Source organism: Alexandromys fortis, unplaced genomic scaffold (genome assembly GCF_014885135.2).
Source record: "Alexandromys fortis isolate MF-2015 unplaced genomic scaffold, M_Fortis_MF-2015_v1.1 scaffold_176, whole genome shotgun sequence".
NCBI classification, from domain to species: Eukaryota; Metazoa; Chordata; class Mammalia; order Rodentia; family Cricetidae; genus Alexandromys; species Alexandromys fortis.
In genome coordinates, this window is record NW_026068070.1 from 95601 (window position 1) to 210554 (window position 114954).

Consider the following 114954-nt stretch of genomic DNA (forward strand, 5'->3'; position numbering starts at 1 on the left):
TTTTTTTTTTTTTTTTTTTTTTTTTTTTTTGGTTTTTTGAGACAGGGTTTCTCTGTAGCTTTGGTGCCTGTCCTGGAACTAGCTCTTATAGACCAGGCTGGCCTCTAACTCCCAGAGATCTGCTTGCCTCTGCCTCCCAAGTGCTGGGATTAAAGGCATGCGCCACCACTGCCCGGCTGTAAGCTAGGTTTTTAATTTAAGTTGCAAGTCTGCATAGCTGACAGGTTAGCTTAACTTGCTCATTTATGTTTTAAAAGACATTTGGCCGGGCCTGGAGTTGTAGTTTTTTGAGGTTACCTTTTTGTAGCTTGGCTGTCAGGTTGGGAACCTTGATTTGGGCTCGTAGTTGAAGCTGGGCCGAGCAGCTGAGTGCAAGTCATGCTCCCCACTGCTTGGCCATGTCCTTTTAGAGACTTGGGACTAGAAGGCCGGTCCCTCATTGCCTGTTGTGCCTGGGCAGGGCACAGGCTATGTTCAGCGGTCCCGACACAAACTGTGACTGGCTGGCAAATTGAACTCAGGTTTTCAGGTGCCTGCCATTGTAGTGTCTCTGAGACTGCTGTGTCCACAAGCTTCAGCCGGTATAGTCATGCTGATATTTTTTAATTACCTCTGCTTATTTATTTTAAGTCTTGTAATCATAGAATTAGGAAAATTCCTGAATCCTCTCCTCTGTTAAAAAACAGATTTATCCACAGGCTTCTTGGCTCAGGGGCTAATTGGCCTCTAGGCATTTTTATTGACGGCTCCGGGTGCTGACTGTGGGAGGTAAAGCCCTTCAAACTTTTCTGTCTCTTTCCTTTCTTGGCTCCCCGACACAGTGTGGGTCAGACTCGGCTGGCTACAGCATGTTTTCACGGACTGCTACAATCAGTGGTAACTCAGGCCATTGCTGGGCCACACACCATACCGCCATCATTTTCTCCACCGGCTCAGCAGCGGCAAAGGCTGCGGCTTGGTGACCACAGCATTATAACTTGTCAGGGGGCAAAGGTCAGGCTTCACTTTGACCTCTCCAAGTCCTGGATCACCCTGAAGGTGCCAGTGGGTGCACTGCCAATGAGGGGGAGGGAATATAATATTTGTGAGCTCTAAAAATATCTGCCTTTGTTTTTGTTCCATTTTAGTTCCCCTAGCTATCAAAATACATCCAAGCAACTGCACCAATAGTTGAATACTATTTCCTTGTCCTATTTTTACAAATATTATTTACAAGTTTCACTTCCAATTTTCCCCTGCCTCTTTTTCCTTTTTTATTATCTATTATTATTTATTTTTGAGCACTCATTACTCACCTCTCTGCCTGTGGTGTAATTTTCCTCATGCAGGATCCCTCGTGTACTCTTGCCCACACTTTTGTGCATTTGGGGGTTTACCTGTCGCCCCATGTTGGGTGCCATTTGTCGGAGACCAACTCAGACAAAAATACCACTTACCAGGGTAGGGACATGGGGACTAGAAAAATAGTAAAGAGAATGAAGACCTCCACACAGGTTGACATGCAGAGCAGGCTTCGGTACATTACACACACAGGAAGGACGCAGACCTCTGGGGGGGGGGGGGATCAGTGCTCTTAACCTCTGAGCCCTCTCTCCAGCCCCAGGGTGTCTTCATCCTGCTAGAAATGCGCAAGTCCTTTCATTTCCTTCCTTAGGGCCCCAGGCTGGGGTCTGCTGGTCTCCACTCCTCTACCTACTGTGTGTCTCAGGGCTCATTCTCCCAGCAAATAGGCTCACAACCCGACCAGTTCCTCGGGAGCCAAGTGAAGATGGATGCTCTGATCATTCTTGTGGCTGTTTAGCAGGCAGCAGCCACGGCTACAGCTGAGACAGCTGTTCTGCGCAGCCTCTTCAGCCAGACAGAAGCACTGACCTGGAGATCGGACCTGAGGCTGAGCCAATCTTCTCTGGAAGAGGCCTGGGGACAGGGCTCTCCTGAGTCCCAGGCAGACCCTGCAGCTGATTCTGAGGACCCTCCCCTCCAAGAGTTACAAACGTTAAAATGCACCTTGGCCCTCAATCAATGTAACTCTTCTTCAGCTTAAACTAGACAGGCCTCCCTTGACTTGCTTTTGAAGTTAGGAGTTACTATGAGCAACTCGTGTAGTTTAGAACTGGCTACGACTGCGATCATGCTGTGGAGTCCAGAGCGTTTGCCAAAAACACAGTTTACAAATTGTTTTCAAATATGATGACATTTGTATGGATACTAAGATTAACAAATATTGAAACTGACACACTATTTTCTTTAAACATTTTAGTTTCGGTTTCTCTTTTTTTCTTATTTTACAGCCTCCAAAGTTCTAGCTCTGCAGCTTTCCTTGAGCTTTTGAAAGTTCACTCCTCAGGTCTACATCCACAGCCAGGGCTCCTTCCTGGGTCACCCCAACTCCAGACACTGCCGGAGACCCTGTGGCGTCTACTTGCAGAGACCACCTACCCCAGGACATCAACCAGGCAATGCTGAGCAACTTTACTCCTATTTGGAAAACAAGGTGAATTGCTGAACATTAAATGTGAGTTAATATTTAAGTTCTATTGGACTTTCCTTGAATAAATTCACCTATGAGGCAATAGTGTGACAGGGTTTGGATGAGCACACGAAATGTCCCTCCCTCCCCCGTTTCTCTCCAGGTCCCCAGGAGGGGGCGCCCAGAGCGCAGCCCAGATTACTGTCGGCTTGACTCGGTGTTATGGCTGCAGTGCCTAGGTGTAGACTTCACTCTGGGCCAGCCCAGGGCCACAAGGAGGGAGATTCTTCTGCTGTTGGCAGGCGCCGTTTGGGGCATTCTAAAGCACTGATTGTAAAAGTCAGCCACCAACCATTCCCCTACCCTGCAAACAAGAGGCAGTTTCTGCCCCAGCCAGGACTACACAATGAGTTCAAGGCTAGCCTTTGGAGGCTGGCAAGATGCTGCCTCCCCCAGGAGGGGTCCACACTCATCTCACAAGCAGACCACAGGGAGGGACTGGCAGAAAGACTGTATGGGAGGTCTGGCAAGGCAGGGGGCAAGCAAGCAAAGGGCTGTGCTTAGCTCTATCAAGTGAAAGAGATGTCTTAAACCTGGTAATTCTCTCTTATGGGTATGTAGTTAGGGTGAGAATCTCGAGTCTTGTGCAAAGCCAAGCTAAAACTTACCAAAATCTTACCGACTGCTTTAAACCCAATGGTGGGGAGAATCCAGCGTAAGGAAAGTACTCTGGATAAAAATCCATAGGCACAGAGAAGGATCTTGCCCGTGATCACACGGACCAGGAGTCCAGCTAAAGCCCAGGTGTTTTGACTCCACAGAGCATAGACAGTCACGTACCCCAGGCCAACTATCTTTTTACATTTTGAGCATACGTGCACATATGCACATGCCACGGTGTGCACACATACCATGGCGCATGTGCTGGAGGATAGTTTTCAAGAACCAGCTTTCCCTTCCAAGGATCCACCCAGGGCAGTCTTGGCAGCAAGAGCCTTTACCCACTGAGCCATTTCACAAGCCCAGGCTCAGTTATTCTTAACACAGAAAAGTTATGACAGTAAACCATGGAATAGGGCACAGCAACAAGATTTATATTTATAGATTTTTTTTTTGAGACACAGTTTCTCTATGTAGCAGTCATAGCTGTCCTGAAACTCAATTTGTAGACCAGGCTGGCCTCGAACTCACAGAGATTCGCCTGCCTCTGCCTCCCAAGTGCTGGCATTAAAGGTGTGCGCCTGGCTTATAGATTATTTTAATGAAATGTTAAAGATATGTTAATGATTTTAAAAGAAGATTTATATACAGTATAATCTCGATTCAAAAAAAGTACTTGAATTTAGAGTATGGTGACACACAGCTGTAACCCCATCACTAGCAAGACCGTGTAGAAGGATCGTGAACTGAAGGCCACCTGAACTGCATAGGAGACTGTCTAAAAAAAAAAACAAAACAAAACAAACAAAAAAAAAAAACAAAGACTACTTTCGAAAAAGAAGTGGGAATGGCAAGATGACTCAGTAAATGATTGCTGCCATGCCTGACTCAGCTCCATGTCCAGGACCCCTGTGGAGGACGGAGAGAACCAAACTGACCGCTACATACACTCATGACAAGAACACATCGAGGGTGCATGCGCGCATGTACACACACACACACACACACACGCAAAATAAATGTAATAAAAATTCTTTTTGAAAAGAACTAGAAGGAAAACATAAATATGTAAAATAGATTCATGCATACACATAGCTCAAGTATGCTCGTTATAAACACTTGGTAAAATTGGTACAGGCAAGAATATATTTACTTCCTACTTTCCTGTATCTTCAAAATTTTTTTCTTTAATTCGGTCATCTTATTTATATGTATGTTTCTGTTCTATGCCCCTAGAAGAAGCAGCTCCAGGATCTCCCCCCCCCCCCCCCCCCCCCCCCCCCCCCCCGTGTATTTTCGTCTTAATTCATGGTTCGTGCTGCCGTCTGAGGCCGTCAGGACAACAAAACCAAGCTGATGGGGCGGGAGTAGATTATTCCGCCCGTTTTTCCCAGGTCTCCGAGCTGCACATCACAGTTTCACCTGGCAGCGAGGTTCCTTTTCCCGGCTCTGTGATCAGCAGTGACTGCCAGCATAGCCATGCTTCTTCCTGCTAGGAGCCCGGTGACGACTCTGGAGCACGGGCTGGTGAGAATGGGACGTGTCCTCTCTTCAGCACCACTCTTGGGAGCACCACCGGGAAATACGTGTGCTCCATTCTGTAGTGCAGAAAAGTTCCTTTCCTTTTTAGTTAGCAAAACCTTCCTTACCTTTGAAAGGTTAGTTGCTCCTGGGCTGCGTGTGGAGCTCACTAACCTAGAATATGAAAGGTCTGGCATTCTGTCCCTGGAACCACAAAACCAAATTCCAAAAAGGAAAAAGATTCACTTGTTGTTCTGTTTTGTTTTTCAAGACATGGTTTCTCTGTGTAGCTTTGGAGCCTGTCCTGGAACTCGCTCTTATAGACCAGGCTGGCCTCGAATTCAGAGATCCCCCTGCCTCTGCCTCCTGAGTGCTGGGATTAAAGGCGTGCGCCACCACTGCCCGGTGGTTCACTGTTGATAAATGAAAGAGAATTTTCTGCAAAACTGAAAACCAAAGTCCAGTTGTTACGAAACTGGAGAGGTGGCTAAGAACCGTTTTTGTTGGTTAGCAGTGTACTGAGGGCTGGGCCTCAAACTCCCAGAGATCCGCCTGCCTCTGCCTCCCGAGTGCTGGGATTAAAGGCGTGCGCCACCACCGCCCAGCTGCTCCCCTCATTCTTGGAAAGCATTGTTTTGGGGGGGTGCAGACAAAGCCCAGCAAGGTGTGTAGAAGTTATCTCCAGTCTGTTGCTATCCCTTCCTACCTCCACAGCCCATTTCAATAAGCAGAAATTAGGTTTTTTTTGGTGTGGTTTTGTTGGTTGGGTCAGCCTTCCGCTCATGCCCACACTCCAGCATTCATTGCAGATATGTAAGTGACTAAAATGAATTGGCTAGGAGCCAGTGAGAGTCAGGAAGGTAAACAGAGCTGCACTGGGTCTCGGGGGCACTGCTGCAGTCTGAGGCCAGATGCAGACGAGCCCTCCTACCTGCTCAGAGTCAGGGGTTAGGGAGTGGGGGCTGCTGCCAGCCTCCATGGGCTCCCAGCCAGGCCCTCCATCACAACGGTTTGCAATTCTGAAGCGGGAAGCCCTTAGTACCTCTCCAGCCAGCAGCAGCTGTGCAGGCGTCTGTTGCCTATGCAGGAAATCTCCTGCGCTGTTCAGGGCCGGTTCTACTTCCCATCCATCCATCCATCCATCCATCCATCCATCCATCCATCTATCCATCGATTGATTGTATTTCAAAACAGGGTTTCTCTGTAGCTTTGGAGCCTGTCCTGGAACTATCTCTATAGACCATGTTGGCCTCAAACTCACAGAGATCCGCCTACCTCTGCCTCCCTAGTGCTAGGATCAAAGGTGTACTTCCCTCCTTTACACGCCAACGGACTCTAGCACCTTAGAGGCAAAGAGATGCCCTGCAAACCATACCACAAACTTGGGGTGGAAAGTGAACTGCTAGAGAGGGGTTCAAACACCAGCAGCTCCAGCTCCTTGGCAATACAATCTGACAGTCTCACCACACCTGCCACAGGCCTCAGGCAGACATGTAGGGGCCTATGTTCCCACCTGCCATGCAGTCCCTAAGAGGCTGCACAGGAGGTACCATGTGGAAGCGTGCCGTCCTTCCAAGCTAGTGTGACAAGAATACACCATGGACCTGGAGCCACCTGTCCCCTTCAGAAGGGACAAACTGGGTAATAGCGCAGTGGGCATCTTTCTCCTACTGATACCCTGGTCTCTGTGCAAACACACTAATCCACTTCATCCACGTCGTGCGCCTCAGAATGTACTGCACGTCATAGCTGTGACAACACACCCACACACACACACATGACCCAAGCACTCAGAAGTGTCGGCAGGACCGCCACCAGCCTTTGTTAGACAACAGCCCAGGCTGTACTCCATCCAGAGTGCCTTGCCACTTACCACCCTTTCCCTCCCAACAGAGACCTTCGCACGCCTCATTACTTAAATAATCTTTATTTCTCATGCACTAGGAAAATGGGTCATATGAAACACTGTTCTTCATAGCAAAGGCCTTGGTCTAGAACATAACGCAGAAGGCTAACTGGGATCTGGGCCTGGCCAAAGACCTGGGAACCCCCGAAGGTGGTACCACCCCCAGGGCTAACGGCAGGCCCAGCACCCTCCAACTGTACACACAGATCAGAGCAGCTGCCCGTTCCCACAGGGGCACAAGGGAGCTGGTAACAGAGGGACATGTGGAGTGGGGAGGAACAGAGGAGGCAGTGACTTGGCAGGGGCAGTGGTCCAGGCCTCCAGGGCCATGAGCAAGACAAAGCCTAATCTGCCTAGCACAGACACCGAGCAGCCAGTGCCACAACAGAGGGACCATAAGCCCCTCCTGATTGCCCCATGGCCACATAAACAAGAAGGGACCACAACTTGAACTCTAGTCAAAGCCTGGATTTGCCGAGGTAGGGCTCCGGAGGCTAACGGGGCTAACACCACACAACTATCCCAAGCCCCTGTGGACACTGAAGACACCATAGGACAGCCAGACCTCTGACAATCCTGGGACGGGTCATTAGCAGGGCCAGCCCTAAATCTCAGTCCTCAGGTACCACCTGAGCCAAGACGGCAGTGAAGCAGATTCCTGGACTTGCTTTCATTGAGGTGGCCCAGGGGCAAGACCTGGTCAAAGACATGCAGGACGGAAACAGAGAACAGAGACATGCAGAGACCACACCAGGTGGAAGGGGGCCAATCACAGACACGATCAAGTCGCTGAGATGGGCAAGCACCGCACGGACCAGGTTCCCTAAGGCCCCGGGCTCATGACAAGGCCCACTTCCTCTGGGATGGTCTCCAGCGTCTCACTCTGGATGGCCTGTGTGATAAGCGCCAGCTCCTGGCACAGGGTCTCATGGCGGTAGCCTACTCGGATGTCTGGCACGTTGGTGCGGCGGATGTCATTGCCCTCGGGGCCCTCCTTGGTATAGTTGGGTCCCAGCCAGTGGCTTTTTACCTGCAGAGGGTGTGGTGTGGGTGATGAGCAGAAGCTGCAGGGAGATCCAATCATCATAGGGACACGACTGGGACCCCAAAACAAAGGATGACAAAGAGGTGACACCCAGCCCCGGGGAAGGCTGCGTATCATACCTTGTGGGAGAAGCCACTCATGAGCACACTGTTCCGAGCCAGTTCGCACATGTCGCAGGAGCTGAGCTTCCACACCTGAGTGGCAATGCTGTACTCCTCCATCAGGGGTTCCTGCACAGGCCAGGTTCCTTGAGAGAGGCCTCCGGTCCCTGCAGCTTCTCCCTCCTTTGAGGGCTTAGCTAACAGTTGCAATGCTCCACCAGCAAGGGGCAGCACAGACCCAGAGAAACCCAGGGATCCCTGAGACACCCACCCGCCCAAGGCCACCTGCTGCTGAGGGTCTGACCTTGGTGAAGTGGAACTGCAGGGGATCATCCGTGGACAGCGAAACCATGAGGCCGCGGGACAAGTACTCGGGTAGAGGGTTCCGGTGGTAGCTGAGGAACAGGCTGTTGTTGCTGAGCGGGGACATGGCGATGCCGATCTGAGCCAGGTAATATAGGTACTGCAGGACAGGGGCCTGGGGAGGTAGGAGGAAAGGAGGAGTTGTTGGGAGGCCTCAGTGCTGAGAGGGCGTACTGGTTCTGGGGAGCAGGGGAAGGGGGCTCCAGGTTGGGTCTCACATAAGAATGGTAAATCCAAGCTGGGCTCTCTGCTAGGGGATGGGTGGGAAGAGCTAATTATATAGGGAGGAAGGAATGTGATCTCATGGCTGGGTGAGGAGGAGGAGCAGGAGGGCAAAGAGCTGCATGTGGAGGCTGGGGGTGTAGACCCTGACCTTGCGCAGAAGCAGCCCGTGGGAGATGTTCTCGGCCAGCATGAAGGCTGACACCAGGTGGTGGATGGGCCCAGCCTCCCCGCAGTGCGGCCTCAGCACAAACGTGTGGAAACCCCTCTGCCTGAGGGGTATGAAGACACAGTCAGTTCCAGAGCCCGGGCACACCTAAGCTCACCTGACCCCAGATCCCACACTACCGGCACACACATGCCCTCTAGCTAGTGGCTGTGGGGGCCTAGGATGGAGGACAGGGGCAGATTCTCCACTAGAGGGGATGACAGATGAAGCCTATGGGCACAGAAAGAGCCCAGGCAGGAGGAGCCCTCCAGGGCAATGTGAGTCAGGCGCTCAGAAGCAAGGCAAGCAGAGGGTCAGCACCCCTGGGATAAGCACCTGCGCAGATGGTTCAACACGGCCATGTTAGCAAAGGTGTAATACAGGTAGTAGGCGTAGGGTGGGTTGTCCTCCTCCACCCAGGCTTCCGGGAGGGGACTCTCCAGGTTGAAGACGTGGTTCTCTGGCTTGGACTCATCATCCACACTGTCAAAGCCATCCACCTGGCAGACAGCTGGTGGTCAGTCCGAGGGCCACAGCTGGGCCCTCACCCAGCTAGCCTGCCCCCGCCCTGCCCTGGCCACTGCTCACGTGCTCCAGAAACAGGTGCAGCTCTGGGTGGCTGGCAGGGTGCACGGTAGCCTCAAACAGTGGCAGAAAGATGTTCTCCAGCATCTCTTGGAAGTTGGCCAGCTGGCCCTTGGTGCGGTACACGTCACTGCAGGGAAGACAGGACACAAGCAGATGCAGGGCTAGCAGCAGGACAGCAAGGGGCAGAGCTGTCATGAGAAGCACCAGCCTGAGCCACAGTGGGAAGGTGGGACATCCGGAGAGACCAGGCTGGACAGACCGTGGGTTGGCCTGGGAGGCCCTTCCTGGCACTCAGAGTGCCTAGCCTGGCTCCTGAAGGCTTAGCCATCCCAGCAGAATGGAAGGCAGGCCCTGGCCCTTTGTACCTGAACAGCCCTGGGGCTTCCTCCCACTCTAAGGGACACTCACAAGAGGCGGGGCACCTGCACCAGCCAGCGCACATTGGGAGAGTGCACTTTGTGCACCACCGCCCAGCGTGCCAGCTTGTCCCACTCGTCCCTCGAGCGCCCGTAGATGGACAGCCGGAGCTCTGCGTTCTGGTATTTGCTCTCCTCCAGGTCTGACATCACCTCCTAGACAGCAGAAGCAACACAGCAGGTTCCTCCCGGCCCGGGGACCCAGCACAGGTGTTCCTCAGGCCTCCTGCCTCCCCGCTCCTGGCACTGGAGCCCTCCTACACGTGGGCTCTAGCTCAGTAGGGCAGCTCCTCCATACCTTGATGATATGAGCAAAGTACTTCCCAGAAATCTTGTTGTCCGTTTTGATGAAGATCTCACGGAGGACAGACTCCCCGATAGGGTTGTATTTGGCATTGAATTTATCAAATCGGTGGAAGGTATTCCTGTCCTGGAGGAGATGGGAAGGCCGAGGTCACACCCCTAATCCCTGGCCCTAGTGCCGACCCAACACCCCAGCCCCTGGGACATACCGCATGCACGTCCAGTGTGTCCACGCTGAGGTCATAGGCCGTGAGGTTCATGCTCTCGAAGACCTCCCGTAGGGTCTGCTCACGGCCCTGCTCAACATGCACGATCTCCTCCAGATGCCGCTTCATAGCCCGCTTGATGAAGCGCAGCAGATGCTTCTGGTTCATGCAGGATGAGGCATGGATGTGCGTGTCCACCTGCAGCAGAGCGGGACCGTGGGGTCCACCAAGGGCTAGGGCTTTGCTACTTCAGCACATGAGGACTACAGTAGTGATCCCCTGAACCCACATAAATGCCAGGGGTATGCAGCAGTCTACCTATAATCTTAACGTAAGGAAGGCAGAGGCAAGGGAGACATAAAATAACCTAGACTAGTCGGAGCAACAAACTCTGGGTTCAAGTGAGAAACTGTCAATGTTAACTTTGGCTTCCCCGCCACATGCGTAAGTGTACACAGGCATGTGCACATGCATGCACGCATGCACACACACATACACACACACACACTGTGACCATGTACTTGCAAGCATGCATAAACATATGCACACATAGCACACAAACAAATGCAAAGTTGGGGAGAAAGGGCTCAGCAGGTGAAGGCACCTGCCATCGAACCTGACAAGCCACTCCCCAGGACCCAGAGGGCAGAAGAGGAGAAAGGACTTCTGGAAGTTTTCCTCAGCCTCCACATGCCCAAACCCATACACACACACAATTACAAAATTGGAACGTAGTAATTTTTTTAGAAGAAATGTCCATGGCCAAAATGGGGTAAGAGAGGGCTCTCCATATTGACTGTTGGGGGGCGAGGGGAGAACCCCAGTCTTGAGAGGAGAGAGGTGCATCAGGACACAGAGACCACAAGCTGAGAGCCCACCTTCCGGATATTGTAGAAGTCCCGATGGGGCACTTTCTTCTGAGCGGCCAGTTCCTTCATCTCGTTGAGCAGAACATGCATCTGGAATTTGGAGCTCAGGTACTGCAGCCGGCGGTAGCAGAATGACTTTCTGGGCAAGAAGAAGAGAAAGACTCAGCTCCTGACGGAGGTTCCTGGGAAGGGTGAAGGCAAGAGGCAGGAGCTACAGAGTAAGAGCAGCAGCCTAGGAATACACGACTCGGGAGTGGCAGGAGGCAAAGTGACAGTTGTCTGGGGCAGGGCAGGACAGGGCAGGGCAGGGCGAGGCTGGAAGATCTGGGCTCTGAGGTGGGACAGGTGGGAACTTACATGGGGCCATTGATAATCAGGGCCATCAGCACATTGACGTCAGCGACAAACTCCTGTAGGTCAGGGTACGGAAGCTCTACCTCTGGACAGCTAGCATGTGGGAAGCTCAGGTGAGGAGAGCAAGGCAAGCCGCCTGGGCCCTCTCCCAAGCCAATTCCCTACGGTACATCCCAGCACACACCACACCCCTCTTACTGCTCATCAGGATCCCTGCGGGTGTAGACATGCACCACACCACGCACCATGCGCAGGCCCAAGCCCAGGTCCCCAGGCATGGTGCTAGGCTCACAGTGCTCATACGGGTGCTGCTCCAGGGCGGGGGGGTGTACCGGGGCATCTGCAAAGGGGAGAGTGAGGGAAGAGTCAGGGCCAGGGAGCTTCAGAGCCTGCAGCTGCCCAGTCTGTGGGGTCCATAGCAAGGGATGTCAAAGGCTCCAAAAGAGCAGCTATGGGCCCCAACCTCCACCCTCCCGGACAGCAAGAAGCCAGAAAGCCTGGGTGCAGGGAAATGCAGGCAGGGCAGAAGCGCCCAGGCTCCAAGCCTAGGCACCCAGGGCAGTTGGGGTCTGGGGAGGGACGGGAGCTCCCACCAGCAGACACAGGGGTATCAGGGCTCTGCTCATAGGTTCGCGTCTCCAAGGGCTTCTCAGCCAGCTGCTGCAGGTAGCGGCGGGTGGTGGGGCAGAAGCTTTGCAGGGCCAGGGCCATGTACTTCTCCCGGATGAAAAGTGCCCGCACCACACTTTTGGCTGCATCTAACAGGTCTGTGAATGGCACCTGACAAGGACAAGCAGTCACTTTCTCCGGTCACTGTCCACACTCAGACTTATAATACTCACCCTTTGGCCATCCCCAGACCGCACACTGCTGACCCCCAGTTTCAAAGGCCTCGAGCCCAGGACTACCCAGCCCTCTCCAGTCCCAGCACCTCTGACACTCCAGGCACCAGAAGAAAGATGCCCTCTCTAGCTCCCGCCAGTTCCCCAGGCCAGAACTCTCTAGAACCCAAGGCTTCACTCTACACTCACCCCGCACTTCTCCTCCCCAGAGATGATGACCCGCTGAAATTCCCGTTCCAGTACCGCATCGCGCTCCCAAGGACCCCTGTCACCCTGTCCCTCTCCTTGTTCCTTGTAGAGCCTATGAGAAAGGAAGACAGAAGGGGTTGAGAGAGCCACAGTACAGACCCCAGCTCCACAGGCCCCGCACATGCCCCCTGCTTGCCCCCTTCCTTCCTCACTGTAAGTCCGAGTCACTGTCTGTCTTCAGGAAATCTTGCTTGGCCCGAAGCAGGATATCTGGCTCCAGCCTAGAGGTGAGAGGAAAAGAGTCTGGTAAAGCAAGAGCAGTGGCTGCAGCAGCCGGGTCCCAGCCTGTGCCAGCTGCTGTGCACACACTGCCACAGGTGGTCCTCGCGGGCAGGGCTGTGGACCCTGGGCTGCTCGCAGCCCACTTCAGAGACGAGAAAGCAGTTCCAGAAGTAAGTTTATCCCGCAGACTCTAAACCTCCCAGAAGATGGAATGAGCATGGCCTGGCTCCAGAGAATGTGCTCTGTGCTGCCTCCCCGGTGGACCTCAAAGGGACAAAGGGACAGGGGAGAGGCAGGAGCAGGCTCACTTGACATCCTGGCTGATCTGCCGCTCCAGCCGCTGCCTCCGCTCCTCCAGCTGCTCGATGGGGCTGGCCTCTGGGAACTCATAAGGGGCGCTGCGGAGCTCACTCTCAGCCAGTGAGCGGCTGAACAGCTCCTGGTACCAAGCAGGGAGCGAGGAAAGGTCAGGCGGCCATGCTTTCAAGCCCTCTGTCCCCACCCCCCCACAGAGTCTGGGCAAGGGATGTGGACAGGAGGCAAGGTTCCAGGGCAAGGCTTAGGGTTAGGGTCAGGGACAGCCAAGAATGAGGTGAGAAGGGGTGGGGTGCCCGGTGATACCTCAGCGATCTCCTTGCATTTGCCATCCATAGACGTGCGAAGGTCGAGTGGGAAGTGCTTGAGGCCGGGGGCAGTGCCCGGCAGGGATCGGGCAGACTGCAGCGGAGAGGCCCCCACACCACCCCGAGCCTCTGTAGAGACAGTGATGCCAGGGTCAAGGGGAGGAGGGGTAGGACCTATCTAGGAAGCCGAGAGTCCGTTCCCACCCTGGGGCCAGAACCTATTAAAAGCCAGGGCCTAGACACTGGGCAATATATCCACTGAGACAGAAGAGCAGCCATGTGGGGCTCCCAAAGGAACCCATCCACATCTACACAGAGGCCCGTCACCACCCCAGCCTCAGGGATGAGGTCCTGCACCTGCCTACAGAGCAAATGAATCAACTCTGCGATAAGAACTTGAGGTGGGGGTAGCCCCCTCCCTTAGACCAGGAGGATCTATCTGCATGGGACTATTTCCCAGAAAGAGGCGCGCGCGCGCGCGCGCGCGCGCACACACACACACACACACACACACACAAGGCACTCATTTAGGACCAGTGACCACACTAAGGATCGTCAGCTTCTAGAGCACAAACCCAGGATCAGACCCGCCACTGGCCTAACAGGTCCTTCACAGACAAGAACAGAGTGGCCGTCTCCTCTCCTAGACCTGCAAGGCACAGGCAAGTACAGCAGACACCCGGCTCTGATCTGAGAAGCAACTATCCAGGAAGAGGACCTGGTTGCTAAGGCGCCCTCTCTCCCCGTGGGGGCCTGTCCCTCTCTCGAGGACCCCAGAGCTGCCAAGGCTGCCCCACCCACTGCTAGATGTCCTGAAGGGAGCGACCAGTCTATGCCACTTGGAGGCACTAGCATCTGGGCTGGAGGCCCCACGGAAGGCCCTGGGAAAGGAAAAGTTGGAAGCCAGGGAGGGGTCTGTCTACTCCAACCAGGGCAGAACAACTCTTCATGGGCCCCACCACGGAGCTAACACTGACGGTCTGAAGCAACTAGTCTCCTGGACGGCCTGAGACCCCAGCCCACCAGGAAGGACCCAGATAGGTCCTTCAACAGTCTTAGCCTCCTCCTGCAGGAAGCTGTTCACAGACCCTTGGTTCTCCCAGCCAGCTGGAGAAGATGCAGCCATCCTTCCAGAACCCTCTTCCCCACCTCCATTCTGTCTTAGAAAAGGACTCGGAGGCTCTGTCTAGGTAGTATGCCTTATGGTCTTTGCACCCACTTCCTAGTATTCCAGGTACAGTCCCAAAGCTGGACAAAGAAAGAGAAAGGAGCTTACCCTAGATCAGGACCCAGCTACTGACTTGCCGTTGTCCCTACTGGCACCCTACCTGCGGAGTTCAAGAGTGTTCTGGTAGCAGCCCCGTGCCCCTTGCCTGCCTGTTTGCCTTGTGAAGCTGCAGTCAGTCCCCCAGGACAGCTCAGGGGCTGGCATGGGCTGTACCAAGTGCGGCTATAAGCAGGGGAGACCCTGGGATGGCCCCAAGTAGGGGGCTGGGAGAGTTCAAGGGAGTTCAGAAACCCAGAGGAGAACTCTAACAGGACCTTAACCTCTTCAGTGCCAGCGAGGTCCACCCCGATGCAGGGATCTCAGCAGGGGAAACAAGACAGGCTGATATGGCCAAGCAAGGCCGTCTGAAAAGGAGGGGCCAAGTCTCCTTTAAACCACAGCCCTAGGGGACAGAAAGTAGACACAGTCTGGCTGGCCAAAGGGTAGGAGAAGAGACAAGAACAGAGACCAGCCATCCTCCCCTGGGCCCTGAGCCTCTGGGCAGTTACCTCTGTCCACCAGTCTTTTGGGCCCTGACTATGAGCTCTTGGGAGAGACAAGGTCTTTGCTACATGCAAAAGCTGGCTGGTAGTTGGACCACCAGTTGAATCTGGATAGGAGCTAGTTACAGAGGCTTCTTGGCCTCCACGCCAGTCCCAAGCCCACTGTCAGGGTAGGAACAACCTATTCAACATATTCCATACCTTGGAATATGGGAGCAGCATTTGGGAGACACACAGAACTCTACTTTTGTTTATTTGCTTGTCTTAACCTCTGGACACAGGCTATAAGTGGGTCAGAAGTGGCCTTGTCCTACCTGGCCCCAGCCCCAGGACTCACAGGGGAATGTCCTACAAGTGTTCTGTAAAGCTTAGGGCCCTGAGTCCAGGAGACTGCAATCAGAAATCCCTGGGATGCTCCAAACACTTCCCACATGGAGCCCCTTCAGCCGGGAGGGTGAGAGGGCCTCTGAGCCCAGTACAGGGACAAGGCTGCTAAGTAGAAAGAGCAAGAACAGAAAGGAGCTTTGTAGGGGTGATGAGGTGATACCATTTCTCCCTTGCAAGAGCGCAGAATAGGTAACGATCAACAACTACTCACCGAACCCAGGTTTCAAAGTCTTTGATTATCAAGAACCCAGATCCTAGACCAGGCAATGGTGGTACACATCTTTAAACCCAGCACACAGGAGCCAGAGACAAGGAGGATCTCTGCGTTTGAGGCTAGTCTGGTCTACAGAGTGAATTCCAGGACAGCCAAGGCTACACACAGAAACCCTGTCTCAAAAACCAAACAAATAAAAAGAACCCAGATCTGGATCCTATCCATCCTCTTAAATACATTTGGGGGTTTTGTTTTCTGTCTTTTTCATTACTGGGACCACACTGAGGCCTTGTGTGTGCTCAATCCTCACCCCTTTCTCTTTTTCTTGTAGGCAGGATCTTACTAAGGTGTCCAGGCATATCTGGAATTCATGATCCTCCTGCCTCAGCTTCCCGAGTAGCTAATGACAGGTGTGCATCACTACACCCAGCCACCAGCCACTTCTACGTCCCTGAAGGCAGACCTCAGAGCTGCAGAAATGAAGTCAAAAGCCCTCATTTTAAACCCTTTATTGTCAGGTAACCCTGGGCCTATGCAGCAGAGCTGGATGAGCCTGCAGGGTTCCAGCAGCCAGAGTCATCTTCCCAATCTGCCACATGACTACAAAACACTACAAGATTCACCAGAGGGGACACACTGGAAACAACCTCCACACTCCCTCAGGCCAGGTCCTGTCTCCCTGGCCCGGGGCCGTAAGTTGGCATCGCAACATCATGTATACAGCCCAAAGCCAAGAGGGAAACACACCATCAGCTCCAGGATTCTGGTGCCTAGTCTCTCCTCTTGACTAGGAGCCCCCCCCCCGCCCCCATTATCAAGACTGCCTCACTAGGCCTTGACCCCTGGGATAAGATGCTCTCAGGGTCTAACCACCTAAGGGTCTCTGGTGCAGCCCCAGAGCACACACTTGGAAGACACAGATCTGAGCACACAGCCTGAGACAGCTCAGCACAGTACAAAGCCCTAGTCAGGCATCTTCCGCAGCCTAAGAACAAGCTAGAGGAGGGTGGCCAGGGTGTAAATACAGCTACAAGGGGTTAACAACCATCACCAAAAGGTCTTTCTTTAGCCGGAACACTTGAGCGTGGCGGACACCCTCACCCCTGGAAGCACAAACTCTAGTAGCTAAGTTCTCACCAGGATCGACAGACAGCAGCACACAATCAGCTGCCAATGGTGCAGAGATACCCACAAAACAGGAGCCAAATCCAAGGGTGCAAGGAACACAGCCCACTAGCTATCCCAAGGACTCCCGCTCTCCCGAAGAGACTCACAACACAGACCAGGAACAAGCACACAGCAAGGATAGTAGCAATTGAGCCCTAGCTCCGTGTGTGCCAGGAATGCATGACCCCAGATGTCAAAGTCTGTCACCCTCGCCAACGAGGGAGCTCTAGATCTAGGGTCTTGGAAAGAGTTAACAACGTGAGCCTGCCTTGCCTAGGCACAGGCACCAAACACGGTAGCCAGTCCGCAAAGCAGGCAGTCCCACACCCTCCCCACTCCATTCACATACACTTCACACGCCGTCTTAGCATCTGCACGAGTAGACACGTGTGCACATACGACTCTCCTGCACCCACATCCACACCCACTCCTTGTTACGGAGGGCAGCATCCCTGACATGGAAACCTCAGGCACCCCCTCCCGGCCCCCTCTCTCCGCCATGGAAACCAGCTAGTCAGCCCTGGAACCGGGGTTAGAGAGGCATCATTGCAGAGAGGGTGCTGCAGAAGGGGGCCCCTCTCTGAGGCACCAGGTGGCTTGGAGGAGCCCATGCCTGAAGCCAAGAACACTTACCTGGAGCAGCAGCGGAAGCTTGCAGGCTGGCCCGCTTCTTAAAGGGATATTTGGACTTGGACTTGCTTGGGCCAGGATAGGATGCCATGGCTGGGGCCAAGGCGACAGCGGAGGAACCTCACCGGCTGAGGCCAAGCTCTCTTACATCCAACCCCTTCCTCCGCCCCGCCCCCAGCGGGAGTGACTGATGCAGGAAGCAGCGCCCCGCCGGCGGAAGAGGCCCTGGCCACGATTTCTGATGTTGTCTAGGCAACCTCGGGGATTGGGGCCTCCATCCTGCCCCTTATCCCTCCCTTCCCACTCTAGTCCCTAGAGTGACGTGACTGATGGTAACGCGGACTGGGGTGGGGGTGGGGGTGCAAAGAAAACAGATGGAGCAGCGCCAACTCTCAGCTCTGCACCACCCCTCACCCCACTTCGAGAGCCCTCATCCCTTGCCAAAGCTTCAAGGCAAAGAAGCCAAAGTCCAGGCTAGGCTGGTCCGGCCAACCAGAGCGAAAAATAATAAGCAAAAATACAGCCTGAGCTTCTCCAACCTCAAAACCCATTTCCTCCAGGGACAGGGCAAGCATACTCATGAAAACCCAGCGCCTCTGAGGTAGAGCCCACTCTCTCTACTCCATCTGACCCCTGCTCTAGGGACAGCTCAGCTCTGGGAGAAGGAGGCTGAACGGAGAATTCGAGCCCAGGAGGGAGGGGCCTGTCTTGGGAAAATTCCACTGACTGGCAGACGCTGCCTCGTAGGAAGACAGGAAGAGCAGGAGGCACGGTCTTGTCTGCGGTCCGTGGGAAAGACCCCAGCCTCCCCTGCTTGTTCCTCTGCCTGCATACTCAAGCTCTGCTTCCCAGACCCTTCTAGGATCTGCTCACATCCCCTAGGTCTTGCAGGCTGTGCCAAGACCCTCACGCTCGCTCTTGTCACCCGGACCAAGGCACCTCTGTCCCGGGATCTCTGTATCACCAAAACACGCGCCCCCCGCTTACCTGAGGCCATACTGCCCGAGTCCCGAGTGGTACCAGGGAGGCTGCCTAGCAAAGTCTGCCCAGCGGGAAAGCCCGGCTAGGGTGAAGGGAGAGGGCCCCACCGGGGCGAGGTCGCGCCACTGGCCCCTGCACCTGCACTGAGAGGCGGGAAGGCAGTTTTTCAAAATGGCCAGCTGGCCGACGGCGGACTCCGCCGACTTCAGCGGCCAGAATGACCTCAGGAGACCCTGGAGTCGCGACCCCCCAGCCCGCACTCAAGAGGAAGCCGGCCACGTGCTCCGCAGAAAACCGGACCCGGAATTCGCCTAGGGTTCTTTCATTACTTTCTGGGCATCAATTAGCGATCCGAACCCCGTGGCCGAGCTGCGGGGGAGTCACGCAACAGGTGCGACCCCGCCTAAACCTTCCCGGACGCGCGCCAACCTCGCCAGCCCCAGGCCCCGCCAAGTCTGCGGCCACGCCCCGCTCGGCCACGCCTCCGCCCGCCTAGCCACGCCCCCACCATTCTCCCTGTTTCCCTTACGCCACGTGGGCAGCCACCCGGCCCCGCTTGGCCTGGCTTGGCCTTTTGGTCTTGGGCGATTTTTGTGCGTCAGCTTCCTCATCAGTAAGATGAGATGAGGTAATGACAGCATCTCATTCAAAGGAGTTACTGAGGATTGAATGTAAAGCCCCTTTGCACAATGCCTGGCACAAAGTCAGGTAGCTATTATTAGGGTCCCAGGATCCATTTTAAGCAGAAGCCCTGCCCTTGCATTCTCGGCATTCCCACCTGAATCTGTTTCCTTCTATTGAACATTGGTAAACAGGGTGTGTCCTTTGAGGCTAGCTCCCCATCCCACACTAGTATCTATATTGAGGTTAGACTAGCCAGAATATCTAGGTTCAAATTCAGGCATCTCCACCTACTCTTGATTTAACGCTGAACTTCTCTAAGCTATTTCTGTAAATGAGTATCTGCTCTATATGATGCTGGTGAAGATAAATGAGTTAATTATAAGTGCTTAGGCCTGTGTCTGGCCTGTTAAGTTACTACCCAATGCCTGGGATTCTTATTGCCAACTCATTGGCTCTCCTTGTGGGTTAAGTGAAATTGGACTGTTTGAATAGGGCCTCTCAAACCAGCATTCCCGTGCCCGAGGGTCAGTCCTACCTAAGGGAAACCTGGAAAGTCCTCTCACTAAAAGTCCCTATTCTTGCCCTTGGGGGAGTCCTTCATCCCCCCCCCACACACACACACCCAGCTGTTCTAAAGGTCTCACCACCCCCACAACTCTTCCTTCCTGTCCCTACTCTGACCTCTGGGCCCTGAGCCCCATTCTCTATCTACATCCGAGCCTACCTCCAGGTGTCTCCTGTCCACTCTTCCTCAACTTTGAAAACTGTTGCTCTGGGAAGGGGTTGAGGGCTCGGTGGTAGCATCCCTCTACACGTGGGAGGCAATGCACTGTAAGAAGACAAAAACACGAACAAGAAACCCCCTGCAGTGGCCACTTAAACCTAGAAGAGCAGTGGGGGAAATCCAGCTCAGAGAATCCAAGTCTAAAACAGAACAAGAGATACCTTGTTCCTACTTTGTTATGTTTAAATATCAAAACAGGAGCCACTAAGAGCGTCCCAATACAGATGAGTGTATTGAACTGGGACACACTCATATAATCTAAGAACCATTTAGCAAAATATAATCAAGGGTCTCAAGTTCTACTGTTTTGACCCAGTAATCCACTTCTAACATTTTTTTTTACAGATCAAAAAATAATTTTATTAGTGTTTAAAGAAAAAGCCCCAGAGCTGCAACTTGTGACTCTCAGCAGTCTCCTGGAAGAGGAGAAGAGAAGGGAAGACACATTTAAAAGAGAAAAGAAAAACTGCACCTCTCTCAATCAGGACTCAGGAAGATGGGCAGAGCCAACAAATTTCACAGTAGTTTCTAGGGATTTCTTCAGGGGATGGGGATCCCAAAACTGTTCTTTTAAAAAAAGGATTATTTGAACCTGGGTAGTTGTGGTACACCTTTAATCCCAGCACTCAGGAGTTACGGGCAGGAGAATCTGAGTTCAAGGTCAGCCTGGTCTACAGAGTGAGTTCCAGCACAACTGGGGTTACACAGAAAAACCCTGTCTCAAACAAAACAAATAATAATAATAATAATAATAATAATAATAATAATAATAATAAAGGGTTATCTGAAAAATATCTACAAAGTTGTTCAATATTGCAATGTTTACCACAGAAAATTTAGAAATATAAAGGGCCAAGGGGAATGGTGTTTGTTTGGTTCTGGAAGGCAGGATTTCTCTGTGGCCCTGGCCGTTTTGGAACTCTGTGTGCTGGCCTCAAGCTCAGAGATCCACCTGCCTCTGCCTCCCCACCACCTCCTGGCTAAACGGGAATGTGTACATGAACTCAGTGAAATACAGCCACTAATACTGTTCTTGGAGAACACGTGACCATTTAGTCACGTGAAAATGCTTACAACATCAAGTTGTGGAAAGATGGATGCAAAGAGCTACACAAATAGAAAGGTCCTAATCGTGTGATTTATATGATACACACAGAAAAGAAGCACGCAGAGTTACAGCATAATCAAGAGGATGGAAATCAACAAAAATCCTGCAGAACTAATCACCCAAGTCTCACCCAGACTTAGAAAGTGGGCTATTCTGAATATAGCCCTTAGACATTGTGAGAAGGTTGGTTTCCAAAAATGAATGAAATAAATCCCAAAATTATCAATTAAGTACCATGTGACCATATAGAAGGTCATTTATAGTCTGGTAAAATGCAGATTTTGACATAATTTTAAGGGTCAGAGCCTTATACTGGGCCAGGCCTATGAAGATCCCCTAATCCAGATCTACCTACCCAGCCAATGGGTGGCAATCCTGTTCCCCACCCAACCCAGGCAAACCAGTTCATGAGCGCCTTCATCTTCAAGTCCCACCAGCAACAGCACACCCTTCACTAGATAGCCTTCCCCCACCCCCATACTTGAGGTCATGTGGTCTGAAGTGGTTGTTAGGAAGTCCGCCCTGCTTCCGTCAGTGTCCCACCCACTCACACGGGCAGAATTTCAGTGGGGTTTTATTGTCCATTCGGAGCAAGGCTTGGGGAATGAAGGAATGGGTCCCCTTGTGGCCTTGGACTTTGTGGTATTGAAGCCTTAATGCTGCTCCAGTCTCTGGGACTTACCTACCACTAAACACCGCTTCCTCTTCCTCCTAACCGATTTCCACCTTGGCTTCTCAACTAGACCTTCCTGAACCCCTCCCGTTTCTGAACAGCTTCCCTGCTTTTCTGACCTCCAGTTCCCTCTCTAGTGAGGCCAGCCCGGCTAGAACTGATCTCTTCTAGCAGATACTAGACTTGGGAGAACACAGCCGAAGCTTCCCAATACTTGCCCAGGGCAATTTCCTATGCCCCATCCTATTCCCAGACCTTTCTAGAATCAAGCTTGATGCAGCATCAACTCTTATCCCCTCACCTCAGTCACCCAGAACTACAATAGCACAAAGCACTTGCCTCTGTGCTTGTCTGCAGGTCGGCCCTACCTGACACTCCAGGCCCTTCACTAGCTGCTCTGTTTCCCTTTCCTCACCTCCCAGCTCTCCCACCCTTTCCTGTCCAGTCCCATCGAGCTTTGCAGTCTAAACTCATGTTTATACCTTTTCTCTTTCATCCTTTCCCCTCCCCAGACTCTTATCTTCCATTTCTGCTGGCCTGGCTCCCTGTGGAAAGTCGGTCCATTTCACAATCACCCCTTGCTTTCAATATTATCGTTATTTAAAATGTGGTCCTTGTGTAGCTCAGGCTAGCCGAGAACTCAGGATATTTCTACTCTGACTTGCTGCATGCTTTGTTAAGGGCAAGAGCTGTTGGCTTACACACACACAGGCACGCACGCGGACGTGCACTCTTTTTGTAAAACTCACAATAGATGTATAATTGCCTCTCCTACCAGGGGGTGGAAGCAAGGTTTTCTGAATCTCCAATATTAGCATCAGCCCTTTAATTGTTACTCTGCTTTCCCCAGCCTCCTTACACGGACTGCAAGTTCACAAAGGCAATTCTTCCTGTGTCGGTGTCCCACACTCCATCTGGGGCACAGCTTCTCACTAAATGTGATGCTGATCCTGAGATCTCCTTCACTTAGGAAACATGCCCAAATTCCCCGGGGGAAACAGTGCCTGCTTTCACTCAAAATGATATGGCCACCTTAGGGCTGTGACCCAAATCCCTGGCTTCTGTCAGGCCTCATGCAGGGGGGACCACTACTCTAAGAGAGGCACTCTGGGAAGGCAGGTGGTCTGAGAGTGTCTCAGCTCAAGCGTGAGAATGGGGAGCTTCCTCCTACCGCCTGTGACCAAGCAGAGGCAAGCACCAACCAGAGTCTGGAGCAACAGCAGCTGGGATGAGAAAGAGTGCAAGTGTTTCGACATGTGTTAACCGAGCTGGGGGTTTCTTTCGAGCACAGGCCCGCTCTCCAGTTTCCCCATTTGCTCAAAAGTTCGGTTCTTTTTCTCACTCACGGGGATGGGTGGGGGTTAGGGAAAGGAGGACTATTGACCAAACTGCGTGCCCTGAAAGCAGCTGCAGAACCCACCTGCAGCAAAGGCACAGAAACCGCCAGCACCATCTTCTGCTGTCCCCTTTTGAACAGTTGGGCCTTCAGTGCAGGTCTGGTCTCGGTCTAAGTTACCAATACTGTGGGCAGGGCAGGGCAGGGCAGCCAGCGCCGGAGGTATAATTACTGGAACCTCCTAGTCAGGATTCCAAAACAGCCACAGTTTCAAAGGGACTCTTGTTTGCCCTTAAGTCACTAGGCACTTGCCAATTTTTGATTGGGAAAGCGGGATTGCCACTGCAGGCCCTTAGCAGTCATTTCTCTCATCAGTCTCTGCCCCACAATTTACTGTCTTTAAACACAAACATACACACACTGGCATGCACATGGGCCTGGGCTTGATCTCCAGCACCAAATAAACCCGGCGTGGGGGCACATGAACTGTAATCACAGTGCTTTGAAGCTAGGCTACATGAGACACAGTTTAAAAAAAAAAAAAAACTTTCTAGTAAATGCCAATGTATACATCCCAAATTTACTTTTGTAGGGCGGAGTTTTCAAACTTGCCAGATGATAAAAACCACTTATAGTAACTTCATTTTAGCTTCCAAAATGAGTATTCTAAAATACAATATATTCTAAAATACAATAAAATACTTTACAAGTATTTCTAACTATTTTAACATTTTTGAAAAGCCAGGTGATCTCACGACCATATTTCAGGAAACACATAAAAAAGGTATAGGCAAGTCTGGGGAGAAACAGTTCCTTAAGGCAGGTCTTCCCAACCTTAACACCCTGTGGGTCACCCGAGGTACTGTTAAATCCTGATTATTTATTGGGCTTTCTGAGCTGATATCTGAGACTGTCTTTCTAACAAACTTCTAGGGCCTCTGATGTGCCTGCTCCTTGCGTGACAGTGATTCTCAGCCCGTGGACTGCGACCCCTCTGAGGGGCTGAATGGCATATTCACAGGAGTCGCATATCGGGTATCTTACAGATCAGATATTTACATGACGATTCATAACAGCAGCAAAATGACAGTTATGAAGTAGCGCCAAAAATAATTTTATGGTTGAGGGGCATCACAACATGAGAAAGGGTCGCAGCATTAGGAAGGTTGAGAATCCCTGTTCTAAAGTATCTCAGTCCAGGTGAGGGGGTTGCACTGGGAAGACTCATTTAAATGAAACTACTGGCCTTGAGAACTATGGCCAACGAGGTGCATTCAGTGTCTGTGAGGCAACTGTGAGGTTGCGCCCTCACCCCCACAGGACAGCCAAGATGAGGGCGAGGGAGCAGAGCTATTCCAGCCTCTCCAGAGGCGGAGTTCAACTGCCCAGGGGAGAAGTTTGTTGTGTAAGGTGACACTGGCATACAACCCACACAAAATACCAGCGAAGTTCACTTAGCCAAGTGTAGCTGGTGTGGGGTAAGGGGAATTCCGCAAGGCAATTTCTCTACCACATACTCCTTTTCCTTTGTCTTCATTAAGCAAATATTTGATGAGGACTCACTAGTAAACCACAAATTCAAAGGCGAATCAGATTTAATCTGTGAATGGAAGAAATGCACAGTAGTAAATCAGAGAAACAAAGACTCAGTCGGTGGTGGCACGTGATTTTAATCCCAGCACTCAGGAGGGAGAGGCAGGTAGATCTCTGTGAATTCAAGATCAGCCTGGTCCACAGAGGCAGCTCCAGGACAACCAGGTTATACAAAGAAACCCTGTCTCGAAAAAAAAAAAATAATAAAAGAAAGAAACTCTCTCTCTCTCTCTCTCTCTCTCTCTCTCTCTCTCTCTCTCACACACACACACACACACACACACACACACACACACACACACACACGACATTCTGAGAGATGAGCCGGCACAAAGCAACAATAACAGCTCCTGGAGCAGATGTCTTTGCCAGGACTATCCCTTTGATTCCCTAAAACCAAGACCTTGTAAACTCAGCTAGGGGATCACCCTTAACCTTCAGCTCTTCAGCTCTCCAATGCAAACGAACCCCTGGAACAGTGGCTTGCAGGCTTGTGTGAGCTCTTTAGAAGGGAGGAGGTGGCTGCTTCCTCCCAGGGCTCCAGTACCTGTGTTCTACCCAGCTGTGTCAAAACCCAGGTCATTTCCCTCATTAAAGAACATTAGAGCCTTTGCCCTTTGCCTGACTGGCAAAGCTTTTAATTAGCTTACCCTGGCATACTGCTAGACATAAAGGGGGCAATCCCTAGATTCAGAGCAGTTCAAAAGCCGGAGGAGGGAGTCTCAAAGCAGGGTAGGCAGGGTGCGAGAACCAGCAGTCCACACTGTCACTAACGCTCATGGGAGCAGGAGACTGTCACTCTATCCCAACCCGGGTTTTCTTATCTCGATCTCACAGACAGGAGCCGTACTGGAAATTTTTCGGAGCTAGAGAAAGCGGTTCTTCTCTGAGGAGACAGCAGAGATGGGGAGTGGAATCAGTGCCGAGGACAAAGAACTTGCCAAGAGGTCCAAGGAGCTGGAAAGGAAGCTGCAGGAGGATGCTGAGAAGGAAGCCAAGACGGTCAAGCTGCTGCTGCTTGGTGAGTCACATGAGATGGGCTGTCGGAGGGGATGATCAACACTCTCTTTGCCTTTCTGGTGGGTTGATGGTATCTGGTCAACCCCAAGGGACGGGGAGGGCTGGGCATGTTCTCATCCTGGTCCAGTCCTCAAGCTAAGAAACCAAGCAGAGCTTAGAGCTAAGTTAATATGGGGACCCAGAATGTCACGGTCACTGGAATTGTCTTGCTTTTCCTTGAACTATGAATAGTGCAAGTACAAAGCTGGGCTACCCAACTGCAACAACGCCTCGTTTGGGGTTCAACAACTACCAAGAACCCTGGCCATGCAGGCACACCCCAATCCTGCAGTCAGAGAACTGTGGCATACAGTAAGAAGATAGGACTCTCTCTCAGCAATGGGTTCGTAAAGCACCACGCCATCCCAACAGTCTCAAGGAGAAGCCTATTGGCTTTTGCCAAGGAGTCTGGATTCTTCTCCTTGCTCTCAAAATAAATGTTGGAGAATCTGGTAAGGAGGGGAGGGCCACAGAGAAGATGGAGTCTTGAACAGAAATGCCCTCCTGGCTTTCTGTTAAGTAACTGCTCTAAAGCCCCTGACATCTGGACGGTTCATTAACTGGAGGCATCGTAAGCAGATCACTGGTTGGTGCAGAGATGATAAAGCACCTCTGTGGGTCAGTCATGGGAACCGATCATGGCTTCAGACAGAAAGCAAGCAACTGACACCTGGTTCACGAAAAAAAAAAACTCACAAGAAATAAAAACACCAGTGTTACTACTGAAGTGGGACCGTTGATCTGTGTGTAGCAGAAAGCTGGCTGCCTGGGACAGTTTCCATGAAGAACCTGGGGACTTGAAGCAGTAAAGACCAAATGTACACTAAAGGGGCCATTTGTGAGCTGGACCCAGGCTCCGAGGAACGCGGGAGTTACACAGGAACAGGGGCAAATGGACCCAGGCTCTGCGGAGGAACACAGGAGTTACAGAGGAACAGGGGCTAATGGACCCAGGCTCTGCCGAGGAACGCAGGAGTTACGCAGGAACAGAGACTGATGGTCCCAGCCTCTACACTGGAACGCAAGAGTTACACAGGAACAGGGGCTAATGGACCCAGGCTCTGCCGAGGAACACAGGAGTTACAGAGGAACGGGGGCTGATGAACCCAGGCTCTGCCGAGGAACGCAGGAGTTACACAGGAACAGGGGCTGATGGACAGATCTTTTAAGCCTAAGCAGATTGTCTAGGTTCAGGGTAAGCAGTTTAGAGGAAACAAGCACAGGCAAGGTGGGAGGGGACGGAGGGATCAGGTCAGTAGAGAGGCTGATGGACAAGAGGACACTGGAATGTTTCAGCTAATAACAGACGCCGTCACGGTAGGAAAAACAGCATCTCAACAAAGAGCCCCAGCTCTTTCCAATCCCAACCAAGACTATTTGTGTCTAAACAGGCAGCGTGACTATCTTAAAGGAATAGCTACAAGTCTATCAGTGGTGCCCAGTGGGGAACTTTTGAGCCCCAGGGGCCACAAGGTATGTCTAGAGATCCTTGGTTGCCACAACTAAGAGTGGGCTGCTAGTGGCCTCTAGTGGGTAGAGACCAGGAAGGGTGCTAACCAGCTTACAATGTATACGATAGCCATAAAAAAGGAATCCGGGTCTCAATGTAAATAGCGTTAATGAGGACGAACTGCTGTAAATCCAGGTGGACAAGCCTAAAACTCACGGTGTCTCTCAGTAAGTTCACACACTGGACCACTGGGGAGAGCCGGTGGAAACTGATGGCATTGACATTTGCCTTTTAGGTGCTGGGGAGTCAGGAAAGAGCACCATCGTCAAACAGATGAAGTGAGTACGACAAAACCCCGGGAGGACTGAGGTGGGGCGCCATGGAGCCAGTGTTGGTCCAGTAGACTGGTCCTTAGCGCCAAAGAACCCTGGGCTAAAGACCTGATTTTCAGTGCCCCCCCCCCAACCTGCACTAGGAGACAGCAGTAGAAACAGGTGGTTTCCTATGACCCATATATCCCCTAGACTCCCAATCCCTTAGGTCTGGTTCCTCAGGTCCCGCCAAAAGTTTAGTGTCTGTTCCTTGAAGGATCATTCACCAGGATGGATACTCTCCAGAAGAATGCCTAGAGTTCAAATCTGTCATCTATGGGAACGTGTTGCAGTCCATCCTGGCTATCGTCAGAGCCATGGCCACACTAGGCATCGACTATGCAGAACCAAGCTGTGCGGTACGTGATTAATGTTATCTGGTTCAGGGTGGAAGCAGGAGAAGAAATAGACAAGAGACCAGCAAACCACAAGGAAAGTCGGGTAAGAAAAAGCTCTGTGTAACTCAAATTGCATCTGCTAAGCTCCAAATCACTTTAATCCCAGTAGGGTAAACAACCTCTACCTTTATAGTGATTTTTTTTTCTTAAAGATTTATTTATTTATTATGTATACCATATTCTGCCTGCGTATGTGCCTGAAGGCCAGAAGAGGGCACCAGATCTCATTACAGATGGTTGTAAGCCACCATGTGGTTGCTGGGAATTGAACTCAAGACCTTTGGAAGAGCAGGCAGTGCTCTTAACCGCTGAGCCATCTCTCCAGCCCCTATAATGAATGTTTATGAAATCAACTCCCAGCATCTTTTTGCCTTTTAACCTTATCATTTAAATTCTTTCCTTGAGCTTCTAGTCCTAGCCACGGGACTTTTATAAGCTAATTACACTAGCCTTTTATACACTGAAATACACTACGTTGTGTACTTCAGGGCCAGTGTAGCTTTTACATTTCCAGTCCCTGCAGCGAAGGACCTATACCTTCTAGCCGTCCACTTTCAGCCTAATCTGAATTCAGTCTAGCACTTGAAGGATCATCTGGTACTATCCTCTAGGCACCCCAGACTAGCTACATCTGGAGAGCATGCTCAAAGTAAATTAGCATATTTCCTTACACTGCACTCTCACTGAGACTGTTCCACCTCAGGCTTTGGTAGCAACATCTACGTTCCATCCAGTAAGTTCCCAGAAACCTGGACAGTCACTGACTCCCTCCTAGCTCATTCTCAGCCACATTTCTCGATTTACACAGGATGCGGGTCGACAGCTCAATAACCTGGCAGACTCCATTGAGGAGGGGACCATGCCCCCTGAGCTGGTGGAGGTCATCAGGAAGTTGTGGAAGGACCCTGGCATTCAAGCCTGCTTTGACAGAGCTGCAGAGTTCCAGCTCAATGACTCGGCATCTTAGTAAGGCTCCGGGTGGGAGGTGGGATGGGATGATGTTCAGGAGAAACCTCACCCAGCTTTAAGCGCCAGGCAGTGGAAGCCGCAGACCCACAAACTAAACTTAAGGCTGTGGGGACATCTGCCAGTTCCCTCTGTTTTGCATTTCTTTACACTGCCTCCCTGCAGCTTACGAAGCTGAAGACACAAAATTCAACAGTGGCTCTGCTTAGCAGCCATTGGCCCTATCTCAAGAGGCAAACCAAAGAAAGATGGTCTATCAACTAAGAGACTATCAACTTTGCAAAGCTGGTTCCAAAAAGATAAGGGATACAGCTATCAGCCCCCCCACAGTACAGTATCAGAAGTGGGCATGAGCTGTAAGACCAAACAGACCCATGTTTACCCCTCTGTCACCTCATCTTGAAATGTTACCATTGAGTTTCTAGAATCCTCCCTTACGAAGGTTGTCCCTGCTAGGGCACAACATACACTACATCTCAGAGTCCTTGCTTGTACACTAGCCTTCAAAGCTCATTAGTCCCACTTTCTGGTAGAAAAACTACAGCCCAGTGAAGTCAGTTAGCGCGGAAAAAACTGCGCATAAACAGCAGCGGCTGCCCTTGGCTCCAGGTCCGGGTGACTACAGAGCTGAGCTGTACAGCAGGCCACAGCGCTTTCTTGTTCTGCGTTGAGACAGGGGCTGACTGCAGCCAAGGCTGCCCTGAAACTCAGTCCTCCCAAGGAATCCCTCTGAAGTTTTCCCTTTATCTGTAAAGGGGGACAGGAATCTCAAAGTCTTCCAAGATTTAGTGAGACATTAGATGTGAAACTACGCGGTGTGCATTAGACATTTATGTCAGTTTTCCTCCTGCTCCATCTTAGGTCATTTCAGTTCACAGCTGCCCTCTGCCCACCCTTCGTGAACTTCCTCATGTTCTCAGGAAAGCAGGGCGCACAGTGAAGCGTCCAGTTTAGTGATTCACAGCCACCCTGAGCTCATTTTCCAGCCCCTCCGCTGGTTAAAGTCCTCTGCAGCTATCGCTGTCCTAACAATTTCACTATGGATTTAAAATGCAAAGAAGAAATCATATCATACCAAAACATTTAATAATTCCTTAGTATCTCCAAATATTAAAATGTGTTCACATTCCTGGTTGACTCGGGAGAAGGCCCACACATTGCCTTGTCTTGTGTCTTCCAAGTCTCTCTCTCTCAATCTGTTTCTGGTCTCTTGATGGAACTTTGCACACATTTAAACAAGTCTTATTCAAGGGTCTGGAAAGGCTTAGTCAGGAGGACAGAAGAGCTGCCTCAGGTGGATGTGGCATTCATAAGATCCTCAGCCCCTTTCCTTCCCCTAAGCGCACAAGCATTCGTACAATCCTGGTACAGTGCTGTGGACGCCAGCCCTGCTTCTATTAGCGTGTGACTTAGGGGGAGACCCTGTGCCTCCTTTAGTCTGGACTGCAACTGGAACATCACCAACACCACTGTCTTCCCTAGCTACCTGAACCAGCTGGACCGGATTACAGACCCTGACTACCTCCCCAGTGAGCAAGATGTGCTCCGATCCAGAGTCAAAACCACAGGCATTATCGAGACCAAGTTTTCTGTGAAAGATCTGAATTTCAGGTCAGCATTCGGTTCCCTGGGGGCATCTCGGGTCTCACAGCTTGTTTCTTGGCCTCTGCTGAAGCCCAATTCGGGATTACTGTCCTCCTCCTGCCTCTCCTATTTCTGATTTTGCTACTACCTGGCCCCAAGCAGCCGCCTCTCAGGGTGAATACCAAAGGCGAGTGACTCACACGTTGGCCACACCCCTGCTAACAGCTGCTTCTTCCCAGGATGTTTGACGTGGGAGGGCAGAGATCAGAGAGGAAGAAATGGATCCACTGCTTTGAGGGAGTCACCTGCATCATTTTCTGTGCGGCTCTCAGTGCCTATGACATGGTGCTGGTGGAAGACGACGAAGTGGTGAGTGACCCCGTCTCCAAATCTTGTCATTCCACTGCCCAACTGACTAGAACTGACAGCCTAGACATCCCCTAGCAGACCAATCTCTGCCTCGACCTTATTAATTCCAGAAAATCCCCTTTCTGCTGCAGGTTCGAGGTTCGTACTTCAAAGCTCCAAATTTTCTGAGCATGAGCTTGGTGTGAGATTAGGAATCCAAGCATGGGGTGCGGCCCCCAGAAAGCTAGAGGCGGTGATGCTAAGCGGAAGCAGACAGATAAAATGGACAGTGCAAGGACTTAGGATGTCTATATGCCAGCTCCCTTCTCTTGATTTGAGAAAAGGACGTCAAAGATGTGGAAACACTAATTTCACATAAACAGGTGCCCAACAGAAATACAGCTTTGCTGTCATTCCCACGGCAGTCTGAGTGTACCAGGTATGGAAGTTATCAACAGCAGGATGAGCTACCAGTGAGCTTTCCCTGATTAGATGACAAGAATGACTTCCAGTCAGCTGATGGTGCACTTCAGGTCCCTAACCGCTCACCTGACATGGGGACTGGCTGACTCTGGACTCCGCACACATATCTCCCCGGTGCCGGTGGTATGGCGCTGGGAAATCCTCCAGCCCTTTCCTGCGGCACTGGGGTCAGAGAATCCACGCCAGCCATGCCCCAGCTGACAGAAGCTAGCAAAATCATCCTGGAGATGCAAGTAACAAAGTGCTGATTTGGGCCTGGTTTCAGCCTAAAGGCAGCACTATGGATGCTATCTGGACTCTGGAGCTAAAGATCTCCACACACGGGTGTTCCTTGCCAGTTACTACCACAGATACCACAGATCCATGTCCTCTCTAGCATTCATAACTACAAGGGAACCGAGACTCTGATGTGAATAATCTCCCTCGAATCAAGCTATTAAAATGACAGAAGGGAAATTTAAATGTTTGGTTGTCCCCCACCATACTAAAAACAGATGATCTGTTCCCTTGCTTTCCCTTTTTATTTGGAACACTGTCCTGTTCAGTTAGAACAGGAATAAACAGACATCCACCCCACAAGCTGATCTGCTATTTCCCACGTTTCCTCCCCAGAATCGCATGCATGAGTCTTTGCACCTGTTCAACAGCATCTGTAACCACAAGTTCTTTGCAGCCACCTCCATCGTCCTCTTCCTCAACAAGAAGGACCTCTTCGAGGAGAAAATTAAGAAAGTCCACCTCAGTATTTGTTTTCCAGAGTATGATGGTAGGTGCTGACTGCTGCAGACAAGAGTGACGGGCTCGCCTCATTCCAGGGCAAAAGGAATAGTTTTAAGGTTCAAGTTCAGATGTTCCTGGAATAGAGCAGATATATACACCAGAGCCACTGACTGTTCCAAGGATACCTACCAAGAAGCAAAAATGGAAACACAGGGACCTTTCCTCTGTTCTACTGTTTCACTCAAGTGAGAAACACCTGCATGCACGACAGAATCCTCACTCCTGACAGTCACATGCATGCACAACAGTCTTCACTCCTGACGGTCGCCTGCAGGCACGACAGAGCCCTCACTCCTGAGGGTCACATGCAGGCACGACAGAATCCTCACTCCTGACACTCGCCTGCAGGCACGACAGAATCCTCACTCCTGACGCATGCACGACAGAGCCCTCACTCCTGATGGTCGCTGCAGGCACGACAGAATCCTCACTCCAACAGTCCCTGACCGTATTTATCTAAAACAATACTCCAAGAAGCAAATTAGCCACCTAAAAATTGAGCCCTACAGGTTAATTTATTCTACTTTACTAATTTTTTTAAAACCAGGGAACAACTCCTATGAGGATGCCGGGAATTATATCAAGAGCCAGTTCCTTGACCTCAACATGAGAAGAGATGTCAAAGAAATCTACAGTCACATGACCTGTGCGACAGACACACAGAATGTCAAATTTGTGTTCGATGCAGTTACAGATATTATCATCAAAGAAAACCTCAAGGACTGCGGGCTCTTTTAATGCTTGGTTCCTCGGGTGCACATTCTACAAGCAGACTTAGAATCTGAGAGACTTCGTGCAGAAGATGAGTCAACAAGTGTCGGGCATGACGGACAAGCCCATTCTGTTGGAGATACAGAAGGAACACTTACAACTGTCTTTCAAGTAGTGTGGCTAATACAGTTTAACGAATGCAAGGCCAAGGAGCCTAAGACCCGGGTTCCAGTACTAATTCTGCTTAGTAGTGTAGAAGGACTTCCATTTTTCCGAAGCAGAAGTCCCTCATCTGTATTTTGAAGGTAACTTCCTTACCTACTTCACAGGGCTATACTGAAGAGCACAAACCTAACTGAAGAGAAAGCTCTTGGAAGCTGCTGTGGTCGGCCACAAAAAGCCCATGAAGGTTGCAACTACCACACTTGGTTATTAAGAGTAAATTATCTCAAAATGTAACGGCAAACCTTCCTTACATTGAGCGATAAACTATTAAAAATTAAATCTGCTCCTGGGTTTTTACTAGCAGATCAATATGCCTCAGCTCAATCGGCTCACTGGATGAAGGATGTGAGCCTACTAGTTTCTAAGGCACTCATTCAGAAACGATCATCCTCATTAAAAATAAGTTATCTCTCCCCCCTACCCTGGGTGCCCAAACAACTTCCTTTCTCTCTATAAATAACCGCTTAGCTATCTATGTAAGAGTGTGTGGCTGAACTCGAGGACACCAACACACTCCCACTTAGGACGTTACTGCTGCCACTTCTGTATCATAGAACTGGAACAAGAGACCAATCTGATTCTCATTCCAACTGCTCCAGGCTTCCCAGGAACAAAAGCCATTGCTGAGCTGGCTTTAGGCACTGGAAATTTTTGCAGCTGGGTCCACGTGAGACTGGCTGCAAACATCTTCCCAAACAAACCAGGGATAAATTATTCCTTTGAGCTCCTCTGAGGGGAAATGAAGCTTGCATTTATCTTGACAGGAGGTGGTGAAGCCATGTATAGATTTAGCATTTACAACTACTAGTGAGGAGAGCACTTGGCATCCACGGTTTAGTATATAAAAGAAAGTGTCAATTAACACGAAAATCTGCTCCTTGCCAGAAACACCCATTCACACTCAGATGCTTCCAGCAATATTAATACTACAGAGCCAGCCAGCATCACGGGCTTGAAACGCACCAAAGAACCAACGTGAGACCACTGAAATGAGGATTTGCTCAACAGTCTGAATGAGCAAAAGAATACACACATGCACACTGCAACCTGCCAGAATCGCCATAGGAACTACTCTAGGTATGGCTATTAATAAAACAAATAAATAATAAGCAAAGCCCATCTGGGCAAAGCACTTGCACTAAAGGCAATGCAGGAACTACGTTGATGGCACACCTCAGTCATCACTGACCCGTTTACTCTAACTCAGTATACAATGATTCTGAGAATGTTCTAGATCATGAACTCCTACAGCAGGATGAGGAAGGCTAGGGATCTCTCTTTAGAGTAACAGTTTGTTTGGTTTCTCTGTTTTTATGAGATGGGGGCTCATGGTATTACGGAAACTGCTCTTGAGTTTGAGGGTTCAAGAGATCCACCTGCCTTACTCTGTGAAGAGCAGGACTACAGCCACACACCAGCATCCCCATCTCAGAATGCTTTAAAAAGAAAAAAAAAAAGATTTATCCTTATTCTACGTGGATGAGTGTCTTGCCCGCATATGTCTGTGAACTACTTGCATACCAGATGTTCACTGATGTCCAAGGAGGGCACCAAATTTCTGGAACAAGAGCTACACATGGTTATGAGCCACCCTGTGGGTGCTGGGAACAGGACCCAGGTCCTCTGGAAGAACAACCGTATTTTCAAACCACTGAGCCATCACTCTGTCCCTCAGAATGCTTTACAATGCATAAAATAAAATTCAGAATTACAAAGGAAACAAGCAAATTAAACAATTTTCTCTGTAGACGCTGAAGCCCCAACTTTTAACAGAAACTGAGTTACAGCCAGTAGTGCCACACAGCTTTAATTTCAGCGCTGCACCCAGGAGGCAGAGGCAGGGGCATCTCTGGGAGTTCCAGGGCAGTCAGGGGTACATAATGCAACTCTGTCTCAAAAGGCAGAACCCAGAGCATGGTTGTCTATTCAAGCCCAAAACAGTTTTACCCCACTTGCTCCTTCTAAGAGAGCCGCCCCTCCGGACTGCACTGGTTTCTTTGCTTCTATTGATCTCTTTGGCTTCTAATATTCATTTGCTCTCCATTGTAAGAGCCAATGGAACAGGATTTTTGGCAAAGCAATGAAATTCTCAAGCCAAAACCAGCTGCATTTTAGTCTTCTCCTGTTTTCTGACAGGTTAATGTTTAACTGGCTCAGAGATTCACATAATGTACCTTGCACGCACATCTCACAAAATGACTCTCTCGGCAGACACAGGAGACAGTGACTCCTGAGAGGCCCATCTCCCTAGCTGCTCTCAAATGACGTTAGGATGTGGCCACATACACTAACTCTGTGGGCCCCACTGGGACCCATTCACCTGCTCGTCCACACCTTAGAACAAAGTCAAAAGGACTTCCTGAAACTTGGCTAAGGCTCCCCTCCAAGGAAATGGGGAAACATAGTTGCTGCTGCCATTAGCCCTCGCCCCAGCTCAGCCTGTCCCTCATTCCACTCTCTAGAGCTATAGAGAAAGTCAATTTTTACTTTCATGTAAATGGCCTGGTTTTTGATTGATTGTTTTGTTTCTGCTTGCTTGTTTTTTATTTTTGAAACACCGTGTAGACCGTGTTGGCCTCAAACTCACAGAAACCCACCTGTCTGTCCCCCAGTTGTTGGGATTCAAGGTGTGAACAACCAGGTTAAATAGCCTATTTTTATCTCAGTCATTCTGATTATGTGCATGAAAGATTTTGTGTAAAAAAAAAAAAACAAATCTACGGCATTTACTCTGCTCTTTCTTTTGTCTCATTAAAAGCTGACGTTAGTCACTATGTGAGATGTCATATTCTTTGTAAGCCAGCAGAGAGTGTTCTCACTAGCCCACCCCTGTCTTCTATTGCAACCTTAGTTCTTAGAAAGCTGAATTCAACAGAACTCAGCTAAGATAAACAGGTTCCCACACTGAACTGAGCAGCACAAAAGCATAACCAAATTTGTTTACTGGCCTAAGTTCCTGTTATACAGCCTGAAACAGCACTGAGAGGCTGTGAGGCACTTCCCACCACCGCGTGGTTAGAGAACACTGTGACAACCTGGTAGAGGCTGCTAGAATCTCACATAAATCAGATGGGTATTTTAATACTGGGATGACAGGACAGGACAAATACTGTGTAAATCCGCGTATCTGTGGAACATAAGAGCCTGAAAAAGAGAAGAGAATGGTGGGCACGAGGGCTCGGAAGAAGAGGGAACTGGGAGTTACTATTTAGCATGTAGAGCTTCCCATTAGGAGAAGAAATAAACTGTGGAGATGGATGGGGGTGAAGGAAATCTAATAGTGGGAATGTGCTCTTTACTTAATTATAAAACCTGGAGCTCCTGTTATGTATTCTTTCCTGCAGTAAAAACAATGGAAAAACAATTAGCAATGTGCTGGGCACTTTCTGTGGGGAAAGGAACGAGACAAAAGCAGAAGCCATTCAGTGGAAGACGCACGTACACTGACACGTCTGAATCACTATTCCCTGCTGTTTTCAAGGCCAAGCAGCATTTCAACCCCACTCTCTGCTTGAAGATGAGCCGGAGACTAAAGTGTGCCATTGACGCCGGAGGTGCTGTGCTGGTATGGTGGTGAAGGGGGAGGAGCTTACCTCCCACTGCCCTCTTTACCCAGCACAGCCCCCAGAGCTGACTCCACTGCTGGCCAGGGACTGCAAGTGCTAGAGCCTGGGGGTGCTGCCTGCGGTCACACAGGTGTACTGAGACCGAGATGGGAACATACCAGTGGGAACAGAAAATAAGATGGCTGAATACAAAACAAAGACGTCACTCTGTTTTACAAGAAAAACAGAAATTCAGGATCAACTCCATCCATGTCTGCCACATGCTGTCTGTGCAGCAGCTGCCGTAAACACAGGCGTTGTGGGACATTAGTATAATCCTGATTATCATAAAGCACGTTACACAACATCTTCAAATGTTTGTTTCTATCTGGTCAAAATTATAGAGTATCATACCTGGTATTTATTTAGTGTGGCCCACCTATGGACAGCACAAGAGGAACGCAAGACTGAAAGTGACCTGCTCAAAGGTTCACGGCTTAGGTAGAAGCCGCGAAGAGTGGAACCCAGCACTCCAAGTAATTCTCAGTCTCCTAAGACTTCTAAGAGGTCTCAGGACTTTGTCCTACATGAGCAAAGATCTAAAAAAAAAAAAAAAGTAATTTCTAGAATTCTATCTATCTCTCTCACAAACTTGTCAGTTACACTGTCTGAATAGCCCAATGAATATCGAGGTGGGCCTGGAGATAGGTACAAGATGACATAGGCCAGATCACACAAAACCAATTTAGCCAATGTATTAAAGTCAGCCAATTTAATATACTGCAATAATGTATCACTAATTATTTATTACTTCTGCCACCTTGTGATCCCCATACATGCATATTTATCTGTTATTACACATATTTGTCACAGGAGATCTATCTATCTATCTATCTATCTATCTATCTATCTATCTATCTATCTATCTATCATCTATCCTATCTATCTACCTATCTATCTACCTATCTATCTATCTATCTATCTATCTATCTATCTATCTATCTATCTAGTTCGGCTTTTTAAGACAGGGTTTCTCTATGTAGTCCTGGAACTTGCATTGTAGACCAGGCTGGCCTTGAACTCACTGAGATCTGCCTGCTTCTGTTTCCCTGAGTGCTGGGATTAAGGGTGTATGCCACCACTGCCTGGCCTTGTCACAAGATTTTTTTAAACATTTTACTGCATAAATAAATACTGTAAATAAATGATGTGGAAATAAATGTTTGTGTGCCCCAAGTCTCTTGAAATTCTGCATAAAAATCAAATACTCTGCATCTGAGCTGTAGAAATGGTTTGACCCAGCAGCCCTCATACCAATTGTCTGTACGTAAGGCACTTTTAAGGCATGTGAGAAAATAAATTTAAAAATGTTAAGACATTTTATTTCCGTGTATGAGTGTTCTGCCTGTATCTATGTATGTGCTTGACCACCACTTGTACCTGGTGTCACAGTCCCAGGAACTGGAGTTATCAATGGTGGTGAGCTGTCATGTGGGTGCTGGGAACTAAAATCAAATCCTTGGGAAAAGCAGCCAGTGCTCTTAACTACTGAGATAATCCCTAACACCCAGAAGTATTTCTAAGTTACTGACAGAAACCCTGTCATTCACTAGTGACTTTGCGATTATGCATGAATACATGTTTTTCTTAATATTAGTCTGTTCTGTTGCCTCAAATTTACTTTAAACAAACAAACAAAAAAACCACATTTCCCCAAGTTCAGTTAGTCGGGGAATCTGCATAAATTAACCATGCACTCCAAGTGTCACCATCATTCCTCAGGACTGTGTGTGTGCATGCGTACAAGATGAAAGAACAAAGACCTTGACCATTATGGAAATCAGTATCCTTGCTTCTAAAGAGAAACCTTTATTTCCACTTCCTAAAAATTCATATTGAAACCAAGTTTCCATGGCAAGCCTCTAGATGTCCTGTATTTTGTGTGTGTGTGCTTATGGAAACCATATAATAATGTACAATGGTCAGAGTCACATGGGAGCTCTGTCTGATCCAGTTCAGGTCTCTGGTCTGTTCTATGGAGCCTGAGAAAGAACACAATAATCACCTGGGATAGAGGCAAACTAAGCTAACATTTTCCCGACAGTTAGCAGCATACAAGGAAAGCAAGATTCCCAAACACTAACACTCACCAACCTGAGTGCTATTTAGCTTTGATCAGAGGACTGTGATTGACATCCTTAACATCCGGAAGAGGGAAAAGTCAAAGAAAAGTTTTTAATTAAAATGAGACTGCCTTCACTTTCTAGGTGATTTCAATCCACAAAGAGTCCTGCAACAAGCGCTTAACCAGCGGGAGATATGACTGTGACACGTCAGCCCAGAGAAGCACTAGCTAAAGCCACAGCTACAAACAGCAACGGCAGCCAGGAAAGCCAGGGGGTGGTGGCACACGCCTTTATCCCAGCACACAGGAGGCAGAGGCAGGCATATCTGTGAGCCTCAAGTCTGTAAAGTGGACAGCCAGGACTGTTACAAAAAACACAGGGGAGAGGGAGGGAAAGAGGGAGCGATTGGTTAAAAAGTCTATGTGTATGTAAAACTATATGAGAATTTTTAAAAGAATTTTTTTTTTTTGGTTTTGCAAGGCAGGGTTTCTCTGTAGCTTTGGTGCCCGCGTGCGCCACCACTGCCCGGCTAAAAGAAAAAAAATTTTTTTTTAAATATTTATTTATTATGTATTCATTACATTATTTATTATGTATTCTGTCTGTGTGTATGCCTGCAGGCCAGAAGAGGGCACCAGACCCCATTACAGATGGTTGTGAGCCACCATGTGGTTGCTGGGAATTGAACTCAGGACCTTTGGAAGAACAGGCAGTGCTCTTAACCTCTGAGCCATCTCTCCAGCCCCCAAGAAAATTTTTTAATTGGTCCACTTGTCCTATGATTTTAGTAGCTTTTAAACAGTAACAACCCATCAATTAAGTAATACAGTGAGCTAGAGCTGTACAATTTAGAATTCGAATTATCTAAGATGAAAATATTATGTGAAGATCCAGTGACAGACACCGGTAATAGTTTCAGGAGTTTCACGGCAGGTGTAGTCTTTTACAAGCCTGAACTGATTAGGTGAGGAAAGACAGTCCATTAGAGGAATGCCTCCCATCTGCCCAAACTTCCATTCAGGAGAAGATGTGGCTGTCAACAACAAAGGCTATGGTTGCCATCTTCCCAACTAAGGTCAATCTATTGTTTTTTAATTAAATAAACACTAATTTTCTTAGTTGACTTCTTAGATGATCCAAAGGTCTGGCCACCTCAAAATGAACATTATCCATTATAAAACTCCACCATTTTCCAGATGAAACTCCTAACTTTCGGCTTCAATCTTTTTCCTCCAGGCTCATAGGATGTTTAACTCCCACATTCTGACTCTGCCTAGGAAATGTTGAACACAAGTTAGAGATCTGAAAGCCTAGATGAACAGAAGCACTTTAGAGTTCACAGATCACCAGCCCATGGCCAAGAAGTCAATCTCTTCAGACAGTTTCGGTGTCATTTTCCCCCTAGGGTCAGCTCTGAAAACTCAAACTGCCCCCTCCCATCCTAAATGAAGGTATCTGGCTGGTTAGGATGATTCCATGTAAACAGAAAGCAATAGAAGTAGTATGTAGAGGCCAAGAAGTGGAGAACTTCTATTTTTAATTAACAGAAAGGTTTAAAAAATAGACAGATTCAAATGAAAAATACAAAATGCATTCTAACGTAAAATTAAGCATGGATTATCTATTATTTTAATTATCAACACCATTTCATTAAACCCAAAGTATAGAAAAGTCATGAAAACAACATTTCACTAGTTCTTGTTCCCAGATATTTTATATTACAGAATACAGCAAAGGAAAGACAAGTTCAGAGTAGGACTTAGGAACCCCTACACTTGGGAATTAGGTCAATTGCTGATTAAAATCAATACTTTCCTTTCTTTCAGACAATATTTTCCTAGACCTAAAGAAATGCATGTCAGATAATAGTTATACTGTCTGCACAAGAATGATTTCCCCGTGAGAATTAAAAATTTTAAAAGCTGCTGGCAAAGGCACTGGTCACTGTGGCTTGCTCTCCGAAGCAGTTCTGACCACCAACCTTTTAAATGAGTAGGAGGTGTCATCAAAAGATGAACCGGGTCCAATCTAAAAAGACTGGCCCTCAAAAGGCACTGCTCAAACGACTGATCTGAAATGCTCAAATGCACTCTTTGCCAACCTCAGAGGTCACTCAGTGTTCAGTGACAGTTGCTATACACTGTACAAAAGGACCGTCACTCTCAGCACAAGAAGAATGTACACCAGGAAGCCGGACTATGACTCACACCCTTGTACACAGACTGGACATCACACCCTCAGCCCTAGATTTGAGAACACTACCACAAATCCAGAGACCCCATTCTACCGAAACCCACTCTCAAAGGCCAAAGCATACTCAGCAGGAGCAAAAGGAAACAGAAGACGGTTTCCAGAAAGGACTAGTTACAAGCAGGAGTAATCCTGGACTCTTTACTCACCATTTTAATACTGCTGCCAACTGTAACAGATTAACATCTGCACACATGACAAAGTGGAAAAAAGCCCCCAAAGGCAAGTTTAGAAAAAGAGCAGCCTGACTATGGATCACTACAATTAACACCGCTACAGCAAAAACAACGGCAAACGGGTTTGGCACCACATTCACAGGAAAAGCACGCACTGTTAATACAGCTTAGATGTCTCCCAACAAAAAAGGCCACGAAGATGGAAACAGGGGCACCTCATACAAGATTCTCCATGATGGAGACAAACAGGCAAGAATCAAGTGGTCACTTTAGTAGATCTGTAGCAGCAAGTCATTGGTTCTCAATTTAGCAGTCTGCACCTCTAACTGACAGCTATCCTGCGTGTGACTGTATCCAAGAAGCGGAGTTAATATCATATTACGTCAGTACTCACCTAGAAATTTGGTAACCAGCATAAACAAGGCTAACTTTCAACCACAACTTAAGAAATGAGTGCTAGGAGCAAACTGTAGAGCTTTCCAATTTAACTGCTGGTTGGAAGCCACCATGGCACTTTAAACATGACGGCAACACGAATTTCATTCAGAAAAGCTGTAGTAACGTAGTCCCGATAACCAGGAAAAAAATTTTAATTATGGAAATATTACGCCTGACTGTTCCAAGAGGTAAAAACAAACAGCTCCTACTAAGAGGAATATTTTCAAGATGTCTGGTCACATCATGTGCATAGTTAAGACAGTTCTCAGAAGATTCTTTTGCAAACTAGTAAGATTTTTTTTTTTTTTTTTTTTTTTTTAGTTTTTCTTCTCTTGATGAGAAAAATCTTAGAAACTAACTACTGGTGATTTGTTAAGAAGGAAAAAAGTAAGCTACATATTTAAGTTCTGGAATGCAGCACCTTGACGTCAACACACCCTAAACATTTGAGATTAGAAAATCCGAGCGATGCCTCGATGAGCCAGCCACACTTTACAGCTGTTCCAATTCCAATGTCTGACGCGAACGCCTCATGCCAACTAAACATTCCCTAATACAGAAGATTGTGCTAAAGAGTGCTAAGATTCTGCATGCTGCTGCCATTCCCTGGTCCCGTCATGCTTGCAGCTGACCCAAGAGACAGCAGGTGGTGTCGGATCTCAACACTCCTCATTGCAGTAACTGAAAAAGAAGAACACCATTAATTAGAAAAACAACTACAAAGGCGGAACACCCCACCAGAGCACTGTAACCAACTGCCGAGAGTTTACCTGTCACTGATCCCGTCTCCTCAATAAAGTCCACATTCCTTTAAGTTGTTTTTAATGATGACATCTGTAACAGCATCAAACACAAACTGCACATTTTTGGTGTCTGTGGCACAGGTGAAGTGAGTGTAGATCTCCTTGGTATCTTTTCTTCGGTTCAGATCTTCGAACTGGCACTGAATGTAAGCAGCTGCCTCTTCGTATGTATTGGAGCCTGAAACAGACAACCAACACTGTCAGCTCCAATCATAACAGCCATCCATATGCACTTAAGAAAGGCAACACCACACAACCGAATACAAACAGAATTCTTCCTCTATTTCTGTTGTCATTAGGATGTTCTATAATCACTAGATTCTTCAGGAAAACGGACTACCACTGTAACTAAAATAAAATCATCGCACACAAGGAATAAGGAAAAGGACAAGTTTCACTCCTCTTCATTTAGATTGTTTAGCTAAAAAAGAAATCTAGACAGTGTACAGAGGAAAAGTAGGTGGGTATGTTTCTAGAGAATGCAAGTGTTTAAAAGGCACATGTTGCCCCTTGGAATGATCCTGAAATAAGGATCCCAAGAAGGTAAAGCATTCATTTCAAAATCATTCCAGTTTTTAAAAGGCTTAAGTCAAGGCAAAATAGAAGATGGAAAGAAGTGGGACCCTAGTTCCATACTCTGACACAGGTCTCACTCTCATGACTTCCTACCTCATCCTCCCAATGCGGCATTTAGGCATCACCATTATGCACAGCTAGCAACACACTTTAAAGGCTGAGTTCCATCTCAATAGAGCTGCTGCTTTTGAAGGAGTAGGGAAGAGAAGACCAACAGCAAGCCTTACTTTTAATACGTATCATCAGCACTCGCCATCTACTTTCTACATCATCTTTTGGCCTTGGGAAGCCTTTAGTTAGGACAGACTTAGAAACTGCCTGTTAAAGACAGGTAAACTACAAAGACAACAGCAGCTGGTAGTGCTAGCCTGGAGGGATGGCTCGGCCCTTGAAGGCTAGGCTCACAACCAAACTATAAGAACAGTTAGCTCGCCAGATGGTAGTGGCACACACCTTTAGTCCCAGCATTCGGGAGGCAGAGGTAGGCAGATCTCTCTGAATTCGAGGCCAGCCTGGTCTACAGATCAAGTTCCAGGACAGGCTCCAAAGCTACAGAGAAACCCTGTCTTGAAAAACCAACCAACCAACCAACCAACCAACAAAACACCAAAAAAAAAAAAAAAAAAAAAAAACCACACAAAACAAACAGTCAGTTCCAAAGGTCATTTTCTAGTCTTTTAAAAATCTGTATTGCTGACTACTCATTTTTGTAAGCATGTTCCTTGCTTTCTTTAAAAAAAAATTATTACTTATTTATTTATGAGGTGTATGTATGTAGGTTCATGCATGCCACAGTGTGCACATGGTAGTCAGAGGGCATCTTCCAGGAGTTGGTTCTGTAAGTCCCAGGGACTGAACTTGGGTCATCAGGCTTAGCAAAAGCACCTTTACCTGCAGAGCCATCCCCCTGGCCCAGTGCCCTAAAGTAAGATACTGGTTGTTTTCTTTTATAGACTTTATAAACCTTTATTTCTCTCCTATTGATAGCTAGCATGTTTCTCACTTTATCACTTTCTCTCCTCATTTTACAATCATCTCTCTGACTGTAAAAAGAATATCGTGCCTCAGCTAACAAGAGTCCTTCTGTGGAAATAATTAACTATGGCTTTTCACATAGTGGTACAGTCCTGCCATTCTTGTTTGTGATTCCCTAATCTCAAATAACTTGACTGGCCTCCAGCTTTTTACCTTTTTTTGTTTGTTTGTTTTTTTGTTTTTGTTTTTCAAGACAGGGTTTGGCTGTACTTTTAGACCCTGTCCTGGAACTAGCTCTTATAGACCAGGCTGGTCTCGAACTCAGAGCTCACAGAGATCTGCCTGCCTCTGCCTCCCAAGTGCTGGGATTAAAGGCATGCACTACCACCGCCTGGCATACTTTCTTTAGCCATAACCAGAATCTTTTGCTAGAAACTCAACTTGAGGTTAAGCAATCCCAGTGCAGCCTCGTTGTTTTAATGGAGGGGACACAGAAATGGTGGCAATGCCATCTTTCACCTTATGAACTAAATAGCCAAGAAAGTTGATAAGTGGACAGAAAAGAAAGAATGAGCACGGAGTTGAGGTAAGAGATAAAGGTTACTTGCAGTGGGTACAGTATGTACAGTATGTACCCACCAGAACTCCACATTACACCCAGTGAACGCGTGAGTCATCACTGCTGACCTAAGACCCAACAGGACCCACAACCTTTACCTGTGTATTCTGGGTAACAGATTGTTAATGGGCTCCTCTTTATTTTTTCCTCAAAAAGGTCTTTCTTATTAAGAAAGAGGATGATTGACGTGTCTGTAAACCACTTGTTGTTACAAATGCTGTCGAACAGTTTCATGCTTTCATGCATCCGGTTCTGAAAAGCAAACAGGATTTGGATGGGTTAGCAGCAAAATGAACTCACGGAACTAAGTTAGAGATTAGCATAGCTTGAAGCTGAGTCAGTCTTGATTTGTGCAGTTCTTGGGGTTAGGGGATGAGAAGGGATGGCTGACAAGATGCAATCCTGTCCACATAATGTGGCTGCCGAGAGCAAATGGAGACTGGAACAATTAATTGGAAATCTAACCTCAATGACAAGAAAATAAAGGGCATTAAGTTTTGGTTTTTGTGAGCAAATGGTGGCAACCCATCTTCCTAGGAGTTCTGTCCATTTCCTAGCTGTACTGAATGTTTCAACATACCATTTCCTCATCCTCGGCCAGAACAAGGTCATAGTCACTGAGGGCCACACAGAAGATAATTGCTGTCACTCCCTCGAAACAGTGAATCCACATTTTCCGTTCTGATCTTTGGCCGCCTACATCAAACATTCTGAGTAAAGAAAGAAAGCACAGATTCAGCAAAGTCACATTTACAGTTCTCTCTAGTCTGTCATGGTTAAGAACCTCCCCGTTATCACATATTCAAATCCCATTTATAACAGAAAAGACAAGATTCAAATCAAATGTGTCTAAATAATTGTCAGTGGCTAAAAGCAGAGCCCACAGCTGAGCCTCCTCCCTTTCAAAACATGTACTGGATGTGCCAAATGTCAGCAGAGTTCAGAACTAAAAGTGGATTGAAGGAAGGAAGGAAAAGAAAGAACCCATGCAGAGCTGAAGAGCCCAGCTGAAGATAACTGTAGCCATAACAACTGGTGTTTGCTGGGTGTCTACTATGGTGCCAGGCACTACACCCTAGACCAGCTGGCACTCTAAATCCACTTTCTTTCTTTTAAAGATTTATTTATTTATTATGTATACATTGTTCCGCTTGCCTGCCAAAAGAGGGCACCATATATCATTATATGGTGGCTGGAAAGTCACCAAGAGGTTGCTGGGAATTGAACCTCTGGAAGAGCAGCTGGCACTCTTAATCTCTGAGCCATATCTCCAGCCCCTCTAACTCCACTTTCTTTCCTCAGCCTCACTATGCTGCCTCTCAAAGTGGCTTGTTTCTGCACTCCCAACTTGCATTTTGAGTCCCAAGTTTATTTGCCTTGTGTTAATGAAAAATATACAGAGATACTCGCAGAAAAAAATTAAATTTTATATTGGAATACTAAGAATTTGATCAATTTTTTTTTTAAATCCCCGCGCCAAGTTTGGGGGTAATGACTCAGCCAGGATTCTGGAGGCCTAGAAGAATGGCAAGTTCAAGGCCAGCCTGTGCTACACTGCAGGACTATCTCAAAAATAAATAAGCCTAAGCAGCATTTCCCAACACCATATCTTGCTTGAACCTAATCAGCAGTAGCAAAGCCTCAACTGCTCACACACTATGTTCTGTTCCAGACTTATTTTAGACCCCTAAGTGCTAAGTTTGTGTCAACAGTGTCTGTTTTTACTTCCTACAATGACAGGAACAGCTGACCTTCTTGGATGGGGTCAACAGTCAAATGTTCACATACTCTCACGATCCGTGTCTGGCTAGTGAGTGAAATCTTCAGTAACTCAGAGCCTAAATGTCCAGGGATATTTTTGCCCCTATAGATTAAGAGAAGTAAGATCCATGTGCTTTCTCTAAGTACGTTTGATGTGAACATTCATCCTCTCTCTTCCTGGCCCAACTCTCCCTTCTGGAGGATCTTGCAGTCCTTTGCAACCTTTGGTCTTGTGCGACAGCTAAATGATGTCATCACAAGTTGGCCTTAATCCAGAGTCGCACTGAAGGACTTAAAAAGGCTAACATTTCACCATATAAATCTTTGAAAGAGAGGTATATTATTAGCACACCAATAATTGCAGTTAACGTCCCATTTTCTGTAAAGTCCATAAACTAGCAGAATGCTATAAATCCCCACTACTGGCTTTTAGTACATAGTAACACAGTATTATTCACTAACAGATCAACATTTTATAAACATTACCTCATAACTGAGAGGCAAGTAAGCAATTACACAATGCCTTGCATATGGTAGATGCTCAATAAATGTTTGAATAAATGGATAGTGGTTTTGCCTAGAGAGAAGAGGAAAAGGAAGAGGTGATAGTACTTCATAATCAGGTATCTCCAGCCAATAATAACGTGGATGTGGCACTTTCATCTGACTGGCTACTCATCCTAGCATAGAAAGATAGTAAGTAATTTGACTTGGCTACTGACTCTTACATAGAAAGACAAGGTTACCTAGCTAAAGACCAATCTATGAATGACCAAAAATGTTTCCCACACTAAATATTGGTTTTGGTATTTAATTAGAATTGAATTATTAATTTTACAGTACACAAAGAAACATCTCATTCCTATGGCTTCAAGGGTAATCCATACAGTTTCTGCTGATTTTGTTATTAAGTTCATCAGTACTTAAGATAAGCAGCCAGTTCACACTAAAATCCTTCACTAGGTTTCAAATCCAAGTTAGTGTGCTAAGATTCCAATACCTTACCAGGTAGTGGTGCACGCTTTTAATCCTAGTACTTAGGAGGCAGGCAGAGGCAGGCAGATCTCTGAGTTGTGGCCAGCCTGGTCTACAGAGTGAGTGAGTTATAGGACAGTCAAGGCTACATAGAGAGACTAAGTCTCAAACAAATAAAAAGACTTCAACACCTTGCGCTGGGTAGAGGTGCACACTTTAACCTTTAATCCCAGAACTCAGGAAGCAGAAGCCAGTGGGTCTCTCAGTTCTAGGCCAGCCTGGACTACAGAGTGAGTTACAGGACAGCCAAGGCTACACAGAGAAATCCTGTCTCAAACCCAGCCAACCCCAAGAATTCCAATACCTCAATTGGTACTGGTGCTTAAGTCCTGTGTGGACTTGGAAGCCCTGACTCTTCACTTGAGGATCTGAGGCAGCGCTCCCTTTGTGTGCAGTAGCAGTGACTTCCACACTCACACAGTCACAACCAAGTAACCTCTCAAAACCTTACCACACCTGGAGTTGGAGGGGGAAAGGTTGCTTCCAACTCAAAGGTCACGAACAGAAAAAAAGGAACCAGCAGCAGTTTTAGCATTTTTAAAAGATCATTAACAAAAAGAGAAGTGGAGGCTTTTTCTTAGAATGACTGGTGTTAGGAGGAAATTCTTTTAAAGCACTAGAATGTCCTCTAAAACAATTACTGTTTGTGTCATCACCACCATAAAACGCCTCTATTCCCAGGCCTACTTTGCACTACATACATCAATACAAAAGCCAAGTTTAGCTCCACCCCATTAAGCTTAGCGGGAAGGGGCCACTGAGAGAATGCTGCTAAGAAAATATTTCTATTTTAGTATCACAATGTCAGAACAAAGCCATCTATGAAAGTTATTTTCTAACTACTCAGCACTGTTGCAATCCTAACAACATTCAATACCTATTTGGCAACTAAAAAAAAGTCTTGAAAATAAATGTGAATTAACACAAATTGGCAATTACATTATTAATTCTAATGGTAGGTAAACTGTTAATTAGTTTTACATTCAATTTCCTCTAAATGGGCATAAATACTGATGTTACTTGGAGAAAAAAATAAATATGTGGGAAAAAAAGTATGTGGGCTTCAATCAGATGCAACCTTAAGCTAATGGCCAATAAATATATTTAGTTTCTAAACCAAGGACCACTGCTTACAAAACTTTACACCCCTACAGAGAAGTTAACTAAGGGGGACTAATAAGCCAGGTGTGGTGGTGCATGCCTGAGCACTCGGCAGTTAGCAGCAGAGGATGCAAGTTTGAGGCCAACCTGTTCTACATAGTGAGACCTTGTTTCAAAACCCAAAACAAGTCCATGTTGGCTAATCTGTGCCACGCACAGGCAGGGAAAGGCTTTAACTTACTTGAAGTACAGCTCCTTGAAGGTGAAGTGTGTCTCCACAATGCCTGTAGTCTTCACTCTTGTCCGAAGAACATCTTGTTGAGTTGGAATGTAGTTGGTCTGGGATATTCTATCCAAATCATTTAGGTAACTAGATGAAATACACATTGGTTTTTACTTGGTAAAGCCAATCATGGACACAACAGGTCAACAGACTAAACTATCTACTCAGCAAAAAGTAGATCCTGAGACTAGCTAGGTACTAGATGTGTAAGGTCCAAGGTTCGATCCTAAGTACCAACAAACCAAAAAAGTAGACCCTAAAACTCACTGATGGGACAGAAGAATATTATCTCTTCGGTGTAATAGAATTAGAGGGAAAAGCAAATCTAGCAGGGGGAAATTAATAGGTTCTGCACAAAGTAACAAAAATGGCTTTAAATATGTGGTGAAGGCAGATTTTAAAACCATGGCAATTTTGTTCCTGCTAAAGAAAAATTCCTGAAATCTAATATGAAATGAGTTATGTATTTATACAGAAAAAACCAAACCTACAGGTGGTACAGACCTGTAAGCCCGGACTCCAGAGTTCTAGGAAAGCTTGGGCTACATAGTAAGACCCCATGAAAATAAAACACAAAAAAATTAAAACACACGTTCTTGGATACTTAAATTTATGTCGGCTGCATACATAACTATTTGAGAGCTCATTAGGGAATGACATTTGAATTACAAAAATTAGAAGAACTACACTCGGTGTCTCACCAGTATATGCCTGTCAAACCAGCACTTGGCAGAGGCAAGAGGCTCCAAGTTTGAGAGCAATCAGGAAAATATACATATATACAGGAGTTTCAGGCCAGCCTGGGCTATGTAACAAGATCCTCTTTCAAAAAAGGGGCAAGAGTAGAGAGGCGACAAAAAGCTAAATCTTCGTTGACTCCAGACAGAAGTACAAGAGCAGGCGGCACTACTCTAAGTGTGTCACCCAGTTCTTCCACAAACCAGATCCAAATCAAGCTCAGATGAACAACTTTGGCAGGAGATAACTCTATACCCAACACGTAACTGGGAGTCACAGCTTACCCACTATATGACAGAAGAAGCAATTAAAAATCTACCTTTGATGACCACTGAACTACCTAAACTAGCACATAAAAACAATCCTATATTTTTAAAAAGTGGACAAAAATCCTTTTACTGTATGCCAAACCATTTCCACTATAAGAGTAAGGAAGCTTTATAAATACCATTTAATTGCTCGTAACAATTTGTGACAGAATGAGGATGGGGAAATATAATACTAGAGAAAATACCTTAATAATCAAAAGTGCACTACCTAGCTCAGAGAGGGCTACAGATGACAAGTACTCACGAGCCCCCCAACACACACACACACACACACAAACCACATTTTTAAAATACACCATGAATACAGGCCTTAAAAATAAACATGTAGGGGCCAAAATGGGATCCCATGTAATAGTAAAATAGCAGTAGTAGTTACCAATTCTTTAAAACTAATACTCAAGAGAACTTCCTTGATGAAGAAATGATTCACCTCTATTCTCTGACACAATATTCTCATTCTACAGAAGTCTACTAGCATAGTCTGGCACAAGGTGTGAATGGTGCTGGGTTCTGTGGCGCAGGCTTGTAATCTCAGCATTTAGAAGGCTGAAGCAGAGGGATCACAAGCTCAGGCCTGCCTGGGCTATACAATGAGTTCACTGGCAACATGAGTGAGATTGTGTCTCAAAATAAAAACTAAAAAGAGGGTTGAGGATGTAGCTCACTGGAAGAGCATGCGCTAACATGCAGGAGACTTTAGTTCAATCCCTAGTACCCACCCCCACACAAAATTAAGTGGCAATCACTACTACCAGAAAGATTCGTAGTACAATAGAGAAAGTGTAAAAAGGGCTGACACACCAGATGTGGGGCCGCACACCTCTCATCCTAGCATGGTGGGCAGAGGCAGGTGGATTTCTGTGTGTTCAAGGCCAGCAGAGCTACACAGTGAGATTCTGTGTCAAATACAATAGCAAACCAGGGTGTGCGCGCGTGTGAGAGAGAAGACATATCCGATTTTAGCTTCCCCTGCAGCTGGCCGTCAGTGCCTGTCCTATACATAGGGATCTACTAGACGTCTCAGCCTCACCTGCCTGCTGTAAATGCACCACAGAGAGTCTTAAAGTGAGAGCGCTGTAACAAAGGATTCTATAGACTTCTGGACGTTTCTCATACTTAAATATTTCCTTAAGATAAGTACTGAACTTTCTCTAGACTCACCAAATCATTTTCTATTACAGTTTCAAGGGGGAAAATTTACTTACTATGAGGCAGAATCATTGAGCTGATATTCTCTGGATCTGCTGAAACAAGCCTGCACCCCACCATCTCGCCATAGCCGTTTAATCACGCCTGCGAGTTCTGAAGTCATGACTCCTTCTTCAGCACTGCCAGCTAAGACAAATAACTGTCTGGCATCATCCTAGGAAAACAATTAAGAGAGGGCAGATGAGTTCCCACTTCCTTAAGACTAGACGAGTGTCACTTCACACATGCTCATGCACATATACACATATGTTAGATGTCATACCACCATCCTTCTGATGGACTCCCAATCCTCTCTCGTGGGAGTAGGGAATACTGGTCTGTGAGACACAGCATAAAGACAATGCAATAGATCTCCATGCTGTTAAAGTAAGCCCTGAATGAGGACTGGGAGCACAGCTCAGTGACCAAGTACATGCTATGCAAGCATGAGGACTGAGGTCAGATTCATGTAACAGCTGGAAGCCACAGCACAAGGGAGCTACATCCTCTAACCTCAGTGCTGGGAAGCACAGAAAGAAGGATCCCTGGAGGTCACTGGCCTACCATTCTGGCCAAAATGGCATGCTCCCCATCTAGAGAGACACTGTCTCCAAACATAAGGTAGAAAATGGTAGAAGAAAACACCTGCAATCACCCTCCAGCCTCCCACACTCTATGCCCACACATATACGCACAGGTGTATATGTTCCCAAGACCTGCGGGATATAGCTCAGTGGTAGAGCATGTGCCTGCCACTACATAGAAACAAAAAGATGTGCGCATTAAGAAGTGGAGTCTGAACATGACTCAGGGACTACGACAAAGGTTGCCTGCTCCTTCCCCTTCACTGCAGAGAGCAGACAGGAAGGAGATGATTCAGGCCCAGTAACAGGAATCAAGCCCTCAAGGAAAATGTTAGGAAATCTAGGGAACACCACCAACATTCTCCAGCAGGAGAAAAGATGGCAGCAGAGAAAGACGATCATAATGTCCTGACCTTCAGACAGGAATTTTATTAGTTTGTAAGCCTTAAAAAAGGTGATATGAGAATTTTGATGGTTTAATTTATTTTACCCATTTCTATACACATGTAAAATTGAACACAGCAGGACAGTGGTGGCGCACGTCTCTAATCCTAATACTCAGGGAGGCAGAGGCAAGTGGATCTCTAAATTCAATGTGTATAGACTGAGACAGGACAGCCAGGGTTACACAGAGAATCCCTGTTCCAAAACAAAAACCAAACTGAACCCAGATCTCAAAGATTTCTCTATATAAATCTAGTATTTACAACCTTAAAAATTCCAAGTAACTATAAAGATGAAGTTATTTTTTAATCACATAATACATAAACAGAAAGTAAAGGGAGAATAGATTATGCATGTCTTTTATTTGTTTGTTTTGTTTTTTGAGACAGTTTCTCTGTGTAACAGCTCTGTTGTGGAACTCACTTTATAGACGAGGCTGGCCTTGAACTCAGAGATCTGCCTGCCTCTAGCTCCTGAGCGCTGGGATTAAAGGTGTGCGCCACTATCACCTGGGATGTTTATATCAACGAAAACAAAAACTAGCAAGCAAAAAGCACTGTGGAACACAGATGCAGTAACACTGACAATTTGTACATCTACCTAATCACCCACAAAATCACCACACTGCACTTAAACTGACTCTGCCAAACTCTACATCCAGATTCTGTCCGATATTCACCGGGCAATACTGCAGATCTCTGTAACAATTTTCATGCACGATCTGCATTTCCTCTCTCGCTTTCGTTTCTTTTTTCGTGTGGTGTGGGAGTACTGTATATATGTGTGTGCACACACACCCACGTATGTGCATACAGGAGAGCCAGAGGAAGGGCTCAGATGTCTCTATCACCCTGCCTTATTCCCGTGAGACATGGTCTCTCACGGAACCTCAAGTTCGTCATTTAGCTAGACTGGCCAGCCAACAAGCTTCCAGGATCTGCCTGTCTCTGCACCTCGTACAGGGGCAGCAGACACGGAGGACCACGCATGATTCCCTGTAACAATGGTACTAGGAGTTCCTTATGCTTACACAACAAGCACTCTTAGCCACTCAATCATCTTCTCAACCCCTCTTCTCTCTTTCAAAATAATAATGATGATGATGATAAATAAAAGAGCAAATGATTAAGAAATGTTTAAGCATTATACAAACTGTCAAACATACTAAATAACAAGTAAGATTTTTTTCCATGGTATACTGCTTTATGTAACATCTGAAAACTACACAAGTCCTGAAATTTGAGCTATACTCAAGCAGGCATACAAATAATTAAGCACATGTATTTTTTTAATACCATGTTATTCCAATTTTAGAAACTTCAAAATACTATATACTGGTACTGTTCTGTTCTGATTCTGAGAATGTTCTTTTTAGTTTGTTTGTTTGTTTGTTTGAGACAGGGTTTCCCTGTAGCTTTGGAGCCTGTCCTGTAGATCAGGCTGGCCTCGAACTCACAGATCTGCCTGTTTCTGCCTCCCGAGAGCTGGGAATAAAAGTGTGTGCCACCACTGCCTGGCCTCTAAGAATGTCCTTAAGGAACATTTTCCCCTTTCTACTTAATTGCTCACCAGCCTGCTCCAGCTTCCTGAAAATAAAGCCTTCTCCATAAGCTTACAGAGTGCCCCTCCTGACAGCAAACCTTGTAGTTCTGCCCTTAAACAGATACAAAAGAGAACTGTACCATACTCGGCTCTATTCTTTTCACTCTCTTAACAACCATTAAAAACTAGAGGAATAAAAAAGATAAATACAAATATAAAGCCTTAGCTATGAGAGAAAAAGAGAAACTACAAAAGATTAAAACTTTAAAAGCTTATTTTAAAAGGACTTTGGATTAGGCTGAGCGGTTGCTGTAAAGACAGATGACTCAGGAGTCCTGGGAGGGACTATGAATGTCAGGTCTACCTGGCGGCACAGGAGTACTACTGATACCAGCTGTGTCTGTGCGTGAGCACAAGCATGTGTGTGGAGCAAAGGACAACCTCAGTACTGTTGCTAAGGAGCATGTGCCTTGTTTGTTTGAGGCAGCGTCTCTCTTTGGCCTGTGGCTCACTGATTCGGCTAGGCTGCCTGGCCACAGAGCCCCCAGGATCCTCCTATCTCGGTCTCCCCGGCACTAGGGTTTTAAGTTCACACCAACAACACCTGCTTTTTGTGAGTTCTGGGGATCAAACTCAGGTCGTCACAGAGAGCAAGGATTTTACTGACTGAGCTCTCTCCCCAGGCCCTAATGACATCTGATGAAGGAAGTAAATGAAAGGGAGAGGAACGGTCAAGAGAAACAGAGGTGGACAAGTGATAGAAAGAAGTACGAGCTAAAGGAGCCGTCCCAGAAACTAAGAGGAATAAATACCAGGAGAAAAGCCAAGCGAGACAAGAAAAATCAATAAACACAGTTCTGGTAGTGCTACAGAATACAACAAGTACTAGAGAGAAGTAGCTGGATAACATGAAGGAGAGAAAAGAACACGGAAGAGCTCCAGTGCAAAGAAGAAAAGTCAACAAGAGACGAAGACTGGAAAGGGCTAAGATAGGAATAAAAACTTTACTTGAACTCTCCAATTTCCCTAAGAAGAACAGAAGACTAGCCTGCACAGAAATACCACTGTGAATTTAAATCTAGCCTGAACTAGTGTGTAAGACACTGTCTCTAGGAACCAAAAACGCAGGCGTAGTAGTCAAGAGCATGCATGGCTCTTGCAGAGAACTGGAGTTAAGTCTCAGCACTCACATAAGTAGCTTCCAAGTGCCTGCAATTCCAGCTCCAGAAAACCAAACCCCTCTGGCCTCCAAGGGAATCCACACACATAGGGACATATCCATATCTAAACACACATAGACACATAATTTAAATAAAATTCAAAGAGAAAGAAAAGGGGGCAGAAAGCAGCCTCTGGGCTGAATGCTGTTCACTTACTCACCGAGCACTGCGGGCCCTTAGGACAATGCCCAGGAGGGAAGAAGAGGCCCTAAACTATGTCATATGACAAGGAAAGTCACTCACATTTTCCTTCCCCTCCTTTTTCGCCATTGACACTTAATCTAGGTCCTGTTCCCTTATTTCACCCCAAAGATATATCTACTCAACAACACATTGAAGCCACAATGGCCCTTTTAATATGTTCCCCTTCAACTTCCCACTGACCAAACATTAACTTGCACTTGATAAACTGAGCAGCTGGTAAGAGTCCCTAAGCTACTCGAACCATACAGTTTTGTCTTTCCAGGCACAACCCCCAAGTCTCCTCCACTTATTTTCCCATGGCACTTGAGTATTGTGTCACTGAACACAGCTGACATCCTCTGATGCACCCTGTACTTCTCTAGCACTCTCCTGAGACTGAGCTGGTGACAATATAAAAGGTCTTCTATTTTGGTCCTTTCTCCACTGGGATCAAACACCCTACTTCACAAACTGCCCTCAAAGTCTACTAAATATATTATTCTTATCATTAACTGACTTAAATTCCAATGTGTGTAAAGCAATAAAGAATTATATTTGAGTAAGTAATAACCCAGAGTTCAATGTAAGATAGTGACAAAACATTTTTTGAATACCTGAAATCACTTTGAAAATTGGAGACAACTACACAATCTGTCTTCTAGAGTCTATAGTTACTATCATCAACTACGATAAAATAAAGGTCCATGGTACTGTGACAGAAGCGACTGAGTAGAGCCCACCGAGACCTCTATCGACAGAATCCCACTCCCGGGCTCTGCTTGCAGTGGTAACTTACTATCTATTGAGTCAGACAGTATTCGCACCATCTTATCTTCTTCTTGTTCCCTAAAACATGACACAAATTTGGCTTAACTGCATCTAGAGAAGAGCGGCAAGTGAAGAGGAAATGAGAAGTACTTACTGCTCTGGCAGCTTCCCCAAAATCAATCTTTAACCGTCCCATGGCTCTTATGATCGCAATGATGGACTGAATAGTATTGCTGTAGACAACCACTTTGTACTGTTTACATTCGTCCTCTGAATAGCCATCCTCATGAATGATTCTTCAAAAGGAAGAAAACCGCAAGTCAATACCATGAACGGAAAATGAAAACATTATGAAGTTTCTATGAAGAGGGTAAATTCAGTCTTGCAGGCCCTATGTGAACTTACTTCATCTGTTTCACAATGGTACTTTTACCAGATTCTCCAGCACCTGAAAAAGAAAAATAGATGTTTAATTTCTTTGTACTCAAACAAAGGTATGGAATAATATGACTGGTAAGTCTAGGTTAATGGAAAATACAGGTCCTGTGAAATTTTGTGAGCTTTCATGTTTATCAGGATAACTGTGAGTTCCTCAGTGAAAGCACTTTGCTTTCTTTACATTGGTATCATTTCTGCAAAACAGACATCACTCAGATAGCAACACACATCTTTTTAGCAGCATCATAAAGTATGAAATACTCAATGAACACAGGCAAAAGAGCAATTGTGAATTTGTGGCTTACGGCCTATTCATAGTTATTAATTCTATGACTGGCCAACGGACCTGCAGAATGTTCCAGAAGTGATCCTTCCAGTCACAGGGCTAGAAAGGTTCCAAACAGCTGAACCTGTATTGCCTCTACTGTTCGTGATACAGCTAGCTCCTCTTCAGGGAAGGATTGTACCGCCCTCCTTAGCTAACTGGAATCACTTAAGCTAAAGATCAAAGGTCAAGTAAACTTCCAAACCTTGACATCTGCCTGCTAGATCTTCTCTAGTCAATAATTCTTCCATCTTCCAAAATGCTCTTAAAACGCTACCACATCTCTCCAACATCAAATGCTAATTCTGACAACCCTGACCATCCTTATTAGACAAAGGCCATCAGAGAACATTAACTCATTTTCCTACAAGCAATCTACTAATCTACCTCTAGCTCCACTAACATTCTCTAGCTTCATCGACAGATGAGCTGTCTCTTCGACGTCCTCACTGCTGTGCTTATGTATTTATCGCCTTCGCTTCACCTCACCTGTGGCTGCTGAGACGTCCAATCTCACTGCTCTCTCCTTACTATGTCAGCCTCAGCACATAAACTGTTGGACTGTCGTTATACACACCACCCCATCAATCTTTGACACCCCCACACACTCATTTTCCTCTAGCTACTCCTCCACTTTCCCTGTGCCTCTGAAAGATCTACCACTGTTACTCATTATGGGGGTGGGGAGGGAGCAACAACACACACAGAACATATGTGGAGGGCAGCGAGCAGCCTGCAGAAGTGAGTTCTCTCCCTCCACTGAGGGGCCCAGGACTGCAAAGCAAGCAACTCTACCTACTGAGTTGCCCCTCTTTATGTTTCTTTGTAGCAAAATTTCCCTAGTGTGTCATCCACACTTCCAATTAAATACCTCCAATTCATCCCCATCACTACTGAAACCATTTCTCAAGGTCTCCAAGCCACTGGCACCTTTGACAAACTGAGTGGTCATTTCTAGTCCTTATTCTGCCTTTCAAATCTGCTTTTTCCAAGTTAATCCTTGTCTTTTTCTTTATCTATACTAATGCTCTAACTTTCCTAATTTGGTGGTTTAAAGCACTATTCATGAATAAAATAAACCCCCAAAGAGTAAATGTATCAGGATGTTCTATGTACTTTGCTACCATTAACTCATTCGATCCTCACCCCTCTGTAAGGTAGACACTATTACCCTCATTTTATAACGAGATAAATGAAGCAGGAAGGGCGGGAAAACTGTCCACAATTATATCTGGTGGCAAAACAGACATTTCCAATTAGTTTAGCTTCAAAGCTGGCATGTGCTAGATTCCCAAAGACCTTCAATCCTACTTTCCAAACTCAGCTTCAGAGTCATTACCTACCGGGTATATCACAGCAGATGTCCCGTAAGCATCTCAAACTTGATGCCCAATACTGACCGAGTTACTCATTCCCTACTTCCACCTCAAACAAGCCTGTTCTTCCTTTAGTCTTTTCATCCCAGTAAAAGGCACTGACATTTAACTAACATGCTAAGGTCAAAACTGGTAAGTGACATAGAAGGAACAGTGTTAATACATGTTAAATATTACTAAAATTTTGTGTGTTTTTGTTTTGTTTTGTATGTGTAGTTTTTCAAGATAGGGTTTCTCTGTGTAACAGTCCTGGCTGTCCTGGAACTCTCTCTGTAGACCAGGCTAACCTTGAACTCTGCCTGCTTCTACCTCCTGAATGCTCAGATTAAAGGTGTGCACCACTACCACCATAAAAAATTTAGTGTTAAAAATACACTGGAAACCACAGCCTACCTAATTCCTAGCAAAGATTTTGTCAATTTTTTTTTTTTTTAATTTTAAGCTAGGTCTAGCAGTTGGGCAGTGGTGGCATAAGCCTTTAAACCCAGCGTTTGGGAGGTAGAGGCAGGTGTATCTTGTGAGTTGGAGGCCAGCCTGGACTACAAAGGGAGTTCCAGGACAGAGAAATCCTGTCTACAAACAACAAAAAAGATAGGGTCTAGCTATGTAGCCCTGGAAGTCTGAGAATTCTTTGTATAGCAAGGTAGCCTTGTACTTACAAGGACCCTCTTCTTTCTGCCACCCAATAGCCCAATGGCTGGAACCACAGCGTACAGCACTCCTGTCTGGATCATGTCACAACACTGACTAGAGTTGTCTCGTGGCCTCTATTTACACTCAAATCACAACGTGTGGGCAATAAGGTCCAACATACTCTGCTCCCTGCCGATCTCCTCACCCTCATTTCTCGTTGTCTCCACTCTGTCCTCAACGCTCTTGTCAGGCCAGCTTCTTCGGGTTTCCTCTAACACGCAAAACTGGTTCTCACCAGGCTAGATCTGACTCACGGTTTGCACATCTGCTGTTCCATCTGATTGAAATAATTTTTGCAAGATTTTCTTCTTCACTCACATTTCTGCTCCCTTAGAACAATTCCTGATGAAAGCACCCGAAGACCTCCTCCCCACACTGTATACTCCTTCACAGCATGGATTTTCACAGCAGACTTACTTTTCTCATCTCCCCACCAAAACAAAAGCTCTGCCAGACTGTTCTTCCGTGTTCCCAGGGGCCCCAACTGGGCCTGATAGCAATTAGTCAAATAATTAATCAAATAAATATTGAACAAATGTGCTTTTTTTTCTTCTGGTTTTTCAACACAGGGTTTCTCTCTATAACAGCCTGTCCTGAAACTCGATTTGGAGATCAGGCTGGACTTGAACTCACAGAGATCCAACTGCCTCTCCCTCCTGAGTGCTGGAATTAAAGGCCTGCACCACTATGCCCAGCACAAATGTACATTGAATATGCACGATAATGCACTAAATATTTCTTCATTTTATCAACAAAAAACTTAAGTTAAAATAGCATTTGAAGATAAAAACCCAAAATAACTACACTCTTGCAGAATCAAGAAGTTTTTGTTCGGGGCAGAGAGATGGTTTAGTGGTTAAGAAACTGCTCTTCCAAATGACGCACGTTCAATTCCCAGCACCCACATGGCAGCTCACAACTATCTGTAACTCCAGTTCAGGGGATCTGGCACCTTCATACAGACATACATACAGGCAAAACCTTAATGTACATAAAAAAATGAGTAAATCTTCAAAAAAAATGTTATTACTCTGTTATTACTACAATATTCAAGTAGCACAGTGTCTTATGACACTGTCAAAATACAAATTTCGCTATGCATACCTAGAAAAACTTTTCAGTTGTAAGCTTTAGTGTAATGAGGTACTAAATGCTCTCCTTTCAATACTGAAAATGGTATACCTATGCTCATGACAGATTATTTTGAAAGGGATTATAAATGAATCTGTTAATAACACCACTAATATCTACTCATCTCACTAGGTTCTTCGCTATGAAAGAGGATCTCCCCCCACACACACACACCTGCCTCCCTCTATGCTGTCCTACTTTTATTTCTCAAAGGTTCCCTAGAGAATGCAATTTTGGGAGCTGGAAATACAACTCAGTGGAAAGACACTTGCCTGGCATGTACAAGGCCCTGTTCATTCCCTGGGTTGCAGAAAGAAGAAAAGGAAAATGTGTGCTTGCCCTTCCTTTTATTATTACTCTGTGTATTTCTTCCCTAGCTTTTATTACGCGTTCAGTCCGTCTCATAAATGAAGGCAACTCTTATTGCCCACAGGATTTGTTTTCAGTGTATGTTACTGGGCATTTGCTATACACAAAGAGTGAATCACATTTTGTATCACAAGGCCTACTTAGCCCATTCAGCTTGTAGACTCATGCAAAGTTCCACCATTTTGACCATCTTCCAAGTACACTCTGAAATCTGAGTCACTTGGAATCCACTCACTATTCTAGATGTCTTACTAAGGGGGTTTCTATTGCTGTGATAAAACATCAGGACCCAAAGCAACTTGGGAAGAAACGGGTTTATTTCATCTTACAAATCCTAGAGCACACTCCATCACCGAGGGAAGTCAGGGCAGGAAACCGAAGGCAGGAGCTGATGCAGACAAAGCATGGAGGGGTTCTGCTTACTGGTGTGCTTCTCATGACTTGCTCAGTCTGCTTTTTTTTTTTTTTTTCTTCAGTCTGCTTTTTTATAGAAGCCAGGACCTCCAGCTCAGGGAAGGCACCACACACAATGGGTTGAGCCCTCCCCCATGATCACTAATTAAGAAAATGTCCTGTTGGGCAGTGGGGGCACACACTAAGGAGGCAGAGGCAAGTGAATCTCTATGAGTTCAAGGTTCAAGGCCAGCTTGATCTACAGATCAAGTCCCAGGACAGACAAGGCTACACATAGAACCCCTGTCTTAAAAAATTAAATAAATAAATAAATAAATAAATAAATAAATAAATAAATAAATCCTACTGGCATGCCTACAGCTGGATCTTATGGAGGCATTTTCTTAATTGAAACTCCTCTTCCCAAGCTTGTAACAAGTAAGCATAAGATCAGTCAATACAGTAGCTTACCAAGGTGTAAAATAATTTTCTCTCTCCTTAAGTAATTCTCAAATTATTTAAATATCTCTTACTCTTCACGTATCTGAGCCTAATATTGTGTCTATTATATTCTCAAAGCTCCTGCGTCTTCACCATTCCAAACAGCACCACTGCACAAATCACCAGCCAGTGACTCTCCCAGTTCTCCAGCCACCTCCTCTGACTCTGGCCTCCAGCTTCACCTGAGATACATCACTCAGGCAGCAAGCTCTCTTCCACAGTATTTCCCTCTGCAGTTTTGCCCACCATGTTCCACACACTGTACTTCCCTTGCCAACTACGTATGACGTTTGGACTTCTCATTTTACCTATATTTTATCCTATATTACTTCAAAAATAGTAAGTTTAAAGGAATACTGACTTGCTATAGACTACGGCAGAGAAAAAAACTACGGATTGGAGTAGGAGAAACTGAAGATGACCCTACAGACAATAAGAATGGGAACCATGGAGGGGGAGGCTCTAAGGGAGAGAGTTGGGAGGGTCACTCCATACATTCCCTCTTTCTTTCATCTAACTAAGGCCAGTCCAACAAAGAAGGTCCTAAATGTCCTGTGTCCTGTTCTGCTCACATGCCATGAAACAGGATGGCAGAACAGTCAACAGAAAATGCTCTGGGCAGTGCCTGGCCCACAGTACTGCTCAGTGACCGTTAACCAGCCACTGTTTGTAAAACTGCCCTCGCTGCTGAGAATATTACCAAGTGATGTCAGGGCCTCAAAGGACTTTACTTTCTAAAAACTACTTTGATATTGATGTTGGTGCAAATTCCTAACAGAAAGGGCAGTTGTATTCAACAGTTGTCTCAAAGTAATAAAACTCTAGATGGATATGGATTCACACTTATTTAAAAAACAAACAAACGTGCAAGCTAACAGCTCCAGCAAACTACAGCAATGTATGCGTCACTCTCTCCACCCCACCCTGAGGAACAAAGACTCTCTTCCTTGGGTTTGTCTGCGGTCCTGGCTGCCATCCCCTCTCGCATACTTCACCCATCTTGGTCTCAGAACTTTTCCTCTAAGTGTCCCCACAGGTCTAAGCCATTGCAGAGGGTTTCCAGTGGTACCAGAGACACCTTTTTCTTTTAAACACTTGTTTCTATAAAGAAATCTTGAAATTCCTAGCAACTCCACATTATAACTAGAGCACAGTCTGGGCAGCTGGGTCCCAGACTGACACCACTCGTGAACAGCCTGCTAGCAGTGCCGGACCAAGACTCTCTCCTTAGACATCTATTGACATATACATGAGCAAAAAATAAATTCTGCTTCTTTCTATCTTAATTTCCTAGCTGGTGCCACCATATAGTAATAAACTCAACGGGACAGTAAATTTCAGTGCTACTGTGCCAAGTGTGCAGCTATGTGACCTTGGGTAAGTTACCTGACTACAAAATCTGCCTCCTTATCTATAAAGAATGAAGAGCTTTGGCCTAGATGGACTACAGTTACACCCAAAGCTAACTGATCTCTTATTCTATGCAAGACTCAAATCAAAACCACAAATGCACACCATCCTAACAACTCAACAATTTAAAACAACTACCATATTACAGGTATTAATCTATCACCAGGCCAGCGGGAAGTACCTGTGTGAGGAAGCAGAGTCACTGGACATGCCAACTCCCATGTTCATCTGGCAGAGCACTCGCGTTTACACTGCTGTACGGACGCAATAGGGGTGGGGGCTGAGGGTTGGGAGAGCACAGAGAAGGGAGGGAAGATGGGAGGTAAATGATGAATTGCTCCTATCAGAGATGAGAAGAGCACAAACCATGCTACTTCCAACATGGACAAGTGTTTTCACGGATTCTCTCCTTCTACCATGTGGGTCCTGGGAACCAAACTCAGATCACAGGTGGGCAACAAGCACCATCTTGTCGGCTTCATGACTCACTGTTTAAGATTTATGCATGTGAATGTATGTCTGTGTGGGGTATGTTATATGTACGTGCACGCAGGGACCTTGAGACCAGAAGAGAACTTAAGGCCCTTCAAGCTGTGGTTACAGGTGGCTGAACCTCCTGACTGGGGTGCTAAGAACCAGACTGTGGTCTGTGTAAGAAGAAGTAAAGGCTCTTACAGACTCAGGAATCTCAGGCCACCCTCCACTCTCCACCCCGACCTCATGATTTCTTTTTTAACAACAGTAAAAATTTAGATCAACGTTAAGAATATTTCACACAAAATGCTTTTCAACGCATTATACTTATTACAAAATTCAGTTGCTGCTTCCTTTCTCTTTCTTTTTTTTTGGGGGGTGGGGGTGGAGACAGGGTCTCAGACTTCAATTCATGATCCTCCTACTTCGGGGGCTCGATATTGGAACTGCTTAACTCATCCAACGGTTAGAAGAGGGGGCTTGAGATTGCTCATTGGTTATGAGTGAGCACTTGCCGCCCTTGTTAAGGACCCAGGTTTGGTTCCCAAACCTATACTGACTGGGTGGATGATCACAATCATCTGGAACTCGAGCTCCAAGGGATATCCTCTTCTGACCTCCACTGGTACCTACATACATGTGGTGTGCACACATACACACACACACATACACACTCAAAGACACACAGATACATAAAAAAATAATCTTTTTCAGAAGAGGGTTGGAGAGATAGATCAGTGAGCAAAAGCACTAACACCAAGCTGAACCGCAGTTCAAGTTCCAAGACCCATGTGATGGAAGGGGAGAACAACTCCCTCAATTTGTCTTCGAAATTCCACACAGACACGCACGCACACACAAACAAATAAGCAAATTAAGGATACACACAAATGAAGGAAGGAAGGAAGGAAGGAAGGAAGGAAGGAAGGAAGGAAGGAAGGAAGGAAGGGGGTACAATAAAAACTGGTTGGACAGATGACTCTAAGGTTAAGAGCACAGGCTGTTCTTTCAGAGAACCCAGGTTCAATTAGCAGCACCCACATGATGGCTCACAACTGTCCATACCTCCAGTCCAAGAGGACCTGACACCCTCTTTTGGCCTTCAAGCGTTGTATGAATGTGGTATACCTATATACATGCAGGCAAAACTCATAAAGATACATCTTTTCTTAATGTCATAAAGCTGAAAAATAAGTAAACAAAAGGTTAGAAGAGTTACAAAGGAAAAATGTCTCTGCAAACACAAAAAAACTGTTCTTCATTTCTATTTAACAAATGCCTCCTGCATGCCTGGAACTGCTGGACAGGGAGGCGTCACATGCAACTCAGTTCTGGAATCTGGTCTGGTGGGAGACGTCAGAGGGAAGGGTTTCCTTGTGAAGCTACAACACTCCTTGGTCTAAAGTACGAACAAAGCTTTTTACCTGAGGCCTCTAAGCACCCAAGCCTCCCCAAATGCCTACTGAAGGCCATCTTCAGTCCTTGCTGAGGCCTTCGCTGATCTCTGCCAGGCACAGCAATGACTTCCAGGGTGGCTGGAAACGGTTCCTCCTGTGAGCATCGGTCCTAGTGTCTGAATTAACTCTGGCTGTTCCTCTCACCCCTCACAGCATTTCCTCTGGCTGGCTGTGCGGCTCTAAGCATCTTCCCTGCTCCTAGTCTGCCTTGGCATGAGTTGTTCATTGATTTTCTTGGTTTTGATTAGTACAATTCTGAAACCCTTTTCAGAATAACCTGAAATGTTTCCATGCTTGTTTATCTAACCAGGATTACCCTGGCCCCACAGGACACTGTAACACAAGTACTTGGCCAAATTTTTTTTAAGTAATTGAGTTTGTGCCTGTTTAGAACTCTACCAGCCCTAAACTCAAGAGTAAAATCCTTCGAAGTACAAACAGTGCCTTCTTTCTGTGGCCCACTCCTCCAAACCCAGAGCACAATCTAGGGCGGAGGAGACACTGAGCAATTAGTTGTGGGATGAATAACTTAGTGTCTATGATATTCAGTGGTTGCCCAATCACTTTTGTAACTGCTACTCGCAATGGACGGACTTTCAATGTGGGCAGTTAACAGGGAGATTTCCACTCCTCTGCTCTTTTGACTCGGCCCCACACCCCCACTCCTGACTATGCTTGCAACTCTCATCCTATGACCAAAATGACAATAAATTTGGACTCAGTGCTTGCCTCACTTCCTTCTACCCTTCTCTCCTGGATCCTTCTGCACCCACTCTTGTGTTCCAATGGAAGAATCGGCTACGAATCTGTCCATCCACTGCAATTCTAACTCTTGAGGGTGTAAGCAGTCAACACTCACAAGTATCTGTCCAGTGGATGAACAAATAAAACAGGGCAGTATATTTGCAATTAAGGCAGAGATCATGGGTCTTATTTTTTTTTTTTGAAAAAGTTAGCCATCATCAAAAAAGACTTAAAGGATATTATGAGAAACAATTTTATAAAACATTAATGGTCATCCAATTTTTCACCAAAGTTTTAAAACCACACATTGGAAAAAGCCTTTCCAACAAATGGTGCTTAGAAAACTGGATATCCACATGTAAAAAACTGCAGCTCGGTCCTACTCTCCCCTGTATAAAAACCAGTTTAGAAATGGATCAGAGCCTTAAGCGAAGACCTGAACTCCAAACTGCTATCTGATAGCATAAGGACAACCCTTCAGCACCCAGGCATAAAGGACTTGGAAGGACGACAATAGCCCAGGGCTGTAAAAGTGAAAAATGGGAGAATGTTTGCCCCTAACACCTAACAGAATATTAATATGTACAACCTATAAAGAACTCACAAAACTAAATGCCCTAAAACTGATCTATGAACATGAAAATGAGTTGGACAAACAGTTCTCAAAAGAAGAAATACAAATAGCTAATAAATATGAAAGATGTCTCCCTAGCCATTAGGAACATGCAAATTGATATTATATTGAGATTCATAGCCCACTCCAGTCAGAATGGCTATCATGAAGAAACAAACAACAAAAAATGCTGGTAAGGATGTGGAGAAGAGAAGCCCTTAGATGATGCTGGTGAGATGTAAACTAGTGTAACTACCATGTAAATGAGTGTGGCATTTCTCAAACAGCTGAAAATAGAACTGCCATGATCCAGCCCCAGCACGCCTGTGTGTGTAACCAAAGGAATGTGAACCAGCACGCCAGAGGTACTTGCACTCCATGTTTACTGCTGCGCTAGCCACAGGAACCAGCGTGTGGAAACAGCCTAAATCCCATCAAAAGGCGAATGGATGAAGAAAACTGTATAAATTGTGCATAGATACACAATGGTGTTTTATTCTCAGCCATAAAGAATGTGAAATGACATCATCATCCAGAAAACGAGTGGGACTAGAGAGCATCATGTCAAGTGCAATAAGCCAGACTTGGAGGACAAATGTGTGCGCGCATATGTACAGACATCGGCCACTGCCAATTTTGGGGTAGGCAGGTATCCCCAAATTCTACCATGGGTGTGTACACACATACACACGCATACACACATACTACCCTAATTAATATATTCCTAACAAACAGTATATGGTTTATTGAGTTTCACATCTTTTACCAAGAACATGGATATGATCCTACAAAAACCATAAAAGAGAATACTACTCAAAGCTCAGAGGGTAAAGCACTTGTCTAGCCAAGCAAGGTCTTAGGCTTTTGATCACCAGCACTGTAAGTCAAATAAAGCCAATCAATAAATAAGAATAAAAGGGACTGGGGATGTAGTTCAGTCGGTACAGTGCTTGCCTATCAGGCAAAGCCCTGAATTTAACCCCTGGTATTGTATAAACTGGGTGGCAGCACATATTTATAAACCCAGCGCTTGGGAGGTCAAGGATCAGGAGTCCAAGGTCATCTTCAACAACACAGGAAATTCAAGGCCAGCCTGGGATACTTACAGACACACACACAGGGAATAAAGCAGATTTTTAAAAAATAGAAATGTCAATTAACTTATACCCATAAATCACTGAAGGAAGACACTGGTCGACTAGGGATTTGGGTTTAAAAAAAAAAAAATAGCTCACTCAGCTCTCCAAACATTACCAAAATGTCATCACTTAACATTTTGCACAACTATGTACAACACGACCAGTGCTGGTGACTGCCGGGTAAGTGCGGACTGTGCCTTGGTTCCTCACCTCTGCAGAACAGAAGAATGTTTGGGAAGCAGTCACTTGTGAGCAAGGAGCCAGATTATGCTGACGACTTCAGAGTTCTAATTCTGCCATGGTGAGTAAGTTTCCTTTTTCTTCTTTGAAAGCAAGGCAACAAAAACCCATTTTGGTGCTAAATTATATGGTATTTATATACACCATAACTTAAAACTATTTTTTATTTGGGAGTAAAGGAAATAGAAATCCCACAAACTGTAATGTATCAGCAGTCCAAAGATCTCATTTTAATTCATAAAATAATTCTTCATTATAGTTGAAAATGTTCTCCAAGGCTAATAGCAATGCTAAACTCATTCATTAAACCCATTTATTTTAAAATGTTAGAATCGTATCCTATGTCAGAACCTCAAATAATGATGGCAGCAAAAAGCACTTCTCCATTCTTACTTAACCAAATGTACATACCATACTCTAAAGAGTCATTGACATTAAAACATTACAAGATGAGTAAAGGCCTACAAAATCAAAGTCTTCGATTTCAATTTCTTTTACCATATAAACACTTGCAAAGTTCAAAGAAGTCTTGGTTTCATATACAAATTTACTACATCTGTTTTATCTTTTGTGACAATATTAATTGTGGTGGCATCTCCAGAAAAAAAATTGGTAATAAGAACAATACAAAGTCTCTAGACCCTGAGAAACATATGCATTTGTGTGTACAATAAAACAGAGCTTAAAATAGCTACTAAAAATTTCAATGAAGGATTGGCAAGATGGCTCAGCAGGTAAAAGCACACTGTGCTGGGGACCCGAGTTGGATCCCTGACACCCAGATGGAAAAAGACCTCTGACTTCCACAGGTGCACTACAAACACCTGCATTCAAATTCTCCCTGTCACTCACCTCAACACAATTATAAATTTTAAATATTTTTAATGTTTCAAATATCGGCTGGAGAGATGGTCCAGCGTTAAGGAGCACTTGCTGCTCTTGCAGGTCAGAGTTTGGCTTTCACTACCCATGTCGGGCGTCATAACTGCCTTTAACACCTGCATTAAGCATGCGTGTGTGCACACTCATAATTTAAAAAAATAAACCTTAAAATGTTTCAATTAAAGCGAGCTGTGGTGGTACACTGCTGTGATCCCAGCACCTGGATGGCAAAGACAGGAAGATCATCTTCTGCATCCTGTTCTATACCAGTCGTCAGGTCAAATCAATCTGCCTGCTCACTCGTGCCTGGTGCCTTTGCACACTTTTAGAGCTGGTGGGCACTTCAATGGTAGAATAATCCCTAGTAAGGGCTCCATCTCCAGCACCACAAACCACATCAAAAGGAGTTCCTGTATCTCTTTTAAAGACCATCTCAAATATCATGTCTCCTAGAACTTCCTTTCCAAACCAACTCCTATAATCAAATGCATTCCACACATCACCACTGGGAAGCTGAAACAGGAGGATCACAAGTTCAAGGCCACCCTGGCTACATAAATGTCTCAAAAAAAATTTTTTTAAAGAAGAATGAAGGAAGAATCTTCGTCTATAAAAAGACAATCAGAAATGCATAATCATAAATAATACATGAGTCTCCTGCTAGACAGTACAATATCGGAAACCACAGAGCTCAAGAAAGCCTTAATTAAATACAGTGTAGCATGCTAGATTGACCCTAGGCCAGAAAAAGAACATTAGTGGAAAAGCTGGTAAAATTTAAATACTGTACTAAAGTTAACATTTATATAACAGCATTAATATCTTGGTGACAATAAATTTACCATGGTGATTATTGAGAAAGTCAGCACTAAGGAAAACTAGTAGAAGAGTACACAGGAACTCTCTGCATTATCCTTGCAATTTTTCTGTAAAATATTTTTATTCCAAAATAAAAAGCTTATTAAAATATTTTATTCTAAAAATTTTCTTCATTTAATTATTTTAAGGGTATGACTATTTTGTTCGCATTTATGTCTGTGTACCACATGTTTGTCTGGTACCCAGAGAGATCAGAAGAGGGTATCAGATCCCCTGGAACTGGAGTTTTCTCTGTGTAACAGCTTTTAGCTGTCCTGGAACTCGCTTCACACACCAGGCTAGCCTTGAACTCACAAGAGATCCACCTGCCTCAGCCTCCCAAGTGCTGAGATTAAAGGTGTGCGCCACCACCGCCCAGCTAGTCTTTCTTGTTTTAAGATTTTTATTTTATTGTATGTGCACTGTTGTTTTGCCTGCATATGTGTTTAAGGATGCCAGATCCTCTGAACCACAGTTACAGACAGCTGTGAGCTGCCACATGGGCACTGGAAATTGAACCTGTGTCCTCTGGAAGTGCAGTTAGAGCTTTTAACCACTGAGCTACCCCACATTATGTGGAAGCCAAAGGAGGTTCAGGTGTAAAGACCAGCTCCTCCCAAAATCTATTTCTAAGCTCTGAGAAATTATTCAGGTACAGTCAAATGTGGATTCTCAAGCACCTTCCTCCTTTGCTTAGTTGACATTGAATATATTAATTTTTGTTACAACTGAAGAACAGAAGGAAATCCACTTACACAGAGTAATATATCCAAACTAGAACAACTGAACCGGCCCTAACAGTGTTGTTCGGTTCAAACAGTTTGAATTACAGCAATGATACAGCTGATCACTAATCAGGTAACAGGATAACCTGGACAGATAACGAAGAGCAACTTGCTAGAGCCTGCACAAGAGCTACTCAAAAATGAAGACAACACAGAGAAAACAAAATACTGAAATAACTTCTTTTCTCTGTACTCTGCCAAACATTTCCGTCGTGGGCAGTTTATGATGCATGTCTTTGGTTTTCAACTGTCTTCCTAGGCAGGTCTGGGATGTTAAACTAACTTCAACCGAACTAAATAGAAAAAAATAACACAAAAACAGTCCTCTTTATAACTTGTTAAATTATATAAATTCACAATCAAGGGACTCCCTAAGACCCACTTCACTGGTTCAGAGAAGGGAAAATAAAGTTTAGAGATTAGATTCAATCTCACAGGGTTGAAGCTCTATGCCCTGTATTATATGGTGTCTCCATTTCTGAATTGGGTTACCAGTTCTAAGAGGTTTACAAACACTAATATATTAAATTCTGCTGGCTAGAAAACACATTTTAAAACTAATCATCAGGACAAATCAGTGCCCATGGCTCTGCATCCTTCACAGTACCAGACCCCCATCTTAAGTTGGTCTTCACAATTACCACATTAACTCCTGAGTAAAGCAGCTCTCTCTTCACTTCTCCTGAGGCTTCACCCAAGGAAAAAACTAAGCCCAACTGAAGGCCTTAAGAAAAGGACAGCACAGGGAGCTAACTTATCTGTGCCCCTAAAGCTGCACTGCCAAATGTTTTTACCTACCCCTTAACAAAGCCTTTAAGCAAAGGTTTTACCAACCCCGCTACTCTTATTTTTTTTTTGGGGGGGGGGGAGACAGGGTTTCTTTCTTTCTTTCTTTTTTTTTTTTTTTGGTATTGGAGCAGAATCAAGTTTATTTGCCTTATATAGAGATCAGGGTAGTAAGAAAAGTAGCTGTACATTTTCCTCTGCTCCCTTCCCTGCCTCTCCCCTCCCCTTCAATGCTCTCCCATGGTCCCCATGCTCCCAATTTACTCAGGAGAGCTTGTATTTTTCTAGTTCCCATGTAGATTAGATCTACGTATGTCTCTCTTAGGGTCCTCATTGTTGTCTAGGTTCTCTGAGATTGTGATTTGTAGGCTGGTTTTCTTGGCTTTATATGTTTAAAAATCACTTATGAGTGAGTACATATGATAATTGTCTTTCTGGGTCTGGGTTACCTCACTCAATAAAAAAAAATTGAGTTCAGACCTAAACAGAGAACTCTCAATAGAGAACTCTCAATAGAGGAATCTAAAATGTCTAAAAGACACTTAAGGAAATGCTCGACATTCTTACTCGAGAAATGCAGATCAAAACAACTCTGATATTCCATCTTACACCTGTAAGAATGGCCAAGATCAAAAACACTGATGACAACTTATGCTGGAGAGGATGTGGGGGTAAGGGGAACACTCCTGCATTGCTGGTGGGAGTGCAAGGTGGTACAGCCCCTTTGGATGTCAGTGTGGCGATTTCTCAGAAAATTGGGAAACAACCGTCCTCAAGACCCAGTAATACCACTTTTGGGTATATATCCAAATGATGCTCAATTGTGCCACAAGGACATGTGCTCAACTGTGTTTATAGCAGCTTTGTTTGTCATAGTCAGAACCTGGAAACAACCTAAATGTCCTTTGACTGAAGAATGGATAAGGAAAATGTGTATTTACACAATGGAGTACTACACAGCAGAAAAAAAATAATGACATCTTGAAATTTGAAGGCAAATGGATGGAGCTCGAAAACATCATATTGAGACATGGTTTCTCTGTGTAGCTTTGGAGCCTGTCCTGGAACTAGCTCTGTAGATCAGGCTGGTCTTGAAGACAGAAATCCATCTGCCTCTGCTTCCCGAGTGCTGGGATTAAAGGCATGTGCCTCCACCGCCCAGCCCAATACACTTTCTTAAAAGTAGTAGACAGAAACATTAGCTAGAGAGAAACCAGAAGTGATGAAGCATAGTCCCTGAAAAAACCCATTGGTTGTCTGTATTTTTTAACTGTTAATTTAAAGGTAACTAGTCCAGGTGACATAAATTATTCTGGGTTAGATGTGTTAATAACAAGACATCCTATCTCAGGAGAATTTAAACCTACCTGCCAACTACACATAATGACAACTTAACATTGAGAATAATCACGTATGAATGAGAGAGAAACTGAAGCAGCGATGGGCTTGGTTCTTCAGTATTTCCACCTATGTCCAACTTAGATTTAATGAACGTCTATTAGGGATAGACACTGTCATTCATTAATCATTATTTCTCTAGCCATACTCTTTTCCTAGAGAACCTGACCTCCTTCGACACTTGAGTCAGCCTTGTAAACTCGAGATACTCCATCAACTCTACCACGCAGCCACCAAAACTCTGGTGGGTGCCTGACAAGGTTAGACCAAGCTGATACTTTCCCAGGAATCTGCATTAGGGATCCTGGAAGCCCATGCAAGGCAACAAGACAACTACTAGGCATGGCAGTATGCGAAGCAGGAAAAGTTCAGCATAAGCCGAAGCTGAGGCTGGTGTGTGGTGGAGGATGAGGAGTATTAGAAGGAAGCAGAAAAAGATGATACGAAGAGACTTAGCTAACGAAGCCGTGTAAGCGGACAGTGACAGTCTGCTCTAGAAGTGAGTGAGGAGGTATTATAATTCATGAGCATGCAACCTGCTTCTATTTCATTTTCTACCTATCCTCGAATGCTGCCCAGTAACTTACATCTTGTCTATGAAGCCCTCCTTGACTCACACTAGTCTGTTTCCTGTTCCTTACACACCTTTAGATTTTATTAGGTCCTGCAACAAAAGATAAAGAGAAATCCCTAGTCCTCCTGCCTAAAGGACAAAGAGAAGCACACTGGGTGTGAGTGTGTGTGTGTATGCGTGCGTGCATGCACTCATGTATTCATTAAAGGTGACATCAAAAACAGCATAAGATCTCAAAATGACAGGGAGAGAGCGTACCCACTTCAGAACAGCAGTAGGAACAAGGCTCAGTTTCACTAACCTCTGAAACAGACCTCCCCATCAAGAACCATTCTTAACAGAAACAACTGCCCCAAACTAAGACTGTTCTGTAAGTGTAATCAGCTGAAATTATTTTTAAAAGAGCCCACTTGCAGCCTCAACTCGGAAGTCACATGCCCTGTAAATCTTCTAAGCAATGAACACCTACTCCATATTTATCACCGCCTACAATAGCGCAGCAGAGAAACCAGGCAGGACACCGAGAGAGGTGCTACGCTCTCACACTGCGGGAGGGATGAATATACTCACAGGAAGGCACAAGAGGGGGCTGGACTACGGCTCAGCAGCTAAGAGAACCTGTTGCTCTTGCAAAGGGCTCAGTACCCACACAGTGGTCCATAACCACCCTTAACTCCAATTCCAGGAGATCTGAAAGCCTCTTCTGACCTCTGTGGGCAAGAGGCCCACATGCAGTGCACCTACCTACAGGCAGGCAAAACAGCCACACATGTAAAAAGTTAATCTAAACATTTTTGCTGTTTTGTTTTTTCGAGACAGGGATTCTCTGTGTAGGCTTGACTGTCCTGGAAGTAGCTCTGTAGGTCAGGTTGACCTCGAACTCACAGAGATCCACCAGCCTCTGCCTCCTGAGCGCTGGGAATAGATGCATGAGCCACCACCACCTGGCTTCTAAAAAAATTATTTAAAGACACAAAGATAAGGTTATTAAAAAGAAACTTTTTTTTTCAGTGCTTGTCTCTTTTTATTTCAGTTTCTTTTTTTTTTTCCTCCAGATGTGATAAATCCTCACGAGAAATTTGGCTTCTACAAACCTTCTCCTAATAGGTGACAAAAATTATAATAACTATCACCCTTACATGTAGGAGGAAGAAAGCAGAATCAGAGAAAGAGCCACCACGGAGATGCCAGGTCAGACATGCTGAATCTTTCCCGGTAAGCCACGACCTCGTGGTTCTACACAGATTATTAGAAATGGGTTGAATCAAGATGTGAGAGTTAGCCAATAAGAGGCTAGAGCTAATGGCCAGGCAGTAATTTAATTAATACAATTTCTGTGTGATTATTTCAGGGGTTAAGCTAGCCGGGAGGCAGGACGCAGCCCACCGCTCCTCGTTACTACACATACAGGGTAATCAAAGGAGAATCTTACTTTCAATAACCACATTCTACCAGTAATTTGCTAACTAAATATTATGAATAATCAATTGTATGACATAAAATTTAAATATAGTATTCCAATTCTCTGCATGCATAGGTTTGCCATAAAATAAATTATTATCAGCACAAGATTAGGAATTGAAGATCTTTGCATATCAACATGAAGAATGTCAAGGGGCTGTCCGAAACACCTGTCAAAAACAGAAACTAAAGTGACAGACCTACAAGCAGTCTAATAGAGGGTGCCATTTACTGATTGTCATCTTCTAGACACCAACACTAAGCACTTATGTACATTACGTCATTTCACTTATGGAACAGGAAGAATCATCCCTAGTTACATATGTGAACATAATTCACATGGTTAGGTGATTTGTTCTGAGTTTCACACCAGTAGATAGAGGTGAGAGCTTAATTCGGTTTTGTTGGAATCCAAAAGCCTTGTCTTCACTCATTACACTAGCACATTCTGACTTCTGTGACGCCATGACATAGACTGGAAGGCTTTGGTAGAAGCTATCTTTCTTACAAGATTATGCCATGAAAATGAAATGTTAAGTGTTACAGGTTATTAAATAATGAACTGGTATAAACCTTGCAAATAGTGTTTTCTCTTCAAATTATTAAATTGAAGACATTTGCAGAGAGACATACACCAAAACGGTCCAAACGCTATTTCAACTGCTGTATTTAGAAGCTGTAAAACGCTTTCAGAGGTGGCCATGGTGCCACATACTTACGACCCTGATACTGGAAGGCTGAGATAGGAGAGTTCCAGGATAATCTGAGCTACACACGCCACAAGCCCCTGTCTCAAAACAAGACTTAAAATCTGAACACACAACTCCAAGTAGCACACCTACACCCACGTTATACACACTGGTTGGGAATATTTATACAGTTCAGGAGCAAATGCTGCTTAAATAGCAATTTGGCATAACAAGACCTCCCAATAGCATCTAAAGGAAATTCAAACCAAAGGGGCAATTACAATACTGAAGTCTTCCTTAGTAATGAAACCTGTATTAACTTATTAATTCAAACTTCTATAGTACTTTTAATCTGTAACACTGATTTTTAACAATAAACAGCTAATATTCACTGCATGTTTTGCTTTATATTATCATGTTCAATCCTCCCAGCAATTCTGAAGAATCTCTACTTTCTATACCTTAAAAGTATAGAAACTGAGGCAAATGGAAATACTCTCCTAAAGTTGCAGCCAGTAAACACAAATTAGAATTTGAAGCATTCTGACTTCAAAGCCCATCTTGCCTGCAATCACTACATGAAATTATCACTACATACAAAAGAAAATATACAAACCAGGAGAGTCAAGAGAAGATTTCAATTTAAACTAAATTGGATAGTCTCATAGTGTTGAAGTAAAGATGGCTTCCAAGTACCTAAGTAAACTTTCTGCTGTCAGAAGAGTAGAGGAAGTAACTGAATACCATATACCATATAGGGAAATTTTACTTAAAGAAATATCATGAAAGATCATTTTTAAAAGTTTTTAAATTTATTAATTTTATGTCTGAGTTTTGAATCTGCATGTATGAATATGTATCAAGTACATGCGTACAGACAGTGGCTACTGAGCCCCTAATCCGGGTCCTCTGTAAGAACAGCAAGTACTTGTAACTATTGTGCCAACTCTCCAGTCCCAAGAAAGATCGTTCTACCTTCACATATGCGTTACTACACAGTCCAGGTAAGCCCAGCTGCTTCTCCAACCTACATCAACTTACTGACTTAATCTGCTCAAAATATTGTTGTAAAAAAATCCTAAGAGGGAAAAAAGATTTCATGGTGTGGTACACGCCTATAATCTCAGCTACAGGATCTCATGAGTTCTGAGATCAAGATTCTGTCTCAAATCAAAACAAAATGCTTAAAAAAAAAGTTGGTTAAAAACAAACAACACAAATGTTTCAGTACTTTGACTTTTACTTAAACTTTTCAAATTCTCTAAGCTATGGTGTGTTTAATTTTTTTTTTTTTAATTAAAGGTCTTGGATAGTTCTGCTTGCCTAGGTTTTTTTTTCCAATGGTCACTATAAAGCAAATCACAGAAGACAAGGACACATTTTTAATTTCATAATTGACTGATCAATATAGAAAATGCTAATGTCAGGGGCTAGAGAGATGTCTCAGTGGTTAACAGCACTGGCTGCTCTTCCAAAGGACCTAGGTTCAATTCCCAGCACCCACACAGCAGCTAACAACTGTAACTCCAGTTACAGCAGATCTGACACTATCACACAGACATACGTGCGTGCAGACAAAACACGAATGCTATGAAATTAAAAAAAATATATTTAAAAATAGAAAACGCTAATGTCACTGATATGGTGATATATGCTGTAATCCCAGCACTGGGGAAGCTGATGCAGGAGGATGGAGAATTGGAGGCCCACCTAGACTACATAGTGATAACTGTCTCAAAGCACAAAAATTAAGGCAAGCCAGAAAACTAGCAAGTGGGGTGTTTTCTATCTTACTTCTAAAATGCCCCCATGAACCAATGTCCACCACGAGCTTCATCAAGCTGGTTGGTTAATAGCAAATACTTAAATACCAGCTAAGTACCAGGAACCATGGACAGAAGAGGCCTGCCATATAGACACTGGCAGTCCAGAACTATTATTGACTTCCTATCTTCTGGAAACTCAAACTCCACGGCATAACCTTTTCTTTATATTCAAGCTGCCTCGTAGAGCTTCCACAATATATACAGTTCCCAGCACATCTGAGAGCACAGAGTGAGTCTGAGATTATGGTGGCTGCAGCTGTCCTCTGCAGCTTCGCAAAGGGAAACTGGTACTCTCCGGCGACTCCTTGGAACTCAACCTATCTACAAGCTCTGGTGCTTACAGAACTGTGACTCGTACATATTCTCACCGAACAGATTCCTCAGAAATATGAATAATGAGGGCGGCTGGATTTATTGGTAAGCTAACACCAGAGGACTTTACTTGATCTACTGTGCCTACCGAAGTTTAAAACTCAAATTATCCTGACTAAAACATGTCTGACTATGTATTAAAACCATTTGAGTATAAGGCAGCGTGCTGTAATCTGGAAGCCAGTATTTTTACTTTAAAAACCGAATAATAAACCACTCCCGCAAATGTATCAAGTCTCTACAGTAAATATACCCCATTCTATATATTATCCTGTTCTAACTCTATTCCCAATGCACTTCATTCCTAGAACGTCACCACTGTAATCTAGTGCCCACTAATCTATCCCAAACCTCAAAGATGGCATTCTTTTCACTTTCTCAGCTTACACCATCCCTATCCCGTTAATAAAAGCAGGAGTTACAAAACCTCTAGAGAATGTTTAAGATAGGAAAAGTTGAAAAAGTAAACCAGACTCTACACCCAAGTTTTCTTCTATACCTAAGAACTTCTCATTTATTTCACCTGCCTCCCCTATATGTTCCTGGACAATCCGCCTTACTAACAGTACTGTGTGTGTGTGTGTGTGTGTGTGTGCTCTTTTACAAACAGCAGGTTCTTTATTTGACCCCTCTGTCCAAGCTTCTCTCTTCATTCAATCCTCCCAGCTTTATCCTGCCATCAGGTATCAAACTCACACAAACCCCGGACAAGCCCATCTGACACCATACACTATCCTCCTCAGCACGTCCCAACCCAACGTAAAGCCTTCCCTAATATCGGTCCCTTCCCTTATGAGCCTTTCCCAGATTCTCAACAGTCTCAAGGCTCCAAACTCCCAAACTCTGCTAAGCACCATCCCAGGACGGTTACACCCTCTCCAACCTGAAATCCCCACGCCTTCCGGGGCCTCAGTTACCAAGGCCAAAACCCGCCCTTATGCCGGGCATCCCCTCCCAGTCCCTTCGGGGTCCTTTCCGCCGGCCTAGCCAGACCCCTCATCAGCTCAGCTTGCTCCCCAGGCCGAGCTCTCGGGACTCTAGCACTCCAGCTCCGCCCCCAGCCCCTCACCGAGCAGCAGCAGCTTCACTTCTTTGGCCGCTTTCTCCCCGTCCTCCCGCAAGTTGCGGTCAATCATCCTGCTCCGCTCCACCGCCGCCTTGTCCTCGGCGCTCAACGTGCAGCCCATGGCGGCGGCGGGAGAGGGGACCGGGCCCGGGCTCACTCACACACCGCGGGAACCACGACTCCACCGGCTGAGACGAGTCGTCTGCTGGGCGGTGGCCTTCTCCGTCAGCTCCCCTAGCGCCCGGAAGAACCGGATATCTACTGTTTACGACACTTCCGGCGACGCCCAGCGGCCGTTACCACTCGGAGCACTGTGGCGGTGCGAAGCGAAAGAGGTACGGAAAGCGGAAGTCCTCGGGAGTCTGGCCGGTCTCGTGAAGTGTTGGAGATCCGTCGCTCCGAACCTCCCGGCCTTAATACCCGTTTACCTCTCGGGCTCTTAGGCTGGCACAAGTGTAGCAAAAGAGGGCCTTCCAGCTCGCTGTGCCCCCTTGAGGTCGCACAGAAGGTTTGGTGGTGAGGACCGGATTCCTAAATAAGTGCTCACACCCCTCTGGAAATTTAACCGGGAAAAAGTCTCCCTGGCTAGAAAAACCCTTTTGATCAGTGATTGTGGAGCCCGGGTCTCTGCCCAAAGCCGAGTGTTGGATACGTCAGCCAAAGCTGTCCCAGCCTGCTCTTTGAGATGGGAACAAACTGCCCAGCCTGGTTCCACCTATGCCTCACGCTACACCCCATTATGCGGAGGAGTAGGCTTCCTCCTGCTCTTAAAGGAAATCTTAGTCCTTCTGCCGCAAAGCATGAATTTTCTGTGAGCTGTACGTTTGCCTGGCACTCCTATGTTGGCAAAGGATCACTCGACTTCTAGCAAATAACAGAACATGGAAAATAGGTGTAGGTCATTCATAACATTTCGCTGCTTCCCTTTCTCCAATATAAACCAAGGGCTCTGTGTTAGGTACTTAGTCCCATGTCTGGATGCAAACCAGTGCATCCTTCTTGAACGAGAGTTCCTGCATGATAGCCACAGCAAAAGGGAGGTTTAGTAAAAGCTGTTTCTCTAGTATCGCCTGAAGATTTACCTTCACAAGGTTCTGATGTATTTATAATCCTGAAATGCCTGTACTGCCAAGTAGCCCCACAGTGGCTCACCACTTTTAGGAAGCAGCACCTTTTTCTGCAGCCCTCGAGCCCTTCCCTGGAACTTAAAACATATTTCTTCAGTAGAAGCAAAATTTAAAATACAAATTCCAGACAGAAAGGTCTATACAATGAAAATTAATTAATTAGAACCATTTAATTAGATTGACCTCATCCACTTCACCAAAATGCTTATCAATTCCAAGTCTAAAAAGTCGCCCATTCATTTCCAAAGGACCATTAAAAAGAAAGAGCCTGCTTTTCCTTTATGATCACTTCCAGGGGAAAGGGGAAACACATTTATTGAATACCTATTTGCCAGGTATGGCTAGGTGTTTCCACGTCTCGTCTCTTAATCCTCACAACAGCCCTGTGAGGTAGGTAATATCGACCCCATCGCCACAGATGAGGAAATAGGCTCAGAGAGATTAACCACCTTTCCCACGTCCACACAATGAGTACATCCAGCTGGTCTTAACTTTACCTCTTTTTCTACCAGGCCTCTAGAAGGGCATCGCTTGGGGACACCCAACAGAAAGTCTGAAGTTTTTATCACCTCAATACCAAGCTGTAGGCAACAGTAACTGACAGGGTGATTGTCTCATCCTGTTGCTCCCAGAAGACCTTTCCAGAGCTAAGGATTGTATTCTGAACTTTACCAATGCATCTCAGTGACTAGAAAATTCCTGGACGGTGGCTATAGCAAAAGTTGCGGAGAAAGTTCTCAGCATAATACAAAGAAAAGTTTTACTTCCTTTATGATCTGTTCCTACAGCCAGGAAAAAAAAATGGCAAGCGAATTCTTATATGCCACTTAAGCTAATGGCAGCAAGGTCTTAGTGTCGGGTATTTCAGTATGAATTGGAGCTACCCTTGAACGTAACACTTCCTTTTACGTGAAGCAAGGGTCAGAGGGCAAAGTTAAAAAAAAAAAAAAAACAACAAAATGGCTGCCAAGCAGTGTTTTACACACACACACACACACACACACACACACACACACGCGCGCGCGCGCGCGCGCTCGCCCATTTAGGCCTTTCCTGTTTCTATAGGGCTCACACTGCCATCTTCTGGCAGTGTCTGGGTCTACTAGCTAATTGGTGGATTCATGGTTGATGAAAGTTTTTCCCTTATGCTACAGTAGGAAGGAAATTTCTCAGACTCTAGGAAGAGAGGGAGAAATGGTTTTGAAGATAAAAGGACGCTCCTTACTGTGTATACTTCCTAAGGGATTTCCCCAGTGTAATAGGTCCTAGACTAGAAGACTACACAAAAGATAGGAAGACAAACTGGAAATTCACCTAATCCAAAAGGGGAAAAGCTGTTTGCCAGGTTTCATCAGATGGGTTGTTTCCACTCCCCACACTTTGCACAGTCTGCAGGGAGGCTCTGTGTATCACTCAGTGGACTCTCAGAAGTCAGAACCATGAATAGATGCTCCACATTGTACTACTTTATCAGATCTACATGCTCTACAAAAATACAAATATCTGATCAAGTTAGACTATGCACTCCTTGAAGGCAGAGAGACCACACATCATCTGTGTGTGTCCCAGCGAATGCTGGCGTTCAACTATTTACACACTGAATAAAACTGAAGGAGTCAGTGTTGATATCAATATAACTTTTATCATAAAATTTATTAGTTGTCCAAAGGGGAAACTACTCCACCCCAACACACTTTCCCCCTTTGTTATTTCTGTTATGAACCAGAAATTTGTTCAGGTGTAGACCACATCACCCTCTAATTCTACCTTGACCCTTTGGTATTCAACTGCGGGAAGTGGAATGGACAGGAGGTTCCAGATACGTAGCCTGTCTAGCTTGCAATTAATCCCTCTCCATGGGAAATACCATTGCTGATACCAACCAACATGGTTCCTAGAGTCTTAATCAATAAACAGCAAAGCCCAACTCTCTGCCCTCTCTCCAACCCAGGGCTGCAGGTAGGAGACACATTTAAGTCTTTATCACAGAAGCTAATTTTGAGAGCAATGAATGAGGAGAGGGAGGCATTTCATGGACTGTGGAAATCCCACCCTTCCCCTTGCCCGACCTTAGTCTCTTGTACCCGATTGTCCAGGGGGCTGGAAGTGGGTCACTGCCATGAGGAGAGAGATCAGGGAGGCCAGTCCTGGAAAGAAAAGATTGGCAGTATTATTGATCAGAGTAACTTACCTGGCCTTTCTGTATCCACCCTCAGCTCTCTGATCCCCCAGGTAGTCTAGCTACTCAAAAGGCAGGGAGGAAAGGGGCAGCCTGTCTCATGTTTGTCTGTGCTGAGATCAGGACCCAGACCCCATCCCCTCCATGCAGGGAAGAGAACAGGAGAGAGCTGCAGAGAGTTTTCCTGTCTTCTCCCCCACTACCCTTACTGCAATTTTTTCTTGCGCCGCTGGCAAAATCCAGAAAAGAGTTCACCCTACTGGTCTGCTCACTTTAAGAGAAATCTTAGACATTTAACTTTAAAAAGGAATCTGTTAACTCATGGTGACACTTGGCTACAGTTTTGTTCTTTTTCTAGCCTAGTAAGTGAGAAGATGTGGGCCACTCCCTTACCTTGTTTTAGTGTAAGTATTACCCTGAACTATTACACCAGAGAGAAGTAAACCTCAGTGGTCCCCAGCTCCTAGCCTGCTGCTCCAACACCTGCCCTTAGGAAGTTTCCCTGTCTCCTGAGGCATGAGAAGTTCACTGGTAGAAAGGTGTCACCTCACCTTTGTGAGAGATGATGAGAGCATCATCGTCTCACCAAACCCAGGTTCCCTCCCCCAATAGTCAAAGAGCACAGCCAAGTCCAAAGCTTTTGCCACATGTCCATCCTGTTGACTCTGGTCCTGACCCAGGAAACACCAAGCAAAAGCTAAGTCCAGAGACCCCAGCCCAAACCCCAGCCGGCTGGAAAAGGCAGTCCTTAAGATCGTAAACCAGCCCCAAGCCTTATTTCCCTCCAAGTGTCCATCAGGACTCCAGCTTTTGTGAGGGGGCGGGACGGAGGTAGCTGTCTGACATGATGATGTCGCTGGTAAGTTGCTGCTCCAGGAACTCCGAGGTCTCCTCAGCAATCTGGCCTGGGATTCGAAAGTCAACAGCAGGTGGTGGCTCCCGCTTAGGGCTAGGTAGGGGCCTGGAAACCCAGTTCTCCGAGGTCCCCTGGAGGAACTGCAGGAAATTCTCCTCAATAGAGCCCTCCCGACTAGGCAGCCTCAGCTCCTCCTCTGGAGCTGCCTTGAAGAAGCAGACAAACTGTTTGCTAAGCTCGCCCCGGATCTGACGGTTGAGACATCCATAGAAAAAAGGGTTGGAAGTGAAGCAAAAGTAGCCGATCCACGTCACCACGTTCTCCACCTGTCCTGTCGAAATGGGCTGAGCGCTCAGGGCCACGTAAAGATGGAAAGAGAAGTAGGGTAACCAACAGAGCAGGAACTGGCCTCCTACAGCCAGAAGGACCACTGCTGCCTTTCCACCCCCAAACGTCCGGTGTGGAGTGGTCTGGTGAGCCCCGGAGCTGGTGACCATAGTAGAGCGGCTACTGAGAGACTCAGAGCGTTGCCGGGGTGTCTCCATCCACGTGGGCAGAGGCCCGTGTTGCATGGCCGCCACACGAGCCACTCGGAACATGCTGCAGTAAACCACAAAGATCAGGATCAAGGGCACCAAGAAGTAAAGAACAGCAAAGACCACCACAAAAAGCTGGCAGTAGACACTATGGTTCCATTGGAGAGAACAGCCTGGGTTAACGCTGGGAGCGCCTTCCTCCCAGGAGACCCTGCCCAACACTGGCACAGAAGCCATGGCCAGGGCCTTTATCCACACGCCCACTAGCACGGAGGCCACCAGCCCCAGGGTCATGCGTACCTCGTAGCGCATGGGGTGGACCACATAGTAGTAGCGCTCCACGTTAATGGCAGACACCGAAAGGATGGCCAGGCTGACAAAGCAAACGCTCAGGAACAAGTAGAGGCGGCAGGCCACCTCCCCGAAGAGGGCGTGGTCAAAGAGAGCGGAGCTGGAGAGCATGGCCAGGGGCATGAGGGTCAGAGCAGCCAGTAGGTCCACCAGACAGAGATGGAAGACGAAAACAAATTTTCGGAGGGCAGGTGTCTTGGCAATAACAGCCATCACGGCAGCGTTGCCAGCCACAGCAGTAAGGTCCAGCAGGAGCATAAAGAAGAGGGCCACGGATTCTGAAGCCACGTCCTGCAGTCCCAACTCGGGGATCCCGCTGGCAGTAGAGGGACCTGGTGTTTGAAGGGCTCTTCCCAAAGTGGATGCGTTTCCTGATGACTGGGGGATGGATGAGGACTCCATGGGGCCGAAAGAGGACACCCAGGGCTCTTTCTGTTACGGGCCCATCCCCCATCCTACTCCTCAGCCCTGGGTGGTAAAGCCCAGGCCTAGGCTTCCCGATGGATTTCCTTGGGGGCCTTCCACTGGAGTCTGTAGGGCAGGCCTTTATCACCAGCCTTCCAAACAGGGCTCTTCTGCAGTGGTGCCAGGCCAGGCAGCTCTGAACTCAGAAGCTCGTGTCCAGTTTCTGTCAGGAGGTAGACCCAGGGTCAGTCAGCCCTGGTGAAGGGAAGCAACCCACTGGCGAGGGACGGATCCTCACATGCAGTGTTCCACCTTCAGAGTGGTCTGTGGCACCTTTCTCCCCCTTTTTCTAGTTCTCCATGCTTTTCTTCCCTTTTGAGGGCAATTCTAAATCCTCTGTCTCCCTTCTCCAGGGTCCTGAGGAGTCTAAGACAGTGCCCTGGCTTTAGGGGGCCTTGTGTGAATTCTCTGATTTCTCGTCAGAACTGGGAGTAGGAGAACACGATTCAGCTTCTAGGTCCAGGTCTGGGCATTACTCACTCTGCAACTCTTCTGGACTCCAGTTTCCTCGCGAAGGCATCTGTTAAAGGAAGAAATAACACCAATTTCATAGCCTCACAGCGTCTGGTTTGGTTGCTTACGAGCAGCACTGATCCCATGGAGCAATGGTCACGTGGTGCACGGCACACGCTGTGTTCTATGCACTCCATGCCATCGACTCATTTTCGTCCTCACACGATCCTGTGGACACACAGTAGGATCTCCATTTCTCCACAGATAGACCTGCAGCCCAGAGAACCCCAAAACACACAACACAGGCAGCCTGGCCCCAGGGACAGTTCTTTTGCCTGCTATCCCTTGCCATGCAGGAAAGTAGCTTCCCTATCGACTAGAATCATAAATTGAGTACATCACTGTCAAGCTTGATCAGACCCTACTAACATCTCTTCCCCACTCGAAGGCTATCGCCCAGGAAGGACAGCTGTGCCTTAGTCCCTTCTGACGTCATCACCCCCAAACAAAAGCTGCCAGTTTGGGAATGATGAGGACGCTGCGGTGAAGACAGAATGTCCAGCTGCAAGGGACGCCAGCTCATCTGCTCCTGAACTCCCGCGGCCGGAGGGCCCGCGCCACTGGAAAGCTGTCCTTCCCTTCCTACTCTTTTGTTTGTTTGTTTTTGAGACAGGATTTCTCTGTGTAGCCCTGGCTGACCTGGAATTCACTCTGTAGACCAGGCTGGCCTCAATCTTAGAGATCTGCCTGCCTCTGCCCCAGAGTGCTGGGATTAACAGCAACGCCACCACCGCCCGGCTCAGCTACCTGCTCTTTAGCCACTCGGGTGGCTGTCCTATGTCCTATGTCCTAGCTGGTGGAGGAAGGGCATCTCAGCCCAAGGCACTTTTGGTTCTGGCCTCCTCCCATGGTCACAGAACAAAGGGTGAGAGCAGATGCCCCTGTGAACGGGGTGAAGGTGCTGGGGTCAGGGCAGAGGGCTTAGATGGCAGAATTGGGTACACAGAAAGCAGAGAAAACCAGACTAAACCAGCACCTCCCACCTCTCCTGATGAAGTGGCAGGTTGCGTCCATTTTATGTGTCATTATTCACATGAAGTTTGTTCATAATTGAAATAGGTGTCCCTAGAGTAATATATACATATATACATGTATATATTATATATTTTATGATATATTAGGATATATATATCCCCAATACACTATGTTGAGTCAAGCAGTGTAGAGAAAAGCTACAGACCAGCCATTCTGTAAACAAGTTAAAAGTTTTCTGGACCATTCTTTCTGTAACTGTGAAATGGGAGGGTTGGCCTAGAAGGCCATGGAGCTTCTGACGTAGAGCATTTTACTGCTCTGTGAGTTCCTGGGATAGGGAGCACCTGGCGGTTGCTCCACTCTAAAGAAAGAGCTTTCATTTCTATAACTGCAGTGAAGAGAACCATACAGCCTGCCAGAGCCATACTTCTCTCAAAGTTACTCTACAATCACCATAGGTTTGGGTGTTACTATAAACCTCACACTAATCCAACTTCTTACATGCCTTGCATGCATTACGTGATCAGGGCAATTCCTGTGAGTTGAATCAAACTCAAATTGACTAATCGAATCCTGGCCCCAGAATACAAACTCCCAAAATATTCAGTCAGTCATCTGTGTGCCAGCCAGGGGATTCTCTTCTAAGAAGGATAGCCCAGGCTCCTGGATTTGCGGCTTCCCTAACTTTGAACAATTGCCCTAGAGACTTGCGTCTCTCCAGGGAGATGTCAGATTCTCATAAGACAGTTTACCAGGAAAAAAAATGCCCCAAAGAAATCCTAGATGATGCATCTTTACCCTTTACTCTCCGTATTCATTCTACCTGAGAGTGGGGTCTAAAAGATGAGGAGTTCAATCCAGCAACACCTAGCTACTATCCCTGGCTGAGAAGAGCGGGCACGGTTTTCATGTGGACACACGGACACACAGAGGTGCTATGCAGCCATGATGGAGCCTTAGACAAGAAAGCACTGGGCATTTTTCTTTCTTATACCCCCACCACCACCACACCACCACCATCACCACACACACACATACCGGTCTTGTCAAAATTTTGACAGTGGCTTCAAATTCCAGGATTCCAATTTACCTCCTAACAGACAGACCAATATACTTGGCTACTTGGTACTCTTTCATTCATGGGAGGTTATAGAGGGGAGGGTGGTGCTGTAATGGCTTCACAGGGGAAATCCAATGAACCTGACTCCACTCCTAGCTCATGTCATCACGCCTTCTCCCTCCACAGACACATCCTCCCACTACCCACTTCAGGACCTGGAAGGCTTTGCCCCTATAGGCTCCGAGGTCTGGTCTCTGGCAGGGCCACGATCGAGTGACAGAGATCCTCACTTCAGGATGTAGGATGTGCACACGTGCCTAGCCCAAGGCCACATAGGTGTTGTTGGGATTCACACGTACCTGGGTCTCACATCCAGAGTCTCTGGGCCAAAGATCAGAGCTGGGCTGGCCTTCAGGCAAGAATATGGCCCCTCTTAGGCCAGGGGAGATTTCCAGGGACCTTCAACACCTCTCCCTAGCAGAGCTGCCCACGCCCAGGACTCAGATGCCCATCATCCTGGAATGCCGAAGGGCCTATTCCTTGGATGTGGGGACCTATCTCTATGACACAGAGCTGGGCAGACGGAGAATGCTGTCTGTTGCAGGATGCAGTTACTCTTGCTAGCAGGAGATGACCAATCTCCCATTCCTAGGTTTTAGAGATGCCTGCATCCCAGTACTACCTTTGGGACACCTGGGACCCCATCCTCTGACAGAACTGCCCACCATACCACAGGGTGTGCCGCCCCTTGGAACACCACCCTTCTGCAGCCCTCACCACCAGGCCCTGGGTCTGGCTTCCATTCCTGGCCTAGTCGGCAACTCCTACCTTTGCTGAGCAGCTCCCAGATCCTGTGTGATAGCTCCTCTCAGCTGATGCTTCTCCAAGGCTGCTGAAGCCTGAACCACTGCAGTAAGCGGAGAGAAGCAGCCAGCAGAGCAGGATGCTCAGAGAGCTTCTGGGTCCTAGTGGCCTCCTGCTTTCCACCAGCCCCCTTAGAGCCACTTCTGGAGCAAACAGCTGGGCCTCAGGACTTCCAGGCAGGGTGCTCAAGAAGCTCCGTCCCTCATATTTCCCTCATGATTCTAGACTGCGTCTCAAAAGGCAAGCGGGCAGGGAAAACTTTCCCAATTGGCCTGATAAAGAAAAGGCCCTGGGCACTTAACAGCTGAGTTACCTTGGGCGAGTCATTTCCATTTGGCCTTTGTTTCTTAGCTGTTCAATAGAATTACGGGGTAGATAGCCCCTGAGGTTTCCGACAGAGTTTTTATTTATGGTGTGGTTCTGTATGATACCAGAACCAAGATGCTTCTGTATAGGCAGCCAGAACTCCAAGACTAGACCTAGGGAAAGCTGAGGCTCCTGAGGTGGATTCACGGTTTGACTCTTTCAGAAAGTAATAAATTCATACAGCAGACAGATTAAGGGGTGGCAGTGGGATCTGACCCTGCATTTGTCCCCACCCCAAGCACACCCCCATTATTTTCCTAAAGTGGATATTTATTGGGAATGCCTGTGAGGGTTTATGGAGACGATGGATCTAACACCTCCTGAACTACCTTTTGCACATCTGCTCCTCTGCTCCATGGAGGCAGCATAGAAGCCAGATTCCCAGGAAGGCTCCGGGTGGTCTACGTTTGGGCTGGACAGTGGGCGCTTCTCCCACAAAGTGTCACGACTGTGTGACAAACCCTTAGAAGGGAGAGAAGGGGTCTGGCCTCCTGCTGGCTCTGAAGAATTTCGTTAGTGACTGATACTGAGGACAGGTGCCTAACACGGCAGGTTATGATTTCCCCAGAATATGGACTCAGTATTTTCTCTCTTTTAGGTTTGTTGTGTGTGTGTGTGTGTGTGTGTGTGTGTGTGTGTGTGTGTGTGTGTGTGGAGGGGGTGTTTTGCCTGCACACGTCTTTGCTGCCCATGGAGGTCAGAAGAGGATCCTGGATCCTCTGAAACTGGAGTTAATGGATGGCTGTGAGCTACCCTGTGGCTGCTGGGAACCAAACCTGGGTCCTCTGTAAGAGCAACAGGTGCTCATACCTGCTGAGTCAACTCTCCAGCCCCAAGGCATCCAAACTCTGGAAGTGAAGACATTCCTCCAAGTCTACCCCCAATAGAGCAGAGCCTCCAGCCTGAACAAGGAATTCAGATCAGATCTGGAGCTGTCTGTCCCCAGAGCCTCGGAGGGGGACACAGGTACATTCAACACCTCCTTCTGGCTCCAAGGGAATTCTAGAATTGTTTACTAGATCTAGACAAGGAGTCATAAAACCAGTGACTTATCCAGGGGACTCAGAAGGTCAGGCTGCCCCTCCCCCAGACAGGGTTTCTCAGTATTAACAACCTGGAATTTGCTATGTAGACCAAGCTGGCCTTGAACTCAGAGATCCTCCTGACTCTGCCTCCCTCTGCTGGGATTAAAGGCGCAGGCCACCAGCCAGCCTGGTTGGACAAGAGAACTGACTTCCAATCACTGTCTCTGGATTCTTAACGAGTGGCAGACTCATGATCCATGACATCTTCGGTTCTCATGCCCGTGTTTAAAGTAGCGACTGCCTCCGAGGAAAAAGAGGGCACACGGTGAAGCGACTTCCTCCAGGCCAAATAAAGCCAGAATCAATATCTGAACCCAAATCTGTTTAAAGATAAAATGATTTCTCAGTCTTCCCCGGTCACATGACCTCTCTGGAGTCCTGAGGTGACACTAAGAAACAAAAGCAGAGACTGCTACAGGGCCCAGAAGCCTGTCCAAGGATTCAGAGAGAGCTCGAGCTGAACTGATTGTGCATTAGTTTTTCCATATGTGAAAAAGGCAAAAGGCCTCACTCCCCAGTCTCTCTAGTGGGGAGTTAGCGGGAGTTAGAGAGGCTATAATACAGATGGAGTATGCTTCCCAGGGAGCTAGCACAGCTATTATGACTGGCCAATAAGCTGGGATGGGGCCAAGGGCAAGGTCATGGGCCCTCTACTAAAAAGCTACTGGGGAGAGGCATATGAAGGAGATGGTGGGTTCTAGCTCATCTTCCCAGATGCTGGAAGCCATCTTGGCTCTGGGAAGAGGGAAAAGGACCAGCAGGCAGGGGAGGAAACTGCCTAAGGCTGGAGCAACTGATAACAGCAACGCTAGTACCAGTCAAGGGGCAGAGGTTACCTCTTGAGGTCCGTTCAGTGAGGGTTTAGAGTAGCTGTTGATATAACACCTTTACTCTAGGCCATTTGTTTAGGGTTTTGTTGTTGTTTGTTTTGAGGAAGTGCCTGGCACTGTTGCTTAGGCTAATTTTGTACGTGTGATCTTCCTGCCTCAATCTGGAAGCTGAGATTACAGATCTGAGCCACCATACCCAGCTCAATCCCCTCCAGCACAACGGAGGAGACGAGAAGACCAAGTGAGAGAAACTGAATGTGGTCTTCCAGGTCCCACCAGCAACCCTCGGTCCAGTGTGCACACCTGGGACCCCTGTTACACGATGGGGGGAGGACCCCCACCCCCACCCCCACAGTGTCATGTCTCTTTTGAGGGTCAGGTGGAGCCTTGGGAGCTGATTGCTCCATCCTAAACTCCTCAATAGAGCCCGACCCCATCTTTGCCCATCCTCCTCTCTTTCCCCACCCCATCCACCCTTTTCTGCCCGGGATGAAACCGTGAAGCTGGGCGTGTTTACCGTTCAGCTGTACATCCTTTACTCAGTAAATGGTGAGAGGCTTTCTGGATGCTCCTCCCCACCTCCCCGAAGTACCTCCCCTGCTCAGTGGTACCCTCTCTTCCTTCTCAGCCCCTCTGCTTTCTGCCAAAACCTGCTCTCAGGAAAGAGCTTGATCAATCCATTCGCACAGAGAGCAGCTTCATGTGTGCTCTCTCTCTCCGGGGAATATTAACAATTTAACAGGGAAACAAAGGGAAGGAGCAAAATGTTAGGACGACAGCAAGGACCAGGAGTGTCCCTGAGATCTCATTATTATATACAGAATGCCTGTGAAGCCACCTATTCTCCGGGCTGGCCTCACCCCAGCATGTCAGTCAGCAGCATTGTGTCCTCTCTGTACCCATCTCCATCCCCTGGACACCCAATCATTCCACCCCATCACAGACACCCAAAGAGCAGGCTCTCAGCTGGGGCCTCCCCACTATGGCTCAGGCCCTAGCTGTCCAGAGACCCGGAGCATCAGCCTCAGGGTACCTGCACCCTAGGCATCCACCTCCCCTACCCCCATTTGAGAGGGCTGGGCAGAGGTGAGAGCCTTTCCATTTCTTTTGTTCCCCCACAGTCTGGCCCACACCCCCTGCCGGGAGCCAAGATCCCACAGTATATTCAGCCTGCAGCTGCCACTGGTCATGTGAGCCCATTGCTAGGTTACAGGGACCCAAAAATAAATCCTTCCCAACCAGATTAGAAACTGGGGGCCTCGGATGAACCAGGCTCAAAAGAGTGGCAGGAACATCCACAGTGAATGAACGGGCCTGGCCATGCTGTCTGCTTGCTAACCAGCAGTCAGTCTCCACCCTGGACCCCCAAAGAAAAACTGCAGACAGCTTCTGACTCCATAACAACACAATAAACAGGGCCGAGAGGCCATCTCAGTGGCTGTAAAGAGCAGCTTGAACCTCGCTTCTCTGTCAGGAGCTCCAATCCAACACCCTCATCAGCTTGCCCCCCCCCCCCAGGCCTCACCCCACACTAGAGCCCCGCGCAAAGCACCACTGACCGTCTGCCTGGGACCTGGGCAGTCGTTCTTTCCCAGCCAGAAAGCAGGCACAATGCTGGACCTTCCATACACGTAGCCCAGTCTTCTGGGTCAGTGCAGAAATGGAGGCTCAGAGAGGTTGTGTGACTTCCTCCAAGCAGCAGAGCTGAGTTGCTAGGAGACAGCATCACTTGATGGGGAATGGGGTGTGGAAGAGGAGGAAAGGGGAGAGGGTCCCTCAAAACTCTTCCCTGGGGCCTAACTATCTAATTGGCCCTGCTTGCTCTGAGTCAGGGTGCTGTCTCCACCTGCATGACGTCTGCCTCCTCCAAGTGAGATGGAAGCTTATGGAGGATATACAGCACACAGACAGACAGACACACACACACACAGACACACACAGACACACACACAGACAGACACACACAGACACAGACACACACAGACACACACACACAGACACACAGACACACAGACACACACACACACACACACACACACACACACACACCGCCCCGGTGGCCACAAGCTCTGGATCTTTGGAGAGACTATCTCTGCTGTTGAGGCCTGGGGAGCAAGGTGATAGGGTGAGAGTCCTCGGAGTTTAGGAGTCCAGGGCCCACTCTTACAGATCAGTAGAGCCAGAGGGGGCCATATTGCCCCAGGCTACACAGTTACAGTGAATGGGGGGCCAACCTGACTCTGAGCTTCTAGGTTTTATCCCTCTCCCCCCTGCTTTGGTCTGTTACTAAGAATGTAATACTTGACTCAGGGCAGTCTGGAGTCCTTCCCAACCTACCTCATTTCCAAGACCCTCCCAATTGCTGTACTCTTCAACAAAGAACTTTCTCCTGACCAGGTTCTGGGAGGGCCAAGACTGTCCCTCGTCGTCGTCACTGTACAGACCCTGGATCCCCCGTTCTGCATACTCCTACCATCTTCTGAAGTCACACCGCGCCCCTTCCTCACCCCATTCTGCTCCCTGCAGCCCAATCTGCTGGCTCCATAGATTCAATGTGAGCACATTGTGTTCCTGCTCCGTGGGGAGTGGGATCCAAAGACAAAGTAAGCCTTGCCTCTTGCTGCACAAAGGGCAGGTTATAAGCTATAAGGGAGAGTCGAAGTGCTATGTAGATCCAAAGGAAGAGTGTGAAGAGGAGGAGCAGGGGGAGGAAGGGAAAGGAGGAGGAGAAGAAGAACTCCATGAAGAAAGAAAGATTTTCATGAAGTGCATGAGCTCTAAAGGAGGGATAGGATTGGATTGGATTGGATTCTTTTCTAAAAATCAAGAAATTATCCTTGTTGGACTAGAGATATGCCCAGCTGGAAAAGCGCTTGCCTAGCGTGCTCAGAGGCATGGGTTCAATCCCTACGGAAACTTCATAAACCAGGCACAGTAACACACACCTGGAATCCCCCAGTGTTGGGGTGATGGAGGCAGGCGAATCAGAAGTTCAAGGTCATCCTTGGCTACATAATAAACTGTAGGCCAATCTGTCCTATGTGAGCCCCCATACCCCAAATTTTAAATTATTATTCATTTGCCTATCTATTGTGTGTATGTTTGCAGGTAGGTATGTGTTATACATTTGGGGTTGTGCACATGCGTGTGAGGCCAGAGGTCAGCCTTGGGTACCTTTCTTCAGGATCCATCCACTTTGTCTTCAGTTGTGTGTGTGTGAGCACTTGTATGCCACGCTGCACGTGTGGAGACTAGAAGACAGGGTGGGGCATCAGTTCTCTTTGTCCGCCTTTACATGGGTTCAGATGAAACTGAAGCTGCCGAGTTTGTGTGGCGACTGGCTCTACCCACCGAGCCGCCCGACTGGCTCTACCCACCCAGCCGCCGACTGGTGCCATTTTGTTTTGATTTTTTTCCAACACTTATTTATTTTCTTTGTGTTTGCATATTGAGAAAGTGGGAAGAGAGAGAGAGAGAACAACATTTGAGTGGTTCTCTCTTTCCACTATGTGAATCCCAAAGACTGGTCTGAGTTCAGTCCCTCTCTGTTTATTTTGTTTTGTTGTTTGCTATGCGACAAGGTCTTTCACTGGGAGCTGGGGCTTGCTGCTGGGGGGCTGGATCTTAGGGCACCACCTGTCTCTACCTCCCACATGCTGAGATGACAAGCTTGGATGTTTTTGTTTAATACAGTGTTTCACTATTTAGCCCTGTCTGTTCTGGAACTCACTCTAAGACCAGGCGGGCTTTGGACTCACAAGAGATCCACCTACCTCTGCCTACCAAGTGTTGTGATTAAAGGTGCATCTGACATGCCCAGCTTAGCCTGTCTTTTTAAAAAAACAAAAACAAAAACAAAAAACAGGGGCTGGAGAGATGGCTCAGAGGTTAAGAGCACTGACTGCTCTTCCAGAAATCCCGAGTTCAATTCCCAGTAACTACATGGTGGCTCACGGCCATCTGTAATGAGATCTGGTGTCCTCTTCTGGCATGCAAGCATATATGGAAGGAATGTTGTATACATAATAAATAAATAAATCTTAAAAAAAAAAAACAGGGGCTGGAGAGATGGCTCAACAGTTAAGAAGATAGGCTGTTATCCCCAGAGGTCCTGAGTTCAATTCCCAGCAACCACATGGTGGCTTACAACCATCTGTGATGAGATCTGGTGTCCCCTTCTGACATGCAGGCATACATGCAGACAGAACACTGTATACATAATAAATTTAAAAAAATCTTTAAAAAGAATTTTAAAAACAACAACAACAAAAAACCAGAGTCTAAGAATCAAACTCAGCCCCTTATACACAGAAAACTTTTTACCAGCTGAGCTATCTCCCCAGCCTCAATTCACACGGCAGCACATAGAAATTGTATGGCTTAAGGCACAACCTGACATTTTGACAACTGTATACAGTGTGTTAATAAATTAGATCAGGATAGTTAACATCACAACAGAATTTACCATGTCTTCATTTTTTTCTTTTTTTAAAAGAAAAAATTTATTTATTATGTATACATTTATTTATTTATTATGTATACAGTATTCTGCCTGCATGTATGTCTACAGGCCAGAAGAGGATACCAGATCTCATTACAGATAGTAGTGAGCCATCTCTTCAGCCCCCATTTCTTTCTTTTAAAAATTTACTTATTTTTATTTTATGTACATGAGTGTTTGTTTTGTTTTGCTTGTTTTTTGAGGCAGGGTTTCTCTGTGTAGCTCTGGCTGTCCTGAAACTCACTCTGTAGACCAAGCTATCCTTGAACTCAGAGATCTTCCTGCCTCTGCCTCCCGAGTACTGGGATTAAAGACATTTGCCGCCGCCTAGCTGATTATGAGTGTTTTGCCTGTGTTTATATATGTGTACTACATGGATGCCTGACACGTATGGAGGCCAGAGGAGAGTTTCTGATCACCTGGAACTGGAGTTAAGGACAGTTGTGAGTCACCATGTGGGTGCTGGGAGCTGAACCCAGGTCCTCTGCAAGAACAGTAAGTGCTCTTAACCACTGAGTCTATGCTCCAGGCCCTTGTTAAAATTTTATGTGTATGGGTATTTGTCTGAATGAGCATGCAGTGCCTTCCGAGGGCAGAAGAAGGCATTGGATCCACTGGGACTGGAGTTATATAGACAGTTATTTGTTGACCAGTGGGTACTGGGAATCGATCTCAAATCCTCTGAAAGAGCAACCCTTGCTCTTACCCTCTGAGCTATCTCTCCAGCCGCCTCCCGTTTATCATTTACTTATGCTGAAGCATTCACCCACTTTCTAGGAGCTATTTGGTGTATGTTTTGTTCTGTATTTGTTTCGTATTGTTCTTCCACAGCTCAGGCTGACTCTGAACTCCCAGTCCTCACACCTCAGCTTCCCAAGTGCTGGGATGACAGACGTGCGTCTCCATGCCCAGTTCTAGGAGCTGTTTTGAAAGAGTCTGTTACTTGCTGACCACATTAGCTTGCCATGCTGTGGAATATTAGAAGCTACTTCTGGGTGGGATGTTAACATGAGTGACGGAAGGAAGCTGAGGAGGAGTGGCTCAGGAGGAAGGCATGGGCTTAGCCAATCGAGGAGAATGGAGGCTCTGATAAAAATCTATCAGGACTTGTGCAGGCTGCCTCATTCTCTGTGAGTTCATATGTGCTTCATTCTGTTGTGTCTGTGTAAAAGATCTTTTTAAAAATATTTATTTATTTATTATATATACAATATTCTGTCTGTGTGTATGTCTGCAGGCCAGAAGAGGGCAACAGACCCCATTACAGATGATTGTGAGCCACCATATGGTTGCTGGGAATTGAACTCAGGACCTTTGGAAGAGCAGACAATGCTCTTAACCTCTGAGCCATCTCTCCAGCCCCTGTGTAGAAGATCTTTTTTTTTTTTTTTGGTTTCTTTTTTTTTTTTTTTTTTTCGAGACAGGGTTTCTCTGTGGCTTTTTGGAGCCTATCCTGGAACTAGCTCTGTAGACCAGGCTGGTCTCGAACTCACAGAGATCCCCCTGCCTCTGCCTCCCAAGTGCTGGGATTAAAGGCGTGCGCCACCACTGCCCGGCTTGTGTAGAAGATCTTAATTCCTTGGGGTCCTCCATCCCCTCTGGCTTGTACATTCTTTCTGCGTCCTCTTCCTGAGGGTTCCCAGAGCCCTGAGAGGAGGGATTTGATGAAGACATCCTGTTGAGGTGAGTATTTTGAGGTCCCTCACTCTCTGCATATTGTCTGGCCATGACCTCTGTACTTTTTCCCATCAGCCTCTCTGATGAGGGCTGAGCAAGGCACTGATCTATGAGTATAGAGAAATGTCAGTAGGACTCATTTTGTCGCTACATTCCTTTAATAGGATAGTAGTATTTGGTTTTACCGTAAGCCCCTGGGCTATCTAGTCCCAGGTTCGTGGTCACCCAAGCTGTGGCAGGTATCTCCAATTGATAATCAACTGCAAATGAAAATTTAGTTTTCTCCAAGGGAGTCTCATGGGGAAACAAACTCTTGGGATGGTAGGCCTCATGCCCAGCAGTAGACAGCCGGCAGAAAACACACTCAGCGGGGACTTTGGAGGATCCTTGTCTCATAATGTTGTGTTAGAGCTTTTTCTTGTTTTGTTTTGTTTTTTGGTTTTACGAGACAGGGTTTCTCTGTGGTTTTGGAGCCTGTCCTGGAACTAGCTCTTGTAGACCAGGCTGGTCTCGAACTCACAGAGATCCCCCTGCCTCTGCCTCCCAAGTGCTGGGATTAAAGGCCTGCGCCACCACCGCCCGGCCAGAGCTTTTTCTTGTTTAATTTTTTTTCTTTTGCTGTCTCTCAGTTTTGTGTTTTTATGGGATTCCTGGAAGAATAAGTGGGTTCTGCATCTATATCTGTTCCTTGCGAGCTTTCTTGGGCTCATTTCCTTTCATTTGTCTGTTTTGTCCTATTCTGATGTATTTGCTTTCATTTTATCTTATTATATTATTATTTTTTGTTTGTTTTTTTAATGACAGACAGAAAGGGGGTGGATCCAGATGAGGCGAGGTGGGGATAAACTGGGAGGAGTAGAGGGAAGGGAAACTGTAATCAGGAAATATTATATGAAAAAAATCTGTCTTCAATAAAAGGAAAAAAAAACTATATTAGGAGCCCTGAATGACACTACACCTCGTAATCCCAGCACTCAGGAGCTGAGGCAGGAGGATCATGAAGTCAAGGTTAGTTTAAGCTACAGAGAGAAAGAAAGAAAACATCAGAGAAGATGGCTCAGATGTTAAAGCGCCAGTGGTGCAAAAATGAGGATGTGAACTTGGTCCCCAGAATGCGTGTAAAAATATCAGAAGTGGTTGTAGGTGCGTGTAACCCAGTACTGGGGAGGCAGAGGCAAGAGAATCCCTGAGGCCTTTTGGAACAGCTAGTCTAGCCTAAAGGGTGAGCTCCTCGCCAACGAAAGACCCTGTCTCAAAAGAGATGTAAGGCGTTGCTGAGAATGATACCCGAGGTTGTACTTGGCGCCCGTCTGCATACACATACGTGTGCACACGCACTCATCACACATGACCTTCACAGTACAAGGACGTGTACACATATGCGTACACATATACACAAAGAAATGGAGAGGGCAGGGAAGGAAGAAGGAAGGCAGATGAAAAAGAGGAAAGGAACCATCAGGATGTCTTTAGTCATCCACTCGATGGGAAGATGATTTCTACGTAAGTAAGAAGTGAGGATAGAGAAGTAGCTCTACCGGACTGCAGGGGGCTTTGGAGCCAGCCCGAGAGGCCAGGCTTGGACGTCAACACAGCAAAGTGTTCTGAGCGGGAAATTTGAGGTTATCACCACCGATTTTTGTGAGTCAATGATTAAGTACAAGTTCCAGAGAAAGGTGGGGGGGGGGGCTAAACTAGACACTGGGAATTTTCCTTATGTTTTGGGGCCGGAGAGAGGACCTATGTCATGAAGGAGCTGAGGCCTGGGAACCAAAGGTCAGAGTGAATACAGAGGAAAAGACAGGTCAGGGTGGAGGAGACGTGGAGATCAGGGATCCTCGGGGTTCCAGCGGGGCTTTGAGAGCTCTGGCTGCGGTGACTGTATGCATGCCGCACGCCCATGCTTTGGGCAGGATGTGAGAAGGAGAGGAGCAGCAACTTGAGGGCCTGGAAATCACCCCTCCAGAGTCCTGATGCCATAAGACGCCGCTCAGCCTGATCTGCAGACGCGTAGTACCCTAGGCCACGCAGATGGGCATCTCAGCTTGGGATGCCCAACTCAAGCCCAACTTCTTTAGCTTCGGCCTAAGAACAAGGAGCTTGGCTGGATTTCCCACTGGAGGGAACCTAAACATACCCAGGTGTCTCTTCTCTTACTTTCGGGGTCACCTTTGCTCTATGCCTCTGGCCCCTGCCAAGTGTCTCATAGTTAGCCAAATCCAACCAGGCCCTACTGGGCTCCAGGAAAATCTAGGTCTTCCTCTCTAGGCTGGCCAACCACCTTATGTTCTTTCCCCCAGCAGCTCTCCTTCCCGCATCATTCTCTCCCTGTGCTTCTGGGCTACCTAAAAACAGAACCACGCCTTACGGGGCTCTCATTCCTCTCTGACCACACTCCAAGTCCTAAAACTCTCAAAAAGGCTCCTTAAGGATAGAGAGATAGCTCGTGACTGTCCCCTCAGAGATGGGTGAGGAAAGGTGGAAAATGGCAGGAGGGATCTGTCCCTCTTACAGTTTAATAATCTTAAGAGAGACAGGGGTTCCTGGATGAGAAGGCTCTAGATGAGAACAAGAGAACCCCCCGCAGCGATAATTCAGGGCCCTCAGCCTACACTGGCAGGCTGTAGGCACAAGAGGGCAGTGTTGGCCACAGAGCGCTGAACGGTTGCCGCAGCGTCTTCATACATACCTTCTCTTTGCCAAACCCATACCTGCTTTCTTTATCCTGGGGATGTGTGGTCCCGCGTGCATCTTTTCACACCTCTGCGGTCTCAGCTGTGCAAGCTGAACAGGAAGAGACAGAGGTCCCAAGAGAAAAGACTCTGAGGGGGATTTGATGAACTGGGGTCCCCGCAGCAGCCCTGCGTGACAGTCAGGGGACCGGCCACACTTGGAGACCCTTCCCCAGCTCCTCTAAGCTTCAGCTGTTAGTGACTAGCTGAACTAGGACTGTTGACCGCGAAGGTCATTTATTGTGTGTGTTTTGAATCTGAGTCAGCACCTATGGTTCTTGGGTGGCTCCTCTCTCCGTGGCTGACAGCCTCAGAGGCTCACGGCCTGGGCAGGGAAGCTGGAAAATGAATGACAGTAGTCGCTTTTGATCTCTTCAAAAAGACGGGGCCGTTCTTCTCAGAATCACGGCCAGGCAGAAATCGTGCCCAAGAACTGAGGATGAGCCGAGAAAGGGATACCATATCCAACTGGGTCTGATTGGTTCATAGTTGAAGGTGCAAATGGTATAAGGGATAAAGAATGTACGCTTTTCAACTCAGGCCATCCCTAAACACCATAGAGGCCATACTGAGCTGCTCTGAATTAGAAGCTATAAAAAGCTTAGAGCCCCACCCCCAGACTCCTCCCAGATCCCAACAATAAGTCCTTCTCTACTCTGACTTTTGCTTCCAGCTCCCCTCTGAACTCTCTCCCACAGTGCACAGTTCACTGGCTTGCCCAGCCCTCAAGCCAGCGCCTCCTACACAGTCATGATTCTTGCCTTGTGCCCTTTTGACCCCAACCGTTCTCTCCCTGGTCCTGAAATTACACACCAGGCCCCTGGATAGTCTCTGCGGCACCTCAGCTTCCCTGGTGGGGCATCTGATCTGGCACTTGGGGCTTGACCCTCTAAGCACAAGGTGTGCCCTGGTTCTATTCTCTGAGCTCCTATTTCTTCCCTGGTGCCCCATTTTCTCACTTTTTCTGCCTCTCTTGTTTGATTTTTTTGGTTTCTCTCCTTTGTGTCTCTCTCTCTCTCTCTCTCTCTCTCTCTCTCTCTCTCTCTCTCTCTCTCTTTAAGCTCTGGGCCATAGGCCTCAGCTCCCTGCTCTACTCCTGTCTTTGCCTGAATGTACACCTTCCCCCTGTCTCTCGTCTCTCCCCACCCTCACTTCCTCCTCGGCAATGAGTACGCTGAGAGGCTGATCCATGCCTCCCTGGATGAGGGTATAAATAGCAGAGGCTGGGCCAGGAGCCAGACTCGCCTTTAGCCCCTGGCTTGGGCATCTGGGACCTGTGTAAGGGGGAGTCCTGGACAGGGCCTCAGAGCTATGGGGCCAGAGGGGATGAGGATTGGAGAGCCACTGCATAGAGTGTCTGAAAGTAAAGGATGTGACAGCAAGTGGAGGGAGGGAGAGGGGGAGTTCACACACACACACACACACACACACACACACACACACGTGAGCGCGCACATACACACACACACACACACAGAGAGAGAGAGAGAGAGAGAGAGAGAGAGAGAGAGAGAGAGAGAGAGAGAGAGAGAGAGAGATTCAGTAGCCCCAACTTCTGCCTTTGGAGCAGGAGCTCAGCCAGAAACCCTCCCACCGGCCACTGGAGGGCCCTGCGGTCTCCTCCAGGGCGCAGATGCAGGGGCCCAGGTGGCTGCCAGCCGACTGCAGCTGGGGACTGGAGTGAAAGCTGTGCCCTCAGGAAACAGGCCACACTTTCACCCCAGCCAGTTCCCGGCCTAATTAGAGACCGGAACGGCATTGATCGTCCCTGAGCTCATTATGTCACAGCTGGGGAACAGCTGGCCAGTCTTTTCCAGGCCATTAGCTGCGCCATGAAGTGGAGAAGAGGCGGGGGTGAGCGAGCGGGATCAATACTTTGTCTGTGTGTGGGGGAAGCAGCTTGGTGGCTGCCTCCCCTGGCACTCTGGGCTGTGTTTCTCTCAAGGACTGCCTCCTGCTCACAAGCTTTGAGTTCACATGTGGGAGCCTGGAGGAAGAGACTCACTTGGGGGCCAGTGCTGGCCCTGCTTCTGGGGACCTTCCAACCTTCTCTCGGGGCATTGGGAGAAAAAAGGCTCATATTACCTACCCAGTCTCAAAGGGGACCTTAAAAGTCCAGGTCCTCTCCACTCTGCAGGAAGATGACACCCAAGACAGCTGTTTCTCTTGGCCCCCAGCCATCAGTGTGCCTCTGGGTTTGGCTTCCTGTGGGATGGGGAAACCGGCAGAAGATCTTCTGATCCTTGAGGAATAGGGGTGCTGGAAGAAGGGAGGGAAGAGGCAATGGCTCTCTATAGGTCCCCATTCTGGCCTGAGGCTTAGCTGGGTGGCTACTGAGGCAGGTGTGTATGCTGCCTGACCCCAGGAGTCTGAGGGAGTCCAGCATTGCTTAGCAAACTGACCCATCACTTTCTGAGTTTTAAAGTGTCAAACCTGGAAGGATGCTCCGAAACCTTATGGCTTCTTTCTCACTGGACTGAGTGAGAGAGAGGGTTGGCCTGAGCTTTGAGTTCTGCTGTGCCTCACTGATCCATCTACCTGGTGCTCCTTTCCGGTCCCTTCTACTTCTTGCAAGCATCCCACTTGGAATTTTTACGTAGCCCGGAGGTCTCCAGGGCACACATCCTTGAGTTTCTGGCACAGGGCAGGAGAGGAGTGGCTCTGTCAACTCTTGTCCGCCGTGAGAAATGGTACCAGTTGCCGGACCTCTCACGGCCCCAGCTGCATTGCCAGACTGTCACCCCACCCCACTGAACAGAGGCCAGACCACACAGAACACCCTCTGCTCTCCAGACACCTATGATAGTCCCTGCAGCCTCAGCAGCGAACGGAGCATAGACCGTGGTCGGAATTCTAGACTTGAGCTCCATCCGGGCCCAGCTCCAGCCCTTAGAAACCAGTGCTTGGCTCTAAGTAGAAGCACAAGAAAAAAAAAAAAAAAAAAAAGGACACTTGGAATTTGTTACCGATGAGGAGACTGTGTCTCAGTGAAAAGACTTTGCTCAAGGACATCCACAGGCTGACGAGAGATCAGATTTCCCAACTCCAACTAGGGCAGTGTTGGTGAATTTCAGCACACAGCCTAGCTCTGAGATCTCCAACAAACCGAGCCCCTTCCCCACTCCACCCCACCTCACTCCAGACTCTCAGAACAGTGAGGGGACCGCTGCCATCACTGCCAGGGTCATCTATCAGATGAGGGTCAGTAAATGAGGGAGACACTGCCACCCAAGAAGTGTAACAGAGACCACTGGACTTGGCTTTGTCTGGCGTGGGCCCATTCTGTCTGTCTGCAGCCAGGCGGTACTCAGGGCAGACAGAACCTGCTGGTAAGTTGGCCCTAGCTGAACTCCCTCCACCCAGAACACCGAAATGAAGGTTGAGGTACTAGAAACCAGGGTTGCTCTTCCTTCTGACATTGGAAGGGACGGGGACGTCTACAGGAGCTAGAAGATGACATAACAACAGGACAAGGAAGGAGGGAGGGCACAGAAGTGAGTTCTGGGCCAGCTTCCTGGAGCCTCTGGCAGGCACCCTCATCTTTGTTTCCTTCTCTTGGCTCCAGAACAGGGCGTGAGTGACAGTCTCAGCAGCAGGGACCAAGATGCTCACCCCTGTGGTTCTAGCTGGAATGTGGGGGCTGGGAAAAGGGATGGCTGTGGCAGCTGGAGCCGGGGCAGGAGCAGGGTATTCCAGAGTTGAAAATCTAGCAGTGGATGTCTTGCGATTGAGAAGGAGAGCCCCGAGAAGAGAAGCCAAGGACACCAGAAAAAGAACCCTCCCTCTCCAGGTGGGGAAAGGGGGCCCAGGAAAGGGAACCAGAGGGAGATGACAATGTGTGTGGTAAGGAGCATTGCTAAAGTCCCAACTTTGTTCCTGTGGGTGTCATTTATTAGCACTGTAGCCTATGGCAAATCCCAGATCCGATGGGGCAAGTTCTGATCTGTAATAAATACACCCAGCAGTCCTTGCCACCCAGGCTACTGTGGCTTTGAGGCTTACACGAAGGAATGTGGGTGAAAGGCTTCGGGAAGTGTCTGGACCTCAGCAGTGATTTTTATTAGCCCATGCTGCTGTCTGCCAGTGGGTGTGGACCCGGCTTCCTACTGTCAGAGTAGCTGGCATCGTAACACTGCGTGCACAAGTATGTCTGTCACTCGTGACAAAAGCAGAGGGCTTTCCTTCTAGCAGGGACTGTCCAGGGCACTCGAACAGATGTTTACGAATCGGCAACAACATGCATCATTTCCCAAAGCATCTCTGCAGACACTGAGTGCGCTGGAGACCCGGGCTTCCAAGACATGGGCATTCACACACCTGCACACATGGACACAGACACACACCCCATTGCCAAGCCCTGGCAACGGCAACTGTTTCTGGGAGCCTGGTGTCCTTAGTTCTCAGTCCATCAGAGAGTCATGTCTTAGAAAGTGACCCCACTGAGATGGTGCCTGGCTGAAAAGCTGAAGACAGGTGTGTGTGTGTGTGTGTGTGTGTGTGTGTGTGTGTGTGTGTGTGTGTTAAGGGCGCAGCTCGGCATTCACTGGCTGTAGGCTCCTGGGAGAAAGAAGATACATACCTACTGTGACATGCCTGCTGCCACATTCTGTGACTTACAAAGTTCTGTCACACATATTATCATTTTATACATATTAAATTACACATGGTACTTTTGCGGGGCTCAGTCCCATCCACTGAGGCTCTATTCTATGACATGCAATGGTTTCTTCCAGATCCTCTCTAACTGGCAGGAGACAAGATCAGAACCTAATCTAGGTCATTGATTCCAGACCCATTCAGTCCCTCTGACACCCCCACCTCTTTCTCACGCTGCTCTTACGTGGCTCTCCTGCCAGAGTCCAAAAGCATTCTGTTACTGTGTGTGTGTGCTTTCGTTACTTATTTTACAATTTTATTTATTTTTATTTTGTGCGTATGTTCGCCTGTATGTGTGTCTGTGCGCCATGTGCATGCGGTACCCGGGTAGCCGGAAGATGGCATTGAATCCTCTGGAACTGGAGTCACAGCTGGTCCTTAGCCCATGAGGGCACAGGAAATGGAAGCTGGGTACTCTGGAAGAGCAGCAACGCTGTTAACCACTGAGCCACCTCTCCAGCTCCAACTCTTTGTTTTGAAACAGTTTTGAATTTCTAGAAAAGTTTCAGAGAACTCTTGTGTACCTTTCATTCAGTTTTCTCAGCTTCATTTTACACTTGAAGCTTACCATCCTCCCTGCACTTGTGCCTCTCTCCCTCGTTCCGACATACACATGTATTTCTGATACATTGGACAGTAAATTGCAGGCTTAATGTCCTTTTACCACTTAATATTTCAGTATATACTTAATAAAAAAATTCTCCTATATAATCACAGTACACCGAAAAACTGCAGTTGAAAAACTATCCTTGATACAGAACAATATTCAATTCAAATTTCACTGACTGTCCTAAAGACATTGCTAACAGATCTAGGTTTCAATCCAGACCTGTGTGTGTTGCATTTAGAATTGTGTATTCTCTCTCTCTCTCTCTCTCTCTCTCTCTCTCTCTCTCTCTCTCTCTCTCGTAAGAATAACTCCTCTGGTTGTCTTGTAGAATGTCTCTCAGACTGGCTTTGACTGATGTTGCCTTGGTGAGTGGATTCAGGTTCTACAGTTCTAACAGGAATCTTACAGAAGCGACTGTTGGTGTTCACGACTGTTTTCAGTTCATTTCACCCAGAGGTTCACCATGTTGATTTGTCCTATCCCTGGGATATTAGCTTTTGTCGCTTGGTTAGGTTGAGGTCAGCCAAGTCGTTCCACAATAAGTCAATAAGTATTGTGTACTTATCAATTAGTAAGTATTTGTGGGGAGACATTTTGAGGTTGTGTAAACATCTTTATTTCTCATCAAAATTTCACCCAGTGGTTTTAAGATCCACAAATGAATCTTGCCTAAATTATTTATTACTATGATGATTGTTGCCAAGTGGTGATTTTTCTAACTTTATTCTTTTTTTATATTTATCAGTTGGCATTCTATTGTAAGATAAACACTTTCCTTTCCCCTTTATTTATTAATGTTTATACCAATCCATTCATAGTTTACTCAATGGGTTATAACCTAATATCAGAATGGCTTGTCCTGCTGTGTAACTGGTCTCAGGTTTGATCTGTGAGCATCCCTTTAAGCCGAATTTTCTATGCTTTTGACAGGTTTATACTATTCTTTGATATTTCTTCCTTTCTAGTGTAAGATATTCCAGGTTCACTAGTATTATCTAGGCTGATCAGATGTGTGTGTGTGCATATATGTGCACACGTGCATGCATGCATGTGTGTGTGTGCGTGTATCTAAAATGATAGTTAGAAGCCAAGATCTGGCTGACTGGTGCTTGCTGCTATTGCTTTTCATATCTTTTTTTTGTTTGTTTGTTTGGTTTTTTGTTGTTGTTGTTGTTTTTCGAGACAGGGTTTCTCTGTGGCTTTGGAGCCTGTCCTGGAACTAGCTCTGTAGACCAGGCTGGTCTCGAACTCACAGAGATCTGCCTGCCTCTGCCTCCCGAGTGCTGGTATTAAAGGCGTGCGCCACCATCGCCCGGCTGCTTTTCATATCTTTCAGGACACACAAATGAGCTCTTAGATTGCAATAGAGAAATAATTGTCCTCGTGTCGAGGAAGTGGCTTGGCCAGTAAAGTTTGTCACACGAGTGCGAGGACCTCAGTTTGATCTCCAGAACCCATGTAAAAGCCAGGCTTGATAGTGAGTAGCTGTGGTCCCTAAACTGAGGAGTCAGAGACTGGACCTGACTGCCCATCCAGCACAGCTGAATTAGTGAGCTCCTGGCTCAGGGAGGAGCCTGTCTCAAAAACAAAGGTGGTGAGCCATTGACGAAGACACATGATGTTTGCCTCTGGCCTCCACAAGTACACACACACCACACCTACACCTACACAAAGAGATATGCTTGTACGTGTACACATACACACACACATACACACACAGCTACACCTATGTATATTGCAAACATGAAGGTGGAAATAATCGCCTGCTCCCACACAGACAACTCCAAGATTACTAACCAGGAGAAAACACAGCTCTCATCCTCAGCACTTCATTTGTTTGTTCAGTCTCTTTCATCCAAACCAACCTACTGACCTCACAGGCTACTCTCTTGGTCACAGGCTCATCCAGTATGCAGACCGGGGCAGCCAAATCATGAGCCCAGTCACGCTGGCCACGCAGGCTGTGCTGGCTGAGTCCTCCATTCCAAACAAAGGTGGGGGTGGGGAAGGACAGGTTCTACAAGTTTATGGGTTGAATGTATTGAAGAGTTCCTTTTGTCACGCTGTGAAATCAGTTCCTCCATCATCCCAACACACTTGTCATACGTTCAGATAAACTTATTCCAACTACAGAGAGCCTTAATGGCCCTAATAGCAATCTTAAAGTTAACGCTAGATGAATTATTGAAGAAAATAATTTTGAGACAGGGCCTCACTGTGCAGTGCCGGCTGACCTGGCATTTGTTGTGTTGACTGGGGTTTAGACTAGCTTATACGCTTGCTTCTGCATGCACTTTGGATTTGTGAAGTTCATGCACTTTGTCCTGCTTTCTATCCTGCCCACTCAGGTGACAAGACAGAGCGCAGGCTCCTCTCCACACAGAATCACAATTTCAAGCAATGTATATCAGAGCCTGACTAGCTGCTTACCAAACCGTTTCCTTTGAGCTTCTGTGTCCACAGCTTGACTACATTTCTCAAGGTCGCCTGCGGTCAGATGTGCTCAGAAGAACAAGTCTTGGTCAGGGGAATGTGGCAGAAATGATGAATGCCAGCAGCTGACTTGACCTGTAAAAACCTTCCATACAATTGGGCATGCTCCGTTTCATCCTGCATCTGCCAGCTGAATGCAGAGGGTCCAGCAGAGAATTCTAAAGTCCTTACCATGACAGAGCCTTTAATGGATAGTGCTGCGTCCCAGGATCATCAGCTCAGCCATTCACTGCATCCCTACGTGAAGCTACGCTCAGCCTTCGACTGAACTAAACCAGGAATGTTGGGGGTTATCATTAGCTCATCCTACTCAACACAGAAAGTAAACAGACTGTCCAGATGCAACATTAAAAGTCCAGTATTCCCAGATCAGGCCAGGTTATACAGACTTGGTACCTGGGGAGGCTCCAAGCCTATCTTTGACTATCCCCAAACAACATTTTTCTCTTTGGTCCAAGTATAATATTAGTTCCACCCCCCTCATCCCGCTTCGAAAGGGGTTTGTGAACAGATGTTGTACTTCGTCCTTTTCCCAGGTTGGCTTTTTCTAGATTTGTCTTCAGCAGATGAAAACATCTAGTTTGTCTAGCATCTGCCCTCCAGCAGAGGGAGGCTTACCCTGTACTATAGTCTCTTTGTTGAGGGGAAGGGGATGGCCCTTCAATTTCCTACAAGTGGGTCTTGCAATTGGTCTTAAGGGTGCTATGGCCAGGGAATGATCCAACATGTCTGGCAGGCAAATTGATTTCTTCCTCTGTCTGCAGTAAGCCAGCAGCAGCTCTGCTCAAGTGGAAGGCACCTCTACATCCTGTCTTTTTCAAAGTTCTAACTACTCACTGTGCAAAGTTAGCGTAGTCTAGGCTGCTAGAACTCTTCTGGGGATGGAGAGATGGGTTAGCAGTTAAGAGCACATGTACTGCTTTTGCAGAGGATCCGAGTTCTATTCTCAGCATCCACATCTGGAGGTTCACAACTACCTGTAACTCCAGCTGCAGAGTGTGTGACACTTCCTTCTGGACTCATCAGGTATCTGCATTCCTGTGCACAAACCTGTGACACACACAGATATACAGATAATTACCAAATAATGAAAACGAGCCTTAAGAAAAAAAAAGAAGAAGGAAACTCTTCCTAAGGCCGTTCACGACCTAAGGTTGTTTTCACGACCCAGGGAGAGAAGAAGGGGAAGTTTGGTAGCACTGAAGGGGAAATTTATTCTGGAGATGTGGCCGTAAGAGGCGCAAGCAGCTTTTTTAGCGTGGAATTCCAGGAGAACACCGCTACCAGATCTCAGACTTACAGCCACAAAATTGTGTTTCCAGACCAAAACAAAGCTCCGAAGTCATTTTGCCTCATTTCTTAAAGAGGAAAGAGGGACCAGAGTGACTAAGGAGCACGTCCAAGGCCACAGAGGTAGTCACGTCTGACCAGAGTCCAGAACAACATTCTTCTTTGCACTTTTCTTCTTTGATCTGCTAGCCCAGTGGGAACCACTCAGTTTTAGGAGTCAGAGTAGCAGATGTAATTAGGATACTAAGTACTGGAGGATGTGGTCCCTAAGGACCCATCCTTCCATGCCCTTGGCCAACCTCTAGCCTCCCTCTGAAAGCCTCTGCCTGCTTCTTTGAGAAGCCGGCTCCAGCACCCACTAGGGAATGACATAAACAGTCTGTCTGGGGTGAGTCTCTCAATTCCAAGGTGAAGCAAAAAGAGTGAACATTTCCACTTAGAGCTCCAGGGCATCTGGGAAGGGAGAGCACCGACAGACTGGAAAGGCATGGAAATTTCCCTGAGCCCAGAAGTATGCTTGGAATAGTATCAACTGCCGCATCACCACTGGAGCCCAGCCTTGTTAGTGAGGCAAGCTGCAATCGGGGAGATAATTAGCTTGCTGTTATTTATTCCCCGCGCTAATCAGCAGCCCACTGCTTGCACAGTGGAGAGGGCTCCCGCCCCCAGAGCTATGGGGGTTCTCGGGGACCTCTAGTTACCAGGCAGAAAACAAGTAGCAGAAGACAAAGGGCCAAGGAGAGGGACAGAGGGAGGAGGAGACCCGGACCCCAGGCCCAGGCTCCTCTGCTAGAAGGAGCTTTGGGCTCAGTACACAGGTCCCTGGGGAGAGCCAGCCGAAGAAGCATCACCAGGCGCTCAGGCCCCGCCACACTCTTCTTCGTTTTGCTCTTGGGCTGGGCTCTGGTCGATAATGGGCGGCCGGCACTCGGCTCCCTGTTCTGCCTCACTGCAGTCAAATTGCCTTTTTCCAAGGCGACTTTCAAAAAAAGATGACATTTATCAAAGCCTGCTGAGTGGTGACCTTGGTGGGAGGGAGAAAGGGCGGGTGTACTGTCTGTGCAAGCAGGCACAGAAGAGGATGAAAACCTGCAGGGAAGGAAAGGCTTTCAAACCACAGAGTTGTCAGAACAATTATGGGGAGATAGCCCTGGGGTTGGGCATAGCTAATCTGCGCTCAGTGCACTCCCCGCTGTCCACTTCGGCATCCTCACCAGCCCATTCTCACAGGTAGTCCCTGGCTTCCATTTCATCAGCAAACTGAAGATTCTCCATCCCGATACTAATCACCAGGACCGGGTCAGGACGTGGGGTCAGCGCCAGTCACGGAACTTCCACAAAGGACAGGCTAAAAGGCTATGCCGATTGGTTGAAAACGGGAGCTGGGGTGGAGGGTTGGATGATTTCTCCGGAAGTTTATTTGTACAGAAAGTGCACCGCTGTCTTACTTTAATGAAGCATCTGTCTGGAAGGACATTGTGGGAGCCCTTTCTTCCTACCTGCTAATCTTTGGCTCTGCTGCTGTACACGACGTCAGAATAGGAAGAAGACTAGAGGTCGTCAGCCACTCTCTGGTGTACTCAGGACCCGGCTGTAGACTCATTTCTTTCTCTTCTCTGGCTCTCTGAGCCTTTTATACACGAGCTCTTGCTCTCACCATGTCCCATGACCACCTGGGTCTCGGTTTCCTTTACTTAGTTGTAACACTGAGGACAGAGACTGTTTCTCTTTAGATTCCATCCACTCTTGTACTCCTAAACGCTCACAAGAGTTCTCACCATGTGTGAATGGGGGTGTGTAGGAAAGAATGAATGAAAAGAGTAATGAATGGCCGTCCGTGCAAACTGGCCATGTGCAGACACGTCCTAGGACAGGAAGCTTGCTACCTCATCACTGAAATGCCTGAGGACATTTCTGAACCTGGAGTAGACATCTGTTTGTCTGACTCCTCTTCTACCCAGCTGTACAGTTATGTCATTTGAAGGCCGAGAAGAATAGATGTTCTCAATCTAGCAATGCATGAAGTCTACGCTTCTAAAAAAAATGAATGTGAAATCGCATGTATGTCTGCCTGTGTGCTTAGTGGGGGGGAGGGGGGGAATCTGCCAGCTTTGCAAAGGGAACTGTATCACCAAATTTCTAAAGCACACGTCACTTCTTTCCTTCCTCTTTCTCATAAACATCTATGCTATATGAACAGAGGGCTTGCTTTTCTGTTTGTTTTTCAGGTTTTATTGCTTCTTTTTAATGATGTGAATGGGGTGGGGGGGGGAGTTGCGCACATGAGTGCAGTGTCCTTAGAGGCCAGAAGAGGCAGCAAATCCCCTGGAGCTGAAGTGACAGGTGGTTGTGCGTCACCTGGTGTGGGTGCTGGGATCTGAAGGGGGGGGTCTTCCCTGAAAAGATAGGGGACCCCAGGTATTATGCACCCTAACAAAACTGCTTCACTAATCACAGTGATTAGAGGAAGATTGGTCAACATACTAAAATTAACTATGAATGTTTGGGGTACTTGATAAAAATTCTACCCAAAAAGAAGATCTCCACATTGGATGGCAGCCATTTGATTCATTCAAGGCCTTTTTTTTTTTTGGAGGTCAGGTATTTCCTTGCAGAAACAAAAAAAAATGGCTTATGGATTGCTAAATCTCTCTCTCTCTTTCTTTTAATTAATTTCTTTTGATTTTTAAAAAATTTTATTCATTTGAGTGCTTTACCTGCACGTATGTCAGTGCACCATGTGCACGCCTGGTGCCTGAGGAGGTGGTGAGCTTCCATGTGGGTGCTGGGAATCAAACCCGAGTCCTTCACAAGAACAAGTGCTCTTAACCACTGAGCCAACTCTGCGGCCCCTGCAAGCCTCTTTCTACCATTTCAGAACACTACTTCAATTCTCTAACTTATAGAGGCCCTGGGCCCATGATTTCTGCAGCCAGCACCCTGGCTACCCGTTGGGATCCTGCAGCAAGTCTCTCTTCCCAAAGCCTGCTATGTAAGGTAATTGTTGTTGTTATGATTGCAATGATGATGACAATGATGACGATGACGACGATGATGGCGATGCTGCTGATGTTGATGGTGATGATGATGACAAGACAGGTCTCACTGTGTGTCCCTGGCTGGCCTGGAGCTCACTATGCAGATCAGACTGGCCTCAGACTCACATAGACCACCTGCCTCTGAATCCCAAGTGCTAGGATTAAAGGCATGCACTACCACACTCAGGCTGCATAAGATTCTTCTTTGCAGATCTGAGCCACCATGTGGTTGCTGGGAATTGAACTCAGGACCTTTGGAAGAGCAGGCAAATCTCTTAACCTCTGAGCTATCTCTCCAGCCCCATTCTTTGCAGATCTGAAAATTCCAAAAGACGCACTGTTCCATTCTACAACATTCAGAAGTGTGTGTGATGACATCTTCCCATGATCCATCCTCTTTTGTGCATGAGTTATCAAAGTTACCAAATGTCTTCATTTAATCCTTCCCAAAATTCTATAATAATTCTTAGACAATTAAATTTAAGGGTGCAAAGAACAACCTAGAATAACATAAAATAAAGATTCACAGGTCCCACACTCCAGAATTCTAAGTAGGTCTGGAGATGGGCTTTGGAACCTTCTCTCCAAGTTCCTTTGACATTCAGATGCAGGCAGTGTGAAACCCATACCTAGGAACATTGATTGTCCTAAAGGGTGGCGTTCCCCAACTTTTCTGGCCAAACTGTCTCCGTGATCTTAATTATGAAGGTTCTCATTTAGTAAGTCTGGAGTTCTGCATTTGTACTTTTTCAAGATTTATTTTTACTTTATGTATCTGGGTGTTTTACCTGAATGTATGTATGTGCACCGCGTGTATGCAGTGCCCACAGAGACCCGAAGAGGGCACTGGAACTGGAGTTACAGATGGTTATGAACCTCTATGTGGGTGCTAAAAATGGAAACCAGGTCCTTCCTCTGCAAGGGCAGCCAGAGACATCGCTCCAGCACCAGTTAATAAAGAAAGTCTTATAACATCTACTTCCTGTGTGAGAAAACTATGTCTCGGGGTGATGTCTCCATAGTCTCACAGCTGGTTGACAGGGATGGAACTGGAGTCCAGCTGTCTTGGAGGAAATTGGGGGATCTTTCTACTAGACCGAAAAAGCCATGCAACCTACAGGGATCCTGAACTTAGTAAGCAAGTGATAGGTACTTGCTAAATGGAGTCCCTGTGCCATACTTTCTAGGCCTTCGACAGAGGAAGAACTCTTTCCAAAGCGTATTTACAGCTCACTTCACCCAGCCTCCCCCTAAGGCCTGTAACATAGTGCTCTGCCCTAGGGACTCAACAGATGTTTGTGAGCAAATGCATATGATACGATTACTGGACTGTGCACCGCTCCAGCAGCAACCTCTGGCTGTGCTCCAGGCTGTAAACGAGCTTCCCAGAACTGATCTGGATACTGCAGCTATAGTCTGGCCTAAACCGAGTACAGCGGTACTTAAAGACTGTAGTCTTAAAGGAACTGCTCTCTGTGCTGGGCTGAATCTGCTGGAACAGCAAGAGCCCTCTTAGGAGCGGGCAGGACTGGCTACTGACTCCAGGTCCTTGTTTGCTCAGCCTCTATTGTGTCTTCCTCATGACTTTCCAATCCTTCTTAAATTTTTTTCTTTGTTGTATGTGTACGGTACGGGTGTTTACCTTGCATGTACGTCTCGGCACCGCATGTGTGCATTGTCTATGGAAGCCATACGGTGTCAGATCTGGGACTGGAGGTACAGAGGGTTTTGAGCCTCTACATTGGTTCTAGGAATCAATCATACCTTGGTCCTCTGGAAGAACGTTCAGTGCTCCTAACCCCTGAGCCACCTCCCCAGTCCCTAGCTCCCCATTCTTTATCACCTAGAACTCTGTTCTGTCCATAAGCTCCACTGGACTCTGGAACACAGGACTCTGCAGAACATAGACCACAGACCACAGCTTTAGTGTGTGCTGTCCCTAACAGTCCTATAGTACATAGACATTCAGTGAAGCTGTGAGTTCCTGCACCCATTAGACCCATCCACATTCCATCACGGCCAGGGAAGAGCTCATGAGGCCCCACCCTTCTCCGAGGGACTATCAACAGTTAATTGTGGCTGGGTGACAAGTGTAGCTTTCTGCAGTGATGTGGCTGTTCATACACTGCCCATACTCGAATAAATAATCTCCCGCCTATATGTGCAAGAAAGTTTGGTTAAACTCTCTCTCTCTCTCTCTCTCTCTCTCTCTCTCTCTCTCTCTCTGTCTCTCTCTGTCTCTGTCTCTCTGTCTCTCTCTCTGTCTCTCTCTCTGTCTCTCTCTCTCTGTCTCTCTCTGTGTCTCTCTCTGTCTCTCTCTCTCTGTGTCTCTCTCTCTCTGTCTCTCTCTCTGTCTGTCTGTCTGTCTGTCTGTCTCTCTCTCTCACACACACACACACAAGATGGAGGCACCTTGCTGTGAAGAAGTATTTCAGTGGGAGGAGTGGCGATGAAAGAGATGAATGGGGCGTGAGAAAATGACTATAATTTATTACGTACACGTAGGAGATTGTGTGAGAATAAAAATAAATTGAAAAGGACCCCAGGCAAAGACACAAGGACAGCCCACTCCTCCTTCCGGATGTGTGTGCTGCTTACTGCCTGCTAAGAGAGTCTGTTGGGACGGTGGGAGCTTGTTGAAGTCTCATTACCCTATTAGGCAGGTATTCTTACCGTCGCCTTAGCGTAGCCTCAGTGACGTGCTCTCATTGACGTGCTCTCATTACGCAGTGAGGGGCAGAGCAAGGACAGGAAGCCTGGCTGCTGAGACTGCACTCTACACCACAAAATGACACTTCTCCCTCCTGGCTCTTCATGCTCTGCCAGCTAGCTTGTGAACTTGACTGCTAACATCTCTTACAGCCTGGGCAGTCTGAAGCTCTCTTTACTATAGGTAAGGGCCACACCAGCCAAAATTATGATAACATGATAATCAGTTAAGAAGAGTATAAATGGTTGAAATTCCTCAAGTATAACTGGAGTCAGAAAGTATGATTAGAGCTGGCCATGGTGGCACACAACTTTAATTCCAGCACTTGGGAGGCAGAAGCAGCTAGATTTCTGTGTGTTTGCAGACAGTCTAGTCTACATGGTGAGTTCCAGGACTGCCAGGGCTATGTAGAAAGACCCTGTCTCAAGAAACAAAACAAACAAAAAAGAAAAGAAAGGTTAGTGAAAGATCTATGTACATAAAGTGTTAATCAAATGGTCACAGGTCAAGGGGAAACATCCTTAGCTGTTTGTTTGACAATTATCCCTCCCCACATCAAAAAGCCCAGCCTTCCTAAACTGGCATATTAAACTCTCCAGACACGATACAAAGTAGTCAAGAATTTGTATGATATGAAAATTAGCTGAGACATCTCAATGGTAACTAGGATTTCATTTTAGACATAGAGGCCTTTTTAAAAAAAATCAAAAGGGGTTGCATGAGCAGGAAAAGAAAATATTTTCAGGTTCATGACAAAACTCCTTAATTAAAAAAAAAAGCCAAATCCCCTTTAAAAGGCTGTACACTGGGGGCTCTATGGGATTCTTTTGCAATCATTCTTTGGAACCATCCCTACACCTTGGGATGCCTAGTCAGGAGTAGGGAGACTGTGATGGTAGAATCCTGTCCTTCAGGGATGGAATAACATTTTGAACCATGAAGTTGTCAGATATATTTCCCAGAAACGTCTATCTGATGACTCAGGTCAGGACTATTTTGAGGGGCTGGAGAGATGGCTCAGTGGTTAAGAGCACTGCCTGCTCTTCCAAAGGACCTGAGTTCAATTCCCAGCAACCACATGGTGGCTCACAACCATCCGTAGTGGGGTCTGGTGTCCTCTTCTGGCCTGCAGGCATATACACAGATAGAATATTGTATACATAATAAATAAATAAATAAATAAATAAATAAATAAAATATATAAAAAAAGACTATTTTGAGATGTTCATATGTATCAAGAGTTAAGACAATGTTCACAATCTAGCTACCTGGAACAATCACTTCCATGAAGGTAGGACAGCCCTGACTGAGAGCTATAGACTAAAGGAAGTCCCATCAGATAGGTTTGATAAACCCGAAGAGCCCAGAGCCCTGAAAACTGTCTGTGGTACCCTCTCGGGCCTCCACCATCGATCCGTTTTCAGCCTCCCGTCCACAAGCTCATCCTTGTGGACTGCAGAGTACCCAGAGCTTTCAGAAGTGCGCGTGGTGGAGATGACAAAGGCAAGGCGTGGCGAGAGGGAGTGTGGCATTGGCTGTCGGAAAAGAGGGAACTATTTGCCTATAGGATGGGGAAGACATGAATGTCTGAGCACGTTGAGAACTGAGTAAGTAAAAGAGCAAAGGAAACAAGTGATAATTTATAAGGCGGGAAGTGCCACAAGATTCCCACAGAAGAAGCGCCATCAGGGACAAAACAAAAAGGGAAACACAGGCAAACTTCTTGATATAGGAAGAAGGCAACTCAAATGGTGAGCTCTAAACCATATCCCTTTAAACAAATCTCAAAATGACATTTTTTTTTTTTTTTTGCTAACTGCTCCAAGAAAGCATCATTTTACAGGCTCCACTTTCTGGGGATGCCGTAAAGTTACTTTTATAATTAACACCCTGATGTTCTCCACAAACCGCAAGAAGACTTCAAACATTTCAGTTTGGAGGCTCAGCAGTTGAGAGCAACTACCGCTGTTGCAGAAGAGCTGTTCCCAGCACCCATATCAGGGGTTCACAAGCACCCATAACTCTAGCTCCACAGGATCCAACACTGTCTTCTGGCTTCTGCAAGGGCACCCCCACATGGTGCACACACATGCATACACACGTGTACATGCACTGGCACACCCCCCACATGCACAAATCATTGAAAAAGAGATTAACTTATAGATCCTTGTTTATTATTTATTTTTAATTTTTAAGGTGGGACCTTATATATCCCATGCTGGTCTTTATCAAACTCAAGGTTTCTTGGACGCTTGACAATCACTCTACCAACTGAGTACATCCTCAACCCCAAATTTTTGTGTTTTCCAGCCCCCAAAGTTAGCTTTTTTTCTCCCCTCCCCCCCTCTTGGTTTTTTGAAACAAGGTTTCTCTGTGAAGCTTTGGAACCTGTCCTGGAATTTGTTCTGTGGCGCAGGCTGGCCTCCAATTCATAGAGATCCACCTGCCTCTGCCTCCCAAATTCTGGGATTAAATGTGTGCACCACCACTGCCCAGCAAAAATTAGCTTCTTAATAGGGTGTCTCCCCCGGCCATCCTCTGCTTTG

At 46.8% G+C, this 114954-nt stretch overlaps 4 protein-coding genes across 7 annotated transcripts; 1 reads left to right on the forward strand and 3 right to left on the reverse strand.

Moving 5' to 3' along the window:
• Positions 1 to 6562: 6562 nt before the first annotated feature.
• Positions 6563 to 18571, reverse strand: Ampd2 (adenosine monophosphate deaminase 2). 3 transcript variants are annotated; one of them, XM_050121000.1, is made up of 18 exons: positions 18324 to 18571; positions 13167 to 13297; positions 12854 to 12984; positions 12476 to 12544; positions 12264 to 12375; positions 11826 to 12012; positions 11431 to 11572; positions 11236 to 11325; positions 10888 to 11017; positions 10013 to 10207; positions 9799 to 9930; positions 9493 to 9656; positions 9085 to 9211; positions 8833 to 8996; positions 8440 to 8560; positions 8008 to 8181; positions 7722 to 7832; positions 6563 to 7587 (listed from the first exon to the last, which is right to left on the reverse strand). In XM_050121000.1, the coding sequence occupies exons 1-18, from the start codon at positions 18331 to 18333 to the stop codon at positions 7381 to 7383; spliced, it is 2397 nt and encodes a 798-aa protein (XP_049976957.1). In that variant the 5' UTR covers positions 18334 to 18571; the 3' UTR covers positions 6563 to 7380. The 3 variants fall into 3 exon arrangements, 2 of the variants coding, with proteins under 2 accessions (XP_049976957.1, XP_049976956.1); XM_050120999.1 differs by lacking the exon at positions 18324 to 18571 and adding an exon at positions 17340 to 18312; XR_007588527.1 differs by lacking the exons at positions 8440 to 8560; positions 18324 to 18571 and adding an exon at positions 17340 to 18315 and having other exon boundaries at positions 7548 to 7587.
• A 6754-nt stretch (positions 18572 to 25325) lies between these two features.
• On the forward strand, positions 25326 to 40492 carry Gnat2 (G protein subunit alpha transducin 2). The gene is made up of 8 exons (XM_050121003.1): positions 25326 to 25456; positions 27240 to 27282; positions 27533 to 27674; positions 28522 to 28679; positions 30162 to 30290; positions 30503 to 30632; positions 31707 to 31860; positions 32422 to 40492. Exons 1-8 carry the CDS (start codon positions 25339 to 25341, stop codon positions 32610 to 32612), a joined length of 1065 nt encoding a protein of 354 aa, XP_049976960.1. The 5' UTR covers positions 25326 to 25338; the 3' UTR covers positions 32613 to 40492.
• On the reverse strand, positions 39988 to 77750 carry Gnai3 (G protein subunit alpha i3). Of its 2 annotated transcripts, none has more exons than XM_050121001.1 (9): positions 77498 to 77750; positions 55900 to 55942; positions 55649 to 55790; positions 50771 to 50928; positions 48457 to 48585; positions 44899 to 45028; positions 44417 to 44570; positions 42116 to 42326; positions 39988 to 42026 (listed from the first exon to the last, which is right to left on the reverse strand). In XM_050121001.1, exons 1-8 carry the CDS (start codon positions 77613 to 77615, stop codon positions 42136 to 42138), a joined length of 1065 nt encoding a protein of 354 aa, XP_049976958.1. In that variant the 5' UTR covers positions 77616 to 77750; the 3' UTR covers positions 39988 to 42026; positions 42116 to 42135. The 2 variants fall into 2 exon arrangements, with proteins under 2 accessions (XP_049976958.1, XP_049976959.1); XM_050121002.1 differs by lacking the exon at positions 77498 to 77750 and adding an exon at positions 64029 to 64092.
• Positions 77751 to 81552: 3802 nt separating this feature from the next.
• Gpr61 (G protein-coupled receptor 61) lies at positions 81553 to 82960 on the reverse strand. The gene has a single exon (XM_050120997.1). The coding sequence runs from the start codon at positions 82943 to 82945 to the stop codon at positions 81596 to 81598; it is 1350 nt and encodes a 449-aa protein (XP_049976954.1). The 5' UTR covers positions 82946 to 82960; the 3' UTR covers positions 81553 to 81595.
• Positions 82961 to 114954: the final 31994 nt, after the last annotated feature.

Bases quoted from the DNA above. Each gene is read 5' to 3' on its own strand.
- Gpr61 (XM_050120997.1), bottom strand. From the start codon at position 82,945: ATGGAGTCCTCATCCATCCCCCAGTCATCAGGAAACGCATCCACTTTG.
- Ampd2 (XM_050120999.1), bottom strand. From the start codon at position 17,427: ATGGCATCCTATCCTGGCCCAAGCAAGTCCAAGTCCAAATATCCCTTT. The intron at 12,376-12,475 runs GTGAGGAAGGAA...CCTTTCTCATAG, and splicing joins GACAGTGACTCGGACTTACA to GCTCTACAAGGAACAAGGAG. The intron at 9,931-10,012 runs GTATGTCCCAGG...CATCTCCTCCAG, and splicing joins ACACACTGGACGTGCATGCG to GACAGGAATACCTTCCACCG.
- Gnat2 (XM_050121003.1), top strand. From the start codon at position 25,339: ATGGGGAGTGGAATCAGTGCCGAGGACAAAGAACTTGCCAAGAGGTCC. The intron at 25,457-27,239 runs GTGAGTCACATG...TTTGCCTTTTAG, and splicing joins GGTCAAGCTGCTGCTGCTTG to GTGCTGGGGAGTCAGGAAAG. The intron at 27,283-27,532 runs GTGAGTACGACA...TGTTCCTTGAAG, and splicing joins ACCATCGTCAAACAGATGAA to GATCATTCACCAGGATGGAT.
- Gnai3 (XM_050121001.1), bottom strand. From the start codon at position 77,615: ATGGGCTGCACGTTGAGCGCCGAGGACAAGGCGGCGGTGGAGCGGAGC. The intron at 55,791-55,899 runs GTAAGTTCACAT...TTCCTTTTGAAG, and splicing joins ACCATTGTGAAACAGATGAA to AATCATTCATGAGGATGGCT. The intron at 42,327-44,416 runs GTAAAGGTTGTG...TGTCTGTTTCAG, and splicing joins CTGTTACCCAGAATACACAG to GCTCCAATACATACGAAGAG.